We start from the raw sequence: 144,179 nt of genomic DNA on the forward strand, positions 1-144,179 counted from the left end.
TGGTGCATGGAAACGTTTGGCTAGTGTAAGCAATCAGAAATGAGACAAAATGAGTTTGAAGTTGTAATGGCTTTGAATTACTGAGCTCGTCACAGAGAAAGTTACCTGAATAAAATGTTACGTGTAATGTTAACGAAAGAGTTTGTTTTGTTGATTTAACTCATGCTTCAGGTGAAGCCCTGATGCTAGGGAGAGAGAGCTTTCAGATGAGAATTAAAAGGTCTGATCCCATTCATTTCTAGTGGGAACCCAATGCCACCCTAAAAAGGGTCTCATTTTCTTGTAACAATTTTTATTCAGGCCTTCACAAAAATGAAAATCTACTTCTGATCTGCCCAATTCAAAAGAAATATGCAGATGGGTCTGCTCCAAAATGCCAAAAAAGCAAGTGAGGCTCCCACAAAATGAATCAGACTGAAAGCAGCATTCAAATAACTGTTTTAATTGTATAGTTCACAAGTTTTTTAAAAAACAAAGTACAACAAACTACTTTTACAGTGTATTAATGTAAAATCCAAAGCAAGCTTACCTTGTAAGGACATACTTTTGAGTGAAAGGCATTTGGCTGAACATACAAACTACTCCAACTATGTGCTACGACCCAACTTTTTAGTTAAAAGCAGAAAATCAATCAAGCAGCAATTGCATCAAACTAATCTAGAAAAGCTGCTGTTGTAATTCAACAGTTCTCCATGGTGGTGGTGTGTAGTAATTGTCTAGAACAGCCCTTAGGCTTTAAGTCAAAACATGAAAAGATGTGCAAGACCTGAGGTAGTTTGACAAAAATGGCAGAAGAACAAGGCAAACCAGCCCCTCCCCCCAAATCTGTTGTGGAATATTTCATCCAATTTCTGGAGTTAAAACCTCCAGCTTTAAAATCCTCCTGTTAAAATCGATTAAAATCTCAATACTTTGGCTCAAGTCTGCTCTTACAAGACACAGAACTACAAACTAATTCCATGACTGAATCCAGAGTCCACAATCACTATAGCAAGTTCCACACATGCCAATAGGTGGAGCACTTCCAGCACATATCCAGGTGCAAAATGAGGCTGCCTTGTACATGTATCATCAGCCCAGTGGTTGCCCACATAGCATACTGAGAACATTTATATACACAGGAACATGCTTGGACTCACACACCTGCCTGTCTGTCCGTAACCCAGACTACCATGTATAATATATTCCCATCGGGGTTTTGTGCATCTACAGAAAGAAACTAACCATTTCATGGACTAGTTGTAGTTCTGAAAAATACCATAATGAAACAGAAGCCATGCACACACAGTGCCAAAATAAAACATCTTACTTTAACAGCTCTGGCTCTCCATCATCTGTTATATTCTTCTATGGACTACAATATACAAAGGGCTTTTTTCCTCCCCTACAGTGTGGTGTAGTGGTTAAGGTGCTGGACCTGGGAGACCAGGGTTCGAATCCCCACACAGCCATGAAGCTCCCTGGGTGACCTTGGGCCAGTCACTGCCTCTTAGCCTCAGAGGAAGGCAAAGGGAAACCCCCTCTGAATACCACTTACCATGAAAACCCTATTCATAGGGTCGCCATAAGTCGGATCGACTTGAAGGCAGTCCATTTCCATTTTACACTCAAACATGCTATTCAGCTTCATGTGCAGATTCTGGCTTTGTGTGAGAGAAGAAAATACTTATGCTTTGGAAAAATTGGTTCCATGCGCATGTGATAATACTGCTAACCTAACTAACTTCACATGTGCAATGAAAACTTGCATAGGAATCTGCTTCAATCTGTTGTGACAAAATCCCAAGTTTAAGGTGCTTTTCACTGGACAAAGTAAAGAAAGGGAGACCATTTAAAAGGAGCTGGCTGAAAAAAGAAATAAATTACAAGCACTCTCCCCACTAATTAAACTTGCATTCAAACAATAGGAATGCCTTTCCAACAAGCTGAGATTCTGCTTTCATCAAACTCAGGAGCTGCTGATAGGAAAGTTATGTTGCATAAGTCAAGTTGCTTAAAAGGTCAGCTTGTTCCAAAGAACAAAGCTGTAACATGTTTTTAAAATGGGAAAACAGGTTTAAAAAGTTACTTACAGTGGCCACATTGATAGAAGGTTTGCAAATTTTGACTGAGAAAGAAAACATTTAACATTTTGAACAGTGTCTTATTATTTGGGAGATTTAGGAAATGTGTCTTAATATGAAAATCTCTTGTGCAAAAAACAAAGTACCTTCCCTGCCCAAACATAAATGCACACACTAGGGGGGGAAACTATAAAAAAACCTTCCCCACATAAAGTATTTTGGAATTAAGAGGTAGACTGAAAGGGTTTCATGAAACTTACATTTGAACATATTACAGCTACAATTTTTTTATAGCTTTGTGTGGTACATGAAAAGTCAGAGGTGATGCCAGTTCAGCTCTTTTGCCCATACAGCACATAAGGTGAATACCAATGACCTAGTGTTAATAAATGAACAGACGTTTTGTACCTTCAGAGCACAATTACAGAGTATTGTCAGGTCAAGCATTTCTGATTGAACAACTAGGCACCTGATCAGAAGTAGGCCTAGTTCTTACTGAGATGGAAAATGTGTCTGGGCTGCAAATATCTCAGACTGTGGGTAGAGAAATTCACATGACAGAATGCTCCTCACAACCTATGGCCCCCCAAATGTTTGGGATTACAATTCCCATCATCCCTGACTGTTGGTCATGCTGGCTAGCGCCAGTGGAGAGCATCAAACTGAAGAAGGCTATGGCAGGTGTCAGGGAAAAGGGTTCTAGTCTAGCTGCCTTCTTGATGAGCCGGTTGGTCTATGCCTAGAGAATTTGTTGAATAGAGAAGCATTCAGTTATGTGAGCCTGAGTTTGTAGTGGCACAGTCCCACAGGTTATCGCCCTAGTGAGAACTAATCCTAAAACTTCAGCTTAACGATGGCATAATTAAGAACCACTATGGAATACTCATTATTTGCATTTAAAACATATCCATACAATGTAAACTTCTGAAGAGAGACACCTACTATTATCGGATGAAACATTCAGTGAAGTGAAATGCTATTTGACCATAAATGGTATCCATTAAAATTCTCTCAAATGTGAAAGGATCAGTCCTATAACCTGAAACTATTAGTTCTTTCTGATCATGGCTCTGAAGCAGACAAAAGTGGAACACAGTTTTTGCCTGTGCACTAACAGATTGCCCTAAATTACAAAATCCATTTAAATTGGGTGTGAACGTGTGGCCTTTTCTTCCTTACAGACAGGTGCACATAAAAGCAAATCATGGGGAACAAATATAACACTGACAGAGTCACAGGATGGAGGGGTGGTGTTAACACAACAATGTATAAACAGTTCTCAGAGTTGCACATTAGAAAATCCAAATGCTTGCATGATACCAGACTGTGCTTCATTTTTATACATATCAATGACTCATTGAAATAATAGTTTAAAGGAGGACAGAAATGTTTTTCATGTTACATAATAAAAATGGTAGCTCCTTCCAAAAGTGATTTCAACTTTCAAATCTGATATTTGCAAATGCCTAAAAAAAGTTCCATTTTAAATGTTACAAATTAAGAAAGCTGTTAACCACAGAGCATAGAAAATAATATAGTCTTGGGTGTCCTCTGCCCTGGGGAGAGACAACCATAAGAAGTTTGCAGTCTGAACACAGGAATCACTGCCCAAAACTTTGGCTTATCAAAACTGTCAACTTTCTCTTCATTAGTTAAAAAACATAAAAACAAACAGCATCCAGAAGTTACAACTCCCCATCATATGGCATAATCATCATGTTCTTGTGGGCTAAAGGCAGATGCCCGTAGTATATCCAGGCAGTTGACTAAAATTAGGGTTCCTGTGAGATGCTTCCAGCGTTTCGTGATAGGATTCTTCATTTTGTCAAGGCCAATGTGAAGCTCTTGGGTAACATCACGGTAACTGTCTCCCATTTGATTGCTCCATGTTAGCATAAAGTCATATGCCGGTTTCCACATTGCCTGTCAAAGATAAGAAACCAGCATTAACACAGGTTAAAAGACCTTTCAATCATTAGGATTTATGCTAGCCAAAGCATCTTGTGAACATAGTATCCATCTTCAGGATCAGAAATGGCACCATATACTTAGGAGGCACAGTTCATGCTAAGTATCAAGGATATCTGGCTTTCTTAAATTATCAGTAATCTGTATTTCACATAAATCACCGTAGTCCAGCCTGTGTCTGCAAGCTGGACCATTTCAGACTGCAGAGTTCACAAAAAGTCTCTTCACAAAGAAGTCAGAAAGAAGAATGCTAATATAGCCTTCTCCCTGACACCTCATTTTTTATGTGGAGGGGATTTTTTTTTTAAAAAGGAGGAATAAATTGTAAATCTCAGAGCAAGATATTCGGAAAGCACTGTTTGACTGGACATATATGGGACAACAGTCTTCAAATACAGACCTAAGAAGTGCAGCCATGCGAGTCAACCCATGCAGTCTGAAGTAACATAGCCTAGATACCAGTTTACAACCTCAGTGAGAACTGGGCAAAAGAAATGTAGGAATTTCAATCCTAGAACAAGCCATATCATACTTCTCAGAAATACGATAGTGGGGCTAAGCTACGTTTCTTTTTATTGTCCTATTTCCCACAAAACCAAACACTTCAGAAGAGTGACCAAATAAGGAAAAGGTCTCAGACACAATGCACATTATATCAAGTCCAGTAACACTGCTGTCAAATTAGATGTTAAGTTAACTCAAATGTTCATCTTGCTATTCTTATAAATACTGAGGGTCTTTCAACTTTCCTATAATCTTTCAGCATTATGAATAGTGACAGTAGTTAACTCGATAGAAAGAACCATCCAGGCCCGCTGTAATGAATTTGCTAGGCACTTCCAGGTTAAAATTTTTAGCATCCGCCAGGACTTAGACTCCAGTGTTATAGCAGGTGAATCAAGAGAGGTATCCAGAGCACAGCCTGGTCCTGATTTCTTGGATGAGTTTCAGTTGGTACAGCTTAAGGACGTTGACAAGGTGGTTGGACAGAATCGTGCAACCATGTCTGTGCTGGATCCTTGCCTTTCTTGGCTAATAACAGCTAGGAGGGATGGAATAGCCGGCTGGGCCAGGGAAGTGATTAATGCCTCTCTGTGAGACAGAGTGGTCCCTGGCCACCTGAAAGAGGTGGTAGTGAGACCACTCCTGAAGAGACCCTCCCTGGACCCAGAAAATTTTAATAACTGTAGGCCAGTGGCAAATGTGCCATTCCTGGGCAAGTTCCTTTAACGTGTGGCTGCAGGCCAGCTCCAGACGCTCTTGGATGAGACAGATTATCTGGATTCATTTCAGTTGGGTTTCAGGCCTGGTTTTGGCACAGAAACAGCCTTGGTTGCCCTGTATGATCTCTGTCGGGAGAGAGGCAGAGGGAGTGTGACTCTGTTGATTCTCCTTGATCTCTCAGCGGCTTTCGATACCATCGACCATGGTATCCTTCTGGGAAGACTAGCTGAGTTGGGAGTGGGAGGCACTGCATGGTGGTGGTTCCGATGCTTAGCGGGTCGGCTCCACAAGGTGGTGCTTGGGGAACATTGCTCCGCACTGTGGACTCTCCAGTATGGGGTTCCACAGGGGTCAGTTCTGTTCCCCATCTACATGAAACCGTTGGGTGCGGTCATCCAGAGTTTTGGAGTGCGTTGCCATCAGTATGCTGATGACACTCAGTTCTATTTCTCCTTTTCATCTTCTTCAGGTGAGGCTGTCAATATGCTGAAGCAGTGCCTGGCTGCGACAATGGACTGGATGAGGGCTAATAAACTGAGGCTCAATTCAGACAAGACTGAGATGCTGCTAGTGGGTGATTCTTCTGCCCGGATGGTAGATGTCCAACCTGTCCTGGATGGGGCTGCACTCCCCTTGAAGGAGCAGGTTCATAGCGTGAGGGTTCTCCTAGAACCATCTCTATCACAGGTAGCCTTGGTGGCACAGAGTGCCTTCTACCAACTTGGTTGGTGGCCCAGCTATGCCCCTATCTGGACAGGGATAACTTGGCTTCAGTGATCCATGTTCTGGCAACCTCCAAGTTAGATTACTGCAATGCGCTCTACGTGGGGCTGCCTTTGAAGACAGTTTGGAAAGTGCTGCTTGTGCAAAATGCAGCGGCCAGGTTGGTAACAAGGATCAGACAGTTCGAACATATAAAACCAATTCTGGCCCACTTGCATTGGCTGCCTGTATGTTTCCAAGCTCGATTCAAGGTGCTGTTTTTAACCTATAAAGCCTTACACGGCTTAGGACCACAATACCTGATGGAATGCCTCTCCCGACACGAACCCACCCATACAGTACGCTCAACATCCAAGGCCCTCCTCCGGGTGCCTACTCAGAGGGAAGCTGGGAGTCTGGCAACAAGGGAGAGGGCCTTCTCAGTGGTGGCCCCCAAATTATGGAATGATCTTCTTGATGAGGTGTGCCTGGCGCCAACACTGTTATCTTGTCGGCGCCAGGTCAAGACTTTCCTCTTCTCCCAGGCATTTTAGCATGTGTTTTTAAATTGCTGTTTGAAATGCGTTTTTAAATTTGTATATTTGTTTTTAACGTTTTTAATTGTTGCAAACCGCCCAGAGAGATTCGGCTATGAGGCGTTATATAAATGCAATCATCATCATCATCATCCAAGGCTATCTGCTTCAACTTTCTCTATTCTGATGAACTACTTCAGCTAAACACAAGCATGATAAATAGATTAAATCTGAGACTGGCTACTTTCAGATTATAGACACTAGGGCTGGTAGCTATGACACTTTGATACTTTTTGTGATAAATGCAAGATCTGCAACACCATGGAAGAGGAATAAATTTTAAGGTCGAATGCCTTTCCTTCTGTATGGCTGCCTTTTGGGGCCACAGTGACCACACAACAAAAATTGCTGTGTACATTTGTCATCATTCAAGGTCAAAAAGGCAGCTGAACACAATACTAAACTGTTTTTCCAACCTATTGTGCACCGTCAGTCATCCAGCAAACCCAGAATATAGTACACAAATGTTTTTGTACCTCACTATCTACAGCTCCGTTCTTGTCCCGATGAGGGGCTTCATAGCCATCCATCTGTTGCTTAGAGACCTTAGCCAATTTCTCAGCAAGTTCTCTCCAGCGCTGGGCCACTTCTACAGCCGTAGTCAGAAGCACAAAATCCTGAATTAGCCTAACAACCAAGCCCTGGCAATCCATTTTCAGCAAGGCCTGAGGGGAGGCAAAACAAGTCAAATTAGTCTTGGATGCCCAATTTCCCTGGAGCACCAGCAGACTTCTGATGGAGATGAAGGTTACATCAGCACAGGTGATATATAAACAATGCTACTATATTATTTATATTCCCCCTGTGTGTCTGTCTCTGTAGATACACACATACACTTGGTCTCCAACCAGGAGTACTTTCAGGTAAAATTAAGTTCCTACACAACAACAAAAGGTTGAGTGCAAATAATGTGGCTGACTTCATGTTTAGAAAGCAAAACAATTAAAGTTAGCCTTATTGGGTTGGATCCTGTTTTCCAGATTCCTCAGAAAAAATGCCTGCCATGTTCCTTCTAACAGTTTTGGAATGTTTAACCCTAGGAAGAAATAAGGATATAGGCTTATATTGTGGCAAGTTTTAAGAGAGTTAAAAACAGAGTCAGCACACCTTCCTCTCCATCCCAAGTTACCTCTGTATCAGAAGATTATGAAAAAAATGATATATTTAACACTGTCGAGATATCAGGGGACCAAATGTGGCCCTCTAGGCCTCTATTTGGCCCTCAGACCTTTCCGTAGGCTATGCCCTTCACTGGTGTTGTTTCCCATCTGAATGTTTTTGTCTGGCTGGAATGCTTCGTTGAATTTTGCCTGCTGGATGGAGGACACAGATGGGTATACAACTATGTGTAGAAACTAGTCCACTGTACAAAGCTGAAGATAAAATTTACAGTTGTTGCTCTGCTTGCTCTTGCATTTGGTCCCACCCATTATTGGCATGCAGCGCTCAGAAAATTGCCCAGAAGAGAATGAAGCCCTTGAGAGTCACTTGAGACCCGTAATAGGTCACTGCAGTCTCTGGGAGAGATTCACCTGGAAGTTCCAAAGATATCAGAAGCCCACTCACCATAACTCAGAACAGGGCTTTCACTGTGGCTTCCTTTATTCAGTGGGAAAGCATTTCTGTTGATATTTTTATTTAATAAAATTTATATACCGCTTGATTGTGAAACACCTTTAAGAGATATGACAGACACCTACTATCTGCACTTCCTGGAGAAGGCATTTTTGTTTCAGCTGGCTTTCCCAGCTAGATGAATGGGTCTCCATCATGGGTGTCCATTTTGTATATGTATAATGCATACTTTGTGTTGCATAACCTTTTTTAGCTGTATTGATCGTAAAAAGCCTTGAGACAGTTGTATGGAAGGTGAAATAACAAGAAGTTGTTGTTACCCATCCCTGATTTAACCCCAGGAGAGGACTGTTGGAGTTCTCCCATTATACTGACTGCATGTTGGTTCACACACAAGAATGAACAACGCAAGTGTGTAAGGGAGAACCTCTGTGGCTATTCACATGGTGTCCATGTGTACGCATGCATGTGCGTTAGAGCCTTTTGCTCAAATCTCAGCTCATGTAGCAGCAAGTGCAGCGAATGCTGCCAAGGTTCTCAACTAAACAGAAAAACAGCCTGGCCTACTCCTGTGCTTTGATGTTCAGAAATCAGAAGGTAAAACTTGTAACAGCATGGAGATAGGTATTATCATCAGGCTGGCAGATCAAGCTGCTGTTGGAAGCACAGGAGTTGGATTTGGTTGACCGAAGAGCTGGTCACTATTAACTGTGGCACTTGAACCCTTGGTTCAATTAAAAATGCAACCACTGTTTAAAATGAATTGCAGACCAGGGATAATACACACTGGATTAAGTTGTTTCCCTGAAAAAGTCAGTCCCAGAAGGTGGCTTGATCAAATCCTTTTTGTTTGGGAACTGACTGCAAAGAAATTCAGCAAACCTGGAATTTCCAGGAGTTACCAAAATATGTGCTAGCACTGTAGATTGCCTTCTGGTGGCAAAAAAAGCCTGGAGTTACCTGGCATTCCAGGTTGGCTATTTCATTCATTTAAATAAAAATAACCTATTCTAATGTGTGGGGAGTGTGTGTGTGCCCACGCGCACACACGTCAGAGCTAACATGCGTCTGATCACTGTGTGCATCACGAAGTGGAGAAGCCCCCCAGGCTGGCCTTTAATAACTTGCAATTATTACATTAGAGCCTACATGCTCTTAAAAGTGATTACTACACTCCTCTCAGGATTAGTAAATTTGACAACAAGAGTTTTAATTCCTCCTAGTTCTACTATTTGCATTTCTGAAAAAAGAGGCTGTGGTAAAATACAGATGGATCTCTTCAATGCTCTCCAAATATTTCTATTGTCATCACGCTGCTTGCTACTTCAGGCTTGCCTGGCACTCGGCTATTCTTTCTTCGTCCTCACAGCTCTATAGTAGTAACAACACTCTTCCATAGCATTTATTGAAGTGTCTGCTTAACGCAAGAATAGCAGGCAGTATAGCAAAGAAAAATTCTTGACATTAACATCATACTTCAAAAGGTATGTAGGGAGAAAATAATTTAAATGCATTTACTCTTAAATGTTTAGATGACACCTCAAAAAAGGGCGAACTTCCATTTTCAAAGAGCTGATTGTATGTGAAGTAGCTTATAGGTAGTAGTATATACTCAAAAGAACAACCGGTTGGTAAGAAAAAATTAACAAGGATACATTAAACAAATGTATCATGGTAGCAGCGGTTCAAGGGTCCTCAGTTTTCAGAATTGGTTCTGAAAAAACATGATTTATTTCCCTCCAGGATGTGGGAAAATGAGTATTTCACCCAAGCCATTAAAAACTGAGTGGTAGATGGGGCATTGCATACTTCGACTGCTTATGCCTTAATATGAGAGGGAACAGGATGTTAATCCTATTAACCTACAATACCTGTCTCCTCTATGTTTTTCCAAACTGCAGGGCAGTAATAAGATCAAGCCAACATTCTCAGTGCTGTATTCTTTAGTCTCTAACAAGGCATGGCATTTATAGAGTCTGGATAAGAGAGTCTTTCTCCCCCTGTTCTTGCAGTTGCAACAGGGAAAACACACAAGACAAAAGACAGCAATCTGTACTTCATAGATTTATTATACATTGGCAGCCTAGCCATCTTCTGATTTTCCAGAGCATTCCCTCCCCCTTTAACTCCGGCTATAGATTTTCCAGCACATAGGAGCAGGGTCTTCCAGTTTACAACCCTCTTTGTACAATTGATAATATCCTGGATGTCAATCCAGGAACACATCATGTTCATTTGACAGCTCTTCAATTTCATTTGCATTGATGGTGCTACACAACTTTGTGTCGTTCACAAACTTTTACACTACTCCCACTGGCAAAACAAGGCTGACTCCCTCCTATCCTTTGTGTGAAGCTTTTCACCCAGCTGTTCACTTTTCTTAAAGAACCTTCCCTTAATGTTAACTGTCTGGAGTGACGCTTCCTTTATGGCCATTCTGTATCTCAGCAGTTCTACCTAGGGCTGAAGGAGATGGGGGATTCCCTTGCAGGCAACATCACTTTTTAGAATCTTATAAGGGAGTATTCACTGCCAAGGTAGAATTCTTGTAAAACTCAAAAACAATCAACATGCACTGTGTATGTAAAACAATTAGTCTCTTGTATCATTGTTTCAGACACAGGATGTCCAATTCAGTTTCCTTTACCAATTTAAACTTCCATAAAAGAGATGCTGTCTTTTCAGGAGAGCTTGATTGCAACTGTAAGTATGCCAACTCTAATAGTTCCCTGACCACATAGTTTTCTGTACTCTTGAAAAAGTAGTAAAATCATTATACAGCTGGTTCCACAAGATGGATTTCTGGAAGATCATTTTTACTTAGTGAAAAAAGGTTATTATATTAAGATAGCCCAAGGTCCCAAGAGACCTGGCTTTCAATTTGTCAGCTGCAGTATTTTTGCTTACTGGTTGATGATTTTTGATGGACTGCCTTCAAGTCGATTCCAACTTATGGCGACCCTATGAATTGGGTTTTCATGGTAAGCAGTATTCAGAGGGAGTTTACCATTGCTTTCCTCTGAGGCTGAGAAGCAGTGACTGGCCCAAGGTCACCCAGTGAGCTTCATGGCTGTGTGGGGATTCGAACCCTGGTCTCCCAGGTCATAGTCCAACACTCTAACCACTATACCACACTGGCATACTGCTTACTGAAGCAAAGTTTTAATGAGCAATTTCTGAGGGAGTTATAATCAAAATATGAAATTTACCTGCAGTTATGTTTTCCTAAAACTGCACCTCTGAGGAGGGAAAGCGATCTAATCATTAAGAAATTATAGTATTTGCTGTGGTTGTATTTTGATTTCATGCCCAGAGACGCATCAATAAAGATGGCACGGAAATGCACCTTGTGACTTCATGTCCCTGTTAGAACTGCTTATCCAATGCTAAATATTTGCACTTCAGCCATTAAAAACTGAATGACCAACAGCCAAATTGTAATCATATCTACTAAGCAAACCCCCCTTGATTGCAATGGCAATTACTTCCAAATTTAGATTTGCAGCCTAACACAATGATATTTGCAATGCTAAACTAACTTACCAGAGAGTAAGCCCCACTGAATTAAATAGAACTTATTTCTGAGTAGACATAGTTAGGATTGAACTATTAAGAGGCATGGAGTTCATAATGTACAAGGTGTTCAGCCATAATCTTAAACATTCTGATTTCATGACAAGCACCTGCGTGGTACTTTAATAAATGGCAACAGGGAAGCTAAACTGGTTTAGAAACACGCGGTAGCTTTTTGCCTAAGTTACTTTTCCCCCACAGACTATTCAGCTGAACTCCTAACACAACCGAAGGCAAGGCAACCATTTCAGAATTAACACCTCCAATAACCAGAATACTTACTGACATCAGCTCCTTCTGGAAAGATTTCCTATCCTTATTGTCTGAGTTATTACAGTCTTCTTTCAATTTCTCCAACACAGAAGCCACACATTCTGGTTCACTGTCAAGCTCTGCTCGACAGAAGAAAGCAAGTGGCAAGTTGCCGTATCCCAGAGCATCTGCAAATGCACGCCAGCTGCTGATGTTTTCCATGAGCAAAGTCCTTACTGAAGCATAGATATAGGTGAGAAACTTACAAGGCCTCAGGATTTGCTCCAGCAACATACTAGTGGTAAGCTCAGGCCCAGAGAAATAATTTGGCTTGACTTTCCCAACAACTAAAACATTTTTAGTATGGACAAGACCAATTTTACCCTGATAGTAACCTATGTACCATTCCTTTGTCCAGAGTTGACCTTTCAACTTGATTTTCTCCTCACTTAGCAAAGCTATTCCGTCCCCTTTTTTATATTCCAAGAGATAATGGTTCTTGTTTTGCCGCACCACCGTTTTCAGCAGTTTTCCATATTTTAAGCTTGCCACTATCCGATCCTGGAAGACTGGATACTTGCTGGTGGTTGCAAGAGGGGACAGGATGATTTTCCCAACCTCATTTTTCTTCAGGAACCTTCGCTGTCCAGTGGACCTGACAGCATTCTTGGGAGGAGGCTGTGGGGTCTGAACACAGAACTGAGTCAGTATGGTGTCTTTGTCATCCTTGACTTGTATTCTCAATGTGAAGTCATACAGCTCGTTGGGATCATGTGACATGATGGGGAAGATGAGGCGGCTGACTTTCCCCAGCTTCATTTGGAAGCCTCTCACTGTTTTTGCCTGCTCGTTGGCTCTTACCTCATAATTCGTCATGTTTGAAAACATGCAAAGCTTTAAGTCTTGTGGCCTTGCTAAGGTGAACTGGTGCTTTCCCCACAACTGCAGTGCCACAGGTGCTGTGCAATGCACTTGACGTGTAACTTCGTTCACTAGGAGAGTCTTTGGGGCACAATCATGTCCAAAGAGGGCAACCACAGTTTTAAAAGAAGGGTGTATGTGCTTTGGACCATAGACACCAACTGTGATTTTTTTACTAATATAATCCCAGACAGTGTAAGGATATAGAATGTTCTGTCCTTGCACTACGATTGCTATATACATACAAGGCTCCAGGTTCTCCAGCTGAACCTGGGTCGTGTCTCCGTAGCAATAGCTGAGTTGCACTGGTACGTATGGGCCTTCCTTCATGTCACTCCGCAGGCACTGTACTCCTACCAAACTCTTACTCACTATGTCATTCTTTACTTCTGCTGAAATTTTCATCTCCAGCATGATGGGGGTTCTGATTTCCATGTTGCTCAACTTAATCTCTAGTACAGGGCTTATGGTGCTGCATTTGTCACTGTTGAGCTCCAGAGGGGGATCCAAAAGAGCTTTCATGGAGATCTGCTGTGTATCTCCAGCACCCACATGTCCTTCTGGAATACGCATATTAATATTTGTATCTGGAAGCTGAACTGCTCCCCCAGAACTATCTAGCTTGCAAACTATGTTTGTTTCCACAGGTTGGGTCTGACCCCAACCAGGGTTCTGGCCCAATAAATCCAAGTCATGGCAAGATCTTGCTAATTTTCGATGGTTCAGCCATGCAGCTCTAAAGTCTTCCCTGCTTTGGAATTGCTCTGGGGTAGGAGATTTCAACCCACTGAAGAAGCCTGATGATGCTGGATTTTCTGACTTTGCTTGGAGTACTGACAGCTCTGATAAACTGTATGAGCGCTTGCTTCTGAAAAAAGGATTGTCCCGTCTGCTTGGCTGCTCAAATTCAAATCCATTCATTGATGGAACTTCATCAAGATGGTTACCTACACTGCTGTTAGTTGCAGAACTTGACCCTGTAAATGTAGGCACTCCTGTGTCAAAGAGCAACAAATCCACTGTGGTTTGGAGACAATACTCCTTGTCTCTGTCAGGCATTATGTGCAAATTCCCGTTCAGAAAAGGGTTAGTCTGCACGTTGTTCAAGAAAGGATTGTTTTTGGCTAAGCTCAGCTTTTCATCCATCCAGTCTCCAAGCAGGTCAAGCTCTTTGGCTCCCTCATCAGAATTTTCAAGCAGATTGTCTATCATTCCACTGTCAGTTAATGAAGAGCTCCGGTAGTTCACAGGCTGGACATAGGAGGATGGGATGTAGCCCATCTCTGTGGTATTGTGAGCATACCACCACTCACCTCCTGAGGTATCTAAGACATAAAGATGGTCTCCCTTAGAGAACTTCAAGGTGGTGAAATTGTTTGGGCAGTAGTCTTTAATTGCTACAACTTCCTTTGCATTTCCAAATGACGTAGGATTGTCTACCATCAAGGCACTAGGAGAAGGCACTGCAAATCAAAAAGCAGAATGTAATTAACAACTGCAAGTGAAACAATTGTACAATTACACTGTAGGTCTTTTGCTTCATACTCAGAATCAAAAGATTTTCATGCATTTGTGTGTGCATTACACACATGTATACCTATATCTTTTAACAACCACTTAAATCTAACACCTGTAGATCCCCATATCTTCTTCACCAAATGGGTTTTAGTGACAACCACATACGCTCTTAGACTTTTTCCAGGATATTTCAACTTGTGTAACCATTTTTGCTAGTGTGTGAGAAAAATATTTTTGAGAGATCCTTTAATTCTAGTGAACTCTACATTATGTGCAACAAAGGCTGCAGTCCAATACCCATTTACCCAGGAGTAACTCTGATTGAACTCAATGGGACTTCCTTCTGAGTAGATATTTTTATTTTAAGGAGCTCAAGATGCCATGGCATACATGGTTCACCCCTCTCCATTTTATCCTAATAACAACCCTGTTAGGCTGAGAGGCAGTGAGTGACCCAAGATCACCCAGTGCATTTCATGGCTGAGTGGAGAATTGAACCCTGGTCTGCCAGGTCCTAGTCCAACATTCTAGCCACTTCACAGCATTGCACTGTAAACGTCCACTGGGAAAAGAACGTGATATGCCTGTAGAATTGGTGATTAATCACCAGTTCATCATTAACACCACAAGGAGACGTTATGCTAAATGTGACAATGGTGTGATAGAAAAAAAAAGATTATTGGGAATGACCTTAACCCTGAACTGATTCAGCCTTATTATATCAGTAAAAGAGTTGCAATGCTTTAACCAGCATTTGTTGTACCAGCATTTGCATGCATCAACTAACTCCTATGTCAGATTATTTTTTACAATTGCCTCATTAACTTAGGAATCTGACACCAGAGTAGCAAGAGCCAAATCTAAACTGATGTGTAATGTGTAGATTGGGCAGAAGTGATCTGATGCTTTCAGGTGCTTTCACATTCTTGTGTATTGAAATGCAGATTTGTAGGTAACTGCTCCAAGTTGAAAATAAGGAGTTAAAGAGTCTTAAATGGAACAATACTGCAAGTTTTATCCATGAAGTGAAAGATAATGTGTACATTAAGGAAAACTTACACTCAAGTAAGTAAACGTTTTCTTTGTTTCAGTGGTTCAACTGTCTGATCCCAAAGGTCACAGTGAGTAATAAATTCAAAGGAAAAATAAAATATGGGACTACACACTGCTGAATGTTAAGTGGAATTTAATCTTGTACGGAACATGCTAAGTGTTATATAGTTATTGAAGAATGCACAGTACACCATGTACAAAGTGAGGAAGCTGCTGTATGGTAAGAATGTTAATGCTTCAAGATAACTTAGACGAGGAAAAAGTCACACTTAAGGAATGCTATGCATCCATTATTCTTAAGGAAGGTAATACCAAGCAGGGCCAACCAAAGCAGAGCTGATGTCAGTGATTAGGAAGAAATGAAGATACTAATCTCAAGCGGAGGAGCTTAGAGACCTTAATGCACACAAATCTGGGATACTAGATAATTGCCACCTGAGCACATTTATCTTAGGGGCAAAAAGAACCCTAAAGTCATCTAGCCCAAATTTCCACATTTGTTTATTTATTAAATTTGTATTCCTTTCCATCAAATAACATTCAAAGCAGTAACATGGATGCAATACAATAAGTTAACAATAAAATGCAAAGCAAAAAGCCTAAACACAAAGTCTGTAAAACATCAGTAAATATAAAAACCAACTAAAACTAATTACAACATATTTACGAGTCAGCTTGTGGGCTCTAAGCTCTATCTAAACAAAAAGGTCCATCTGCCTGCCAGCAGAATGTTACCAGAGAAGGAGCTAGTCAGGCTTCCCTTGGCAAGGGGTTCCAGAACCTGGAGCAGCCAACAAGAAGGCCCTTTTTACATTCCCTCCAAATGTGCTTCACATGTTTGTGTGACAGAAAGGCCTCTTTAAGGCAGAAACCTCAGCACGTTAATACTTCCTGCAGACTAATCATCAGTGACATTACAAACAAACCAGCTGTTGTTTACCATGACTGTTTAAAGTGGCAATATATTGCTTTAAATGGATAGTGACGACACACTGTTGAGGAGGGAGGTAGTGTCCGGTGTACTCTGGTAGCACTTCCCATGAAGGATCAGTCTGGGGTTGCTCATAGATCCAACTTTATCATGAGACCTGGAAGTGCCTTCCCCCAGCACATGCTGATTCACCAGCTACAGTCCATCCAAGACAGAGTTATCCATGTTCTGATAACCTCCTGATTGAACTACTTCAATGTGTTACATGTAGGGCTGCCTTTGAAAGCTGCTCAGAAACTTTAGTTAGTAAACTGTATTTTGGACTAACTGGAACCAGCCAATAGGAACATTTTGCCAGTTGTTAAAACAACTGCACTGGCTGCCGATATTGTTCTGAGGCAAAATTCAAAACACTGTGTTTATAAAGCTCTAATGGCTTGTGACCCGGGTAGATGAAGGACCACCTTGTCCTATATTATGGAGCCAGGTTATAATCTCCAGGCACCCTGCCTTCTGGAAATTAGGCAGGTAGCAACTAAGCAAAGAGCTTTATTTATTGCTTTATTGCAGTGCCCTATCTCTGACACTGGTCTCTCAAAGAGATGCTCACCTGGTACTTATTCAGGTCCTTTTTACATGGTGGAACATTCCATTGTGAAAACACTGCCCTGCAGCCTAAAATGATACAGACCCAGTGAGAATTAGGCCTCGATGACTGCACATATGTGAAGCAGCTGCAGCTTTATCACCAATGAGACAAATGCCGTATTGGCTTGATCAAGGGAGGGGCTGAAAGAGTATCTCTTGCAATGTGAGGAGATACTGAGAAGTTCCTGCAAGCAGAATTTTAAAGAAACAAATGGGGATACGTTATGTTTAGTGAAGGAGGATGACAGGATTATTTCTCTTCTCCTGGTAATGCAGTTCTTCTCCCTCCTTCCACTCTTCTGGATAAGGAAGGAAGAAAAACTGGATATCATAGCAGTGTACCTACCTCCTCACCCTAGACACAGGTGGCTAAGGAAGGCCACTTCACTAAACTAAGTTTGTTTGTTTATTGCTTGCATTTGTATACCGCCCCATAGTCGAAGCTCTCTGGGCAATTTACAACAATTAAAAACATTAAAAACAAATATACAAATTTAAAAACACATTTTTTAAAAAGCAATTTAAAAACACATGCTAAAATGCCTGGGAGAAGAGGAAAGTCTTGACCTGGTGCCAAAAAGATAACAGTGTTGGCGCCAGGCACACCTCATCAAGAAGATCATTCCATAATTTGGGGGCCACCACTGAGAAGGCCCTCTCCCTTGTTGCCAGACTCCCAGCTTCCCTCCAAGTAGGCACCCAGAGGAGGGCCTTGGATGTTGAGCGTACTGTATGGGTGGGTTCGTGTTGGGAGAGGCATTCCATCAGGTATTGTGGTCCTAAGCCATGTAAGGCTTTATAGGTTAAAACCAGCACTTTGAATCGAGCTCGGAAACATACAGGCAGCCAATGCAAGTGGGCCAGAATTGGTTTTATATGTTCGAACCATCTGGTCCCTGTTACCAATCTGCATTTTGCACAAGCTGCAGTTTCTGAACTGTCTTCAAAGGCAGCCCCACATAGAGTGCATTGCAGTAATCTAACTTGGAGGTTACCAGAGCATGGACAACTGAAGCCAGGTTATTCCTGTCCAGATAGGGGCGTAGCGGGGCCACCAACCAAAGTTGGTAGAAGGCACTCAATGCCACTGAGGCTACCTGAGCCTCCAGCGACAGAGATGGTTCTAGGAGAACCCTCAAGCTACGAACCTACTCCTTCAGGGTGAGTGCAACCCCATCCAGGACAGGTTGGACATCCACCATCCAGTCAGAAGAACCACCCACTAGCAGCATCTCAGACTTGTCTGGATTGAACCTCAGTTTATTAGCCCTCATCCAGTCCATTGTCGCAGCCAGGCACCACTTCAGCACATTGACAGCCTCACCTGAAGAAGATGAAAAGGAGAAATAGATCTGCGTGTCATCAGCATATTGATGGCAACGTACTTCAAAACTCCGGATGACCACACCCAACGGTTTCATGTAGATGGTGAACAGCACGGGGGTATAGAACTGACCCCTGTGGAACCCCATACTGGAGAATCCAGGGTGCCAAGCAATGTTCCCCAAGCACCACCTTCTGAAGCCGACCCACCAAGTAGGCGCGGAACCACCGCCATGCAGTGCCTCCCACTCCCAACTCAGGCAGTTTTCCCAGAAGGATACCATGGTTGATGGTATCGAAAGCCACTGAGAGATCAAGGAGAATCAACAGAGTCACACTCCCTCTGCCTCTCTCCCGACAGAGGTCATCATACAGGGCGACCAAGACTGTTTCCGTGCCAAAACCAGTCCTGAAACCCGACTGAAATGGATCCAGATAATCTGTCTCATCTAAGAGCGTCTGGAGCTGGCATGCCACCACTCATTCAAGGACCTTGCCCAGGAATAGAACATTTGCTACCGGCCTATAGTTATTAAAATTTTCTGGGTCCAGGGAGGGTCTCTTCAGGAGTGGTCTCACTACCACCTCTTTCAGGCAGCCAGGGGCCTCTCCCTCTTGCAGAGAGGCATTAATCACTTCCCTGGCCCAGCCAGCTGTTCCATCCCTGCTAGCTTTTATTAGCCAAGAAGGGCAAGGATCCAGCACAGAAATGGTTCACGAACCTGTCCAAGCAGCTTTGTCAACGTCCTCAAGCTGCACCAACTGAAATTCATCCAAGAAATCGGGACAAGGCTGTGCTCTGGATACCTCTCTTGATTCACCTGCTATAACACTGGAGTCTAAGTCCTGGCGGATGCTAAAGATTTTATCCTGGAAGTGCCTAGCAAATTCATTACAGCGGGCCTCAGATGGTTTTACCATGTCCCTGGGGCCAGCGTGTAATAGCCCCCGGACAATTCTGAAGAGCTCCGCTGGGCGGCAGATTGATGATCTGATAATGGCAGCAAAATATATTTTTTTTGCTGCCCTCACTGCCCCTAAATACAGCTTACCATAGGCACTTACCAGTGTGTAATTGCATCCACCAGAGTTTGTCTCCATCTGTACTCAAGCCGTCTCCTATATCGTTTCATCACTCTCAGCTCTGGGGTATACCATGGAGCTGTACGAGCTCTACACAGGAGAGGGCACTCAGGAGCAATCATGTCAACCACCTGGGTCATTTCTGTATTCCATAGTTCAACCAGGATTTTGACAGGAGCACCAGCCCTGTCAGCCGGAAAACTCCCCAGAGCCCTTTGGAAACCATCCGGATCCATTAGTCTCTGGGGACGGACCAACTTAATAGGTCCCCTGCCCTTGCAGAGGGGGAAAGCCACTGTAAGTCTAAACTTCAGCAAGCAGTGATCTGTCCATGACAGAGGGACTGATGTAAGACCCCCCACATTCAGATCACCAACTCCACGTCCAGTTGCAAAAACCAAATCTAGAGTATGCCCTGCTACATGTGTTGGGCCAATGGCATATTGGGACAGTCCCATGGTTGTCATGGAGACCATGAAATCCTGAGCCACTCCGGATAAGGTGGCCTCGGCATGGATGTTGACATCCCCCAGAACCAACAGTCTGGGGGATCTCAACAGTACACCCAAGACCACCTCCGTCAGCTCAGCTAAGGAGTCTGTTGCGCAGCGGGATGGGCAATACACCAACAGAATCCCCAGTCTGTCCTGCTGACCCAACACAAGGTGCAAACACTCCAGACCAGTAGTCACACGGACAGGGTGCTTGCAGAGGGAGATGGAGCTCCTATAGACCACAGCAACCCCCCTCCCTGACCCTCAGGTCTACCCTGATGCTGAACCAGGTACCTTGGTGGGCATAGCTGGGAGAGACTGACTCCTCCCTGCTCACCCACCTAGGTCTTGGTTATACATGCCAGATCAGCTGCTTCATCCACAATTAAATCATGAGATCTTATTATGCACCGATCTGGCGTTTAGGAGCAGCATCCAGAGGTCTGAGAGCTGGCTGATTTGGCAACCAACAAAGTTCCACTGGGGCAAAGTTTTCCATTTCTGGATCAAGGTTATTTCTAGTAACCATTAAGTCTATCTGAGTCTTGTATCCACTGACTGAATTCCAAAGCAGAATCATGTAGCAAATATAGCTGGTGAAACAGTACACAATACTTTGGTTATGGGCATGCCTAGCATGCCATTTCCTATGAGGAACTCACAAATTCATCAAGCACTGCATACTTGTACCTCAATATGCTACTGCACCTGACATTCCTCCTCCATACCAAGCTATGCACAGTTCTCTTGAACAGAAGACATTAAATCACTTGGGGAAGGGGGCAGGCAAAGTACTACCTACTCTGCTGCAGCTCTCATACATGTAATATGGGAACCACAATGTCAGCCTACTATATGACTGCTTTAAAATCATGCAGAAAGCTGCCTGTCTTCAAACCAGAAATCCTTCTACGATTGTACCACTTCAGAGTAAAAGTAGGGGATAACACACACGAATGATCCTTGAAGTAAAATTTACCATGTTCTTGGTCACCCAGTGAGTTCATGCTGAAGCTGAGATCTACACAAGGACTTTCACCTTATGGCTCAAGCAGTTACCCACAGCAGTACTGCCCTTGCAACGCTGTCTGAGTATGCTCTTGATGCCCTTTCTATTGTGATGAGATTTAAAAAAAGAAAAAAAAGAATGTCCTTGGATTCTCAAATGGTATGTATCACCATGAAAGCTACTTCTACTTCTTGAGGACAAATGCTATTGAGCAGGGGTGGGTAACCTTCTGGGGGCCACATGATCGCTGTCAGCAGCACTGGAGGCCAAAGTGAGTAAAGCAACTACTGTACTGTAAATGTTACCATTGTGCAGTGGACTAGTTAATAACATACTCACACACCTCTCTGTATCCTCCACCCGGGAAAAAAAAAGAATTTAAGGCATCATGACATCTGATTGAAATCATGGCTTGCAATTGTCTGACAAGCCAGAGTCACAAACCATGGACTGAATGGATTTGCAAACCATAGCTTGTGGTAAATGGCTTATGGTGACTAGAAACGGGGTCTTTTCACATTTGCACCCTGTTTATAGAACTCCCTTTTCAAAGAGATTTGCTTGGTACCTTTTTTAATTGAATTGAATTTTCAGCACCAAGTTAAAAATTTAACCAGGCCTTTCACCGTTGCGTGTTTAATATCAAACACCTTTTAGACCTTCGTTTTAATGCTACACTGTCACATTAATCAATTGTTCTGCTCTTAAATATAACATAAGAGCAGCCTCCTGGATCAGGCCAATGGCCCATCTAGTGCAGCATCCTGTTCTCACAGTGGCCAACCCGATGCCCCTTATGGGAACCCTGCAAGCAGCACCCTCCTTCCCTCCTGCAGTTTCCAGGAAGTGATATTTGGAAGAATGCTCCAACTATGGAGGCAGAGCATAGCCATCATGGCTAGTAGCCACTGATAACCTTATCCTCTTTTAAAGCCATCCACATTGGTGGCCATCGTTGCCTCTAGTGTGAGAGAATCCCATAGTTTTAACTACGTGTTGTGTGAAGAAGTACTCTCTTTTGCCTGTCCCGAATCTTCCAACATTTCAGCTTCGTTGAATGTCCGTGATTTCGTGTTATGAAAAAACCTTTCTCTATCCACTTTCTCCTTGCCATGCATAATTTTATACATTTCTATCATGTCACCTCTTACCCGCCTTTTCTCTAAACTAAAAAGCCCCATATTATGCAACCTTTCCTCATATAGAAAGGTTGTTTTCTTTATTAGGATTGGTTTGTTTTGGTTGATGCAAACTGCTTTGGGAGGCTTGCTGTCCGAGGAGTGGGGCAAAAATATCTCAAACAAAAACAAAAACACGGTTTGGCATGATGTCTGTGTGTAGTCACGCCTAGCACTACACCTTTAGAAGCTGCTACACCTGGAGTTTGGAGTCTTGAACAGATTTGGGGAGGGGTATGCAGAAAAGCAATTATAAACCACAGTTTGCCCACTATACATCTGGAAGCCAAAGACATAACAGCACAAGCCATGAGGTAGTGCAGTTTCTATACTGTCATGTGCATAGAGAATCCCTTCTTTTGTAGGCACTCTGAATTTGGTGCTCCAACTTACAAACAAAAAACAACATACCACTCACCTTTGACAGAACTGAAGCTGGGTTCTGAGAATTCTTCACTCAGATCAATCAGTGTCCCCTCAGATTTGCACCGTGGGAGGCCACTGGCATTGGCAGCACGAATCCTCTGGGCTGCCATCTTGAGTTATGTGCCCTTCCCTGAGAAGCTAATGGACCATCTTCTCTAGAAGACTTGTGGCAAACGTTGTGCCATTTATTTTCAGTGATTCTAAGCTACCAACGTGTTTAGGGCATCATTCAATTTTTATGCAACTTCAGAAAAATCTGTAAAAAAAAAAGAACAAAATGATTAAAACATGGGCCTTTTCAGTAGTGGCCCCCGAACTGTGGAACAGTCTCCCTGATGAGGTGCGCCTGGCGCCGACGCTACTATCTTTTCGGCGCCAGGTGAAAACCTTTTTATACTCCCAGGCATTTTAAAGTGTATTTTAAACAGCATTTCCGTATTTTGGATGTTGTTTGGTTCGTTATTGTTTGTTTGTTTTTTATTATTTATTGTATTTATTGTATTTATATATTGTGCTTGTTTTTATCTTTTTGTACACCGCCCAGAGAGCTTTCGGGCTTAGGGCGGTATATAAATTAAACTAAATAAATAAATAAATAAATGGTTTCCCTTATATATTTTCAACTTTGTCATACAAGTATATTATAAAAAAAGCTTGCCTTTCTCAAATTAAAAGTTTTCATTCTAAAAAAAAAATCTAAGTGCATTATTGTCGGAAGGCAGAGCTGGGGTCCCAATCCCGGGGAGCTGGATCCCGGAGAGTTGGGAGAAGAGTATTTGGATGGATGGCAGAGGGAAGGGGGAGGAACTTCCCCCCTTTGGAGCGAAGACGAAACAGAGGAACTGCCAGTGATAAGGTCGCTTAGCAACGGGGAGCCTGAGCCCTCCCTGGACATTCTCACGCCTCCCCCTCTTTCAGGCTCAGAGCAAGAGGGGGAAGAGGGAGGGCTGCTCACAGCCGAAAAGCAGGGAGGCAGTTTACCATCAGCCCCTCCCCTATCCCCCATCCTGGAATCGGAAACTTCAGAAGAGGAGAGGGTGATGCTTCCCCCCTCACCGCGCACACGCAGACAGCTGAAAAGACAGGAGAGAAGGGGGGGAAGGCGGGCAGTACCTGAGGGGCAGTTAAGGAGGAGCGAAAGATTGCGTGCCCGTTTGGCCCCTTCTTAAAGAACAGGCGGGAAGAAGTCCCTTGCTCTGTCAACTTTCTCCCAATGCCGCAGGACCTGTATCCCTGTATTGCTTCATGAGAAAACACAGTCTTTGTTTGGACATTACCCTAATAAAACACAAATTAACTACAGCCATTGGTCTGGTTCCTGAGTCACATGCTGGGCCTGGCAATTATTTTACTACCACAAATAATTTGGATAACAGTAGAATCCAATGATCTGCTTATCACATTTCATGTGGCCATCAGACAAAAGCTGCTGTGTGACATACAGAGACCTGTTTCCCCTCTGCAAGTACCATATTGCCCAATTTAACATGTTGATCTAGCTTTATACAACATCTGCTCAAGTCAGTCTCATATAGAAGGAATAGAAGCTAGCATGATCTTCAGAAATGTAGAGACGCATAACATCCCATCCAGGACAACCAGAGGCAGACTTGAACTTTGACCAGTATGCCTTCCAGAAAGTGTAAGACTTCTTTATTCTAATTGCCTTCCAGTGGCCAGGGAAGGATAGAACAAAATATACAGGGTTGGTTATCCTCCAGGACTCCAACTCTCAGCGTCCTCAGCCATTGGTCATGGTGGCTGAGGCTGATGGGAATTGGGAGTCCAGCAACATCTAGAGGACCACAGGATAGCCAACCTTGCCCTATACCATTATCAACCCCCACGCCTTTGGCATGAAGTGAAAAAACATGTATTCACTGCACTCTTTCTGTTTATCATACAACTACTTAAATTGTATGGGCTCCTTCAGGTGGAAGGGTAGGATATAAATTCAATATATAAATAAATAAATCAGCTCAGGCAGACTCAGTAATTGCTTTCCACAAAAGTAACCTGAGTCTCAAAACGTCGTAACTATTTTCCAACTCTTTAAATTTATGCTGCTTTCCCTGTTATTTAAAAGAACGATATTACTCTTTTATTCTTCCCTAGTAGCCAGTTTGGATAGCAGGACCACCATTTTGGACCTTCCACTAGAAATTCCTAGGATGGTATGGCAGCTTTGAAATACTATTATAGCTCAGCTTCCTGAACATTAAGCCAATTCATATATTTAGCTGCCAGGGCACCATGAACAAAGGTATCTTCTTCCTCCTCCTCAGGATTCATTAGTAAAGTGTGTCATGGTGCCATAAATGTATTTACAAGTTTCATTCAATCCCTTGCGCATTTCAGGATGGAATGAGGAGCGTTGGACATCTTAACACAACCGATCCCCCAAGAAGTCAGTGCAGAAGTGGGAGAATGGCGCCTCGAGTCATAACAACAGAAACTGCCTTATCTCCTGCACACATTCACATCAATTGCCCTCTACTGGTGGGAAAAGAAACAACCCTATATAAATATAACTATATAAAACTACACAAAAATAAATATATTACATAACAAGCATTTTTGTGAGGAGTTTACAGCTGTGTTAAAACCCAATGGTGAACAGGATAGACATGGGAGCTGCACTGAATGTGGGTTATACTGTGAAGTTCCATGGCCAAAACTGCACGCTGAGTAAAGCTGGTATACAAAAATCAAAGTTATGTTGCCGTTGAGAACAACTCCTTAGAGAGGACCTTCCCTGTCGTGGTCTAACTAGTTCAAAATACACACACACACAGACACATAATGGCATAGATTTCTTTTGGCCGTTTTATAAGGTTCCCATGAATGCACATGCTGCTTGCACCAGTGGATCAGGCTTTTTGGAAATTTGTTTTGGACTGCTGCTTAGATTTAGCGTAGATAAAGTACAAACGAGGAAATTCAATTCATCGGGTAAAAATACAAGGAAGTACACACGGTCACATTTTCCAGAAGCTTCTCATTGGAGCAAGCCAGAGACCCAAGTAATTGAACTGTGATTTAGCCATGTGAGCCGACAGTAGCTAGTTATTCTACAGAGGTTTTTTTAAGCCTGAGCATTTGGCTGCTCTCCATAAACGCTTCCCACATTTAATATTCTAGTACAAGAGATACATAAAGTGTGACAATAATTATGACCCTACCTAGTAACCGCTGTGATTATGGCCCTGGTCAAAACTTTTGCCCACTAGCAATGTATTTTCTGTAGTCAAAAGTGATTCCACACAAGTCCATGTTTATGAACATTAAATTACTATTTTAGTTAATTAAAATTGATATGAATAAAGTTAATAGGCTGGATTCAAAGAATTGTAAGCAGAAAGGAAGTAGCTACTAACGCTTTTCAAGAAATATTGGTGCTAATAAATAGAGCTACTATACGCAACTTCTGCAGTCATAGTTCTGTTTCTGCATGCACAAGCTCCTGTGTAACTGGGAGGACATCTTTGGGTTAAGGTTTGGTTTCTTACACAATCGTTCATTGTGAGGTGAAAAGCTACCCCTTTGAGAGCAAAGATGTCCCCTCACACCTGGGGCTCCTCTGGTTCCAGCCCATGGGTTTGTTCTATTGATAGTTTACTGAGGTTTCCAGTTTTTGTTTTACAAAGTACAACAGATCCCCTTCCCCTCCTTGGTTAGCCAAAGCCCTGCCAAACCCACCCACTCCTACTAGCTGGACAGAAAATAGAAATGAACAACAGGGAACAATGTAGAGTATGAAGTCAGGTAAGTACAGAATAGATTAGGAAGGATCTATTCCTATGCACTCTGTCCTCAGACCCCTTTGGCTCTAGAGCAGCCTTTCCCAACCAGTGTGCCTCCAGATGTTGTTGGACCACAACTCCCATCAGCCTCAGCCAGCATTGCCAATGGTCAGGAAAGATGGGAATTGTGGTCCAACAACATCTGGAGGCACACTGGTTGGGAAAGGCTGCTCTAGAGGCATTACTGGGTGGAGAGCTCCAGAAACCTGCTCCAAATGTCATGGAAACGTACTTCTTTATGCAGATTGCTGAATAGGACTTTTGTCATGAGCTGCAGTTACCAAAGGTCTCATATCCAATCCTCAGCCCATGATATATTGAAGAGTTTTTCATTACACCGTTCCAACCCATTGCTTTAATTTTGATTCTACCACCAGGTTTCCTTGTCAAAAAGTAACTGTAACTGAGTATTACACTTCACCTTAAACATCTGCACTACAGAGTCAAAAATTTGCTTCTATCAGAAATCTAAACACAGTCCTGTTTCAGCCTACTGGAATAAAAAGAAACAGGCTGGAATCCAAAAGGAAAAACAGCAGGAGATAAACCCACAAACATACATGCCAAACAACCTGCAGGCATCATGATGGGCAGCAACACTAACCTGAACTCTGTTCGGTCATGTCACTGCTGCTTACCAGGAGAGAAGGGTAGGGAAACACAGCAGAAAGGTCTACGTGGTGCTAACACACCAGCAGGAGTGCTGGATTGGCTCCGCCAGGGTGTCTGCACTGCATTGACCTCGCCGCCACCTCCCCCCTTCACCTGCCTGCAAGTAACAGCAACGCAACCCATCTGAAGTCAGGTGAGCACCACTGTCCCACCACACCGTCCACCACTGCAAATAATCCAAATACTAACACATTAGAAACAAGAGTCTTCTGGTGTCTTAAAGGCTAACTATTTTATCATGGGATAAGCATTCATGGCCCAGCCCCAAGATTGGGTGGTGGACACTGGGCAGAGGGGAAGCCCCTTTCCTTTCCAAAAGGAAAACATTGTGAACAGTATCATTCTTTTTCAGGGTTTCCCCCATCTTTTTCTTCTACAGCAGGCACATGTAGCCTCCCACCCAAATTTAAACCAAAGCCTATCACTGGCCACATCCATACCAGACCTTTATTTCACTTTAGACAGTCATGGCGTCTCCCAAAGAATCCTGGAAAGTGTATAGTTAGTGAAGGGTGCTGAGAGTTGCTAGGAGATGCCCTGTTCCCCTCACAGACCTTCAGTCAGAGTGGCTGACTCTTAAACCACTCTGGTCACTGTAGCTCTGTCAGTGGAACAGGAATTTCCTCTCAGCACCCTTCACAAACTACACTTCCCAGGATTCTTTGGGGGAAGCCATGACTGTCTAAAGTGAAATAAAGGTCTGGTGTGGGTGTGGCCCCCTGATTAGGCAAGCCAAGCAGCTGTGAGTCTGGCTTTTAGAACACTGACAGTTAGTTCTTACTGAGCATGCCCGCCGTTATTATTAAGTTCAATGCTAAATTTCTTAAATTAATTAAAAATCAGCCAGGCATTTTTTAAAACTTTTAAGCTGCAGAAGATGAAGGTCAGAGTATGGGGCAAGGTCAGTAACAGGATTACAGGTACTCTGTGAACATGGCTGATTTTTAATTAATTTCCACCAATTATGAGAACTCTGACAGAAAAAAGTCCACAAGGGGGTCTGGTTTCTCTCTCTCTCTCTCTCTCCCTCCCCCTCTCCCTCCCCCTCTCCCCCTCCCCCTCCCCCTCCCCCTCTCCCTCTCCCTCTCTCTCCACTTTGAACTCTTGATTCTCTCTGATTGTTTGTGTATCGCCATGAAAATTTAGAGGGTTGTTAAGCAAGCGTTTCTGAGTTCAGGACTGTAAGTTTTGTAACGTTTTGTTTTGAAATGAGCTCATGGGAAGCATCAGAATGGTATGGGGGTATTTTCAATTTAACATTGCGGAATGCGAAAAATCCATGCTGACTATAGTATACAGCCATGAGAGAATACACACACACACACGGTTTGTGGGGCAAAAGAAGGGGAAAATGGAGAGAAGTGAGGTCAGAGGGAAATAAAATGCAAACAGTATTAGCTATGTGAAAGCAAATTACAGTGACAATTAACAAGGCTGTGCTGGTGATAACACAAACATGGCAAGCTAATTAACACAAAGTATAATAAAAATCTTGTCATTTTTATTCAAGTTGCAGATAAAATGCAATACACCAGCTTCATGCTGGAGTTTCTCTTCAAAGCTCCTTTGTTCATGGCCAAAGCATGAGCCACCTTAAGGTCAGTTACCAAGTGACCTGGTACGCTGAAATGTTCTGCTGGTTTCTGGATATTGCCATTTCAGATGCCAGTTTTGTGCCCGTTTATTCTTTCACTTAACCGCAGTTTTGTCATGTCATCCAAATTGACAAACTGTATTCAAAACAAGTCAACCTGAATCAACAGCTTAGGGCTTTTGTAGCCATTCATCAGTCATAACAAGATTATTTTAAACCACTACTTTAAAAAAGCATTCTGAAAGACAAAACACATCGTAAGAGATTTTGTGTTTATATTTTCCCCAAATTGCCAGTTTTTCTATTGAGAAAAACCTTCCCTCACCCCAAATCTTTCTCTTTTCCTGGGCCTTCTCCTGTCTCGTGGTGTCCCTTTACTTCTGGGCCACACCTGCTAGGTATCCAATTTTTTTTCTTAAGATATGGCAGCCCCCATCCCATGAATCTCAAGCTGGAGAACCGGCAACCCTGCTCCATGATCTTATGTAGAACAATTTTGATCTTTATATGCAGTAGGGCCAGTAGCGGCTCTAGGTTAGAATCCCGCATTAAATATTTAACATATTAATGTTCATTTCATTTTTATGTTAAAAATTAAAAGAGATTCATGTCTCCTAAATGTCCATGACTTCTCCTTCTCTTCAAATCTCCTCTGCTTGCCAGAATGAGAGTGGGTCAAGTGCCCTTTGCCTTACCTTTAGCCAAGAATAACCCAGCACCGAAAAGCCTTCCAATGAACCAGGCTAATACTCCTAACATGTGTGACATTAACCAAGTATTCTGAATGATTTTAAATGTAAACACAGTAGCTAGACATCATTAGCAGAATTTCAGCCATCTTTCAACATGTTCCTGACTACATAGCAAAACAGCGGGAGGGTAAACCTAGCCTATCATGCTCACTCTTCATAGCTACTGTGAGAAACACAAGCAGGCCTTTCCATTTGCTTATATTTACAGCATCTCTCTGACCGCATCATCTTTGGAGGCTCATGATCCTAAGGAAATATCCTCTTGTTCCTTGCAGCCAAAGAAGCCCTGGCTGAGGGGGTAAGGGGTTTCAAGACAAAAAAACACCCAAATATACATTTAAAGCCCCAGGATTAGAGAAATAATTGAAAAGACCCATATCCATCTCTCATAGCTCACTATCTCACTGAACTGAGTAAGAATATAGGCACCGCTTAAATGTAGCTCCTAGTCCCACACTGAGATATTACGTTTTCCCTAGTTCTAATGAGTCGCTGAGTTACTGATCACTCAAATCAGTCATAGTTCATATTTGCAGGTTTCCTGGGTTAACAAGGCAACAATAAAAACGTTTCAAAAATAGGACTGAAATTATAAGCTTGTCTAGCATGAAAGACATTTCAATTTTACTTCCTTTGCCTTTTTCACTCTTACCTTGTAATGCTAGAGAGCCAGTGTGGTGTAGTGGTTAAGGTGTTGGACTATGACCTGGGAGACCAGGGTTCGAATCCCCACACAGCCAGCTCACTGGGTGATATTGGGCCAGTCACTGCCTCTCAGCCTCAGAGGAAGGCAATGATAAACCCCCTCTGAATACCGCTTACCATGAAAACCCTATTCATAGGGTCAACTTAAGTCGGGATTGACTGAAGGAAGTCCATTTCCATTTTTGTAATGCTAAGACTAACAAATAGCCAATCTAGTTCTGCATTAGTTGGCATATCCTAGTATACTCCTATGCTGCTTCACACACTGTAGTTTTTGAAAAAGAAATTTAGCCCCTTATTTCCCCGTGACCCAGGCTTCAAAATGATGGGGAGATGGAAAATGAAAGGATACCACAGATTGCACCCAACAGTGCCATACCATTTGCAGAAGAGCTTTGAATCCAATGGGGCTTCCAACTAATGGGGGGAGGAAGAAGGGGAGGTGATTTTTGCCTGTTCCCCCAAAAATTGTGGGAGCTGGCATGGAGCACCGCAGGGGGAAATGGCACCCCCCCACACACCTCTTTTCCCTTCTCCCACTGGATCAAAATCTGCCACAAACAGAAGGATAGCACTGGATGTTATCCATTAATTTCTAACCAAGATACAATGAAGCGATCCCTTTTCACACATGAAAGCAAATCCTTTTGGTGTAGAAGAGAAACTGCCAATGGTGACACCCCATTTTCAGACTGTATACTGGAGCATTGCTAGGCTGAATATAGCACTAATTAAACAGCACTAAAAGCAGGTTTGGAATTGCTTCTCAGCTAATTGTCTGCAGGAAATGAAGGCTCCAATTCTCCATCTGTGATTCAAGACAGGTAAAAGAAAATACTTCTTCATACAGCACACAGTTAACTGTGGAATTTGCTCCCACAAGAGGCAGCGATGGACACCAACTTGGATTTAGATAATTTCACAGAGGACAAAGCTATCAATAGCTCTGCATTTTCTATCTCCACCGCTGAAGTCAATATGCCCCTGAATAACTGTTGCTGGCAGGGAGAGTGCAGCAGTGCTCAGGTCCTGCTTGCGGGCTTCCCCCAGGCACCTGGTTGGCCACTGGGAGAACAGGATGCTGGACTAGATGGGCCACTTCATAACTTCTCTTTAGAACTATGTTTTGAAAACTGAAAAAAATGTCCTCACTCTCTTCAATTTACATTTGAGGCATCATGATATATAACACTTCATTGTGTCACATGTCAGATATGTGAAAAAGGGGGGGAACACACTTTGAGAAGAGGAAGATAACCTAGTTGTTACCAAAAACAGCTGTAGAACATGATCAAGATTTCAAAGCTAAATAAGTAATGGTAAGTTATAAAATATCAGGTTGAAGACCATTTCTTAAATTGAGAAAGACTTCGTTTCTAACGTAAGACTGGGTAGGATTCAACCCTGCCTCAGATTTACACCATCTGATCTGCAAAGGGTCAGATGCTTGATGCTTAGGATTTACCCCTACAACCCTAGATGCCTCTAGGGGCTAACCGTGATTACTCAAGCATTATTCAAAGCAGTTGTTTTGAGCTGCTTTCTGTTCACCCAATCATGCTACCAAATGCACAATAATGTGGAGAAAGTATTGCCTATATCAGGAGTGAGAAACCTTTTTGGCTCAGCAGGCCAGATCCTCATCTCCTTCCAGTCCGCTGGCCAGCATTGGCAGGACAACCTACCTGTCAATTGTATGATGTCATAATGACATCAGGTGACTGATGCCTGTCAAAGTCCCTTGTGCAGTGCTTCCCAAATACCCACCAGCTGACTCTACATGTTCCACCAATCCACACACTTTGTAGAGATTTCTATTATTACGTGGCACCAACAGAAAGACAGAGAGTAAGCCACTTGGCTCCCCATTTGTTAACTGTAGGCAGCAGGGAGCCACCACCAGCTCTCCGTCACCACTGATACAAGAAGGCTAAACAGTTTTGCCACAAAGAACTGTCAAAGTCACATCTGCAGAGAAATCCATACCAGAACTCTGACAAATGAAATTAGGATTACTCTAATTAATGACACAGCTGACTCTGATGGATATAAATTAAGAATGGATTCACCTTTTTAAAGAGCTATTTACAACTCTGACTAATATGGCAAATTGCAGCAAGGCTATGGGTGGAACTACACATTATATAGTTCCTTGCTGCCACTGTCCTTGCCACCCTGGGCTCCTCTTGGGAGGAAGGGCGGGTTATAAATCTCATAAATAAATAAATGTGTATGGCTTCCCTTTTCTTTCTGAATACAGTGCAGGTGCTGAGGTTGCAATTTAAAGTGGAAGATGGGCCCAGGAAAATAAGAGCTTCTCAGCCCTTTCCCCTCATACTGATTTGGTGTTGAAAATGCCTTTACAAAATATGTGTCTAACGGTACTGTTTTCCTGTCTGTGTGTGCGTGTGGGGAGGTGTTAACATAAAAATGTCATAGGGGTGAATTAAGCAGCCCCTCTCTTCCCACACAGAATCTCTGTTTCATATTGCAGTGTGATCAGCCACCTTGCATTAAAAAGTTTTTTTAAAAACATGAAAGTAAACTCCTTGTGGTTTCTTAGCCTGTAAATAAGCAGTCTGCATGGCCAAGTTAAGTTCAATTAGCTGAAAAAATGGTTCCTGAAAATGAGCAAATACTTAACACTGTAGTGATGGAGAGGCAAGACCTTTACCAAATGGGAGCATGGCAATGGGAAGCAACTGAGCACAGGCTAGGCAGAGGTTGAACACGGCAAAACTTCAGAAGGTAGTTTACTTTAGGGACAAAGAAAATGCAGCCCACTATTGGGATTTTAACAGATAGTAATTTGGGCACTTTGTTTGGGAAGAAAGTACTACAAGTATAAGACAATGATCAGAGGTCACCAAGAGGTCCATTCGTGGATCAAGGGGAGGTGATGGCTTCTTATCTGATGGGGCCTTTGGGCAGCATGCCCTGAGTGGGCCTGTGGCAGCCTCTCTCCTTACTGCTGTTGCCATGGCCAACATTAACTTGCCAAAAGAGCCAGCAGGCAAGCAGGTGAGAAGATTATAACAAACCGAAGCAGCCTCTGCTCGCTTACCCTCTAGGTTTAGGCAGCAATTGGCATGGGACCCCAGCAGATCCGATTCTCACTGAATGCTGCCTAGAGAAAGAGAAAGGGAAGGGGAGCCAGCAGATAGCTGACATTACCTGAGTGGGTGAATGAGCAGCAGCAGTGGGCCTTTCTGAGGTTCCAATGACAGGGATGGACAGACACAGAATGGCCACCCCTGCCAAGCTAGAAAGAAATAATCACAGTAATGGAAAACTGAGTTTATGGGATGGGAGCCACACCATTTACATAGCAATACAAGTGAGGACTATAAAGAATATAAAGTTTACTTGAGTCACCAACTTGGAAGGCATGGTAAGCCAGAGAAGCAAGCCAGGATTTTAGGAAATTAGACAATATTTTACTGTGATTACAAGCACACATCTCACTGTCCTAAGTTGATATTAGTTCTGCATTGGATTGGGGTATGATTTGTGGTGGCCCAAAACACCTTGAGTTCCTTATTCATTCCTACCTATTTTAACTGTGACCGTGTGTGTGTGTGTGTGTGTGTGCGCGCGCACACCATACTGGACACTGGCTTACACACAAGGAAAGCACTGGGCCAGATGCAATTCAATGCCATCTGAAATAGGACCTTCCTGGAAATGTGGGTGTATAATTTCAGGTGGCTCAAAGTTTACTGGGTGGTACAGACCCTGCGTCCTCCCCCTGTTTTTATCACCATCTGATGTCATCATGCATTCATAAGTATTGCACATACACAACAATTTTGATGAGAGAAAATTAACTGCAGTTCTCAAAGGGCACAGACCTCCAGGGACAGACCTTTGGAGTTCAGGGACATACCAACTTTTGCGTTTTTAAAATTTCTGATAGAGATGTGTTTTGAACTTCGTGCTAATAAGGAACGGGAAACTATTAATCAATCTTAGTATAATCAGACGGACTGTAGGGGAGCCAATGAATAGTAACTGGTGACAGCAAGCATTAAGACAAAGGATGAGCTAGGTATGATCTTTAGGGATCATGAAAGGAGATATGTGCTTCCAAAAATTGCCAGACAAATTGAGCCCATGTATGATGGTATAGGTCCCAAGGTCTCAAACAAACTCTGCCCCTCCTTGGTAAACAGTAAATCCTTTAAAAGGCCATGCTCTGGTCTGATATCTAGCACTCCTTTAGCATTCTATAGCTTCTTGGCACATTCTCTGGCATCTCAGGCAAGAAGCATTGGGCAGCGGTCCTGGGCAGTTGGTGGGGTGATTCCACAGGGGCATCTGGCTGTCTGGTGGGGGTAGTCTGGGCTGATGACCCCTGGGTTGGTGTCCAAACATTATCCAACCCAAAGCCATTTTGATCCAGTAGCCAGGCTTGAACCCAGACTGGAATGACTCTAGATAATCTGCATCATCCATTAATGCCTGCAGTTGCCCTGCCTTGGCCAGTTACTACTGTAAACATTATCACTCTTGACTTTTATGATTTTTTTATTTACAAGAAGCTTGTACAGTCTCCTTGCTCCAAATGAGGTAAAGGGACTGCACATTCAGACAGAAAAAGGTGTCACTCCACAGTCAAGGTATCCAGTTTTGATCTATTGTTGCCAGGTTTGCTTTTCTTGGCAGAGTGGCTAATTTTCCCCAATAAACATGCTGTATCACTCCCATTTTCCTGAGAAAAGGCTTTCAAGCACCAGTACCCAGCTGAAGATAAGAAGCAGACCTTTATTTAATTTTGTAAATTTACAAGTATACAGGTTGAGAAGGAATTGTAAGGATGCAAGAGGAAACCCATGCAGTGCTAATTTCAAAGTACCATCAGTCTGCCACCATTCTCAAATCAGCACATACCAAATACTTTTGGACACAATAAAACATGGTTAAGCATTACACAACCTTTCCCAACCTTTGGGTCTCCAGATGTTGCTGAACTACAACTCCCACCAGCCCTAGCCAATGGTTAGGAATGATGGGAAATGCAACATCTGGGGACCCAAACATTGGGAAAAGCTGCATCACAAGAATAAGTCTATCCTCCCCTGGACTTGCATGCTCCTCAGTTCCCCTCTGGCATGGCCACAAGGAGGATATCAGAACCTTCTGCTGCACGAACTATGGTTTGAAGCTGGCTCATTTCCACTAAACTTAGTTAAGATTAACCAGTCTGTCCACGTTTGGACAGCACAATAAACAGCAATGAATCTAAAACAGAGGTGAACGTTTCCAAACTCCTGCTTGGAGTGGCAGTGCACTGAACTATGTTTTATCATTACAGTCTGAAACAGCCCAGAAAGCTTTACTGCTGCTCTGCAGCCTTCATTAGGCATTAAACTTGCTTCAAGCCAAACTACGCCTAGCCATCCTTCAAGTCTGAGGATGTATCCCATCACCATAGGTAGTGAAACAGATTGAACTGCTCTATGCTTACCTTAGAGACTATTTCCCACTTCATCAGCTTGAAAAGGCCAGAATTCTATTCTGAAACAACTATTCCGGGGGAAAGTGTTCCCTTGTGACAGGGACGGGGATCCTGTGACCCTCCAGATGTTGTTGGACTACAGTTCGTACATCAGCCCCAGCCAGCATGGCCAGTGGTCAGGGATGACGGGAGCTCTAATCCATCATCCTCTGGGAGGGGACACAGGTTTCCTATCCCTGCCCCAGGACATAGACAGCATAGCTATTATGCTTCTTGAATATAGCATTAAATGTTAGTTACCAGTAGCTGGCCTTTGTTAAAAATAACATTCTGACAAAAGAGAAATGACTTCTTTAAAAAATGGAAAGATGTCTATATTTTAAAAGGCAGCATGGAATGCACTGGATTCTGCATTTTGTGATCTGCATTTTGTCGTCTTTCCGGCAACAAGTGAAGACTGTTTTATTTCAACGGGCATTTGGGATAGAGAACGACCAGGATTAAGTGTCATAGGTTTGGTGATTACATTATATGATTTTATTATTTTAAATTGTCCGCTGTTTTTAACCTATATTTTATGGTTTTAATTTTTCTCATAGTTTAATTCTTTTTTAATAATATACTCTGTATGTTCTAATGGTGTTGTTTTTAGTTGTAAGCCGCTCTGAGTCCTATTGGAAAAAGGGCGGGGTAGAAATAAAGTTTATTATTATTATTATTATTATTATTATTATTATTATTATTATTATTATTATTATTATTAATAATAATAATAATAATAATAATAATAATAATAATAATAATATCTGGGGATTTTGCCCATTCCCTTGACCTCTCTTAGTTTTTCTGCTGAAACCATCTTATCTTCCTAATTATTCAAAGGTTAGTATTCCTGAATTGATAAATACATCTTGCAGATAAAGAAAAAGTATTAAAACCTTCAACAAACATAGAATCCAAAGCACAGACAAGGGTTCTTGTAAGTCTAGTGGCGTACCTAGCTTTCCACATAGCAGTTTATATGCATCAATGTCTTTATAACAAATACTGCATGCCATCCTAAGCCACTAGCTTGTCAGGGGTTCCTCCAATTCACACAACAACTTGTACAAGTGATGTTTTTGGCCACTGCCTGACATGAGCTGGCACACAGCATGGGGCGAAGAAAAATAGATCAATACTGCAAAGTTCCGTACTGTTCTTAACCTGCTGCATTAATTACTTACAGTAATTAAATCTTGCCTGGGATATTATTACAGGTGCAAATAAGATTTAGACACATAAGGTGTCAGATTAAAGCTAGGATATTCATTTAAGAAGGTAGTGAGCTTTCCATCCTTCCAGATTGCCCCAACTAAACAGCCAGCCAATTCTTTCCCCATAAATACAAGATTTATTATTAGTCAATACTGTTTTCACACCTCCAGAAAGGTTGATGAGTAATAACCTATAAAGCCACTCTTGATCATTATTGCAAGAAATCTTACAGAGTAAAAAGCAAGCATTAATATAGCTTGGAGGGGCAAGGGGAGTTCAGAGCACTTTATACACATTCTCTCAGTATTCTTACAAAAGCCCTATAAAGCACAGCAATATTATCACCCCATATTACAAAATAGAGACTGTAGCTAAGTGAATAATGGCTTCTGTAAGGCCACATAATGAATTAGTGGACAGTGGTGAGATCTGAGCCAGGTACTTTCTGGTTCATAGTACATAATCCACTACACAACAACAGATTATCCTTAACGCTGAATGTCAAGGACTATAGTATTCTTGGGGGTGGGGGGAGTGACTAACTTCATGAACAATCTTTTGTCAAGGAGGCGAGATGCATTTTCAGACAGGAAGATACAAGGCAGGACATTCTAATGGGCTCCCAAGACCTCCCAAAAAGCCTTTTATATGGAGATAGTTGACAGTCATACTAGAATCCTTTATTTAAATTTTGGCAGAACATCAAGCAAATGTATCAGACAACAGAAAGGGACAGCATGAAATGGTCTTAAGCCTAATGAACCACACCGATGGAGTACACAAGAAGCAGAGAAAGCCCGGTTGGCCCATCAGAAAAATTCACAACCAGAATGCCCCAAAACAGTGAGCAAGTTTTTGAGTTCTCCAGAACTCTTCATCAGGTTGGATGTTAAGCAAAATGAGGAGGGGAGAGAGAAAGGGGGGGGGACTGGCTAGATGCTGAGGTCACAAAATGTCTATTTAGCCACTGTCTTAAAATGGAGGTTGAACAGATTAAGATGCAGATTAATTAGACTTTGCTCTAGTAGGTCCTATGTAGATTTCAAGCTGCACCTGGAAGGGATGGGACAAAAAAGAAATGGCATCCTCCCTGTCCAAACGAAATCTGCTACAGCAGGGAATAGCATATGGACAGCCTCTTTAACAGAACTTTTGGACATTTGTTTAGCAGATAAACATCGCTCAAACACATTTTTATGATATTGTTTCTGCTTATTGGTTAAGATAAAAAAGAAATATAAAGAAATATTTAATATGTGTCAGAGGTAAAGAGCTTGGCAAGAAAAATATTTACTTTCAGGCACTGTTGACATAAAATGACAAGTGTGTCATCACAAGACAAGGAGATGACTCTTGTAAGGAAGTGCTACAAAGTATGAGCTGCATTAACCCTTGCTTTGAAACTGACCACGGCAGAATGAAAAGAAAAAGAAGAGCAGCCAATCTCCTTTATATAACTGAAATGAACGAGCAATATCCAATCTATTCCAAGGTCTTCCTCAGAAGCAAGTTTTTTAAATGCCTATTCCACCAGGAACTGATCTGAACAAGCAGGGTTTCAAACCAGTTCAACTGGGTTAGGTCTCAGAGAAAAGCAGCTTTAAAGGGAATCAAAGCATCAGGTTTCTTAGAACAATATGGTCTGAAAGGGGCTACCACATGCGTTATAAAGCGACACTCAAGCTGAAACAATTCACAAGCTGAAGTCAAAATGGGAGGCGGCTTGTATGAGTTTGGCCCCACTTGGATGCTCCTCGGCATTTTCTTTTTCTAACCTAGTTGGAGGATTGTGCTAGAAAAAAAATAATTTAACCTGAACAGACACAAAAATGGAAGAATCACAGTATTAAAAAAAAATGTGTCATTTTTAAAAAAGAGAAAGAGAGAGATGAAGTATGAAGAAGTACCAAAAGGTGATTAATGGTCTTGGATTCATTACACGAGCTTAGACATTCCCAGAGCACCAGCCAGATTAGTGTTCTTCTGTTGCAAAAACAGCAAGAGTGTGATGCCATATTCAAGGCTAACAAACATATTATGGCATAGGTTTTTGTAGACTAGAGTCCACTTCATCAGAATACCTACTTTCTTAGAATACTGTTTAGATTTAAAAATATGGGGATGTTACTCTAGGGCCACTGAGGGAAGGTGGAATAGTAATAGATTCAAGCAGTAGGGAGAAACATTCAGTGACATTTCTTAAGAGTTGAACTACATGATCAGCAGAATCATATAGTGCCAACTCTAGCTGGAGTATACTCCTCATGCAGAAAACTAGAATATCAGGGAGAAGTCATAAATCTTTTCCCTGGCGTAGTAGTGCCTAATGAAACCATCAGCAGTCTACTGCAGTGTTAACAAGTGATAACAATGCTTATGCCACTGTACTCTAATCCAGTTGTTCAGCTGGCTCCATGCACGAAGTGCTATTGTAAGATTGCTAGGGAATATTACTTGGTGAATGAGAGCCACATGTGATGCAAAGTTGCAATGCCAATGTCAAACAATAGCAGAACAAACAACTGAGATCAGGCAGATATCATCATCATCATCATCATCATCTTTATTTATACCCCACCCTTTTTCCAAACTGGAACTCATGGCGGCTTCCAGATAAAAAGTACACATAATTAAGAACATACAAAAATCTGCATTAAAATATAATTGATCTATTGAAATATTCATTTAACAACATTTAAAATACTGCAAACTCAGTTTAAACAACCATGCAGATAAAACAATGACAGTACAGCACCCACTTCAAGCCCTGTCCTGAAGACCTTCAGGTCCCAAAGCCTGTAGGAAGAGAGAAGTCTTCACCTGCTGACGGAAGGACTGCACAGAGGAGGCCATTCTTACTTCCCTAGGAAGGGAGTTCCACAACCTAGGGGCCGCCACCAAAAAGGCCCTATCTCGTGTCCCCACTAGTCTAGCTTGTGAAGGTGTTTGGGCTGAGAGAAGGGCCTCTCCTGAAGATCTCAGGGCCTGGGCAAGTTCGTATAGGGAGAGACAGTCTGAAAGATAGCCTGGACCTAAGCCGTATAGAGCTTTATAGGTCATAACCAGCACTTTGAATTTTGTCCGGAAACAGACTGGCAGCCAGTGGAGCTGTTGTAACAAGGGAGTTGTATGATCCCTGTAACCAGCCCCAGTTAGTATTCTGGCTGCCGCTCGTTGCACCAGCTGAAATTTCTGAACAGTCTTCAAAGGCAGCCCCACGTAGAGTGCGTTACAGTAATCTAAATGGGATGTAACTAAGGCATATGTCACCATGGCCAGATCAGGCGACTCCAGGAACGGGCGCAGTTGGCGCACTAGTCTTAACTGTGCCAAAGCACTCCTGGCCACCACAGAAACCTGGGCCTCCAAGTTTAAGGCTGAGTCCAGGAGCACACCCAAACTGCGAACCAGCGTCTTCAGGGGGAGTGTAACCCCGTCCAGCACCGGCTGAATCCCTATTCCCTGATCCGCCGTACGACTGACCAGCAGCACCTCTGTCTTGTCTGGATTGACCTTCAATTTGTTCACCCTCATCCAATCCACCACTGATGTCAGACACTGGTTTAGAACCGAATCAAGCAAAGAATTGGTGGAAATAAACTTGTTATGCTGAAAAGTCATTAACCTGGTTAAATGTCTTTGCTCATCTATCTTAATAGTCTATAAATCTAACTGTAACATATTATCATCATCATCTTTATTTATACCCCGCCATTTTTCCAAAACTGGAACTCATGGCGGCTTCCAGATAAAAAATACATATAATTAAAAACATACAGAGTCTACATTAAAATAAGATTAAACTATTTCCAATATTAAAACCATACACACATATAGCTAAAAGAGTTCAGACTAGTTTAAAAATGATATAATAGACATTAGCAATGCAGCACCCTTCACACCCTATCCTTAGCCTTCAATTCCAAAGGCTTGTTGGAATAGGAAGGTCTTTGCTTGTCGGCGGAAGGACTGCAAAGAGGGGGTCATTCTTACCTCCCTAGGAAGGGAATTCCAAAGCCTAGGGGCAGCCACCGAGAAGACCCTCTCATGCATCCCCACTAGTCGTACTTGAGAAGATGTGGGTATTGAGAGAAGGGCCTCTCCTGAGGATCTCAGGGCCCGGGCAGGCTCATACAAGGAGATACAGTCTGATAAATAGCCTGGACCTAAGCCATATAGGGCTTTATAGGTCATCACCAGCACTTTGAATTGTGTCCGGAAACAGACTGGCAACCAGTGGAGCTTTTTTAACAGGGGGGCAGTATGGTCCCTGTAACCAGCCCCAGTTAACATTCTGGCTGCAGCACGTTGTACCAATTGAAGTTTCCAAACAGTCTTCAGAGGCAGCCCCACGTAGAGCGCGTTACAGTAATCTAAACAGGATGTAACTAAGGCATGTGTCACCGTGGCCAGATCAGACAGCTCAAGGAACGGGCGCAGTTGGCGCACTAATCTTAATTGTGCAAAAGCACTCCTGGCCACTGCAGAAACCTGGGACTCCAAATTTAACGCTGAGTCCAGGAGCACACCCAAACTGCGAACCTGTGTCTTCAGGGGGAGTGTAACCCCATCTAGCACAGGCTGTATCCCTATTCCCTGATTCGCCTTACGACTGACCAGCAGCACCTCTGTCTTGTCTGGATTGACCTTCAATTTGTTCACCCTCATCCAATCCACCACTGATGTCAGACACTGGTTTAGAACCGAATCAAGCAAAGAATTGGTGGAAATAAACTTGTTATGCTGAAAAGTCATTAACCTGGTTAAATGTCTTTGCTCATCTATCTTAATAGTCTATAAATCTAACTGTAACATATCATCATCATCATCTTTATTTATACCCCGCCATTTTTCCAAAACTGGAACTCATGGCGGCTTCCATTTGTTCACCCTCATCCAGTCCACCACTGACACCAGACACTGGTTTAAAACTGAGACAGCTTCCTTGGAATTAGGTGGAAAGGAGACATAGAGTTGGGTGTCATCAGCATACTGATGGCACCGAACCCCAAACCCCTGGACAACCTCTCCCAGCAGTTTCATGTAGATGTTAAATAGCATAGGGAATAAAACTGAGCCCTGAGGGACCCCACAGGCCAAGGGGTCAAACAGGAATCCCCCAGCACCACTTTCTGGGTTCGTCCCTCCAGGAAGGAATGGAGCCACTGCAAAACAGTGCCCCCAAGTCCCAACCCAGCAAGGCGGCCCAGAAGAATACCATGGTCGATGGTATCAAAAGCCGCTGAGAGGTCCAGCAGAACCAACAGGAACACACTCCCCCTGTTCAGTTCTCTGCGTAGGTCGTCCACCAAGGCGACCAAAGCCGTCTCCGTCCCATAACCAGGCCTGAAACCAGATTGAAATGGATCCAGATAATCCGTATCATCCAGGAATCCCTGGAGCTGGGAGGCCACCACACGCTCTATTACCTTACCCAAAAATGGAATATTGGACACTGGCCGGTAATTATCCATTATGGAGGGGTCCAGGGAGGGCTTTTTTAACAAAGGCCTTACAACTGCCTCCTTTAGGCAACCTGGAACTCTGCCTTGGTGTAAGGAGGCATTAACCACTCCCCCCACCCACTCAGCCAGTCCCTCTCTGGCACTTTTTATAAGCCAGGAAGGGCAAGGGTCTAGCAGACATGTGGTGGCTCTCACCATTCCCAGGATCTTGTCCACATCCTCGGGCTGTACAAATTGAAAAGAATCCATCATTATTGGACAGACAGGAGCCAAAGTTACATCCCCTGAGACTGTATCAATTATAGCGTCTAAGTCGGAACGAATCTGAGCGACTTTATCTGCAAAGTGCTGTGCAAACTCTTGACAGCGGGCTGTTGAGTGATCTATATTACCCTCTCAGGGGCCAGAATATAAAAGACCCCTGACCACTCGAAACAGCTCCACTGGGTGGCTCCCTGCAGATGCAATGGTTGTAGAAAAGAATTATTTCTTTGCTGCCTGCACTGCCACAGAGTAGGCCTTCAAATAGGCTCTAGCCTGTGTTCGGTCAGACTCGCTCCGAGTCTTCCGCCAACGTCGCTCTAGTCTCCGTCTCATTCGTTTCATCACGAGGGGCTGGTTTGGCTCCACTTCGTGAGAGGGGACGCTCAGGAGCGATCATGTCCACTGCCCTGGCCATTTCCCCATTCCAGAGGTCAACAAGAGCTTTGATAGAATCGCCTGCCAAGGTGGCAGGAAAATCCCCAAGAGCCATCAGGAAACTATCCGGATCCATCAGCCTCCTGGGGCGGAGCATTGTAATCGGTCCCCCACCCCTGCAGAGGTTCCGAGTCCCAGTGAGTCTAAACCCCACCAGGTAGTGATCTGTCCATGACAAAGGAACTACGGAAAGTTCCTCCACACCAAGATCACCATCTTCCCCCTCCACACAGAAAACAAGGTCCAGGGTGTGGCCAGCAACATGAGTGGGGCCAGATACTACTTGGGACAGACCCATGGTTGCCATGGAGGCCATGAAGTCCTCAGCCACTCCCGACAGGGCGGCCTCGGCATGGATGAAGTCCCCCAGCACCACAAGTCGAGGGGACTCCCACATCAGCCCCGAGACCACCCCGGCTAGCTCAGGAAGGGAGACTGTTGAGCAGCGGGGTGGGGGGTACACCAACAGAATCCCAAATCTATCCCGACCACCCAACTTCAAATACACACACTCACACCATACTAGTAAGTGAATAGTAGCCTCGTTAGATATCTGTATTTGAGAGAAAACACTGGATCCTGTGGGAAAGACAACTTCCCCCTCCGCTTACAGAACTGCTCAATCTAGTACGAGGAAGAAGCAGCTCCACTTCAGGGGCTGACAGGCAAGTAGAGTGTAAACCTAGGACTGGATAGGCTTGTCTGATGACTCCAGATTCTTCAAGAGAAATCTCTGGCCCAAAGGATAACATAGCTTCATCAGAACTATTATGACATTCCTAATTCATTGTAATCTGCTAGAGAACATAGATCTGAGAACTTTTATGGAGGAAGAGGAGGAGAAGAAATAATGATGGCATTGTTTACAGCCTAAGCAGTTTATGAAATAAATCCTTCATAGCCACAAACTGTGTGACGCAATCATAAACATAGCTCCCGTTTCTGATAAAGACATTAAAACAGAGAAACAAAATCAATTTATTAATGTAATGTTGGGAGTTTTAGTCTTGGCAGTAGTTGTTTCTTCTTTATGCACTTACCTAAATGAATCACAGTCAATAAAAAGACTGGATCCACTAATGCCCTTTATGCAATTATGAGCGTACATGCTTGTGTGACCACAACTGTAAAACACACGTGCACAATGGAATCTGCATGATTAAAACAACACAAATCCTGCAGAATTAATGCAATGACTAAACTGCAAGATATTCTAGTCCTCAAAGATGTATCCATTCCCTTTCCCAAGCGACCGCAAAACTGGAGGAGGGAGGCTGGACCTGGAAACTGCTGCTTTAGCTCCTCTGTCTAGCAGGTGGACATTTCTGTCTAAATAGAGAAGTGACATACTGCATAGCCTTGAACTCTTTCAGTACAAAGTTCTTCTTACGAAGTAGTTGCTACATAAAAAGCCAAGCCCGCAGCTTTCCTTGCAACCATCTTCTCTTCTTCCTAAGGTTCTGTTTTCCTACTCACAACTGGTAACATTTAATCTAACCACAAACAGCAAGTAGTCGTTTTTAATCCTACTGGAAGTCCTTGTGATGTTCTGCTCAGTTTTGGCTTGTGTTGCTGGCAGCTTTGAGTTCTTTGTTCTGCCTCACGCTTCCCCCCAACAGACAGAAGAGGTGTATCATAGAAGCTAAGAATGTGAACTGAAAGCCAGAAAGCCACCAGTTCAAATCTCACCATAGTCAGACACTTAAAAAGGTTCCATGCCAGTATCTCTGGTTCCATGCCAGCCCCAGTCTTTATTTGTAAAAGAGGACTGAGAGAATGTAGCGGCATTGGCATGCAAAGCTAAACCATGCCTGAACAAAGCATCAGACTCGCAGGCTCCCCCGTTCCCCTCTCTTCTGATGGGGCTAAAAGGACAACTTTGGCAGAGTTGCTTACATGTTTCAAGAATCCCTGCTTTATTTGAATAAGTGATCCTGGTTTAAAATAAACCCTGGAAAGTTTCATAACAATCTAACTTCAAACCATGGGTGCATAATACTGCTTAACTTTGTCTGTATCATGCTGCCAAGTATTAACACTCACTTTTCATTCATTGTGTCTGTGTGCAATTATCAGTATTCATGAATTTCTTTGCTTTCTAAGAATTTTGAAAATTATAACTAAGATTTTAAAAAGTCTTGCTACAGTAATTCAAAGCACTAAGATGGAGTTGGCCTGTTTATCACCTTCCAAGTTTGACAAAACAAAATTTTGGCAAGATTTGTACTATTGTGAAGTCAAACAACCCCAGAACAGCAAAAGCACACAATGAACAGGAAGAAGCCATAAACTGTGTATTTAAAGGGTGGGCCTAATCCAGTCTGCAAATTCTGGAGGCAATACCTGGCATTAAGACATACGCTCCATCTACACAGGTTTTGTTCAATCATGAAATGGAACAATATAGTTTAGTGTTTGTTCCAGTCTCTATGGTTTTAAGGAGAATTCCAAGAGGCTCCATCAATTCCAGGTTGTACTGTATGGACGTTACATGTCAAATACACTTTGAACTAAAGAAGGGTTTAAGAGAAGCTGCTAGTGATGGCACCCGTTAAGACAAACTGTCAATAAGAGTGGCTACCTTGTCTTCCCCACCCCAGTTGATGATTAACAATTATAGTTCAGAACAGCATGAGCACACTTTGAAAACAAAACAAATAGCGATAAAAAGGGGATCAAAGGGGGAAATCTGTATCCAAAGTTAGGGGAAGACTATTCTTGGGGGAAATGTCTTGGCCATATATATTTATTGTGATCACCACAGGCTCTCCTTACCCACACAAATACTTAACAATATGCCCTTGAAACCAGAAGCTTGCCAAAAATAGGTTGTTTGGTTTGCAGTATCCTGCAGAGATGTTTAATTCTGCAGGACACCACTGTATATAAATTCTTTTCCCTTTCATCACTAAAGAATGGCATGGGGAACAGTGTTAAGTAACAGAAAACTATGAATAGTCCCCAAGAGGATAGTGACAAAACATGAAAAGAATGATCTGGTACTTTGCCAAACCCCCTTTCCTTTATAGTGGTATGGAAAAAGCACTTCTGGAGAGGAGGAGAATGCTTGGTTAGTGGTCATCAAGTGCAAGCCACTCTCACGGGACAGGAAGGAACACAATTGCTTCTTGAATGTTGTTGCAGCTTTTGGCTAAGCATTAGTGCATACAGCTCACCACTACCATTCTCACACACTCTCAACTCTAGAGCTGTTGTTTTCTCAAGAAACACACTTGATGCTAACATGGCAACACCCTCTGATGCATATCCATATATGTTAGATGTCTCCCAGACTGTCTACCCAAGGGATAATACCAGACTTAGCATGCTATGCATGGACACATGATCCACCTCCACAGTTTGTTGAAGAGACCAGCATCCGCTTGCATCCTAGCCAAAAAACCATGGTTTGATGTCCCACTATCTCCTCTGTGAATATCTGGCTGATTGTGGTTAGCCACTGTGAGTAACAAGATGCTGGACTAGATAGGTCTTTGGTCTGATCCAGCAGGGCTCTTCTTCTGTTATCCTGAATCCCTTTGTGAAGGTGGAGGACATCTCACAGCATCACAGTGTTTGCTACCCTTGGCCAGCTGCAGAAACAGGGTGGGGTACCCCAACACTTTCTTCCTCTGATAACTTTGGTCACTCTCAGCACACCTCAAGTCAAACACAGTTCTAAAGCTTCCCTTCCTCCCTGTGTTCCTAGACATGCTACACAGAGGCGTGCTGCCATTATTCCTTAACCTTTTCTTCTCAACCCTCCTCAACGAAAGGATCTCTCACTGCAAGACTTCTGCCTGCCTGCAGCCTCATGGGTTTTTAATGAAATTTACTAGCAGTCCAAAATGTTGGCTGATTTGAGCAAAGGGATTTGTGAAAAGAAAAATCAAGTACAAGCAGAATGGTGTAAACAAGGAATTATCAGGCGCCTGCTACCAGGCGGAGAGGAGACAACAGTGTTTTTTTTTTTAAAAAAAATAGAGGCTGTCCTTGAACTTTTTTTAAACAAATGTTCAAAACATAGGGCATAGCCCAGCAAGTTTTAGCCATGATTAAACCCTACTGGAAGTAATGTGACTTGATTTATTCATGACAGTATAAACTTCACTGCTATCAATGGGACTTAAGTCATGACTAACTTTTGCTGCTTTATGCTGGTAGTTTGGAAATGACCATTTTTCCTCAGGCCAGATTTGGAAAGCTGAAAAAAAATCCCTGGAAAACATGTTTCCCCTTCCACTTGCAGAAGAAGAGCTTACATTACTCTACAGGGCAGCTCTGCTAACTAGATTACACAGGATTAAGTTACAGATTCCTATCCTAGAGTATTTCACCTGCAAAATGGCTTAAACACACATTAGAATACTTTAACACCTTCCACAGGCAGGAACACATTTCATAAGATGCAGGAAGTGGCCTAAGGTAGTGATGTGTGCATCAATTAAGATAAAATATTAACTCCACTGGTGTAGAGTAGGTAACAACTGTAACAAGCAATAAATGGATTCTTCCATCACCTCAGTCACATACATATTGTGCTAAGGTACTTAAAGTAGCGAAGGCAACCTATAATAGTGGATTTTTATTAATAACTGCCACCATTCTAGAAACGGAGAAGCTATGTTAAAACACTCAAGTTCTGGCACTTACCTGCCAAATAAAGAAGGCAAGGAGTAACTCTCTGAGACACAGATGCTGTAGTTTCTTTTTCTTTTCTTGTTACTGACCCCCCAAATGGTTAGTAACCTCTTCAATGTAATAGCCTCTGCTCAGTGATCTGATCCTGAGCAAGAGGCATTAATAGAGTATTTGAACACCTGTTTCATTTCAATTAATTCAGCTGTTGGGATTTAATCTAAAAAAAAGAAAGTTGCATCTATAGATGAATTAGTTTCCAGATTTCTGTTATGCTACTTCTGAAGGCTGATCTCATGAACAGGCTGGTTCCAACTGTACCACCACTCTACCATCTCCCAATACTGCTTTATAGGGAGGTAGAGAAACTGAAGTTTAAAGGATAGTGGTAGCTAGACCATATTAGCCACATACCCCAACATGGATGTAACACAAAAAAATCTGGACATGAAAGAAAAAAGGATGCTAATGAGACAAAATGCCAAGAACACAGAACTTGTCTATTGATGATCCTGGAAAAGGCTCCAGTGTTTGAGAAAGAATGCACTCATATAACATACATTTATTGAGAAGTTTGAATGTAATTCCCAACAATAAGAGCTAGACTTACACTGTAAGTGCCAGCAGAATGAACAACTTATCTTTCCCTTAGTATATTTTTCCAGCACAATGATTTAATTCTATTTGATGTTGCATATGTCACTTTATTAGGACCTGATATAGGTGGTCACCTAAGGATATAGAAAGCCACTTAAAAGGAATCTCTGAGCAACAGGGAAAAGGCTCTAGGCTCGAATCCTGCCCTCCCCCTACACACACACACTTGACTTCCCACTAGACTCCCAACTGATCAGCCTCAGAAAGCTTGTTGTTGTTATGTGCCTTCAAGTCGATCACGACTTATGGCAACCCTAGGAATCAGCGACCTCCAATAGCATCTGTCATGAACTACCCTGTTCAGGTCTTGGAAGTTCAGGTCAGTGGCTTCCTTTATGGAATCAATCCATCCCTTCTTTGGCCTTCCTCTTTTTCTACTTCTGTTTTTCCAAGCATTATTGTCTTTTCTAGTGAATCATGTCTTCTCATTATGTGTCCAAAGTATGATAACTTCAGTTTCATCATTTTAGCTTCCAGCAATAGTTCTGGTTTAATTTGTTCTAATACCCAATTATTTGTCTTTTTCACAGTCCATGGTGTGCACAAAGCTCTCCTCCAACACCACATTTCAAATGAGTTGATTTTTCTCTTATCCACTTTTTTCACTGTCCAACTTTCACATCCATATATAGAGATCAGGAATACCATGGTTTGAATGATCCTGATTTTAGTGTTCAGTGATACATCTTTGCATTTGAGGACCTTTTCTAGTTCTCTCAGAATTGCCCTCCCCAGTCCTAGCCTTCTTCTCATTTCTTGACTATTGTCTCCATTTTGGTTAATGACTGTGCCAAGGTATTGATAATCCTTGACAAGTTCAGTGTCCTCGTTGTCAGCTTTAAAGTTACATGAATCTTCTGTTGTCATTACTTTAGTCTTCTTGACACTCAGCTGTAGTCCTGCTTTTGTGCTTTCCTCTTTAACTTCCATCAGCATTCGTTTCAAATCATTACTGGTTTCTGCTGGTAGTATGGTAGAAAGCTAGGCACGATCTAATAGCTATTCTAAAGCTACCTTCTAGTTGTTTTGCAATTTAGGGCAAAACATAAAGACCAAATGAGAACTATTAACTATAGGTCACCATTTGTGATTGCAGATCTCACATCTGGTCACATTATTGCTGCTGAAGGCATTTTAAGCCTAGATTTAGTGGGACACCTTCCATATACAACACTGGACAAATATATAACATTGACATTATATTACTCCACCTCTTTCCTGTATTTTAAACTTATAGATACAGGAGAAAAATACAGTTGTATCTTCTGCATATTCACTTTCAGCTACAACATAACAAGATGCCTTACACTGACTCAGACCATTGGTCCATCTAGCTTAATATCATCTACCCTGACAGATGGTAATCCTTCAGCGTTTCAGGCAGCAATCTTTTCCATCCCTACCTGGAGATGCCAGGGACTGAACCTGAGATCTTCTGAATCCTCCTTCTTAAGACTAAAACCATTCACTTACACCTATATCAATCAACTTCACGGATTGTACTTTCAGATGTCAGAAGAATTATGCAAACAGTCCACAAAAGGAACCAGTTTTATTAACATATTTCCAGGTGGACGTACTGCTGTGATTGCAAGCAGGTTAATCCTGTGTGTTTTATTTCCCATCTACAAATGGGAATAGAAACAATCACATATGTTCCTTATGAGGGTAAAGCTAAGGCAGCTCTAGCTCATATTAAGGAAAAATAATGAAGCACAGCAGAACTCAAGGGACTTGAGGTCAAGGTCTGTGCACCTGCACCACTTCTTCCATAGTTCTCAATAACTTTCAAACTCAATTTACCTCTTTGATCCACAGAAAAATCAAGTGAAGGATCTGGAACCTCTACTATAAATGTATTCTAGCTATGCCTTGCTATATGTAGAATAGTAAAGTTGGAAGGGGCCTATTAGGCCATCAAGTCCAACCTGCTGCTCAATGCAGGAATCCAACTTAAAGCATACCCAACAGGTGGCTGTTCAGCTGCCTCTTGATTGCCTCCAGTGTTGGACAGCCTACCCCCTCCCTAGGTAATTGGTTCCATTATTGTACCGCTGTAGAAGTTAGGAAGTTTTTTCTGATGTTCAGCAGAAATCTGGCTTCCTGTAACTCAAGCCCACCACTCTAACAGTTAGGGATGAGCTGGTATAGCACAGTGGGGAGGAGAGCCTGACTGGGAGTCAAGTCTATGAGTTCAAATCCCTGCTCGTGTCTCCTGGGTGTCAAGGGCCAGCTAAAGATCACCCCCACAATGAGTGGCTCAGGGGTTATGTGCCCTGCCACCTGTGCAGCCGTGGGCAAGCTGCATAGTCCTAAGGAGCCCAGTTGCCCCCCAGCTGGCAGTTGCGGACAAGGAAGGGGCTGGCTTGTGCAGCTGTGGCAAGCTGAGCAGGCCCTAGCCAGCTGGGGAGGACTAGCCTCAGAGGGAGGCAATGGTGAATACCACTTACCATGAAAACCCTATTCATAGGGTAGCCATAAGTTGGGAACTACTTGAAGGCAGTCCATTTCTATTTTCAACAGTTAGGAAGTTACATGGTAGTTCCGGTCTCCTCCCCTCCTGAGCAGACACATTTACAGACTATAAAGAAGAAAAGCAGACATGCTGAATGCTCAAAAAATTGAGAGAGAGCGCGAGAGAGCGTGCATGTGAAGAAGCACTGTCATGGCTGGTAAGCTGCCATGTCCAGACTTGATCACACCAGAGATTTCATAGAGAGCCATGATTGGCAGGCATTAGCATGGATGTGTGAAATGAAAGCATATTAAAATTTGCAAGTACTAAACTGCAGCTAAATTCGTACTATCTGCTTGTTATAATCCTAGTTAAATGTTAATATAAAAATGTACTATAATAAATTGTTTCCAGATTCCAGCCAGGGGGTTAAGAGCATTACTGCCAAATAAGCATAACCCAAACAGTACTATAAACACCTGGTTTCTATATAGCTCAGGCATTCCAGTCCACAGGTGCATACAATTTGCTGCTCTTGGGAAATATTCTCAAAATCCACCACATAACATTCTTAGATGCAGGGAAGAATTGTTCTATTGGCCAAAAAATGCTGTTGGCTGCTGAAAAAAAAGAAATTTGCAGTATTAGAGAAACTCAGCAACCACTTGGGAAAGGGACAGGATATGAAAGTACTTCTGTCTGCATTTGGTAATACTGGAAAATAAGCTCCACCACTGAGATCTATGGAGACTCTTACACACAACCTGCCCCCCCAAGATTTGTGAGGTGAGATGGTAAAGACATGCAACTAGAAAAGCTGATTGCTAGTTAAAACGTACACACCTTTGTCTGCTTTGTTCTAGTCTGCAAGATTTGGAGGCAAAGAACTACATATTACACACAAGTGTACATACGTAGCACAGCCTCAACACCTTAAATATGAAAAGGGGAACCTTGACATGAGATGCCACACATGTGCGTGCATCTGTGGGCACACACCTGCTTATCCCTACCAGAGCTGTGGAGTCGGAAGCAATTTTGGGTGGAGTCAGAGTCGGAAGAAATGTATCAACTCCAACTCCGACTCCTTCATAAATGGCAAATGTATATTAACTAGTAATAACAAATTTACCATAGTAAAATGGTAGCACAAGGCATTTCATCACCACCACGTGAATCCAGAGCTTGGAAAAGTTACTTTTTTAAACTATCAGCCCCAGGGATTGGGCTTGTGGGAGTTGTAGTTCAAAAAAGTAACTTTTCCAAGCTCTGGATTCACATGGCGGCGATGAAATGCCTTGTGCTACCATTTTACTACAGTAAATTTGTTATTACTAGTTAATATACATTTGCCATTTATGAAGGAGTCGGAGTTGGAGTCAGAGTTGGACAGCCGAAAAATAGAGGAGTCGGAGTCGAAGGTCTGGCGTACCGACTCCACAGCCCTGATCCCTACCACCACCACCAGCAACAGCAGCTATTCCTCCACTCCAAATTACACCCCTCTGTAAGCTTGTCTCCATAGTGTATGAAATATTGCACAAATATTGCACTAGCAGATAATTACAGCTAATCAGTCTTCTCTTTCCTCCCAAATTACATTGGTATCTCTTGCCACATCAGTATCATTTATGAGTGATAAATCATAACAAGTAATAAATCAAATAAGTAATACATCAAAAGGATTTCTTCCAAGGTTATTCTCTCACCATTTATTGGAAACTTTACTACACTGTAAACACAGATATAACGTCCAGGGAAATAAGCTGAACTTAATTTCAAACATTAGCTCAATGAATGGAAACCACCACTGAACAGTTTACAAAATTATTGGAACACAAAATAAAACTTTATATTAAATCATTCCTATGCACCCAAGCCCTACCAATAAAGTTACAAACAGTTTTTCTTACAGAATACAAGGTCTACATTCCCTTTGCCCACAGGATATGGTTTGAGATTTCCTGGAGGAGGAGAACCCAAGGTCACATTCTATGCATCTATTAAAAGGAAAGGAAAAATCTGTCCCATGACTAAAATCAGGAGACAACTGTCAAACCACCTCTAGAAATATCTGCAGTGTGATCCTATGTTTACTCAGTCAGAAGAAAGCTCCATAGCGACTGCAGGCCTAGTTGCAAATTATCTAACATAGCCTATTAAAGGAAGAAGTTTTGAGAATTTTGCAGAAGTAAACTGCAATTAATTCAGTTTACTTTTCTCTTCTCAAACAGAGCTATGAATAGTACAAACAGCTGGGAGTGGTGAAAACAAGTGAGCAGATGATGTACATATTTCTTCCAAACTGTCACCTCATCCTTGTATGAGAAAAGTATCCAGCTATGCTCTGTCTGTACAACATCATTTCCAGGATCCAGCTACAAAAACTAGTCCTAGCAGCCACTCATGTGGGCAAGCAGCTCTGCCTCAGCATCCCTTAAGAGAGGGATGGGGAACCTGTAGCTCTCCAGATGTTGCTGTGACTCCAAGTCCCATCAGCCCCAATCAGCAATGGTCAGGGATGATGGGAAAAGTAGCCTAACAACTGGTTCCCCATCCTACTTGAAGACATCACAATGCATTAAGCGGCACTGGTGGCCATACCGCCAGATCTTCTCTGATGCACATATAGATCAAGGATTCCTGTATGTCAGCCTCTTCGACGACAGGGCTTGAACTGGCCCTCCTGTCTAGAATTAGATACAGTAGAAGCTCTCCTAGAAGGCCCAAAGAGGCTAACGCCTAGGAAACACACCCACCATTTCAAGGAATAAACAGGTGATATGGGAGAAGGAACTAGAATGTTAAGAACTGATTTGCCCAGTGCAAGAACAGAAATTGTATCTACCTTCTGACTCCTCATCAAGTGCCCTATACAATGGCTTAGGTTTTATGAAATGTTTTCAAGTGAAAACTTTGCCTGTAAAAAGAACAAGCTATTGCTAAACGTTCAATCGCTATGTGAACACTGTGCCACGCTGTTTGTTTTCTTAACCTAAGCTTAAATACTTAAATCTTTATATCTCTATCTCAGTGAATGTAAAAGGGGTGGGGAGTGCACCTTCACTGCACACGATAGTAGTTTGCACCACTATCCAAGCTGCTATAATTTATACAACTGAAAAATGGCCATTGTCCAACTGCTTTGCTTTTGATTTAAGCATGTATGTTTTTTACTACTGCATATAGCAAAGTTTTTAACAACCTCAGAACAAAGACATTGAACTTTTCATTTAATAAACAATTTTAACAAGAATCATAGTTTTAAGTAAATGTATGGCCGTTAGACAAGCTTCTTTTCAAAGACTTTCAGCTACGCCTTATCCATGTTTACTTGGAAGTCGATCGCATTATTTTCAATAGAGCTCCCTGGCAGATTATAGCCTCAGGAACTGAACGGCTCCCTTTTTACTAGCAACTCGACAGCCTGCGCTACAACCCGCCACTGTCAATTGAACCCGAGGAGGGCAACAGAAATGCACATTCCACAAGTGTTTCCCTAATTTGGATTTAACTGAAAAAAGCGTGGGCAACCCCACGCCTTCCACGCTGCTTCCCACGCCGGAGATTTCTCTCGCGAAATCAGTTTTTCCACACAACTTCTCTTCACATCAAAAAGAGAGAGAGAGAGAGACGAGGAGCCAGAAAAAGCCACCACACTAAACGGTCGCAGGTCAGTCTTTGAAAAGTAATCGTCGTGCTTCTATGGGGGAGCGGGAACCGAACTGGTGCAAGTCAAAGCCCGAAAGCCATTGCTGGACATACAACACCGATCGCTCTCACTTTCCTGGATAACAGACAAAAAAAGTAACACGCCCAAGCAACTCGCAAAAACGGGGATGTGGAAAAAGCCAAGACGAGCTTTCCTGGCCAAGGAACACGACAAGAATTCGACGTTTGCGTTCTCTAAAGGGGGTCCCAGCCGTTTGGCTTCTCTGTCCACGGCCCAAGTTTACTACCTAATTAGATCTCTGTGGGATATATCTTAGACACCAACTAGACAGGTCCCAAAGAAGAAACCTTCCCAGCTCTGCCCCATATTCACTGCTCAGCCCAACCTCACACTTTACCTCGCCTCGCATACTCCGTATTAATCCAACAACAGCTCTTCCCCCACCCATCTCTAAAAACAGACGAAGACCCTCCACCAACCCGCCAACGCCGAAGGAGAGCGGGGAGAGGGACACTCCCCTCCCCCCCAGCGCAGAAAGTAGCCCGCATGGGAGGGAAGGGATTCAACACTCTCTGGCGCCGGCTTGGGCTGGTGGCGGCAGTGGTTTCGACCCCCTCCCGCCGCTCCCCCGAAAATAAACGCCGCGAAGGGGTGGGCTCTGGAAACCACGTCCAGCCCTCATACTTCGGGTAGCGTCCCCTAGCAAGCCACACACTTTCCCAGGCGGGTCTCGGGGAGGTCTAGCGCAGACATCCGGCTCTTTCTTACCTCCTCGCGGAAGGGCGCCTCTCGTCTTAGCCAACCCAGCAAACATAACAATGAAAAGAAATAAATCCAGAACTGTGGCAGGGAGTAGCAGCAGCAGCCGCCTTTCTTCGTCCGTCGCAAAGCAAAAAGCGGTGTCCACACGCCTTGCTCGCTCGCTCCAACGCCTCCGCCTCCTCGGGCTGGGAACGGAGACGGCCGAGAGAGAGGCGAGGCTTCCCAGAGAGCCGGCGTCCACTCGACGTCCGCACAGGGACCTCCTCGCTGATGTCACTGGAGGGGAAAGGGAGAGGAGGGGCCGAGCGAGTGCCTGCGCCCCGGCAGGGAGGAAGAGGAATCCGGGAGACGGCTGCCGCCCGCCCACCCGGAGAGCAACAGAAGGGCGCTCGCCCCACCTACTAGCGGCGGCGGCGGCAGCGGCAGCAACAACGCTGTAAGGGGCTGGGCTCTTCATCGCCCAGCTCGAAAAAGGAGGGTTGGCCGAAGCGAGCAGGGACCACAAAGCCATCACATTCGAGCCCAGGTCAAGTTAGTGCCCCCTTCCGAAAGGAAATGTATTTAATCCCACAGCTAGCATTTAATATAAACTTTTTTAAATAAAAAAAAGAGCCGGAGCATTGCCTTTTCCAGCTGTTTGGGTCTCTGTTCTTATTACTTTAAAAACGCTTTGAAAAGGGGGCGGGTGTTCCTGTTGTGTGTGTTGTCCTTTGAAGTGCTTTAGGGGGTGGGAAAAGGCCCGGCCGCAAGCGCAAACCGTTCTAGCAGCAGATGCGCTCCCGGACCCGGTACAGGAGAACAGAAAGGCCGTGGGCGTTTTTCAGTGACAAGGTGTGGGTGAGAAAGGGGTCAGGCGAGCTCGCCTTGGGAGAAAGTCTTTCCACGCAGGGTAGGGCTTCGGGAGTAGAGTCCGGGCAAGGTTCCCGCTCTGTAGAAAAAGCAGCGTGGTCACCAAACACAGGGTGGGAGCAGGACTTTGAGACTTGTTCATATAAATTGTCCAAGTAATAAAAAAAAATCTCCTGTGTTGTTTTTTAAACCATCAATTATTGAGAAAATACACTGCATTTGAAAATTATCAAAAGAGAGAATTTTTTTGTGTGAAATTCTCCTGGGTGGGGCACAGGGTCTTTGATACGTTGACTTTCCAGGTGGTGAATGTGTGTCTATGAGTGCCCTATATTTTATTCTTCAGATTTTTTTCTCCTGTAGTCTCCAGCCTTTTGGTGCCCTAGGATTTTCTGTAAGTACAGGAAGGTGCCTACCACGTGCCTGACAGCTGCTGCTTACGTGAAATTTTTTCACATTAAAGAAATCATGCCGGTGTGTATAAAAAGGACTGCCCTTATAAACAAAATCAGTGAGTGCTTTTGGCTCCCCATGCTTCAATGAAAACCCCAGGGAAGATGCCATAACTGAGGTAAGTCCCCCCCCCCCATCGGGCTTCTTCAGATCATGAAAGGCAGGCATCCCGGGAAGCTGCAGAGCTCCAGAGAAATATTTTAACAGGAAGAACAATATCATTGTGAGGTGGTCCTGAATGGTGTAAAGTAAATTCAATCCCACACCCATCAAAATTATAGAAAAATTCTAAAATGTCCTGCAAATGATGCAGAAAAACAGAAGCCTCTTTTGTAGATGAAGAAAATGTTCAATGAATTAAAGGATGGTATTGTCTAAAAACACAGTTCTGGCTAAAGAGGGGAGCCTGAGACCGTTGAGTTCAGAGTCCTAACATTACCTAAATGCATCATTTCCCACCCACCACAAGGTCCTGTCTGTCTGCGGCTAAAATAGCTCACCTCTGCTGCTGCTTTGGGGAGTAGCGAACATCTTTCAGAAAGGTTAAACAGATACCCCCAATATCTCACAGCTGCAATAGTGTGGGGGAGCTGCCAGCCTTGTGCAGACATTCACTGAGTGTACAAATGACTGCAGGGGGGAGAATGCAGGGAATTGGGGTTGGTTCCGCCAGCCTGACCCCCTCATCCATGTATTCAAAATCCTATTTGCAAACTTGTGTTTATTTACATACCACTTAATATTTCAAGAACCACATTTTGTGGGCTTCCTGAGCGTTGTCTGTGTGCTGTGTAGAGGACATGTTACTTAAAGGATGTCTCTGTACATGGCTTCCATTGTGGGCAGTTGGACATTTGGTGCCTGACCGCAGGGCAGATGGCAAGGTGACTGTCACTCCACAATTATCCCCCAGTGCAGCAGTTTAATTTTCACCATCAGAATGAACAGCAACCAATCATTTCTGTAGGAAAAAGTAAAGGGTTTCATGCTGGAAGACAGAGCTAGGCCTATTCCTTGCCCCGATGATCCCTGTGATCAAAACTGTTCTTATCTCCAAAGCCACATCTTGGATTCCACAGTAGAGGAGAGGGATTGCAGTCATCCTTCTTGCTCATTTACCCATGACCTCCATGTGTTTGAGATTATGTGTGTGTACTCATTCCAATGTGTGTAGAGTCTGACTGAGAGATCAGATCCTACAAAAATGGAGGGTGAAAATCCTGTAGACTTGAGTGGAATGTTGAAAACTGGTATATATAAGAAAATTAGCAAAATGACCAGGGTGTGGGCAGTCCTCTGCTTCACCATGCCCTGTATGGGTTATGCAAATATACTTATTTTGCATCATTTACTGTCCTTTGTCTAGTCATAAAGAAGGGCAATAAACATTGGCTACAAAAAAGCCTACTTGCTTTGGAAATTTTGCAAGCATTACCCCCCACACTTTTAAGCCAACCTTCTGCTGCCCTGAACTCATCAGGATCAAGCTATACATTTTATGCTGAACGCATAGCTAGCAACTACATCTGGTTTTTTTCTTCATTTAATAAGTGGGATGGGGCAATTTTCACCAGGACTGCAGCACATGGGGAAGAGAGGTCTCAGAGATGCACAGATATCCTTGTATGTATATCATTGTATTTTGTAATACATGACTAGGCATATTTGCAACAAACAAGTTTAGCAAATACATAAACAACTGCTGGTTTATATGATAACCTTGCCATTGGGGAGTCATAGAAACATAGGAAACTGCCTTTTACCAAGCCAGACCCTTGGTCAATCTAGCTCAGAACTGTTGACACTCCAGGTTTCAGGCAGGAGTCTTTCCCAGACTCCTAGAGTCACTTGGTGTTAGTGGGCCTTCTCAGTACAAATGTGTTTCACGTACCCAAGATATAAGACCCTTGGGAATTAGGATTTTTAGACAGTGGCAATAGTGCATCTTGGAGATGTATCATGTAATTATACTCACACAAGTCATAGAATGGGGATAGTGTTTATTGAAAACATACACACAATCAGAATACACACATTTAATACTGCAGCAGGGAATAGCTCCGCAAAACATGTACATCTAACATGGGAATAACACAGTAACAATATACTTCATTTTATTTTTTGCTTTGCGAGGATGAGCTAAATAAATCTAACCATGACTGTACTAACACGCACATAACACAACACACCATATGCACAAGAAGCAAGCAAGCACATGAGGCAGATGAGGAAGAGCAGGAGGGATGCGTAACTGGAGGGGTAGGTATAAAGCAGTGTGAAGGAAAGGCATGCTAGGTATTGCGCAGAGAAACAGGCCAGGTGCTCTTTCGCTGGGCTCGCATTGCAGGCTAGGCCTCAGTCACCCTCAGATTTGACACGAACCTAGTGGAAGGCTGCGTTAGGGAAGGACCAAGGGCTGGCCTCTAAAACAGCCTTTCCCAACCAGTGTGCCTCCAGATGTTGTTGGACCACAACTCCCATCAGCCTCAACCATTGGCAATACTGGCTGAGGCTGATGGGAGTTGTGGTCCAACAACATCTGGAGGCACACTGGTTGGGAAAGGCTGCTCTAAAATACAGCTACACACACACAAAGAGAGAGCACATGTGGAGGCAACAGTTTGTAGGGAAAGGACCTCCAGAAGAAAGGAAAGGTAGCAAAAGTTACCTGGGGGCATTGAAACTCTTGGGTCAGGTAAGCACAGAGGTGACAGCAGGCAAGAAGTAGCACTGAAAAGAGTTGCAGCAACTGGAGCAAGGATCTCTGCTCAAGGATCCAGAGAATCAGCCAGAGCAGAAGGCGGCAAGGCAGAACCCTGACTTTTGAGCAGCTGGGGCCAAGGGTCTCCGCTTCAGCAAGCAGGGATCCAGCGGGGACTGGAGGCAGGGGAGGAAAAGCAGGGGGGATAATGGAGAGATGCCCTGGGTTCCATGGAAGACAGTGATCTTGGGCAGCACAAGTGATTTCAGGGGTGGAACTAAGCAAACGGAACTAGAAATGGGCTCAGAAGCCTGGAGCTTATATACTCTCCTAAACAGAAGCTTCAGAGCAAATTTCAAAATTGATTTGATACAGGCAGGTGTCATTCATGGGCAGCCTTTCCTTTCTTACAGCATTGCATAGCTCTGCGTTTCATGGCAGGCATGGAGTGGGTCCCCACCCTGACAGGATTTTCTTGTGCAGAGCTCTTGAATGAGCTTAATCAGACGTAGTCTTTTGAGTAATGGGCCCGTCTCTGGATTGGCATCCTGTTGTAACATTGGCTTGACTGGCGTGCTTTGACCATGCTGTGCCACGTGCACCGGACTGAAGAGAGCACCCCAATTGAAGTTACCAGTTTCCATCAGGCAGGCTTCCAGCAGCCTCCTTGCTTCAGTGCAAAGTAAATCACACTGAATGCCTTTCAAAACCATATAGTCAATATTAGAGTGTCTTCCAAGATCTAGCAGCTGGCAGCCGGCCAACACAGGGGCTGTACCTGGGAGGGACCTTCTGCGTGCAAAGGGTGTGCACTGCCTGCTGCCACAGTCATTCCTGGGACTCAACACAACAGAAGCCCAATGACTTGTCAAACAGGTCCATTTGTAAAAAAATGATAAATGGCATTAACCCTAATAATTTGTAATGGCATGTATGTACTGTGAATACTTTTCTCGTCGTCTTTCAGGAAAAAAATTCACAGTGCTATCTTGTATATGTGTACTCAGAAGTAAGGCTCAATGAGTTGAATGAGCTTACTTCCAGGTAAGTGGGTATAGGCTCGCGCTTTCAGATATCTTTCCGTAACTAGTCAGCTAAGGATCAGGTGCACAACAGCTCTAGGAGATGGGGGTGAATTTCCCTCTACATTTGCAACAAATTGATTACAATGGGAAGATGTGATGTTTGACAAAGATACACTGTTACTCTTGTCTGCTCCTGTTTTCTATACAAATATGGTGAGTACTATGTTTTGGTTTGTATTTCTGCGTGTTATGCTTGTGATAGGTGTAACCTTTAAAGAAGCAGGCTTTATGATCTCATCATAAAGGGCCTATGCTAGGAGCAATTTGATAAAATCCAACCTTTGCAGCACTGCAGGTTTGATTGATAACCTACTACAGCCCAATGCAAGCAGGCTATGTCTAATTGCCACCCGCAGGCAGCAAAAGATCCATTACATGATTTTGCCCAGCCCCCTGCAACCTGCAATTTGTCCCCATCAGACTGACAGAGAGAGAGAGAGATCAGCTTCTGAATAAATTTGGAAGTGGTTCAGTTTCCTCTTTTGCCTTTGCATTGCCCTCTGTTTTAAGTATGCAGTGATCGCTGGAAGGTTTATAGCAGAGGAGAGGGCTAGAAGGAGACACTATTGCCCCACTGGAGCTGGTCAGAGAAGACAAGATGCTTCCACCCTTAGATCATATTCTCCTGTACTCTGAACGGACATCATGGCTGTAGGTAGTAGGGCTGTGCATGCTCATCCCAATCCAATTTGGGATCCAACCCACTGCTTCAGAGTAGCCCAAATCTGATCCCGATCCTTCCCCCCCCCAATGGAATTGGGGGACCTTGCACTGTGTTTAATTAGGGTTTTATACCTTAAACATACAGCCAGGAATGGGGAGAAGGAGCTGCAGTCAGGCTCCCTGTGTCTCCATCTCCCCCCCCTTGCCAATCAACCACCCCCCTTTTAGCAGCACTGGGTCACTCTGGGTAGAGCTGATCTGAACCAGGGCGATTGAGGGATGCCTCAACCCACTTTGGCCGAGTTGCGGGTTGACCCAAATTGACCCAATTCAGATTGGAATCCAGGATTTGGCCAGAGCAATTGCACAGCCCTAGTAGCTAGCCCAGTTCCTGAGCAGCTTGGCTAGAGAAAGTGCCAAATATTAATGTTATAGGGTGCATACAGAAGGACATAATTTTAGCAGTGGCTCCAATGTAGAAGTATATTCACTATATTTTTGGCAGACATACAGTCACCTGCCTTGGATCTAGCTCAGGGAAAACTCCTTATTTTCAGGAGAAGCACTGAAGGGCTGAGAACCAGTCACTAAGCATTTCTTACTTTCCTCCCCAATTTGTTGTTGTTGTTGTTAGATTTCTTATCTGCCCTTCAGCATGAGGTCCCATAGCGGGTTACAACAATTTAAAAATACAATGTTAAAAACTGTTTAAAAAACAGATTACAGTCAAGAGTGCAGGATGGGTCCAAAAATATATCTCTCAGGTGCCAAAATCCAGGGTAAAGAGGTGCCAGGCACATCCCAGTGGAGAAGGTATTCCACAATGAACATGCACCACTTTAAAAACGGGTGGAGGAACAGCCTAATGAACTATGTTGGATTAGTCTCTTCAGTGGGCTGAGAATTTTATTTATTTATTTATTATTTCAATTTATATACCGCCCTTAGCAGAATAGCTCTCAGGGCGGTGAACAAACAAGATAAAATACAATATATCATAATAAAAAATCACAAAAACATATACAAACAAACAACAAAAAAACACTACAAAAACACAATACGACAAAAATGAAAAAATACGGATTAAAAGATTAAAATGGTTAAGAAAATTTAAAATGCCTGGGAGCATAAAAAGGTCTTTACCTGGCGCCGAAAAGATAGAAGTGTAGGCGCCAGGCGTACCTCTTCGGGGAGGCTGTTCCACAACTCAGGGGCCACCACAGAAAAGGCCCTAGATCTAGTAACCACCCTCCGGGCTTCCCGATGGGTTGGTACCCGGAGGAGGGCCTTAGATTCTGAACGAAGTGAACGGGTAGGTTCGTATTGAGAGAGGCGTTCCACAAGGTATTGAGGTCCCACGCCGTGTAAGGCTTTATAGGTAAGAACCAGCACCTTGAATCTCGCCCGGAAGCAAATAGGAAGCCAGTGCAGACGCGCCAAGACAGGTGTTATATGCGAAGACCGACTGGTCCTCGTCAGTAGTCTGGCAGCTGCGTTCTGCACCAGCTGAAGCTTCCGAATTGTCTTCAAGGGCAGCCCTACGTAGAGCGCATTACAGTAATCCAATCTTGGAAGGAAAGTTGGGCTCCAGCAGCTGGAGACAAACAAATGCAGATGGAGTCTCCCTGGCATGTGTGTCTGTATGCACTTCTAACAGGTCCTCCAGATGTCCCTTTTCTTGTACATTTATGATGTTTTATGCTCATTATGCCATCAGGATAGTCACATATGATCTCGCTTTCAATGCTGCCTGTGCCTGCAAAAGTTTTACAGTAGCCACAATGCATTGTTTCCAATCAGTGCATATCCCATAACTTCCTACTGAAATCCTGTAACTTTTATGCCACAAATGTTCTGTTTCCTTTTTGTCCTGCTTTTGTTGTGCTGCTGTTCCTCTGGAAAGCAGTAATGTGGTAGTATTGGGGAAGCATCACAGAACAACCTAGAGCAGAATAAATCCACCACTCATGCACTATTATAGTGTCAATAATAATAATAAAACAGCAGCCCTAAGTAGCTATGCAAGCAGGTGGCTTAGGCTGCAATCCAGTACATGTCTACTCAGAAGTAAACTCCATTGGGTTCAATTACGCCCGAGTAAGTGCCCTAGTTGTGTGCTGGGGTAGTGCCTTGCTTTCAGGCAAATAAAAGCCATCACAGGTGCCTGGGTCTCCGGCATCAATTCTATAATACTTTCAGTTGATTGTTTCATTTTCATCATTCAGCTTTCCCTGAAAAATGTGACTACAGGGCTGAACACCAACCCTTAAAGTTACAGACACAATCCAATAACAATCAATGGCTATGCACAGTGTAAAACTACATGCAAATATCACTTGATATCCACTCTGTCTACTTCAGGCAAAGCAGCTAACCATTTACATGCTTATGGGATTTTATGTGGTTGTTGCACAGGGGCTGTGCCAAAGGGGGGAGCAAGTGCCCCCCAAAGGAGTTTGCTCCCCACCTAGTATATTTTGCCCACCTATTTTGCCCATCCTTAGCCCTTTCTTTTTTTTTTTTACAATAATTTTTATTCAAATTTTCATAAAACATAGAAAACAAAATCATAAAACATTCAAAGACAAAAAACAAAACAAAACAAAAATGATTAAACAAAAAAAAATAAAATGTTGACTTCCCATTTGTCACATATCAAATCAGTTATAGGTCTACAATATATAACAATCCTGTCTCTTAAATCATATTATAAAATCACTTTCCTCCAGTAGTTATCTTAATTAATCATCAAATCTCATAAACATTACTTTATTCTTTCCACAAAAAGTCAAAGAGATTTCAATTCTTTAAGAAATATATCTATCAATTTTTCTCCAAATAAACATGTCAATTAATCCATCTCGTTAATAATTATAATAATCTTATTGTCATAACCATAGTCCAAATAAACATTTCGATTAATCCATCTCATCAGAATCTGTTAGGTCCAATAATTTCAATAGCCATTATTCCATTATCCCTATTAGTTCCATCTTCCATCTTCAATAGTCCTGTTAAGTCCAGTAATTTCAGTGTCCAATCTTCCATGATCAGTATTCCATAATAATCTTGCTGTTGTAGCCATAGTCATATAATAAGAGTCTGATGGGAATTTCCTCTATCCCAAATATTTTCTTGCCATCCATTCTGAATAAGTTGCTGAAATACTGTTGTAAAGTCATATCTGTGTTCTTCTTTTTTACAAAATGCACTGGCTCATCTCTTAAGAGTTTTTCCATTGTCACATGGCTGCAGTTAATTCCATAGATTTTCTCTATATCAAGCTCCATCACATCATTCCAGTCCAGAAGATTATCCAAGCCATTGATAACTTTATCTCTAATATCTTCATTAATTTCTTCAGAGATAACGTTAAATTCCAAACAGTAGATTTTATTTCTAAAATCCATAAACTCCAGATCTTTTTCCAATTCCACATTTGTTCCAATCTCCAGGGCTTGTATCTTCCCTTTATTTTTTCTTTTCTCATCTCTGATCTCATTCTCCTCTCTCACAGGATCCCCTATTTCTTTACACTCCTGCGTCATTTTGCTCAGTTCAATTTTCAGCTCCTTACTACCCTGTCGCAGGGTTTGTTTCGTTATCTCAATCTCATCCATTATTTTCTGAAACATAATTACTTCCAGATTCTCAGCCACTTTCTTGATTGCCATTTTTAAAACCATGAAAACAAAGCAAAACAAAAATAAAGAAGAACCACTTCTTATTTCAGCAACAATTGGGTTAATATTCCAGGCTTGATGACATCACAGTATAAACAGAGCAACCTGCCTTATCTCTCTATGTTCAAGAATGCAAAACAAATTTAGTTCCCAGCATCAAAACAGTTAGTGGCGTCGTGAAGAAGCAGATTCGTCAAAATAAAATAGACCAAAAAGAGAATAGTCCCAGACAATATAATATTCCTCGGAATAGAAATCAGGAATAGAAATCCCTCTTCTGTTTATTATCTTTAGAATGCACTTCCAGGACAGCTTTTTGCGACAGAAACAGAGATAAGCTGTTAATTTCGTGAATAACAGAGAAGAGCTATATCTCACCCAGAAGTTGTCCAAAGCCGATCAATCTGACAAATCTCCTTTTGCTGCAACAATTTAAACCAAGTAAAAAAAATAATAGAAAGAAGGGTGCTTGCCTGTTAGTCCGTTCTCTCTTTAAAGAAAAGATAAACGTATCGCTTAAGCAGATAGAGCTTGTTAGGAAGTCCGTCCGGCATTGTTGGCTGGACCTTATCTCATAAATTAATGAAATCCAGTCCTCCCAACAAAAACAGGCTTTGAGGTTGATCTCTACATTTCTCCCTGCCCGGGAGAAATTTCATCAGTCAAAAAAAAAAAAATGTTCTGACTGATTTATATCTGAATAAGCTTCTTTTGAGGCGGGAGCCCATCCCAAAAGCAGGCACAAGCGAAGTCACCCTTCCCGGAAGTCCCATCCTTAGCCCTTTCTATACCCCCCCACAGAATTTGTGCATGTGTGTCTGTGCCTCCCCCCATTTTTTTCTGGTTCCATTGCTGTTGTTGCATTTCTCACGTATTTGCTTGATCTCTGGGAGTCTGCAGCGTGTGTTTGCTGTGTTTGAATTGGTATATTTAAAGCATTCAGGCAGCCATGAACGGTAAATGATGACGTTATCATCACCACATGGATTTTCCCCTGAACCCATTCTTAAAGGATTGCTTAGAAAGAAAGAAATGGAAGAAGCTATTAAAAATATAAAACCAGGAAGGAAGGAATGTCAGAGAAAAGACCCATTGCATATGATCTAACCAAGTGAAAAACTTGTACATTCCATTGATTTCTGTGGGAGAGCATGCACTTCTCTTTCATAGTAAGCCAATGAACTTACAAAAGTGCCTTCCTTTGGCAGGATCATGGCCGGAGCCAAACAAAGCTAGAATCTGCTGCTGAAAATCAGAAGAACACCAAACCTTTAAAAGGAAGCCTTGAACTAGGGAGAGAGAGAGATTCAGAGACACAGTGTATACTCTGAAAGGCTGTTTTCTCTCCTACAAAATAATCAAGAACACAATGTATTCCATTAGATGAAACAAAACCATGACATGAGATCCCTTTCATTGTTGAAGGCATTAAATGGGCTATTCTTTACTGTAGGCAAGCTGCTTTAATAGTGTGGTATTGTACTGTTTTGGGTATAAGAATGATTGTTTTCAAAATAACCACTGAAGGGCAGAGTTTGCTGATGTTGGTGGAAAGCCTGCCACACTACCCTTGTTCTTTTTTATGTATTTAAGTTTATATGTAGGAAGTACGTTCACTGTGACCCTATAGAAATGAATGAACATGTTAAGCTTAAAGCCCAATATGCTGTACATTAAATTTAATGCCATCCCTCAAAGAAATGAATCATGGTACTTGGAAAAGTATCTGTTGACAGAACTTTAGGAAGCAATGCAAGACCTGCTAAAGTGAGTGGTACAGAAAGCTTCAATCACTGGATATCAACCAAGGGTTCTTCCACCCCTCAGACTTGTTTTAGATTAAGAGCCAAATTGGATGTGACAGTGGTAGATCTATGTTTAAACACGGAACTGCCCAAATCACATTGAAAGAGCAAGTTGGGGGAGTGTGAAAAGAAAGGTCATGGATCTGAAGGGGGGGTGCACTCCTACTTCCCCACACCTTCTTTCCAGGCAGAAGAACATGGGGATGGAGGGTTATGCCCCTTCTATGATAAGCTTCCGCCGGGCCTTGAAGACCTGGCTCTTCAGGCAGGCTTTTGGGGTGGGTTAGGTTTCTTACTGTTATGGTTTTAAATTTTAATGTTTTAATGTATTGTTTTATCTTGTACGTTGCCCAGAGTGGCTGGACAACCACTTTAAATTAATAAATTAATAAATTAAATAAATAAATAAATAAATGACCATAAGGCAGGAGATGAGTGCAGTGTCTTTTTCCTGCATATCTCCTTTGCTGTTTAAAATTGGATCCTTCTCCCTTCTTTCTATGTAATGGTTTGAACACAGAGAGCTGCCATTGTTAACCCTAAATCAATTGCTCTCTTTTCTATCCAGAGAATGGACCATTCATCCAAAACATGCAGTGTATTTTTCCTATTCAGTTGATGCAATTTATGCATCAAGACTCCCATGAGTAGGAGTGCTACCCTATGGGAGTTTAATACCACAAATAATTGATAACAATTCCCCCCGCCCAATTTATTGGTTTTTCTGTAGAAAGGGTAACAGATTAAATGAGGAAAAATAGGGGCTGGCATTTCTCAAAGACGGCCTCTCCCCATATGAACTGGCCTGGACCCTGATTCATCATCTGAGGCACTTCTTTGTGTGTCCCCTCCATGGGGGGCCTTGGTATTTTTAGGGTGGCCCTCCTGGCTGTGGAATGTTCCCCCCAGGGAGCATGCCTGGCACCTTCTCTAGCCTTGTTTAGGCACCAGGCAAAGACCGTCCTTTTCACTCAGGCCTTTGATATGCTGTCTTAGTCCTTTTTTTTTTTTTTTGGTGTATCATATGTTCTTAAAATGTGTTGTAAGTTGCCTAGAGGTCACTAGGTATGAGGCGACTAACAAATCAATCAATCAATCAGTCAATCAATTTGGTGCCAACAGTCTTGTGTGGACACTGCAAAACACTGGCATCCAAGAGGACCACTAGTCCCATAATCAATACCTGTCTGGAAACAGCCTGGGTTACTGTAGTTGCCAGTCCTGTCCCTGTCCTGTCAGCTAGGATTTGACAAGGCCCATCTCTAAGGCCAGATGGAGACATTTTGGTACTGGGTCTTAATGGCATTCACCTCACTGACACAGAGCATAACCCACCAGAAGGTTTTCCTGCATAATTTCTTGCAGAAACTGCACAAACCCCATATTGTGTTCTTGCACAGTTCCCATTCATTTCAGAGTATTGTGCTCCATCAGTCAGGTATAACTGGCTCCTATTCTATCTCCCTTAATAGCATGCAAAAACTTCTGCCTGAGGAGTTGTTTCATTGTAAGGCTGCCTCTGCCTATCCCTGCCCTGAAGCCTCTATCAAAAACTTGTCTAGACTTTTCTCAGATACATTCAGTGACGGAAGCTGCCCACAGTCACTGATGTTATATTTAATAAGATACACAGTCACAATCTGAGAAACACTTGGCCACTTTGCTGGATTCCCACTATATAGGCTCAGTTTTCTCAGCAAGGGTTTGTTCATCGATCACCCCTTCCATTTTAAGTGGAGGTTACTCTATTAAAAAATCTAACCATTTCACTGCTGCTGCATTATCACATAAGGTGGGTTGCCAAAGAAGCACTCTGAAATGCTGTACTCCTGCTGTGAGCCCCATGTGGCTAGTGCAGCAGGCTGCTTATCTGGATAAAGATGAGGTTTGTGTGCGTGCGTGCGTGTGCAATGGTTTGTTTAATTTCATAAGTGGTCCACACAACGGCACGACCCATTTGTAATCAGTTAATTTTTTCCCATTGCTGCATCTGTCTTTTTATTTTCCACAGAAAATTTGTTAAGGAGGGAAAGAGCAAAACAGCAGCACAATCTCTCTGCAGGTGTGAAGAGAAAAATATGTAATTGAAGCCAGGTTAGGGAGTGCTCCCTGGGCAAGTTGGGTGACATGTTTGAGATGCCCCTCCTTTCTTAGTTTCTTTTCATACATTTCTTTCTAACTGCAGAGACATTTTGCTTTCCTTAAAAAGGTTTGTTTTTTGCCTCCTTGGCAATGCTTAGCCTGTAGATAGCACTTCAGCTCCCAAAAACACTTAATTAATTACTTCCTTTCCTGGAACAAGATGTCCTCAACCTCTAGATTGCTGCTGACTCTCTTTTAATGACAGTAAGAGCTCAATTACAATATAAGGTGGTCTTAGGTTTTTTTTTTAATGTTTTATTTCTAGGCCGCCTTTTGGCCAAAAAGGCCCCCAAGGCGGCTTACACACAAATAAAAAACATAAATACCAAATACAAACAATACAATTTACAAAAAATCAAACTAACAAAATTATAGCATTTCTAAAAAGCATCAACAGCTTTCCAAAAGCATTCGTCTTCCTGGTAAAGGACAGTCCCCAGAAAAACGTCACTGAGAGCAGAGGTGAGGGGGCAAAGCAGGTGGAAAAGCTGCCCCTTGATGGTCCCAGCACAGTCTCACTCCTACAGCAGCAGTTGTGAAATTGATCAGAAAAATCAAGGGGTGAGTTTGAAATTGCTCACAAATTAGATAGTAATCATCTTTACATATGCTATAGGCACTCTTTTTTTAATTGGAGTAGCGTAAAATTAATAATAATAATAATAGCAGCAGCAGCAGCACTGTGGTAGAACAGTTTAACCATCCATTTTTTAAAAAAAGTGTATGAAGGAGTAGACACCAGCATTGCCAATTCCGAGAATGCATAATAACTGAAGCTATTTTATTTATTTAAAGCATTTTACCTTGTCCTTCAGCTGAAAAAGACTCCCAGTGTAGCTTGCAAATTTCAGTAAGACAGCCCCTGCCCTCAATCTTACAACCTAAAACACATGTCACAACAGGAAAAGAGTTTGTGTGGGAAGAGGAAAAAAGCAAATCCAGGGACTAGTTGATAGTTTCAAGATGGCATTTCCCTGAGACAGGTCTTGGAAGGTCTTCAAAAATAGCCACGCATGCAGATCTTCCCGGAAGTGGCTGTAATGCATCTGGAAGCATTGGCCTTACAAGGCAGGGTCTCAGCCTTCTCGGATCTTGCTGGAATTGACTGATGTCTCATCGCTCCTGCCTCAGCAAGGCTTGGGGGGGGGGGCAGATGACAACCACCCCCCAGCAGATAGCCCTGTTGCTCTTCCTCACAGGTCAGCTGATTCCAAGGAAGGAGAAGTCCAGCCCAACTCGCATCAGCGAGTGGAGATGAAGACAGGAACTTTGTCTTGCTGTCTGCTGATGCTGCTTCTCTTCTTCATAGGGCACTTCTATCCTATCCTTTGTCAGTTTTTAAAGATCAAATTTTCAGTGACTTCCATGAGAAGCTGAGCCATATACTGTAATCTCAACCCAAGGTCTCCCACATTTGGGAAGACTTTACCCAGCTGCAACTCTCAACATAAAGATAAAATCCAATTATTTAGCACAGCTATCTCCATCTCCAGTGTTCATCAGACAAGCACCCCCTTTCTGTCTATTATGAGAAAGCCGTAGCTGTCTATGTGGATCTGGTCCTCTGGATTGTAACTGCATTGTCTTGAAACTAGAAATCTGCATCCAAAGAACTGGCTGGTTAGTCCCAATCAATATGTGAAATCCAGACCCTCCTCTCTTCTTTGGTACTCAGAGCCCCTTGAGGTTGGCAGGTCATAATGCTACAGTGACAGGAAAAGCCCAGTAAAAAAGTAAAATTTCCCTGTTAGTCACCTGACCAACAATGGGGAACTTGTTGCCCTGCAGTTGTTGTTGGGTTCCAACTCCCCTCAGCCACAGCCAGCATGGGCAATAATCAGGGATGATGGGAGCTGTAGTTCTGCAATATCTGGAGGGCTATAGGTCTGGACACTAAACCTAGCAACTCTATATCCTCTTCCATTCCTGGCTCACAGTCCCCAAAATCTTCCAATAGTGCACAGCCCCAACCCCGCCATCTCCAAGTATTGAGTATAGTGTTGCCTCAGTTTTACCTTTGCCTTGACCTTTTTTCAAACTCCTTGTCTCTACCACCAGTGTTGACTTAGATTCCAGCTTTTCAGGAACTAACCACTTTGCTCCTTTTCCTTTAGCTACCTGGGCACTCAACAAACTTACCTAGTCCCAGCCTTCCTCACATATAGCCCTTTTTGATCTTAAGCACTGGTGACATTTCTTCAGAGATGCCTCTCTTATTAAAATCTCCTTGCCTTGCTTCCCTATTCGTCAAGTCTCATTCTCCACTTATGCTTTGTTCCTCTTTAATCAATTGCCTGCTCTGTTGCTTTCCTCCAGCATTTGGCGTCTGGACTCCTAACCTCTTTGACTGCCTACCTGAGATTTTGATCCTAGCCATATTAACAACTTTCCCAGCTACCCTGACAACTTTCCCTTCCCTAAAGGAACTGGACTGCAAACTGTTTAGTTCCATGAGCAACTGAACAATCCAAGCCATCTCACCATCTCAGTGAAGTTGTTTCAAAGCCACACATACAATGCCATATAGATATGTTACTTAATATTCATCAGCACAATTGCTGAGCCTTAGAAAAGCTCCATTTATTTTGTTTTATGGACATCAATTGATGTCAGTGGAAACCAGTGCCTGCAGATGTTAAAAAAACATCAAAATGTTTTATGTGATGGAGCTCCAGTTAGTCAAGTCTAACTTGATTATGTTCCAAATACTGTCTTAAGCTAGGGAATCCTAACCTTGTCTACATATGTTTGAAAATATATAGATTGGGACTGATCTATGAGGAAAGGTCCACTGAAACTAAAAGTGGCATATGCACACCATGCCACGTCCCCCTCCCACAAATAAATGGTCACTATGGGGTACATACTTCCAAACCAATGTTAAACTTAGGGGTAATGCATGAACTCTGTCACTCACACATCCAGTGAACAGATGGTCTTTTCCTTTTTTCTCCAGTATCAGCTAATTTGTTATGTAAAAGTCAAGTAGCTTTTGGATCAGCAGCTGTTTTTACCGTTGCTGAACATCATCCTTAAATTGGGAAGCAGCTGTTCCCGCTCCTATATTTGCTTTCCCTGAGTGAGGAAAGGATCCTTTCTGAAACAGCTATTGCTTCTACTGCTGCTGCTGTTTTCTGCGTCTTTCAGGTACAGAAAGAGAAATAAATTGGTTTCATTTCTGTGGATCTGCCATGTCATTGTTACATACCCCAATGGGAAGCTGTGGGGTGCAGAAAACTAAGGGCAATTCAGGTGCAACAGTGGCAGGGTCAGGTTGATGCTGAATTCCTACAAAGTGTGTATGAGGGAAGATTTAAAGTGCAGCACAGGTGGATGGGAAGGGGGAGCTCTACACAGGCCAATTTTTAAAAAAGCTGTTTTCTTCTGACCATAACAACCCATCCCTGGAGAAACTGGCTTTTCAAAAAAAAAGCTGTTTAAAGGAAAAAAGCTTGGGCAAAGGGTTCAGCTTTGTCTCCTGTCTATCAATAGTGTACCTTAAATCCTGCCATCACCCACTTCCCCCACCTCCCAGTGTTGTAGAATGTCAGCATAATCTGGGTTGGGTTGTGCTGTGGCATGCTTTCAATTGGAGTGTTAGATCAAGGAGATCTGTCTGAAGTGTCAGCTTCTCTACAGACTCCGTGAGTGGTCCTGGGTAACGTCATAGCCTCAGTTCTTTCAATCTGTAAAGTGGAAAAAAGTGAGCTTGTATAGATTTAGAAATGTTGACGTTCTGGAAGTGCTCCCTGAAAGTATTTTCATACCCCCCTCCCGTCTTACTATTCACAATCTTCCCCCCCCTCCACACACACATACTGGATTTTATGGCAGTTCTAAACTGTACCTGCTAAAATCTGAGATAAAGCCCTCTTCTTATGGCATTGTCGTATTCAATAGTATTTGTGATAACATTGGTGGCACTTCTTGTTCATGCCCAGCATAGCTTCAGAGCTGTTTTTAAAGGGCTTTCTTTTAAATTAATTTTTTTTAGTTTGATAAAGTGTGACCACTCCTCTGTTTGAGCACACAAGCACTCTTGTCACCCTTTAGGAAGAAAAGTGCAGTTACCCAGCTCTCAAAGCAGTTCTCTGACATTTGGGGATCCTTCTTTCTCCCACTCTCCCCCAGTCCATATTTCTTTCACTAGAGCTGGAAAGTACATCTCTCTCTGTCTGTTATTCTGCCTCTTTCTACCCCTGGATCAATACAATTTTTCCTCATTACATTTGTGCAATCTTCCTATTACTGTTGCAGGATGGCAAAGCTGGCTCCCTTGGCCCAGGGAAGAAAAAGGAATTGTCTTTACAGTCCCTAACTGGGAGCTGCAGTTGTGTCATACGGTTGTGGTGGGAACAGAGGCAAGGCTATGAAGTACTTTACACATTAGAAGTGCTATACAAATAAGCTGGTATAACTGAGATTAAGACCCAATCCGTTCAGCAAGTAATGTTCCTTTAGGGCAAGGGTGGGGAACTGGGGGTTCTCCAGATCTATGCCTCCATCTATCCTTGACCATGATGGTTGGGGCTGATGGGTGCTGAACTGGAGGGTTACAGATTCCCTACCGTGCTTTAGAGATGGGGAAGCTGTTCTTTGATTTCTCTTTAGTTCCTGACTTCTGTTGCCATGTGCTGCAAATATGCTTTTATACCGGTGCAGCCTAGGTTTGGCTCATACATTTATTGGGCCAGCGAGAGTTTTTGGACAGTAGAGAATGGTCATACATTCTCCCTCACAGAGATAATGTAGTCTGTGGTATGGATGCTCATGTAGGCATCCAATCACACAATCTCTCTCTCCCCCCCCTTGCACAAGCACACCTTTTTGAGGAGGAAGATCACATGAATTGGGCATTCATGTCATTGGGTGCCCATGTGGAAAGCACATATCACAGGTGGAATTATCTGCATGGTGAAGGCTGGCAGCCACATGAAAATTCTCACTGACCCTGTGAGTACATAAATGGCACTTATGGTCTGGTCTATAGGCATCACCATTCCTTATACACGGTGAGCCAATACTCACATTTTGGGATTATAATACTGTCAGGGAAGGGGGAAGATTATTTAGGCCCTTGTTGATATGGATAGGACTGAAGTATTGCCACTTCCCTGGGCTGCTTCTAACTCCTCTCTTTCCCTATCATATCTCACCCTTCCAAGGGCCCTGCATACTAAAGCGCCATCAGTGTTAATGGCATCGTTCTCTGCTTTTACATCAGTGCAACATCCTGGATGTTTTGCTGCACTGGTACAATATCACTACTGCTAGTAACATGTGGTGCTGCAGTGGGAAGGACTCTGCTCTGGAGCTTTTGAAATCCATTGCTTTCCTTAAGAGACAATATGATCAGGCCACAAAAAGAACATCAACTCTGGATGGATTAGAAGTGCTGTCACTTCATAATCCTCTGAAATAGTCCCTGAATTTTCTTGATTTATATGTGTAATTAGATGGGGTGAGAGAAAGATGTTTTTCTTTTCTTTTTTTGGTTGTCAAACAACTCCAGTGAGAATATGTGTACATGTTCAGACATCTCTTAATCCTGCTAAATTTGAAAAAGTATACAAGGTCTGGATAAACATCTGTTACACTGGGTAAAGATACATGATGTTTATCTTTCACTCTAGTCTATAGCATTTTAACTGTCACATGCTGGAAAACATAGAAAGAAACAGGACACTCCATGGAATGCTCAGAGTCCCACCCCAAGGATTGCACAGGGTAGACTTTGGGGTCAGCTTGTCTAGCAACTGAATCTCAAACCATTCCTTCTCACTTCAATTTATAGCTTAACAAAGCATTGCTATATATGGATGTGGAAAACAGGCAGCTGTTGAGAATAGCAGCTTTGCCTATTGAAATGCTCAGTTAAATGACGTATTTTTTCTTTTAGTAATCTTCACACCCACCAGAGTCAAGTCCATGTTTTAATATCTTACACTTATGAATCATTCCCTGTCTTATATTTAAAAAATAGTCAGAATCCTCACTTTTTAATTGAAACATTGTAGTGGTGGCAGCACATCTTTCAGATTCTGTGGAACCTGAGAGCTCATATAATTCTTGCCAATAAAAATCAGCCCACCCGCTTGCCCACCATTTTATCCTGGCAAATTGGAGGTAAGTGACAAGCCAGGTCCCAGGCCTAGGTTTGCCATAGAATATTTAGTTCAGTCTGTTTTGACCCCTCTTTAGGGTCTACAGCAGCCTTTCCCAACCGGTGTGCTTCCAAATGTTGTTGGACCACAACTCCCATTGCCAATGGCTGAGGCTGATGGGAGTTGTGGTCCAACAACATCTGGAGGCACACCGGTTGGGAAAGGCTGGTCTACAGTATAAGTCCTCTGACTCCAGCACAGTGGGACCACTTGCAGTAGCATCTGGCCCTGACCAAGGTCCTTGCACCAATTTGGCTTCAAGGCTGCTACTACCACCCCAATTATTCTTCCCCAGGCCTAGCAAGCATTGGATTCAGATTAAAAAAAAAAGTCATACCAAAGTAGCAACAGGAAAAAAAACCTTTTCAATTCAAGTCAGAGTGTGGAATCAGTAAAGGATGATCTCATTAACACTAAGCGTCAGGAAGCACTTTTAGGCATGCTCTCTCCCCTAACTAGTTTGGGACCCTACAGAATCCCAGTCTTCAGGGCATCTAATTAAGTTAACCCCACTAAAGATAGCTAGCCTAAGTGCATTTGAGGGCAAGAGGATGTGGAATTATTGGGCAAAACCTGAACCCCACCACATTTCCCTAAAGCTGCCAATTTGTTCACAAAAGTTGGTGTTACTCTTCTTATCTTAAATTAGGTTGGAGTTAATTTAGGATGACATTTTAATACTATTGTTGCTCAGGTATATTGTCTAGACAGATAGGGAGAGTGATAGCTAGTGAGAGACAGTGTAGTGTAAAACAGAGTTTGTTTCCAAGCAGGCTCACCCAGATTCAAATCCACACTGAAGCTCCCTGTATATCTTATGATATACAGGTCAGAAAGTAGAATGCCTCTTTTAAAATAATGTCTACCACCCATGGCTTTGGTTAGCACTTGTATTAAAAATCTTTAAATTTTGTTGAAAAATATTGACTATTTAAGCAGGAGCAATTTTTTTAATCAATCAAAAAAGGTTTTAATCAACTTATGTAATTGGCCAAATAATGCAGGGCTAAAAGAAACCAATACACATGATTGTAGATTGTGGACACACTGCAATAAAGTGTGTAAGTTTATTGATGCAACAGTGCAAGAACCTCAGGCTGGCAGGTCGAATGCGGCCCTCCAAGGTTCTGTATATGGCCCTTGGAACTCTACCCAGGCCGTACGCCTCATTGGCCCTGCTTCACACCTGCCTGGCTAGAATGTGTCCTTCAACTTTGATAATGCCTCTTAAGAGGATGGAGGATAGAGAGGCGTGTGAGTGAGTATAGAAATTACCCTCCTGTACAAAGGTAAAACATTTGTTGCTCTGCCCACTTTTGCCTCTGCCCACTCCTACCTCTGGCATGTGGCCTCAGAAGGTTGCCCAGAAGTGAATGTGGCCCTCAAGCTGAAAAAGCTTCCCCACCCCTGCAACAGTGGTTATGAACTTTAATTTAGTTTAACCCCTTAAACATTTTTATTTTGTTTTAAGAGGATTAAAGTAAATTAAAGTCCGTAACAGAATTCAGTGATTGATGGCAGATTACAGCAGGTGGTTGGGCATTTAAGGGAGAAGGCAATCTTAAGTATCCTGGTTCCAAACTGTATAGGGCTTTGTACACCAGGACCAGCACCTTGAACCTACCCCAGTAGTTAACTTGCAGCCAATGCAATTATTTCAGTGGGCTTATCTGGCAATGCCCCCAGTGCAGTGTTACTCTGGGGCATTGTGGGAAATTAATATAGCAGCTCGCAGCTCCGGCTGATGTGAATGAGCCCACTGGGGGGCAGGATCCAGTAACCATGGACAGGGTTACCAGAGGCAAGGGTAAGGGCCTTCTCAAAACCTCGTTGCCCCAGTACTTATTATCTGAGATCCTTTTAGAGTGGAGATGTCCCAGGGATTGAACCTGGGTTCCAGGAACAGCCAAAGACATTTTGCCACCTGAGGCAGACCTGCGCATCCCCTGTCATACCTATGTCTTCCTCTTCCCACCTCCCTTCTGCAACAGTGTAGTGACTGTCCTGCTCTTTGCTGCTGCCTCTCTTTCAGGCAGCCCAACCTGTGCCTTTTAAATGATTTTTGCTGTGGCAGCAAAGTGACACTGGCTGAGGCACTGTAAGAGCACCAACTTTGTTGCCATGGTGGATTTTTAATTCCCCCCCCATAAAGTGGATCTTTAGTGTTGTGGCCCCTACCCTTTGGAATTCTCTCCCCTTAAATTGTAGACAAGTGATATCTCTGTTGTCTTTTTGCACCTACTGAAGACCTTCCTCTTTTAAGTCTTTTAAGTAGGGACCGTTATCCCAGTCTGCAGCTGTACTGGAATTGTTTTTAAGATGCTTTCAAAAGTTTAAGATTATTTTTAATATGTTTTTAGTGTTTTATCATTTGTTCTTTGCCGCCCTGGGCTCCTCCTGGGAGGAGGGGCAGGATATAAATTTAATAAATAAATCTATTTTTAAAAAATCAGTTCTTGATTGTGGTGCTTCTGTGGCTGAATCCAGCCAGAACAATCCTGGATTTTATCTCACTGTGCCTCATCCATTGAGGTAGGTGTCCTCCCTCAAGCAGTGAGGTATTGGCAAGATCTGAGATGGTGCCAGCTACTGCCTAAGAGCAGCAGCAGCGGCACTCCTAGGCAGTGGCCATCAGCCTATGTGTTGGGTTAACGTGTGGTGGGAGGAGGGTGCATGCTTGCTCCATTGCCCATCCCAATCCCCCACCTGAAACAAAAGGCTCTCCTTGGGTCATGGTAGGACTGGTCCTGCTGGGATCCCTCAAAAGTTCCCGGTCCTGGAAGACAAAGAACACACCTGACAGCTGCTCTCCCTTTATGTCATCTAAAGTGCAAGGCTTGGGCACTCAGTGGACCTGATTTGCTATTGAGGTGCTTCACTGAGGAATCAACATCCATCTTTCCTGGGAATTCTCATTGGGAGCGTCCCCCTCTGATTCACTACCTGGATGTTTGCCGCAGACTCTGCCACAGGCCACCCTCTGCCAGGCTTAGTTTGGCACCCTGCAGAGCCACAGCTTTGCCAGAACAGGATACATGCACGTATTAAGTTGCCTTGTACTAATTCAGACCACCTAGCCCAGGATATAAATCAAATCATAATAAATAAATAAAACTAAACTATATACTCTGACAGGCAGCAGCTCTTTGGGTATCAGGCTGAGTCGTGGCAGTACCAAGGGAGAAAATATTGGGTAGGACACAGAAGGGGCATTTCAGGGAGAAGTAGAACATGTGAAGTGGAGGCTAGTCCATTAGGGCACGTGGGGTGCTGCCCCAACAACTTCAAACTGCCCTCACTCAGCCCCTACTTGTCTGCCTTATTTCTTAGAACCAGTTTCCTACAAGGAGCTGGTGGCCCTGGCTGTCAGCTTCCTCCTCCTCAGTCTCAGCATTGCCCTTGCAGAACTCAGCAGGGAGGAGGATGGGGACAAAATTTGAGTCAGTTGCCTCTGCCTGTCATTGGCTCTGGCTCCATTTCCTATTTGGGCTGCCTCAATTCCGCCCCACCGGTCTTGATAGGCACCAGCAACCAGCTGGGTCCAGCAACCGGAGAGGGTGAGCTACTTGTTAGGAGGCTGCTTCCCCTTTCCCACCCTGGTGCCACCTATGAGTTCTACCGCTTGAGTTTCCAGGGATTGAACCTGGAGTCTTCTGCATGCAAAGCAAATGCTCAGTGTTCTTTCCCCAGACCTCAGAGTTGACCAGACCAGAACCGGTGCAAATTAGACTTTCAGATTAGGAGTTAATGTTTTCCAGTAACAGACTGAACTAGCAGATGATAAGTAGGGGAGAACTGAGTCATATAAATGTAGCTGCCATCCTATTGTGTCTCTTCTGTCACTTGCTGTTGTAATTGATTTAACATGATGCTGCATTTTAAAATGCAATGTACTTGTAGCCTCTGGTGATGCAAGCATTATGACAGCAAGTAAATCACTACAGTACTCTTTCCTTGCCTCATTCTTTGCTGGTGCTTGCTAAATATGCCGATACTCTGTATTTCTGTCATTCAGAGCGTGCTCTCATACTATATTTTCAGCTCACAGCCTGCACAGGAAGCAGAGCGGATCAGTTTTATGCTGCTGATCCACTCTTTTGTGTGTTAATAAATTGTTAGCCCTTATATCAGTTCAATACATACAAACTCCAGACCTTCCTGTTATATGGAGTCAGCAAAAAGGATATAAAACACAAATGGTAGCAAAATTTCATATTCCATATTCAACAGAGATTGTTACCCAGTATGCACTAATTTGCCCCCACTTCATTAAGTGAAGCTTGCTCTAAATACTATGTTTTTGAGAGGATCTCAACCCTAATGGCAAGATGTTTAAGAATTACTTTGCATTTTAAAAACATCAGTTAATTTGCTTATGTAGTGCCACCGCTCTGAGAAGGTGGATGGAAAAGGCATAATGCCATTTTTCTAAAGGAACTGAGATACAATACAGTAATAGACTTACAACAGCTTCTTGTTTACTGCTTAAAATTCTTGCATCCAAGATGTTCCATAAGGGTCAGCAGCACTATTGAGTGACAAGGACACAAGAGACCCCCTTTTAGCCCCATCTCTTCTGTGGTGGTCCCATGTTTTTGGAATTCATGGCTTCGCTGACCTCTGACTCCAGTCCTTTAGGAAGGTGCTGAAGAAAGACTATTTGTTTTATGTGTCCTATTGCTGTATTGCTCTTTGTAACAGAATATTTGGGGAAATTGTATGTTTTATTTTTTTGGCTCAGTCAACATTTTATTATTGCTGGTTTATTTAGTGCTGGTAGTATTTTGGAGAAATTATCCTGAATTCTACATTTTTATATTGCTGTTGTATTTTTGAATTTTTATATGCAACCTATGGATATTTGTGTTAAATTGCAAAGCATTATACTACACAACTGAAAAACTCAGTATCACCTTCATAATTACTAACAATGGCATTAATATAGACTTATAAAGAAAACAACCAAACTATCAAACGTAACCAAAACAGGCTTTCACAATATTCCCTCTGCTCAAATATAGGAAAAGAGCTTTTTGTAACTTGCTTCATGGTCACAATGTAAGTTAGGAAGCCTTTTTTGCAAGTGTTGTCTGTTTTGGATATTGTTGCTTCAGAATGGCAGAGCTTGCTTGGGTTCTTGAAGCAAAGAGGTGAGCGCACAGGTTAGTTAAAAAAACAGACTTAGCAAATCAGAAACAATAATTTTTTTAAAAAAAATTGGTGGCTGGGAAGGGGGAGTCCCTTTGAATATAAGAACAACCAGACTGGATGAAATCAAAGGTCCACCTAGTCTAGCATCCTGCTTCCCACAGTGGCAGCCAGATGCATCAGGAAGCCCATAAGCAGGATTTGAGGCCAATAACGTTTTTTCTGTTGTTTGTCTGTCCTCCCTGAGCATAATCAGAGGTAGACTACCTTTGAACTTGGAGAAGGAAAGGTGTCCATCAATGGATATTTAGATCAGATTGCTGTATAAAACCTCCAGGTTCAGAGCCAGTCCACCTGTGAATAACCTGTATCTGTTATTACAGCTGTTTTATTAATGGTTTTTCAAAATTGTACACCATTCAGATATGAGTATGCATGTGTTGCTGTATACAAATATATCTAATAAAATAAACCTTAATTCAATAAGTTTTTTTTTTAAATCATGCATTCCTTCCTAGGGGAGGGGGGCCCTTTTGAGGAGCTGGACCAGGGCCCTCAACCACCTTAATCTGGTCTTGGTACCATTTTAGTTAATAATGTGGGACTTTGCTCTGATTTGCTTATCATCAACCCCTGTGCTTGCCCACCATTGTGCCAAGAATGTGTGGACATTCTAGATACTCTGTTTAACATTTAGAGGTATCAGGGCTGGCACTACCATTAGGCAGAGTGAGGCAGCCACCACAGGCAGCTGATTTGGGGTGTCATGAAAGGGAAGCATTTTTTATAGTTACTTAATTTATTGTTTTTTTTACTGTAAGGGAGAGGGAGATTTTCTCCTTCAGTTGGGATTTTCTGACTCAAGTGCCAGATCAAATTGACCAGCCTTGGATACTATGCACCTTGATTGGGGGAGGGGGCATTTGCTGCTGCACCTATAACAGCAAAAAGTCTTGGTCTGGCTCTGAGATGTATAGATCAGAGATGAGCAGTGACCTCATACCACTCCAAAAGGGCCAGGGCTATGTCAAGGACACAGTTTGTCCACAGCACCTTGGAGACATAGTTCTATTCAAGCTAGGTCAGAAGAACCCAGACTCCTTTCTTTGCTATGCTGAAGAAATCTACATTGTTTCAAAGTTAGTCACATAAACATTTAATAATTCAGTAGGGAAACAAAATATTCAAAAGTCATTCCCTGATTTAATAGTCCATAATGTGACAGCAATTTTTTTAAAAAATGAATTGAGGCTGTTCAGAGGCAGTAAATTCTCAGAACGTGAAGATCAATCAGCACTTCATCATGTCACCTTTCAACATTATGGCAACTTTCCCTTTCCAGACCAACACTAAATCTAAATGAATTATAGAAGGAATTACAGATTGGCACAAGATAATTACTTGAGCTGGACTCTTGCCATGAAATGAGGCCTTTTGTTCCTCTGCTTCAGAAAAAGTTTCATTATCAACACTGGACTAGAGCTTTGGTTCCACTAGGGTTGGTGTCACCCAGTGCGGTAACTCATGGTGTCACCCTCATGGACCTCCTCCCTTACCAGACCATACAGAATCCTTAGTAATGTTTTTTGTACTAATGTTACTCGTAAATCATAATTCCCGTAATCACTGAATGTAATGGCAATAGTAGTGACATAAACAACTAGCAAAATTTAAATTACACCTTTAAATTACAGTATCATACGCACAGCCTAAATGTATTTACATTTATACATAGTTTCATGTGGTTAAAGTGAAAATTCGGTAAGAAAACAATAGAATTCAAAGTAAAAACGTTTAAGAACTACATCAAAATGATGTTCATTTTAACATTAAACTTTACTGTTACATGAGATACATTAATGGATTAGGTTTGCATAATCAATAATGGCCGAAATAATGTAGAAGTTGTAGACAAATGCATATGGAAATATACTCATAAATGAAATAATACCAAAAAAATAAACAGGAACAAATACACAAGCATTTCAGCACTTAGTGAACATCTCGACTAAATCAGAACTTTCCTTTCCTGGCCTTCAAAGCTGCATAACCTGACATGCATGTCATGCATTACTGTGCTCCCTTCTCTGACTGGCTGGTTTCAAGCTTACCTGTGTTTACAGTTGGTGTTTTATTTTGACTTTTACTGTGATGGGATGTAGGCGAAGAGAGCGGTGGTGGTGATTGGTGGTGGCATCTAGTGCAGGAGAAGGACACATTGTAGTTGAGAAATCCTTCATGTACACTTGCTTAGGAATCAGTTCCACTGAACTCAATTAGACTTATTTCTGAGGAGGTATTGACTACTGGATTATACTTAGCCATGCTAAGGGTAACTACAGATTAACTCATGATCAATCTTGGTTTGAATTATGATAATGTTGGTTTGATTATTGGTTTGAATTATGATAATATTACAGTTCACTTAGAGAGAGACCCAGGTTCAGAACACATCCAGTCATTTTCAACCTATCAGATTTGACATTCGAATTAACCGATGAGAGTTTGGGTGGCATCACTAATAATGACCCAAGATAACATTATCATTGTTCTAAAATGACTGTTAATTTAATCTATGTCCATGAGGTAGCTCCAAGATACCATCCATTCACTGTTGGACACTGTTAAAGGGAAGTTAACAGTACTATACTATCCTGGCAGTGACTATGGGAATAAACTGTTGAACAAGAATGACACATACAATATCAATGGTAAGGCTAAGCAGAGATAATTTACCAAGCATGTGAGGCACTTTACAAATACCAATTATCACAGTACTATCTTCTTGAAAAGTTGTTCAGACACTTAAATGAGTGTACACAATGCAGCCAAAGTTAAAGGCATTTACATCCCATTGATTTTTCATAGGACAGTGAAGGACGTGCTTAACTCTCCTACTGAAATATGTGGGGTGTAATTTGGCTTTTCTGTATATAGATTGTGCTCTTTCTTTGTGTAACCTTTAGGTCAGTATCAAGGGATTGTTTTCCTCCTTTTAATAAATCAGAAGCAGATATTTGGGCAAGTATAACTTCCATTGCAGTAGTGGTGGTGGCCAGAGATACACCTGTTAGCATGGCCTGTTCTAGGACAACCAGTAGGGAAATTGTGGAACAGTGTTTAACTCTCCAAGGTATAAGAGAGCTGTCCTCCTTTGTACCTGGTCACTTTACAAGCTGATGAATTAGAAAGGTCACGTAGTGAAGTGGCCACTGTGAGAACAGGATGCTGGACTAGATGGGCCACTGGCCTGATCCAGCAGGCTCTTCTTATGTTCTTATGTTATCTGCTTTGTGTGCAAAAGGCTCCAGGTTCAATCCCTGGCATCTCCGGGTAGAGGGGGAAAGATTTCTGCCTGAAACCCTGGAGAGTCATCCCAGTCAGTGTGTAGAAAGTACTGAGCTAGAAGGAACAGTGGTCTGACTCTGCATAAGACAGCTTTCCTGTGTTTACTCCTGTAAGGCAGCAGAGCTTCCTGTGTTTATTAATTTGCAGATTAATGAATTAATTGCATTTTTATTCTGCCCTTTATCCCCAAAGGATGTCCTTTCAGTTATATATTCATATAATAAACATATACATAAATATAATTGAGGGGGAATGTGTGTGTGTGTGTGTGTGTGGTGGTAGGGGAAATCAGCTGAATTGGCATTCAGATGCTTATATACTTGATTAGGAAAGAGGCTGACATTCAGGATCATCACACTGTTAGAAAAAGCTGATTGCTAAAACTTTTTTTAAAAAAAGAAATGATTATTGTGGAATTATTCAATATATATAACTGAATATTTATTCACTGAGGCAAAGAAAAGACTGAACATATCAGAAATAACAAAGAGATGTATGGCCCCCTAAAGACTAAAACATTAATTGTGCCATGAACCATAATGGTAAGCAAGAGTTTACTTCATCACCAGCTCATGAAGTTTTCTTGAAAATCTATCAGATTCCACCCCCATCACCCCCATCTAAAGCATGCCTTGGAATTCAAACGTTTATACGTTGTTGGGGTGTGTGTGTGCAGTTTCCATCTGAAGCCATTAAACACACATATATTAAAAAATAAGAAAAATGTGAGTGTTCAATATAATAAAAAATCTTTAATAATTCCAGCAACGTAAAACTCCCCCAAATGTATCATCTATATTGTACTCGAACCAACTGAGGACAATTTTTGCATCAATTCAAGATGGAGATAACCACCAATTAAACTTTCAACGTTGTCCAACCAACCTGATTTCTCATCCTTACATTTTGCTTTGTTTTTTTCAATTTCGGTTATAGTCCACGATCAAGGTGTGTGTTTTGGCTTTCTTGCCCCATGCAACAAGTGCAGGCAACAAAAAACACCACCAAATAGGGTGGGGAGCAAAGGCAGAGCAGGGGGAGGGGAGGGGCCTGGCGCTGGCTTGTTACCCTCCTCGGGAGGAGGTGATCAAAGGGAAGGCGAGGGAAAGAGAGTGGCTGCTTAGCGAGTGAAGCTTCCTTACAGGCCAGGAGGCACGAAGAAGAAGGGGGGGTCCTGCAGGAGAGAGCCTCCCCCATGCAAACTCCCCTGCAGACAGGCAGGCTTCAGCCCCCGCTCCTGCTGCTGTCAGTAGCTGCCTCCCCCGCTGTCATGAGCATCCATAAAGGAGGATCCCGCTTGCGGCAGCAACAGCCTGGCAAATAGAGAGCGCGCAGGGAGCATGGAGTGGCAAAGGCGAAGGAGACAAGGTAGAGGGCCGTGTGCCGCACCGCCGCCTTAGTTCCACATGTTGTTAGCGCGCGGGCAGGGCAGCTCTCCGCCTGCCGCTTCCCGGTGGCAGTGCCTAGGGTGGGGGGTGGCTCTGGGTGTCACCCCCATCTCGTGGTGTCACCCGGTGCGGCCCGCACCCACCACACCGCCCTAGTGACACCCCTGCTTAGGTTCTCTCTTCATAACATCACCCAGATTAAAGTCACAGTAGTAATAGTAGTAGTAGCAGCAGCAGCAGCCATAACCATCTTTTGGCCAATTAGTCCAGGGCCCCTGGAGCTCATCATTTGAGAGGGGGAACTGCAGGACCAGCTTTCCTTGGGGGGGTGTCAAAAGTTAAAATATCATGTGTATAAGCTTTGTGGGGAGAAAACAAGGATACAGGGGTATGAAAAGATAAAGGGCTTGTTTACATGGGACCCCAGATCCACTTTAAACATGCTGCTTTTTCCATCGGGATTTAATTTGACAGTTTACATACTTCTGCCCTCGCTACGAATAAATTGGCTGTTTTTCTTTGTAGCATTCACACGCATGTGCATTTATTGCTATCAGCGTTTCCTTGTTGCCACACCCACATATTAGCATGTTAACTGCAGGGGCGGGGAAGGGGCGGTGTTTCCCTAAATGAAGGAATAGGCGCTTGAAAGAAAGGGAATCACTCCCACCCTGCGAGAAATCATCTTTAGAGAGAGAAAATCACAGACACTGGCCCCAGTAGGGTTTCCTATTTTGTTTTGTTTTGTTGCCCAACAACTTCAGACAGGAGTAGTTTACGTGAGCAGTGAGAACTTGGAAAAGTCCCGCAACGATAGCATAGGAAGCATATTGATTCAGAAATGCTGAATGGGGCTCTTTGCCAAAGTGTGCGTGGTGACTGCAGTCGTACAATGCAATCCTCTGCAGCAGAGGCTAGAGGCTCTGCTAGTTTATTCAAGAGAGGCTGGTCCTCCACACACACACACACGGGGGAGGAAATATATGGGGGGAAGTGGTAGAAAGGAAGGTGCGTAGCCCAGGGCTCCAGCATCCCTGAAAATGCAAGCGCAAAGACACACGGGCACGCTTTCACCCCAACTCTTGCCCCCACTCCAGGAAATGGAGGCAGCCAGTAAAGGAGAAAGCCCGATCAAGCTGACAGCCCACAGTTTTTTTCTCGGTCTTCAGAGCTCAGGAGGAGAGAGCAGATCACGGGGGGTGGAGGGAGGAGGAAGCGCAGGCAGGCAGGACCCGGAGAAATCACCAGAGGTGTCCGGCACATGCAGACGTGTGGGAGCATGTGTGCCTGTGTGCCTGTTGCAGTGCCTCTTAGTTCACAAAAGTCCAGTGCCTGCTTTCAGAGCCTGGGCTTCGCAGGTTGATCTTCCCTGTAATGAGGTCTCCGATCTGACTGTTCTGCACTTATGGAAGCCCTGCTCTCTCTCTCTCTCTCTCTCTCTCTCTCTCTCTCTCTCTCTCTCTCTGAGTTTGACTGAAGGCGGAAGCAACCGGAAGTTGTTTCGTCAAGGGCTGGAAACAAAATGACGCCCAGGGACAGTTAAAGGGGCGGTGAAAAGGGAGGATCTAATGCCGAAGAAACTACGCAGCCAAAAAAAGGCGCTTTAAAGGTAATACACGGGAGGAGCAAAAGCGGATTTTAAAAGCAAATGCTGGGTTTTATCGCATCCATTTAATCCGGAGTTAAAGGCAAAAGCAGCAGTTTGCACACGGGTTGGGTAAAACGTCAAGTAAACGGTCCAAATTAAAAGGATCTGCATTTTGCGCCAGATGCACATTTTCTTGGCATGTAAACAGGCCCAAAGATGGTCTGCCCAGGAGACTAATGGATCCCTGAATGACCCAGGGTATGTGTGTGTGTTTCCAGTAGATAGAGTAAGTGACTCTGTTGAAGCCCTTGTCATGCTGTGGAATAAAGAGACCCTTGGGCTCTTGACACAGTTGCCCCTGAGCATCCTCTCTGGCATTGTGGAGCCCGTTTTGCACCTTGATACACTAGTGAGCTAAGGGCAATGAAACAGGATGGACAACAGCTAGAGCGCAAGTTGCAAAAGACATGCTATGAGGCTGACCAAGCCGGAGTGCAATAACATAACCATGCCTACTGTGTGGTGGGCAGTGAAGAAGGCCAACTTCTCTGCCTCCATTGCATCTTCAGGCAGCTGTCTGGGGTCTGTTAACTTCTTCAGAAAATGGAGGTTTAGACATTCGGAAGCACACTATGAATTGTTTGCAAGGCAGTTTGAGGGTAAAATCGCTTGCCTCTGTAACAATGTTGTTGCCATATCCACATTCATTGTAGTCCCTAGTGAGGTGTCCTTTCCAATGTCTGCTGCAACTTCTTGGGATCAGTTAGCTTGATGATGTGGACAAGGTGCTTGCAACAATGCAGCCAGAAACTAGACTCTTGCCCCTCCTCATTTATTGAAGCTTGCTGAGGAGGTATGACCAAGTAGATCCAGGGTGTGGTCAACAAGTCTTTGTGTGAGGGAATGGTGATCCAATCACTCCTTAAAAAGTACAGTGTACAGTTCTGGCAGTGTCACCTCGAACAGGATATTGTAGAGTTAGAAAAGGTTCAGAAAAGGGTAACCAAAATGATCAAGGGGATGGAGAGATTCCCCTATGAGGAAAGGTTTCAGCATTTGGGGCTTTTTAGTTTCGATGGGCTCTGTTTCTGCAATAATCGGATTTGCCATCGGATTACTATTTGTGACATTCTCTATTTTTGTGGAGAGTATTTTGAAGAAGCAACTCTCCATGCCTGGTTTCTGATTCATTCTTCTTCTAGTTTTCCAATTCCTTTAAAAAAAAAATCTTACCGCTCATATACCAAGGGCTTATTCACATGGCAGCAAAACGTCATACTAAAGACACTGCTTTTACAATCGTAATAGATTTTCAAGGTCCACACTTCCTGCTCAATGGTAGCTTCCAATTCAGTTTTCCATTCACACAAGTAGGCATTCCTCTGCAAAGGATTAGTGTCACTGTTTCTTTGTGGCCCTGTCCTCTAATTTTAAATGTTTACTCTGGGAGAGCACCTCGGTGTGCAATTGACTAGAAAAAATGAAACTGACTAGATCCCCCTCCCCTTCTCTATTGTCCAAGCCGGAGTGAAAGGCAGATGGGGGGAGTGAGTGAAAGGCAAAATAGGCAGAGGCTGTGGCAGCTTTTGCGGGTGGCAGAGAGAGAGGGAAAGAGTGAAGGGGCATAAGAGAGCCAGCTCACTAAAAAAAAATTGAAGCAAAGTGCTTACAAGGAGGAGCGCAGAGCAGCTGGGACAGTTTTTCCTTTCCTTTTTGCATTACCAGAAGATTGGGTTAATATGGATTTAAAGGGGGAAACTGTGTGATAGCTTCTGCTTGCCTGCAATGTCATGTGAACCATGCGAATTATAAGGGGATACAAGTAGCACCAGACACACACTACACCACCATGTGGATGAGCCCCAAGTCAATCACTACTGATGGCCTCCTGCAGATACCATCTCATCAGAAAGTATGTTCTGCACAACATAGCAAGTGAATCTTTAGTGCTGTGGCACTTACTCTTTGGAATTTACTCCCCTTAAATATTAGACATGTGCCATCTCTGTTGTATTTTCAGTGCCCACTGAACACCTTCCTCTTTTTCTACAAGCCTTTTAAGTGGAGATATTTATCCCAGTCTGCATCTGTATTGGAATGGTTGTTTAAGCTGTTTTTATTGCTTTATCATTTGTTTGCTGCCCTGGGCTCCCTTTGGGAGGAAAGGCAGGATGATGATAATGATGATGAAATAATCTGCAGCCTGTATCAGTACACGTTTATTCAAAAGTAAGCTCCACTTACATTTGTGTTAAACAGGATTTATTCCCAGGTGAATAGAATTGCAGCCATGGAGGCTCTCAGCTGTTCTGTTCCATCCAATATCTGCAGCTCTCTATCATGCCAGTTTTAAAATTTTCCTCAGCCCAAGTTCAAGACAGTATATAGGAAGTGTGTATTTTTATATACCAAGGGTATATAAAAACTATGGAATGCTTTAAAAGAAATGGGGTGCCACAGCATCTGATTGTCCTGATGCTCAACCTATACTCTGCACAAGAGGCTACTGTAAGGACAGAATATGGAGAAACCGATTGGTTCCCCATCGGAAAGGGTGTGAGACAGGGGTGTATTTATCACCCTATTTGTTTAATCTATATGCAGAAAATATCATACGGAAAGCAGGATTGGACCAAGATGAAGGAGGTGGGAAAATTGGAGAGAGGAATATCAGTAATTTAAGATATGCAGATGATACAATACTAGTAGCAGAAACCAGTAATGATTTGAAATGAATGCTGATGGAAGTTAAAAGAGGAAAGCACAAAAGCAGGACTACAGCTGAACTTCAAAAAGACTAAAGTAATGAGAACAGAAGATTTATGTAACTTTACAGTTGACAATGAGGACATTGAACTTGTCAAGGATTATCAATACCTTGGCACAGTCATTAACCAAAATGGAGACAATAGTCAAGAAATCAGAAGAAGGCTAGGACTGGGGAGGGCAGCTATGAGAGAACTAGAAAAGGTCCTCAAATGCAAAGATGTATCACTGAACACTAAAATCAGGATCATTCAAACCATGGTATTCCTGATCTCTATGTATGGATGTGAAAGTTGGACAATGAAAAAAGTGGATAAGAGAAAAATCAACTCAGGTCGTTGATTCATAGGGTTGCAGTAAGTCGAAATCAACTTGAAGGCACATAACAACAGAATAAAGATTTAATTTGCCATCTTCTTACAGCTGCAAAGGCAGTCATAGCAGGAACCAGAGCTTGGAAGATTACTTTTAAAAAGTAATAAATTACAGTTACAATTACTTGGCCCCAAAAAGTAGTAATTACTGTTACAATTACAATTGCTCTGAAAGTAACTGATTACTTTACTTTTTCTCAAAATAATCACTACAATTACATTTCAGTTACTTTTAAAAAAAAACTCCTACAAGGTGCTGGCCTTGGCTGCTGCACATCTAAGAAGCCTAAAACAATATTAAAAATAAACACACACAAACATGGGGTAGTAGAATAAAAAAAATTATCTGTAAGATTAACATAATGGCATAACAGAATCTCACATCCCCCCAAGCAATGAAAATACCCCAACACTTGAAGATTAACATAACGGCATAACAGAATCTCACATCCCCCCAAGCAATGATGATACCCCAACTCTTGAAATCAAATTTTACACTTGAAATGCTTTTATAATATGTTTCTGTTATGTCTCAAAAGAACAAGATGCTCAAAGAGCATGTCAGACAAGGAATGTCTTTTTACAGTCATTACGTTGCCACCAGTACTGAACAGGCATTCTACTGTGGCACTTGAAGGCATGCCTGTGTTGTGCTGCAAAAAACACCGCAGCACACTTGGAAAGCCATGGAGTGATGACACTTCCCTGCTGGGAGACCTCAGGTACCTCACCAGTTCCTCCTCAGCAGTGTCCACTGCTGACTTCTTGCCCTGGGGCAGAAAGTTAAAGAAGTCATCTTCTAAGTCATCTCCTTCCTGGTCTTTATCTGAAGACTGATCACTGTCCTCATTAAGTACACCCATCTTTATTTCAGCTTTCAACAAGGCTTCCATTGTGTATCTAAGAAAGAGAGAGGATATGTTAACACATACATGTTAGGAAACCATCATCTGCTCTTCATTTCCTGATGCTTGTCATGTCCCCTGGTTCAGGGTCCAGCCTGAGCCTGTGGATGATGACATGGAAGGTAGGAAGGTGACCAAGTCACCACACTCATGGGGCAGCACAGCAGACCCTTAAGGATTACCTGCAGCAACCCAAGGTTGTGATGAGGAGCCCCAGGAAGAAAAGGACCAGCCCCTGCCTACCACCTTAAGCCCTCTGATGCCTCCCTTGAGGCAACATTTCCCTTGGAGTAATCCACCCAAAGGGCTTCCCTAATGTTCTTACTTGTTGGTATGGGTGGTGGCCTGACACGATTCCAGCCAATCTAGTTTGAAGCGAGGGTGTAGGCAGGCTGCCAGAAGAAGCCTCTTGTCCTCCCAGATAGCTGCAAACTACTTTCTTAGGGCTTCGCGCACACCTCTCAGCAGCTGAAAACAGTATGTGTACCTCTCAGGTTTGTTTTCCAGTCCTTCTAACTTGCGGTCCAGATTGCAGAGCGTTGGTAGCAAATACCCCATGAACATGCCGTTCTCCCGTTGCAGGATATCTAGGGACTGGGCTAGTGGCTCCATAATCTCTGTGTATTCCTGTACCACTTCAAACTCAGCAGCTGTGATCCTGGACAAGGAGCAGCATGCATTTTTAGTGGCACAGTTGACAGGAGCTCATGTAGTTGCTTCAATGCATCAAAGGTGGAATTCCACCTGGTCTTATTCGGTACCTTCAGATACACACCACATTGCGCACGGATATACTCAGCAATCTGTGCTGACTGGTTCTGCTTGGACCACAACTTGCTGCACTTTCCCATCAAGGAACGAAACTGTTTCTTGAAAGGACCAAGAAGACTACTTTTGGAGGAGTCAGAAAGCATGGCCTCTATGTCTTGTGTTGCCACAAGGTTGAGGGTGTGGCTAGCACATCTCTGGTGTGGTGGTAAAACAAAATCCTCTCCTGAGTCTGCAGCTTCTTCCTCTGCCTCAGGTCCTGTGTCCAGGATCTCACAGATAGGCACAAACTCCACCTCAGCCTCCTCCTCCTCCTGGTTATCACCATCATCGTCACTGGTGCCTGCAGCTTCCACTGGTTCTTTGGCCATGAAAACTCTGAACGCTTTCACAAAGTTGGAGCCATTGTCTGTAGTAGTGCACATAACTTGGTTGTGGATCCTGTACTGCACATGTACATCATGCACTGCTTTTGAAAGGACATCATAGGTATGGCGCCCCTTCAGACGCTTACAAGCCAAGGCCCCGACCTCACGTTTCAGGGTAGTTGGGTTGATCCAGTGGGCTGTTACCCCAAAGTAACTCTTCTTGCCATTGGTCCAACAATCTGCAGTGGTTGCTATATATGCCACAGCACCCATTCGGTTTGCAAGAGTTTCTCTCATGTGGCATGCTCTCTTCTCAATTCTGTCTCTCAGAGTCTTGGCACATAGGATGGTGAGATCTTTGGGGAGTCCAATGCGAACCACATTAATGAATGATGGTTTGTCCACAGTCTGAAGTGGTAATGTCTCCTCTACAATGAAATCAATGATTCTCCTGTTGAGATTGCTCTGGGTGACAGGCTCCCTGCCAGATCCCCACCTCTCAAGGGTTGTCTGCTGCTGCTTCAGCATTTTGGGAGGAGGGGTGTCATGCATTGGTTCAGGAAGGCCATGTCTCCTTGCCTTTATTGCTTCTTCAATTGCTCTCAGCTTCTCAGGGTGTGCCCTCTGAGGAAGAAGAACAAAGCATGAATCCAAGAAAAAATGGAAGAGGAACTTCACAATTTAAACATAAATAGACAATGGACACTCTTTGAGGACCAGCATGACAAAGGCTTACCTCAAAATGTTTCTTCACGTTGGATGAGGAGGAAACAGCTGATCTCAGATTTTTGATCCTTGGAAGGCAGTAATTGCATCGTACAACAACATTTTTCCCACTCTGGGAATGATAGGAGAAAGTCGCTAGATGGTTTCAGAGTGAGTCTGTAACTGGCACAGTCTTGTGATTAAACAGGACAAAAATACAAATAAAAAGAAAGATGGAGTTCAAATAAATATACAATAAAAAGCTAGCCAGCATTTTAAAAGGCAGGAGTGCTCTGTCTGGATAAATACAGCACACAGGTATGCATGGGAACAAGGGGGAGAGTTCAAAAAGGGGGTGAAGGAAGAGAAGTAAGCCATGGGGGGGGCAGAAGGTGCTGCGAAGGCAGCAGCGAGGTAAGGAGAGGCACACACACACACACACACACAAATCATCGCCACTCACCTCCACAGCTCTTCGCCATTCTGCTGCTGCCTTCTCCTCCGTTGTCCTTGCCCTGGCTTTTTCCTCCAGCATCCATTTTTTCCTCTCAGATGCTAGCAGGCCCTGCCTATTCACCTCTTCCAGAACTTGGAAAAGTTACTTTTTTGAACTACAACGCCCATCAGCCCAATCCAGTGGCCATGCTGGCTGGGGCTGATGGGAGTTGTCGTTCAAAAAAGTAACTTTTCCAAGCTCTGCGAGATCACGAGGGAAGAGAGAGTCTGCGCAGAGGTCCAATCAGTGTGAGGCACATGTCTTGTGTTCACCAATCACAGCCAGGAGCTGACTTCCCCTTGTTCCCGCACCCAAGTAATGTCCAACCTAATGTGGAAACGTTAAAGTCGCAGCTGAAAAGTAGGGAAATTACTAGTCGTTCCGTTACTTGCCAAATGTAATGGAATTACCCACTCGTTATTTAAAATTGTAACGAATTACAAGTAACTTGTTAAATATAACGAGTTACTTCCAAGCTCTGGCAGGAACATGGAAAGACCTACAAGGTCTTAATCTGGGTATGTGGTATGCCCAAATGTGGCAAGTTGCCCTTTTGGAAAAACTAACTGAAAAAAGAAAATTGGCTAGTGGACAAAAGACAAAGGGCACATTTGTTCGAGTCTGGTATAGGGCTTTGTACACCAAAACTAGAACCTTGAACTTGGCCCGGTAGCAAATGGGCAGCCAGTGCAATTCTTTCAGCAGTGGGTGACATGTTGGTGATACCCTGCCCCAGTGAGCAGTCTCGCAGCTGCATTTTGCACCAGCTGCAGCTTCCGGACCAACCTCAAGGGCAGTCCCACATAGAGTGCATTACAGTAATCCAGTCTAGAGGTTACCAGTGCATGGACAACAGTGGTCAGGCTATCCTGCTCCAGAAACTGCCGCAGCTGTCTTACAAGCCAGAGCTGGTAAAAGTCACTCCTAGCCACAGAGGTCACCTGGGCCTCTAGTGACAAAGATGGATCCAAAACCTGCCAGATTGAATTGTCCCAGTAGGCCTCTGCGAGGGTTGGGAACAGTCATACCCATTCAAACTTTTTCACATGGCCCATTTACTCCCCCTCTTGTCTCACACCCAGGGAGAGCCAGCCTTCTGCCAGTTACAGACTCACTCTGAAACCATCTAGCGACTTTCTCCTATCATTCAGTTTACTGCACAAGCTCCCACCCTGTGCAGGAACTACATATGCACCACACGCCCTCCCCACCACCAATCTCCTCTAGATTGGTTTAACAGAAAACAAATTAAAAACAGAAAAGGTAATAGAAGGGGGGTAGCGCACTCACCCTCGGGACTCCCTAAGGGGCTCCCCAAGGGCAGCTGGGCTTTTATGTACCCTGACACAGCCAGGAGCTGATGCAAGAGGCTGCTAGATTGACTGCAGCCTGTCTCTGGAGCAATGGTCAGGCAGGGGATCCCAGTCCTTGCAGCACTTACCAGGGACTTCAGCTGTCTCAAGAGACAGCAGTCCAGAGGAGCGAGCAGCAAGCATCCAGATGCTCACATACTCACTCCCAGGGCAGGTCTTCTTCAGTCCCCTAGTGCTGCAGCTGTTCCTCTTCTTTTGTATATCCGGTCAACCCAAAAGTTCCTTTTTGCATGTCTATTGTTGTACTTTGTACCAGAATGGAAAAACATAAATCCAAGACTGCTGGTGCAAAACCAACTCCCCTGCAGCACTGGCTAGCAGCATGCAATAGTTCACCGACAACCACCACTTGCAGCAGATGTGTTAGCTTATGTACCTTGCATACCACCTACCAAAGCAATATTTGCAGCTGTGTTTTCATCTGCATCTGCTGATGAACATCAAGAATCTACTGATGCAACACCTACTGCTACACCATTAACACTCAGAATATGTGCCTGCCTCCATCAACCATCAAGAGGAAGTCAGGGAAGCTTTCACTGCCAGAGAGTCTGACACTATGTCTAACTCAACCACATCTGGTAGAACATCAGGACATAAGAGTGTTATGAAATCAGCTTCCAAGTTCATCAAGCATGGTCCAAAAGACAATTACATTTTCATCAAAATGGCTGATACTATGTTAGGTGTAGAGCAGTTTCAAGTTTCCAGAAATAGTAAAAAGATTTCCATCTATTACTAAAGTGCCCCCATAGCAAAAGAACATGGAACTATTTACTGGAAAGAGACAATTGGCATTTGGAGCAATCCTACCACAGTGAAAGTGTTAAAGCATTTTGACTGTCAGCCTTGACACTTGTGGAAACTGCACTGACTTCTTCTGTGGGAAAAGCAATGTCCAAGGCAAATGAACAACTAGCAGACAAAGTTGGTACCCTTCCAACATGCTGCACACACATGCAGATGCAACAAAACTAATTCAGAGTGCATACTCATTGCCTGCAAGAGTGGTTGTGAGTAAAGTTGCATGTGTTTTTTCCTTTAACAGTACAAAATTGGTATGTGGGTCCAAGCTGGACTTTCAGTTTTTGATTCCAGCTCCCCACAAAGAATTTCTGCAGTGCACTGTAAAAAAGAGACAGCCTCACCAAGAAATTGACTGCTGACCCTAGAGGAGGAATCAGAGGCTCAACCTGAGTCGTATCTGATTCTGATCTCAGATGAAATGCCACTGCCCAAGACGTGCAAACAGATGCGCAGGCATTCACAGATAGCTCTAGCTTGTCTAGTTAGGATGAGTGCTCACTTGCTCATGCAGTCTTGTTCAATGAAACTTTCCCTTGCAAGTAGAAAGAGCCTGCCCCAAACCTACTTAAAGGGTCTCAAGAGGTGTGTCCAATTGCTGTGACGTCTTCGCTTTGAATAGTCATGCCTAGTTTTGCTGTGTTTGTTGTTGTTATGTGCCTTCAAGTTGATTACGACTTATGGCGACCCTATGAATCAGCGACCTCCAAGAGCATCTGTCATGAGCCACCCTGCTCTGATCTTGTAAGTTCAGGTCTGTGGCTTCCTTTATGGAATCAATCCATCTCTTGTTTGGCCTTCCTCTTTTTCTACTCCCTTCTGTTTTCCCCAGTATTATTATCTTTTCTAGTGAATCAGGTCTTCTCATTATGTGTCCAAAGTATGATAACCTCAGTTTCATCATTTTGGCTTCTAGTGACAGTTCTAGTTTAATTTGTTCAATTATTTGTCTTTTTCGCAGTCCATGGTATGCGCAAAGCTCTCCTCCAACACCACATTTCAAATGAGTTCATTTTTCTCTTATCCGCTCTTTTCACTGCCCAACTTTCACATCCATACACAGAGATCGGAAATACCATGGTCTGAATGATCCTGACTTTAGTGTTCAGTGATACATCTTTGCATTTGAGGACCTTTTCTAGTTCTCTCATAGCTGCCCTCCCCAGTCCTAGCCTTCTTCTGATTTCTTGACTAAACTGATCTATGAAATGCTCTAAACTGAAATTCCACATTAAACATAACAGAGCAAATCATGCCATTAAATCTGAGTCTGAATCCAACAGAGTTGGCCAGGACAATCTCGGATGCTACATTTACCAACTTTTAAGTAACAAAAGTCTCAATATCAATTTGTCAAAAAAAGCTTTCTCCTGTGCTGGTACTACCATCGTCCCTGCACAGAGGACCACTGTTTTTTTCATCGCACAGAACACGGATGCTCATTTCTTTCTTTCCAAAATCTGCTTGCAAACTTTTGCAAAATGATTATAGTTTTGTTTTTTTTGGTCCATTACAGAACATTGCCTGAATCTGTGTCTGCTTCCACAATCATTTATGTCATTTTTTGAAGATTCATTCTGGCTGTTTCTAATACAGTTCAAACTGTAATATTCCATCCTGCTTTGATTTTGCTTGCCCCTTCTGCTTTGAGACTGGTCTGATCTAGTCCACTGTTGCATTGTCTTGTTTTCCTTCCAAAACCTGCAGTCTGGCCTGGTCCAGCTCTGCAGGTTGGCAAATTCTGAGTGGTTCTTCCAAGTTTAAATCCTCAAAGCAATCTTTTTCATAATCCTGAATCCTGGATGCCAATTACAGCTTGATCTCTAATTGGTGAATCAATTACATGGCAGGCTTAACATTACAAAATCTATAAGGAAAGATTCAAATCTCCCCCACTCCTTCTGTGCTCTCATACTAAACTGTTTAGTTAAACTTTATGAGGTGAAATATTCCTGAAATTCCTGCAACTCATAACTATTATGTAGATTCTTAACAAACAAGGACAGGACCTTATTTTCTATCAACTCTGGTGAATGTGTACCTTTCTGTCTCATGGCAACCAAAGGTCCCATTTCTCACCTGCACTTTCATAATTCTCACCCCAATGACATTATAAACAAAGGGCATCTTGTCAAGGTTTCACTCAGATGACTTTAAACTGTTCAAGATAAGCTTTTGGCAGTTTAGTGTATGGTTGGCTTGTTGCAAGCTGAAACATGCTGCCTTTGTGTATGAATGCATCTGTTTTTCAGTGCTTCAGGGTCACAGTAAATGAAGGAATTCAGCTGACTACCTAAAGAAAACCATGAAAACTTGAAAGCTGCAAAGGGTACCATGAACTGGCCCGGCCCTATCACTAGGCAAAGTGAGGTGACTGCCACAGGCAGCAGTTGCTGGGATGGGGGAGAGAGTGACAGCAGCCCCCTGGCTGTTCTTCCTAAGCCCCAGGGCCATTCCCCTCCATAGAAAGATCTACAGAGTTGTATATGGTACACGGCCAGCCTGCCCTGGCCCCCTGAACTAGCCTGCTGTCTCAGGTGCAGGGGAGGAGGCTATCCCATCACCAGGGCTGAAGTAAGATTCAGCTGCCCGTCCAGCTGGCTTCTGAAAGTGGAATGGGAACAGTCACCACCTTGTTCTTTGCCTCAGGCAGCAAAATGACTCAGGGCTCAGGCTGGCCCTGACCAGGAGAAGCCAGTTGTTCCGCCCTATCTCTAATGGATCAAATACTCATTTTTGAAAGACTGTTGATGAATTGTGCCCCTTTTGAGAAAATGTCATGATGTGGCCTCTCCAGCTTCCCTTGGATTCTTGCCTCCTTACTGTTTCCTGATGGCACTTGGATCGTTCTTTGAAGCTCAGGCAGTCTTTCAAAGATCCTCTGGACTCTTACTGTCCCCTTTGCTATGTTTCCTTGTCTGTTGCTGATGTTACCGTTATCTTTCTCTTCAAGCTAGAGATCCTGGTGTGTTGTGTGACCCAAGATCCTGCCTGAGGTCCATCCCAGGAAGCAGCTACCAAAGCTAGAGGTGTCCATAGAAAAGGAGTCACGTCACGGGACAGTGAGACCTGTTGGAAGTGCAACAGCCGGGATTATTCAGTTTGTAACTTAAGGGTTAATTCTATTAGTGTTAAAGACAGCTAGCCAAGAGGGGGATGGGTGGAGGTATTGCTTAGCAACCAGGCAGAGTGACATGGCGTTTAGTGAGGTAGGACATGCTCTGATTGGCTGTGTAGTTCTGAAGGAGTTTTTCCTCTGTATGTTTGGTTGTATATTTCCCTGCCCTGTACAAGGCCTGAACTGACAAAACCTCTCTGTTCCTTTTTCCTTAAAAATTCCTCTGCATTATTTGACTTTGCTATTTGACAAGGCCCTCATTCTCTGCTCCTGAGGAGGAAGCTCTGACTCTAGCCTCTTTCTGACTTTCATTTCTGTCTAGGAGGAAGCATTGAAAACTGCCAATGGAGACTGCTCTGTTAGGACAAATGGAGCACTCCCCCACCAATGTGAGTCTGTCCTCAGCCAGCCCCCACCTGCCTTCTTTCTTGCAACCATTCCAGAGGGTGGCCCTGGCTGTCATCTTCCTCCTCCCTAGTCTGTTGCCCTTTTAGAACTCAGGAGGGAGGAGGATGGGGACAAAACTAGAGTGAGTTTGCTCCATCTGTCATTGGCTCTATCTTCACCTATCATTGGCTCTGGCTTGGCCTGCTATTGGCCTCCCTGCCTTCTGCCCTACTATGGGAACCAGTCACTGCTGGGAGCTGCATTATTGTGTTCTTACAGGGCAAAGTTGTTTGGTAGTGAAGAGTACTTTACGTTGATCATCTACCTGTAATCACCTGTACCTGTTATTATGTACTGTTTTCATTTGTACTATCCAGAAATTATATTGCTACAGAGACTTCCTATATTCTGGTAATGTGATTTGCCAAACAGGAGGTGGTGCTCCTTAAGAAATTGTAAGTGGTTTCTTCAGAGAACATGATGACTCTTTTATGGTACAGCTGTCGTTCCCCCAGAAGGAAGATCCTCTCTACTTGTGGAGAAGAGAAAATGCACACAGTAGCAAAACACTGGTCCAGCTTTGGTACTGTAACTGAGGGGGGGGGGATATCATACACTTGGTGATGTTTTGTTATCCTCATTTATCCCTTCCAGATGCTCACTGTGATGAACTTTGATAATCCTCTTATCAGTCTCTTACTCTTCTAGGCACTAAAGTATCCTGATGAGGCTGATCTGCATATGTTATATTCCAGAATATATCCTTAACAAATAAAGATAGCAATATATGGGGAAAGCACCATCAAGAACTAGAAGGCAGTCAAGAGCAGCTGTGAAAATGTACAATGAAAAACCCATTTAATACATTTTGCGTCTGAGTGAGACAAATTCCAGAGTTGGACCCTCTAGTTCAATTTTGCAGGTCTAAACTACTGATGGATTGCTACATTTCACCATTACTCTGAGATAGCCACAGCTTTTAGAAATTGAAGCTCCAGCCAGGACTATATTAAGCCTCAAATCCATGATCTGAAAAATTCAAATACAACTTACAGGTAAACCACCCCAGTCACTGCAGACATTTGGGAGAATCTCAGTAGAAAACATAATTAATAATTGAGAATAAAGCAAAGAGCTCTGAGCTTCCACTGTGCATTCATAGCATTCAATGTTTATTTTGAGTTCTTAAATGATGTATGAGTACCTGAATCTTTTTATACAAAACATTTGCATAATCAAGTAATTTACTTCCTTCCTTCTGAAGAATAAAATAATGAAATGCTGTGTCATAACATGCTGTCCTATTTTCCTTTACAAATTCTTAGTAGTTTTGTTTCATAATTATGCAATGGATCAAGCAAATTAGCCCTTGTAAACTGTGCTTTATATGCTATCTCATTTCAGATATCATGCCAAGCCATTCTTAGGAACCTTAACTATGGTTTGATTTGATATCTGAATTGATGCACCATGGCTTGTGACCAGCTAGCAAGCCATAATCAGAAATCATATTCTGAAGTGCATTTGTGAACCATGGTTTATATTAAATATGGTTATAGTTATATTGATCACTCTGCCTCTGGAGACCCTTGCACCATCTGGGAGTGCTGAGGAGATAGAAAATGAAAACAGACATGCACCTCTAGACCATGGTTAGCTTGTATCAAATAAATGTTTGGTATCTCAACTATGGTTAGCATGAGCCATGGTTTGGTATGATGCCTATTCAATTCTCTTTAATATCAGTACCAAGGAAAAGTCAAAACCTGTCTCTAGACAATATCTAGAAGAAATGTGGTTTACAAAAAGCATCAGAAGGAGTTCAGGCCTTTGGTGTAAATCTGATACCACTTTTTCTGTTCCTTCTCCCTTCTGTCCCAGTGACAGTTACCAAGTTCTTCAGTCGGGGAGCAACAGGCTTGCTAACCAAACTACTCAGGGGACAGAGCTTCAGCTATAGGTTTCAACCTGGCCATGTCTATCAGATAGTTACAAGGTATGGTCATAGGCACCATTTTAATTGCATTACTAATATCCAAGAGCAGCTGGCGTGGCAGTGCTGGCCTCCTGGAAGCACTGTCATTAGCTATTATGAGGACAATCACTTCACCCCATCCTGATCCCACTGCTGCCCTGTCCTGCTCCCACACTATCCCAGTAAGTGGTAGTGATGTCACTGCTAGGAGGCCAGCTTTGCAGCAGCACACTCTCAAATGTTCCTAGTACTGTAATATCTAAGCTGAACTGCCTTAGCTTGCTGTACACCGCCCTGGGAGCTTATTGCTATAGGGCGGTCTAAAAATGTAATAAAATAATAATAAATAAAAAATAAAAAAAATACACTTTAGCTGAAATCAAGCAAGAACTGAATTAAATTGCTCTGCAGATGTCAAATATCACTCATGTCAGATAAAGCCGCTTCTGTTACTTGTGTTATGTGAATGTCTAAGTCAGCTAGTTCAGCTTCTACTCCCCCATTATTTGTCTTATGTGATTATCAGTTTCAGTTATGCTGAGAGAAGGAGAGTTCCTATATAGAGATAGATAGGCATAGTGCAGACAAACCTTTCTTGGACTGTGTTTAGAAAAATATTTTGGTTATGTACTTCTGTGTGTAATCCAACCCCTCCTGAGGGCTCCTATATACCATTAAAGTTGATTTTGGGGTGGAAATACGGAAAAGGGATTCACTTTCTGAGAAAAATCATACCACATGATTACAAGTTAGACTGTCAGTCACAAAGGAACTTGTGCTCCTCCCTCCCCATTCTGGCATTTCATCCATTACAATTTCATCCTTAAGCTTATTATTATTATTATTATTATTATTAATGATAATGATAATGATATAATAATAAATTTTATTTATACCCTGCCTTTCGGCCAAAGGCCCTCAAGGTGACTTACAAAGAAAAATATACACAGGTATAAAATACAATATAAAAATACAATAAAAATACAATAAAAGCACTACAACTATTGTTGAACATGCCTTAGAAAGCCTGGCTTGGCTTGCACTTTGCAAATAATTTTAACAGGATCTCTATACCTAATCACCTTGGCAACAGGCAGGCAACTGGTTAATTTCCTAGGTGTCTTCTCTTTTTATCTCTTCTGTTGCATTGGCATTCTCTGACTGGCTTGTAATCCAGTTTCAACACTGGAATATCCTGGAGAACATGTTTTGATCTTGTAAAGATTATCCATGCCTCAAAGTACTGAGATTGGACTGTGCTGGTGAAATCATTCCTTCTGATTACAAGCTTGACCTGTTAGTCTCAATGGAGCTCTTCCTTTGCACCCTGTCCTCACTTTGGTATTTACTCTGTCTTTCCCCATCATCCCACCCTGGAATTGTGGTAAGCTTAGAGACATTACTTTCACTTTCAGTAGATGCCTCTCTGCAGCATTTTTTTAAATGTCTGGATCACCAAAATGCCATGAAGTGTTTCAGATGTCTGCTCCAATTCATATAGCCCTGCAGACAACCAGCTTCATCTTGGGATTCTCTGAATCTAATACATTCCTTCATATTGTTATGAGCATTGGGGGGGGTGGGTTGGAATGGATTATCTCTATGGGTCACCTTTGCAGATTTTAATCCTTTCCAAATTCATTCTCTGATTGTAGATCTTTATGTAGCCAAAACAACATCATCATCCATACACAAAAGGGAGGTATCAGCAGGCTTGGGGGAGGGGGGTACTCCAAGGTTTGCAGAAGTACAAAATATCTTTGGGGGGCAGAAACCCTAACGGAGATAAAATCAGTGCACTGACTGTTGAGGGGCTGATGAAAAACTGGAATAAAATAGGGTTATCCTGCTAGAGGACATGGCTGGTTATAGATCCTTAAGCATTCCTCACTGCAATATTTTGTTTTAGGTTCCACTAGCCTCCCATACATAATAAACGCGGCACTTTTAAATGCTAAAACTTGTGTCCTTTTAGCTCTCTCGGTCTCCTGCAGGAATTATTCAGTAGTTAAACTCCATCTAGCAGAACCATTCACATATACTGATAAATGGATGAAGTAGAACGTGACAACCTGTGATTATAGTCATTGTACATTTCAGATATTATTATTACTATACACTTGGTCCTTTTGGCAGGGAAATTAAAGGCATAGTCATAACCTTTAGGCAGTGTTGCTTTGCTAGCCTGCAGTTTTCAGTACAAGTCTCCACTCCACCTATAATTAAACTAAATTTGTCTGGCCTCTTCAGATAGAATCCCTTTATCTAAAATATTACAGTGTCCCCTAACTAAATTGCTCTTGAATTGACATATTCAATATGTACTGTGCAAAAATAAATTACAGTAGGGCCCCACTAATATGGCAGATTACGTTCCAGACCCCTGCCAAAAAGCAGAACTCTGTCAATAAAATGGCACCCGATGCCCGAAAAACACCGTAAAAGCGGAACAAGCACCATATGAGTGGGGCCTCACTCTAATTGAAAGCTGCCGTATTAGCGAGCCGCCAAAAAGCGGGCCCTACTGTAATGTAGTTCCTCAAGACACCAAAGTCTATGGCAGAAAGTAAGCAGTGTGGCCCCAGTCCAAAGAATGGTGTAGCTTGATCCTAAACATGTTTAATAAGAAGCAAGCCCTACTGTGTTCAGTGTAACATACAGACTAATCTTATGAATGGTTACTTGGAAATAAGCCACAATGAGTTCAGTGGGACTTGCTGCTGAATCTAAAGTATCCTCTTACAAGGGAATAAAACCTGTTGTGTTCAGTGTAATTTGCTTCTGAGTAAACATGCTTAGGATCAGGCTGCATCACTCAGCATTACCAAGTCTGGCACCAGCCTTTGGGGACCATTGGGGAACTTGGTCCAGGAAGGCTGTTACAATTGTCCAGTGAGGTGGTGATGACAGAGAAATAGTTGGTAGATGATGGAGGAGACGTGATACTGTGGTGGATATCTCTTTAAGAGAGCCACTCAGGAGTGGTTCAGACCCAGGAATAAGTGCACACAAGACTTCCAGACAGGAGACTATAGTTTATTGACTTACATAAGCAGAGACAGCGATCCCACAAGCATCTGCCCAGGCACAGGCAAAGACTCCCCTTTATACCTCTACATCATTTTAAGCCACATGATTACACTTAGCTAGTAAGAGAATTTCTAACTGCAACATGCTCCTACAACCTGCGCAGTAACTCTCTGGATTCCCGTCAGCCTTAGCACACAGTGGCAGCTTTGAAAGCTCCATTTACTATATCAGCCTCTCTCTCTCCCTTCCTCTCTGCCCACGCAATTACCCCAGCCCATCATGGACAGGAATTTCCACGTCAGTCCCTCCTTTGGACATGCCAAAAACGTCTACTTGCATCATCTCCATGATGGCAATTTCCGTGTCCTTCTTTGCTTGTTCCATCTCTAAGTACATTTGTTTCACTTCAGCCTTGGTCATGCGCTCGGTCCCTTTCTGGACCAGATTTCCTAATGTACCACATATAACTGGCAAGCAGTTCATAATACAGCAAAATGATAATCCACCTATCAATATTATTACTAAGATGATTACTAATCCCTTAAGAATACCCCATAGCCACCCTCCCACATCTGGCAGCCAACTCCAGATATCCCAGCTTATCCCCTATGGCTGGTAAGCTCTGTGAGATCCCGAATGTTATGGATGGTCCCTAAAATAGTTACTGATCCATCCATTATATAGGTACAACAATCAGGACCTATCAGTCCACAAACTCCTCCTTGGGCACTTAAAAGGTAATCCAAAGAAAATTGGTTTTGAAGGACCATTTTTCTAGTCTGACTCATCTGCATGTTAACCAATTAAAAAGCAGAGGCAGTCTCATTCATAACATTTTCTAAGGCAATTCCCAGATGGATGATTTGCAAGTGATTTGATACCATGCCATAAAAAGGAAGCACCACCCTAAACAGGGTCTCTCCCAAAGTCTTAGTCGTTTCTGCTAAATCATCAGTGTTGAAGGATCGATAGTTGTGGATTCTTCCCAAAGGGAGTTTTTGTAAGATATGGGCCCTTGGTATGATGGAACCCAAATAACATACCCCGCGTGGGGATCGGGACAATACTTTTCAGGCCTTTTCCCCACAAATCCACCACACGTTCAGTGTCTGGGAGCCTTCTGCTAAACTTTTATTTTCCTGTAGCCGAGTCAGCTCTTGATTAAGTTTAATATTGGCCCAGGAATAGGTATATGCCGAACAAGACCTATTCTGTGGGTCTATTACCCACAAGAGGTTTTGACATAGGTTTATGTTCTCCTGAAAGTCTCCCAATACTTCCAATAAAAGGCCTTTTTGATTATACAAGGCATAGTTATGATATTTACCATTCCCAAGATCATTTTTCTCATATCCCAGTGTATATTTACATGCCTTCCTGCCAACTGGGGCAGTACCAGTAAGATTTAGACCCAATATCCTCAGTAATGTTCCAGCAAGAGACAAAGGTTCCTTGGGGAAGAAAGATTTAGACGATAAATCGAGAGTGGGAAATGAGTCATTGAGGAGGTCCAGGCTCCCGATTGGCACCCCCAACAGAGGGGGTCCACCACAATGATCCACGGGGCCTTGCACACATACTCAACAGGAGGAGAGGTTGAGCAACTTAGTTATCACCGACACTAATTTCAGAAACGTATTTTGATGCCAATCTTCTGTACTTGATATCATCATGAGGACTCCACATAGGATAGTTAGTATTGCAGATTGTGCCATATCAGCCAGACAACTAGCACAAAAAGGAGGAGTCCTAGTACTCCTAGTACTACTGTTCCACCTGGTGTCTGAGAGAAGCGTCCCAGTTGCTGCATATGTTGACGAGTGCCCCCTTCAGTCAGCTCAAAAGCTTCTGCCTGCCTTGGTGACCTGAAGGGGTAACACTTCATTTGTCTTACTTCATAATTCTTTAAGGGTTCATTTGGCTTGCTCTCCCCTCGAGCACTCTTCGGTTTCGTTGTCTACCTTCTCCCACTGGCCTGTCGTTGGGTCTTTTCGGAGTTGCAGTTTTGGAGTTGTAATCTGGATGAAACGATACAGCTTAGTATCTGCAGGGGCTCCTACATGCTTACAAGGGGATGCATGGATCCAGGTCTTCTTTTCTGCCACTCGAACAGCTGTTGGGGTAACCAGCAATATCTGGTATGGACTGCTCCAACGGGGCTCCAAGCAATGTTTCCTCTGGAATTCACGAATCAGAATCCACTCCCCGGGCTGTAAGTTATGCTTTGGCTCATCTCCTGGATCCTTCTGGGCTGCTGCAACACGACTGGACACCTTAAGAGAAGCATATAAAGTTACACAGTACTTTACTAAACTCTCCTGACCCTCTGCCAGGGGCAAGGTACAGCAAAAGACTTGAGAGTTCAGTCACAAACAAAAATAACAAAGTCTATCTAGCCTATGCTATACTTACAGAACTAAAAGACTTGTAGATGGATAGCCTTCTCCCCTCAGAGAGATTCGGGTCAGGATGGTAAGTTGGAACTGCAATTGAGCAGCATCAAGCAGGCATGATGGCTCCCAAAAGTGGAACAAAAACCTTGGATTTCTGCCCCATACTTATGGCAAAAAAACCCTAGCAACAGCCGGAGGCAATTAACCAATCAAAGATGTTATGATGAGATGAAAAAACTTCTTTCTCGCAGAACACAAGGTGCCTCCTCCTCAAAACTTCCCAAGGTTTATGGCCTTAATGGAACCAGGCCTCTTTGCTGATAACAAGGTGTTAGCTGGCCTTTGTAATCATCCTCAGCTGTGCTGTAAAACTGCCAACTCATGCCTGTGAGCAAAACCAGTTGTTAACCTTTCAGGATCTTAGGCTATCAAAAGAGTATCAAAAAGAAAGACCCCACAATTCCTTGCTCTGCAGCCATTTTAGTTGCAGGCTAGCATGACAAGGGTATTGTGTGACAAAGGGGAACTGCTTATCTGCAGGGCAATCAATGATAATTGGTTGAGCAGATTTGATGAGGCCCACATCATCCGGATGTGCAGCCCACACTTGAGACGGCACATCCACTAAATCAGGCAAATCAACAGGAATGACAGCAAGAGAGGACATAGCCAAAAGGGGAAATAAGCCAGACCAAGAGGCATTTGGTAGGGACAGCTGGAGACCATCTGGGGTACAGTGTATTGTGGCACCCAGCTTCTGAAGTAGATCCCGCCCCAGTAAATTAACAGTGCATTTTGAGCAAGGAGGAAAGCATGACTGGTAGTTAATGGTGCACACTTTATTTGTGCCGGAGCCGAGATGGCGTACTGTACCGGAGTTCCAGTTACCCCTACTGCTACCACCGCATCAGAGGTAAGAGACAAGGTCAAAGCATCTTTAGCAGTTATGGCCGATTGGGTTGCCCCTGTATCAACTAGAAAAGAAACAGGAGAATTATTAACAGACAGAGTAAGCATAGCAGAAAAATCTGTACTAAGAACAGGCATCTGGAACTGGATGTGGTCTCGCTCCGGAAATTCTCATTATTGTTGAAAAAGGGTGCCCCCTTATGGACGCAAAGGGCAGGACGCCTTCCAGTGCCCTGACTGCCTGCAGTATGCACAGGTATCAGCAGGGAGTAGTGCTTGACGTTCAGAACCAGGGCACGGTCCCTGGCCTCAGCCATGGGGGGCGCCACCTGCACCACATCCATGCAATGGTGCTAAGGAGCCTGATGACAGACCATATGATTTTTGGCGAAAGGATTTAGCCTGCATAGTCAGTAAATCAATTTTTAATTTGTTCTTCTGTGTTGTCTGGGCTTCTTTATCAGCTTTCTGTTGAGAAAAAAATTGCTCTGACATATCAACAATCTTCAGAACAGGCTCAGAGGCCCAGCCCAGGGCTACAGTCTGTAAATGCTTGCGGATGGGTGGTTGTAAGCTGTCCACAAAAACATTAACTATGAGTCCAGCTAGAGTTGGGTCATCCAGTCTAAGGCCCCCATGACGTTTCAAAATTTTGCAAGGTCTATGATAATAATCAACAGGGGGTTCAGTCTCTTTTTGCTTAAAGAGGTGGACTTGGGTCCAGTCTATGCACACGTTGTACTTCCTTGCAGGCAACAAGAATACGGTCCCTGAGAGCCTTCAGGTGTTTGCGTTTAGCTTCTGTATCATGGCCAGGACCCGTATTTGGCCACTGGAGGCAGCACTGTCCATTCCTGTCTGGACTATTACTGCCTGGTGTTGCTCCGAAGGGAGAAGCCCTGCCAGAATCTGATTAACATCTACCCAATGAGGATTATAGACATCAAAAATTTGTCCCAATCTTTCAGAAAATTCTTGGGGGGCCTCATGTAATTTAGGTAAAGTACTGGACCAATTTAAAAGATCAGCAGTTGACCATGGCACATGGACCATTGTAGTCCCCTTGTCTGTAGGATACTCTCTTAGAGGCATTTGTTTTAATGGGGAGTCCAGTTGGCTACCCCAGGGCCCATTAAAATTAGCAGGTGCCTTGGAAAGCTGGGGAAAATACTTTTCACAAAAGGCAACAAAAATTCTGGAGGCAACTCATTTTCTTTTGGGGCACTTCCAAACGACCTAAAGTTGTAATGGTGACTCTTGCGGTCGCGAGAACGAAGGTGACAAACAGGTTTGTCTGCTTCATTCAAGCCTACGTGAATAACATCATATTCAAGAGCTAACCCAGCATCCAGTCTCTCATTAATTTATGTCAAGGTATGATGTCCCAGCTTTTCAATTAAAGCAACCCTGTCTTCCTCTGTGAAAAGAGGCAGAGGCAGTGGGGGGGGGACATCATCTTGGTGCAGAGGGATTTTTCTGTTCTTTAAATTTAGGGTTGGATTGGGATGGAGTCCAAACATCCAGGACGTCTTCAAGAGGTGCAGGGTAAGGGGGTGGACTGGTCAAAACTGGATATAGACAGGGCTGTTCAGGATCAGGATCAGCAGCTCTCATGCAGGAAACAGCCACTGGAGCAGTGGGGCCCTTTTCTTTTAACTGCACATTTTCTTCCTTCAGACATCTATACTATCTTGCAAGCTTCATTTTGCATTTTTCAGCTTCCTCCTCCCACAGATAAAATGCCATCATCTGGCCAGGATGAGGCTCCTCCAAAAACCCTCTAAGATATTTTAGCTTATCCCAATCAAAAGTCCCATTGTCCGGAAACTGCAGGTCAAAATTCTGATAGGTATACCCATTCCAAAAATGTGCTAGTTTGCAGAGTTTGGTGCACTCCTTAGGGCCCAGCTGTGCCCCATAATTTTTACACATATAAACCAGTGGCGTTCCTGCAGGGGGGGCCGACTGACCTGCTCCCATGGTAGCGTTGTTTCCGGAGGCAGCAAGTTGGTCAGAATGAAGAGAGAAAGTGGAGAAGGAAACCGGGTGTCCTCGGAAGAGAACAGAGAAAGACAGGACCGACTGCTCTGTCCCTTTAAGGGGAAATTCCTGGAGACTACAGACAGCAATAAAAGGCTGGTCAAAACAAAAGTCTCGGCACGTTTTAGAGGTTAATTACTGCCTCAGGCATTGCATCACCAAGTCTAGCCTGTCAGTGCCACTAAAGATAGCAGGCATACCAACAGTCTAAAACTTGGCTCCGCAATCCGGGGAGAACCTGGGATCCGAGTCACGGCACCAAAAATGTGGTGAATATCTCTTTAAGAGATCCACCCAGGAGTGGTTCGGACCCAGGAATAAGTGCACACAAGACTTCCAGACAGGAGACTATAGTTTATTGACTAACGTAAGCAGAAACAGCGATCCCACAAGCATGTCTGCCCAGGCACAGGCAAAAACTCCCCTTTATACCTCTACATCAGCCTTTCCCAACCAGTGTGCCTCCAGATGTTGTTGAACCACAACTTCCATCTTTCCTGACCATTGGCAATGGCTGAGGCTGATGTGGTCCAACAACATCTGGAGGCACACTGGTTGGGAAAGGCTACTCTACATCATTTTAAGCCACATGATTACACTTAGCTAGTAAGAGAATTTCTAACTGCGACATGCTCCTACAACCTGCGCAGTAACTCTCTGGATTTCTGTCAGCCTTAGCACACAGCGGGAGCTTTGAAAGCTCCATTTACTATATCAGCCTCTCTCTCTCCCTTTCTCTCTGCCCACGCAATTACCCCAGCCCATCATGGACAGGAATTTCCACGTCAATACTTAATTAAGAGAGTGCCCCAGACACAGTCTTGGGATGATCTTTTATCTTGCACAAGGGTCAGTAGCCCTGGTAACAATTCATACTGCCTCCAACCTGGCTGGACCACAATTGAATTGAGATTATCCACACACACCACAATCTCTCATGCCATCACAGTATGACTATTGCTGTAACCATCGCAACTAACAAGTCCTGTTAATTTTAACAGGTCTTCAGTATGATCACTTTTTCTGAATTAGAACCTGTTTGGCTAATATTCTGCAATCAAAAGCATATTGTATAAAACAATAGTGCCTGGCTGCATATAGACATACATAATTAGAGCAGTCAAGCTTCTATAGAATTGCAGTAAACCCACTTTTGATAGACATACAAGCCCATTTCAGGTGTTTTCTTCTTTTGTGATCACAACATGCTGGGCAACATTTGTGATGTCTGTGTTTAACCCTGATAACATGCAGTGTTTACCCAGCAAAAAAGGTCGGGTGAAAGGACAGATAAGGATTGCAGTCAATAGGCCTTTGCACAAGGGACTACAGACATACATCACATAGATGATACCCAGGATACAGAGGTGAACCAGCCATGTACAGGTCTGCTGTCCCAATAGCATATTGGTTCTATGCTAAAAAATCCTCTTGGCAGCTTAAAGACTAATTAGCTAAGCACAATGTAGATAAAAAAATTAGGATCTTGCTTAAAAGAAGCTAGTTAGGGTTTAAGGAGTCTTGGGGATACTCCAATTTTAATATCTTATATTTTTTACAAATTTATTATCTGCTCAAAGCACTGAAGACACAAAGATTTAAGTAATTAGTTCTCCAAGGGTTATATTTTAAAATCCAAGAATATGGAGAATCAAAATGGGTGTTTACTTGTGGAAAGAAAATTTAAAAATATAGCCATATCAAGATTAACAATAACTGTACTGTTTCAGTTCCAAAATAGATGACAGCTAAAGCTCTAGTAAAAAAATAAAAAATAAAACCTAATTAATCCTTGCAGTCCCTTCTAGTACAAACACAACAACTCTGAGATTTTAACACCTTACCTTAGCCTTAGAACAATCAAGATACTACTGCCTAATGAATCCTGTAAAACCATAGTATGTATCTTGATTGCATTAGAGCTCCTAATTTTAAAATTTACTTCTAGCCTGAAAGGTCCAGTGTCTGGACACAGTCTCTCAACTGAAAGCATTGCTGCTTCTTTTTTTAAAAGTACTTTCCAGTGTCTGTCACCATGGAAATAGAAAACAGAAAACACAATGGTCATTGATACTGTAAGTCTACCAAAACCAGTTATTTCATTCACAATTGCTGTAGAAGGCCAAAGAACAGAGTCTCAAATAAACGGTTGCATAAAAAAAACTTCCACTGCCTGCCCTCCTTCAGTGCATACTTAAGAAGGGAAGGAAATTGCCCATCTGAAGACCATACATCCAAAAAACCCACAATCCTTGTAAGAGTACCCCTGTTTCCTTTTAAGCCAGCCCTTTCATGAGCCAAGTTAAACAATTGTCTCAGGCAGCAGGCATAGGGCAGTGGTTAGGGTTGCCATATTGCCCGGTTAGCCGGGTTTTACCCGGATTCTTTGCATGCCACCCGGTGCCCGTTTAGCCCCTTAGGTGGCCCGGATTCTCAGCTTTAATTTAAAAACAAAAAATTAAGTTTGTAGGTGGACCGGTTCTCAAGATATACACAAAAACGTCAGCCACCCCCCCGACTGTTAAATCTTTTTAAAAAACAAATCTGTCCTGTATAGCACGTCGTAGCTCAGTCTAACCCCGCCTGTTCATGATTGCAGCCAATCAGTGTGAAGCGAATTTGGTTGACCTGGGCAGTGTCTAGAAAATCTCATTGCAATGCCAGGAAATTGTGGTTCCCCCCTCCCCTGTTTATCTGAAAATCTCATAAATTGGGTAAGTATATACTTTTCAGTTTTTTTCCCTCTTGTGTGCAGGAGTCAGATCCTGGGCAGTGTTTTCAAAACCTTCCCAATACTTGCTTTTGTGGGGGTAAAAGCATGCTAATCCCATATGCCCAGAGTAAATCCCATTGAATTCAATAGGACTTACTTTTGAGTAGACATGGTTATGAATGTGCTGTAAATTAATGGGACTTTTGAGTGAATGTAAAAAAGAATTGTGTTTGTGTTCTAACTATTTCTGTCACCCCTCCAGTCCTATTTTAAAGCAAGTAGGCAGGTATTACAGTTTTTATTCTGTAGGAAACTAATACTGATTTTTTTAAAACTAACTCTTTTTTTCCGCAATGACCAACTGGTTTGACAATAAACTATTATATGGGCTGTATGTATTAATACATCTGCAGTGTGTGTGTGTGTGTGTGTGTGTGTGTGTGTGTGTGTGTGTGTGTGTGTGTGTGTGTATGGAGTCTTTCCAACAACCCTGTGAGGTAGGGTTGGGAAACCAAGGCAACTCACAATAAGAAATAAATCCCTTTAAAATCCAATAACCATAAAGCAAGAATACAGTTGGAAAACAGCCTAAAGAGGCATGATTCTGAATTTTGGGTTGGGTGAATAAAGTTTATTTATTTATTATTTGATTTATATCCTGCCCTTCCTCCCAGTAGGAGCCCAGGGCGGCAAACAAAAGCACTAAAAGCACTTTAAAACATCATAAACAACAGACTTTAAAATACATTAAAATATCTTTGAAAATATTTTTTTAAAGCTTTGAAAAAATATATTTTTTAAAAAAAACAGAAAAGGCTTAAAAAGATATTAAAAAGCAATTCCACCACAGACTCAGTCTGGGATAAGGTCTCAACTTAAAAGAACAAGTTGAAAGAACAAGTTCCTTATCACTTGAGGCTGTAGTTCTCTGCACACTTCCCAGTTAGAGTAAGCCCCATTGAATACATTGGGACTTGCTTATGAGTAAACAAACATCGGATTGCACTATAAATATATTTACAGATTGTGTAATTCATAAACATATTTGATAGTCATGTTTATATAAATATTTCTTCATACTGTGTCCCAATAAGTATTTGATTTCACACTATGGTTGTAGATGATTTTTTCCTCTACATTTTAAGTGTGCCCTTCTTGCTGGGGGTGGTCATGGTTCTCCATTGTTTTCATCCTGAGGGGAGGATAGGCTGAGAGATGGTGAGTAGCACATTTAAGGTCTCTTCACCTCCCCCCCCTTTTAATTTGTATTTATTTTATATTTCTCCAATATCTTCCCCTGGCTGTTTTTATGTATTTTAAATAAATAGGAAATCATAATTGTGAACCTCCCTAAAAGCAATTTACCTATCCTTATGTTTTGGCAAAGTGATGGTGTGAAGGCATGCTGGTAGAACAAGAGACCATGTTTGAGGCATGTTATAAGGTGTTTGAGGACTTTGTCACACATTACTTTTTGAGACCTGTAGATTCATGTTGGAAAGAACACGTGCACGTATTGAATGGTGGCTTGGGTGTTGTTTTTTCAGTCTAGGGAAAGTGATACGTAGGGAAGGTGATACATCATCTGGCAGCTAGCTTCATAACGAAAAACATTTGGATCACCATTCACTTGTTTACTTTTCTCACTATTCAGACCACTTCATATATTACTTTTTCATACACAGAAATTTAATCTTTGTATAGGAAAAAGTATTTTGTAAAATATGAAGGACAGTGGCTGCCCAGTCAGTATAACCACTGTACAAGATCTACTCAGCCACTGTAATTACCTTTTAGTTTTGAGTGCCCTCTTGTCTGGGTCTTGGTTCAGGTGTGTATCCAACTTTGATGTGCTTATGGAAGGGGTGTGCAAGTAGTGCCCCCCCCAAATGTGGAGGCTGGGACAAACATTGTGTTATGGAAAACCAAAGTCTGTGTGAAAGTACATATTTGGGAATGCCATCAATGTAATCCTAAGCACACTTAATAAATAATGTCATATTGAACTTGCACGTCACAAAATATTTTACAGTCATGTCTATAGGCACCAGGAGGGTAGTCGCCCAGGGGGTCTTAGTCCCTCTGCTTTTTTGGCAGCAGGGTCCCTATGTCTCTAAGCATCCTACAATCAGCATGAAAAGGGAGTGTGTTAGTCACTGAGAAGAGTCTTCTAATATGCTTCCTTGCCTTTACTGTTGATTGGAGCCAATCAGAGTGAAAGGAGGTGAGTCAGCCACTGAGAAGACTCTTCTCAGTTGCTAACGCTCTCAACTTACATGCTGATTGGCTCCTAGAGATATTTGTTATTGTGAGAGAATGCATTAACAAAGATCTCATTCTTAATCCAGGAGCAAAAAAGGGTGTACGTGGCTGCAACTATCATGAAGGGACTCTGCACTTCTGAATTTTCTACTAAACAACTGATAAATACCTATGTAACTTTGTGTCTGGAGACTTCTTATTAAGAATCACTTTCCATAATTGTAAGGAGGTATGTCCACACGCATGCACCCAAGGCACCTAAATGAGGGGTGAGAGCAGCATAGGGACATAAGCAGATGTCTTATACCAGGGGTTCCCAGACTTTTCTTCTACATAGACCACTTGAAAATTGCTGAGGGTCTGAAAGTATCTGAAAATTTATTATGGGCATATGCAAGATAATTAACTTCCATTAGTGATAAGAGCAAGAATTTATAATTATTATTTTAATTAAAACAAGAGGCTTGTCAGTACTTTGAAGAGGTTGTTGTTGTTATGTGCCTTCAAGTCGAGTATGACTTATGGAGACCCTATGAATCAGTGACCTCCAAGAGCATCTGTCATGAACCACCCTGTTCAGATCTTGTAAGTTCAGGTCTGTGGCTTCTTTTATGGAATCAATCCATCTCTTGTTTGGTGTTCCTCTTTTTCTACTCCCTTCTGTTTTTCCCAGCATTATTGTCTTTTCTAGTGAATCAGGTCTTCTCATTACGTGTCCAAAGTATGATAACCTCAGTTTCATCATTTTAGCTTCTAGTGATAGTTCTGGTTTAACACCCAATTATTTGTCTTTTTCGCAGTCCATGGTATGTGCAAAGCTCTCCTCCAACACCACATTTCAAATGAGTTGATTTTTCTCTTATCTGCTTTTTTCACTGTCCAACTTTCACATCCAGGACTGGGTCTTTCATGATGCCCGGTGGGGAGGGGGGAGCAGGAGAACAGTCAATAAGACAGACATCCTGGCATTGGTAATCTAATTAGCAAGTATGTGTGGGGTTGTTGCACACTTCCAGGCCCAGTTTCATTTTGAGTAGGGAGGTGGAACCTGTGTAGATGTGGTTGATCAAAGGGAGAAGAAATTTTGAGTTAAGCAAAGCTCTGCTTTTATAAAACCTAAGACACATACAGACACTTTGAATGTCTGAGTGTCTGCACCAGTGGAATACTGGAGGAACTTGTAAAACTTGCTGCTACAGTATTTAGAACTGAGCATGTGGTGTGAAAGACTCCTTTTTCTAACATTTTGGCTTCTTGTTTTTCTCCACCCACCACATCTCTGAAATATATTGTATATGTAATGGTTAACCAGACTGATGCCGTGACTTACTTTATGTTTGTTGCTATTTTGTGTTTTTATTGTGTTTTTATATTGATTGTGTATTCTGTCCTGAGCTCTGTTTTTAACAGCAGAAGGGCAGGATATAAATCCTCTTAATCAATCAATAAATATTCCATAATGTTGGAAACTAGAGTGTAGGCATTTAAGGCTGAAAATGTAATTTTTTTAAAAAAAAGATTTCTCACATCTTTCCCCAGTTTTTGGTGGTAATTCCTAGGCACAAAAACAAAACAACTGGACAATCAAAATATCAATATGCAAATATTTGCATAATATGCAAATTAGCCTGCCCAGATTTGTGGAACTGGAATATGGCAACCCTAGCAGTGGTGAACTGGGGCCCTCTGGCCTCACTACTAGCTGGCCTCATTGCCAGCCTGGTCCTGCCCCTGCCACCACCAGCCAGCTGCCCACCCATCTCAGAGAGGCATTCTGGGCAAGGTGACCAGGAGAGCATCTGCTGATGTGGCTAGAAATGCTATTAAAACAGAAAAAAGGTTTAAGTATGAAGTAACTTTCAACTTTTTCTGAATTTAAAGAGCATTTCTAACTGGTACAGAAAACTGCAGTGGCAGTGCAGGCACTCTCCCGGCTACCTCACCAAGAATGCCTTGCTCTGAGGAAGGATCCCTTTGGTTCTTCCTAGAGTGAGGAAGGGAATAGGAGGACGTGGAGTTGGAATTCGTACAGGAGGGGGAAAACAGTACTGCTGGCACTAATATGGTGACAAAACAAAAATAAAAGGAAGGGGGGAGGAATGAGGGTGCCAGCAGCTCAGCAGATGCAACCACCAGCCCTGGCCATAACATGAAACACAGACCTCAGTCTCTGCAACAGCCCCTACACAAAAGAGGCTATGGCTGCAGTCCTATGCACCTCACCTCAGAGAAGGTCTCTTTGTAACCATCAGGACTTATTTCCAAGGCAAGTACATACAGTCAGGTTGTATAAGATGCAAGTGAAGCTTTTTCAGGAAAATGTTTGACATAATGACTTGGGAAGATACATCAAGATGTTACAACTTAATTTCAGGATCTGCAACAACAACAAGAAATGATTTGTTGGAGGGGCGTGGCCTTCCTTGCTCTGCCTTCCTCTGGATAATGTTCCCAGATTAAACGATGTAACCTTTACAATCTCACTTCTTATTATAAGTCAGACCCATTGGGGTATGCTACCGACCATTTCTAAAGCGACAGAAGGGAGTTTAACAGGCTATTTTCAGCTATTAGATACAGACTGCCCAACAGCAGCAAAGAGACCAGTGGCCAACAATATGGCACCTGGTCAAGCAAAAAACGCCTGTGCTGCGACTCAAGAACCGGGGACTGCATTTCCTAACCTTCGTAAAGAATTAGCCACACAATTTAAATCCTTCAACGAAGCAATGGAATGCAGCTGAGAAGCAAAATTAAAGCTATTAGAAGACAAAATGGACAGTTTTAGCAGCAGGCTAAAAGCTGGAGGAAATAGCAACCTCAGCATCAGAAACCTTCGATCTGGGGCTGGCAAATGCGGAAGAGATTCTTCTGCTTAAACATGAGAACAGAACAATAAAAAATAAGCTCAAAGAACTGGAGGATCAGGCCCATTGCTCAAACATACATTTTTGTGGCATTAAAGAAGGCTCTGAGAGCATTCAGCATGTATGGCTGCCTTCATGGCTTGCAACTATGATCCCTGAATTTGAACTCAGTGCCTCAGACTCAGAATGGGCGCACCGGGCGTTGGCAGCTAAACCTAAGGATGGGGCTCCTCCGAGGGACATTATAGTATGCTTCGCCCGATACACTAGGAAGAGCTTATGGCGCGAGTGAGGAAGATGAAGGAATTAACATACAATGGACAGACTGTACTGACTCTACACAATCTCTGCCCTGAGACTCTGAAGCAACAAAAAGAGTTTTGCCTGATTACAGCATCACTCATTCATTGGCGATCACTCGTGGCCGAGTATGATTGTCTTCCAAGATAAGGTCTTTAACAGTGGGTCCATAAGTGACTGTGGAGGCCAGTTCTGGATCCACACAGCCTCCCACAGTGAGGACATAGGTTTCCAGATAGAAGATGGTTGCGATGAGGATTTGTTTGACGTGCCTTCCGCTTGGCTGGTTTGTCCTGTTCACCCTGTATTTGTGCTTCTTCGAAGTCCACAGCACCTTTGATAATAGTCAGCCTCCATTTGAGACGTACATGGGCCAAGACTTCCCAGTTTTTGATGTTCATGTTACATTTTTTTAGATTCGCTTTAAGAACATCTTTAAACCTCTTTTGCTGTCCACAGATATTCCATTTTCCATCCTAATGTTGGGAGTAAAGTAGCTGCTTTGGAAGACCGTGACCAGGCATTCAACAACATGGACAGTCCAGCGAAGTTGATGTTGAAGGATCATTGTTTCAACACTGTTATTAATTAATTAATTAATTAATTAATTAATTAGATTTGTTAGACGCCCATCTGGAAGAGGTTAATCTGCCACTCTGGGCGACTTACAACTAAACACAAGTACATTCCATATGAACATAATCAGAATCCTAAAAATTAGAAATTAAAAATTAAAAGCTTAAAAATTAAAAATTAAAAGCTTAAACATTTAAACCCCCCAAGATCTGCAATCTGCCAGACTAAATTTGAATTTAACCCCCCCAGAACTGCAATCTGCCAGCCTAATCCCCTTCCCACACCTGGGTAAAGAGCCAGGTCTTCAAGGTCCACCAAAAGCATAACAGGGAGGGGACCTGACAGAGGTCAGTTGGCAACAAATTCCAAAGCATAGGCGCCACGATAGAAAAGGCTCTAGACCTTGTGCTCACCAACCTCGCCTCTTTTACTGGAGCCATTCAAGGATGATCTTGTAAGCAGGGCTGGTGTAACACAGTAACCAAGGTAAGCATGGCAGGAGGGCATAAAGTTAAGCCCAGAAACTTTTTTAAAAAACACCTGGAAAAATTAATAATAAATTACTAACATTTGAATTGAAAAATGAACACAAAAAATTATAAAAGGTAAGGGAGCCAATTTATAATTTGCAGGGGGGCGCCAAAGATGCCAGCGCCGGCCCTGCTTGTAAGCCAGCACCCCTGGAGCAAGTGGTAGTTTTTGCTTCTTCCAAATGCTAATATTGGTGCATCTGTCTTCCCTAGTAATTTGCAGAATTTTTTGGAGGCAGCGTTGGTGGATTCTTTCAAGAAGTTGGGAGTAGCTTTTATAGATGGTCCATGTTTCACAGGCGTACAGTAAGGTCGATAGTACAATAGCTTTATAAATAAGCATTTTGATCTCCCTATGGATATCCCGATCCTCAAACACTCCACACTTCATTTGGGAGAATGCAGCACTCGCAGAGCTCAGACAATGCTGAATATCAGCATCGATGTCAGCTTTTACAGAGAGATGGCTGTCAAGATAGGGGAAGTGATCAACATTCTCCAGCATCACACCATTAAGCTGGATTGATGGTGCTACAGAGGGACTAGTTCGCACCTGTTGATGAAGCACTTCGGTTTTTTTAATATTAAGTGAGAGTCTAAGCTTTCCATATGCTTCTGCAAAGACATTTAGGATAGTTTCTCTGAATGTGTGGAGACTACATTATCATCAGCATATTGAAGTTCTACGACAGAGATTGACATTAGCTTACTTTTTGCTTTCAGCCTACTGAGATTAAAAAGCTTTCTGTCTGTTTGATATGATTTCCACAACAGTAGGAAGTTTCCCCTCAAGAAGGTGTAGAATCATAGCAATGAAGATAGCAAATAAGGTCAGAGCAATGACACATCCCTGTTTTACGCCTGATCCAACTCTGAATAGATCACTCTGAAAGCCATTGTTATCCAAGACTGCCGCTGTCATGTTTTCATGAAGGAGTTGGAAAATATTCACAAATTTATCAGGGCATCCAGGATTCAGAAGGATGGTCCAGAGAGCTGCTCGATTCACAGTATCAAAGGCCTTAGACAGATCAATAAACGCCATATGTAAAGGTTGATTCTGCTCCCAACATTTTTCTTGAATCAGTGATCTGTCCAGCAGTCATCAGCACTCGTCATGGCCCTAGTGAGGAGTACATCATGACAATCTCAGCCACGGACAATTACGTAATCCAGGAGATGCCAGTGTTTTGACCGAGGGTGCTTCCATGATGTTTTAAATTTATTTTTCTGGTGCAAGAGTGTTTGTAATAACAAGATTATGCTCTGCACATTTAGTCAGAAGTAGAATTCCATTCAAGTTGCTATTGCCAACTCCTTCTTTCCCAATGGTTTCTGGCCATAAATCGAAATCATGCCCAACTCTTGCATTGAAATCACCCAGGAGGATATCCTCCTTAGATATCTCTGAAAAGATGGTGTCCAGCTGGTTATAAAAATTTTCCTTGATGTCTTCATCAGCATCAAATGTTGGTGCATAAGCACTTAGAATAGTTGCCTGCTGCTTTTTGGCAAGTTTTAACTGAAGAGTTGAGAGTTGTTCATTAATGCCAATAGGAACTTCTGACAAGAGCTTCACAAGATTATTTTTAATAGCAAAGCCTACTCCATGTGTTCGAATTTCGGGTTCAGGCAGTCCTTTCCAGAATAAGGTATAACCTCCTTTTTCTTCTTTCAGTTGTCCTTCTCCTGCTCTTCGAATTTCTTGGAGTGCTGCTATGTCAACACTAAAATGTCTCAACTCCCTCGCGATGATGGCAGTCCTGTGCTCAGGACGTTCGCTATCTGTATTGTCCAGCAATATCCTTATATTCCATGTTCCAAAGTTCAATTGTCTTTTGGAACAGCTAAGTGGTGACCCCACTGGATGCGGTAATCCAGTCAGGGAGAGAGATGAGGCAGACTATGTTTAGGGCACCTTTTCTAGCCCCCTCCCCATATGGGGTGAGCAGAGTGGATCCTGAATAGGACTGCCCAGTCGTGGATATAGCAGCTGAACTACTCAACTGCCTCGGTCCTTGAGCCAGGAAGACTGAGTCTGTATCCACCACTAGGGGCTTCCGGATTTCACATTTGTGTCCCCGTCGCCATTCGCCGATCACCATGGGACTTTTGGTTTGGTTTGCCTGTGTGTGAATCTGTTTTATGTGGGGAGATTGGCATACAACGATCAACACACAATCTTGACAGAAAAAGGTTTGGATCCAATGGCATGGATACCACGACAATTGGAAGTCTTTTATCTGCTGCAGCCTTCATCCGCCTTCACAGCCATTGTAACGTACACATTGTTATCCTCCGCCTATTCTGCCATTGAGGACATTCTTGGATCGTTCTTTCTCTGGTTCCTCTCCCTTGACCTTACCGCCATGGGTGACCCTATTGGGAGTACATGACTCCCAACAGCATTGCTCATAGGGTTCATTGGAACATACAAGCCCACTCACCACTACAAGGTGACAATCCAGCGAGGGGATAGCATCACTACAACAAGCTGGTATAAAATACCGATGGGGGTTTCCTTTCAGACTGATAGTCATGCATAATGGCCAGGGCCGGCTCAAGGCATGCCGGGGCCCTTGGGCATCAGCTTGCCCTGGGCCCCGGCGTGTGCATGCGAGTGCAAGCGTGAATGCATGCTGCTTGTGCGTGGGGCCCCCACGCCCCCACCTACCTGTCTCCTGTCTTTTACCATTGCCCTTAATGAAGATGGCAGCCGTGGTTTCCTAAGGGGATGAAGCCTCCGCTGCCATCTTTGTTGATGGCATGTGTGCGTGCTACATGCACGCATCTCTGCCATCAACAAAGATGGTGGCTGCGGCATCAGTACCTTAGGGAAACCGCGGCCGCCATTTTCATTAAGGGCAATGGTAAAAGACAGGAGACAGGTAGGTGAGGCAAGGGAATGGCGGGCAGGCGGATGGTGCTGAGGATTGTGGAAGGGGAGCGGAGGGCCCCTCAGAGGCCCTTCAGGGGCTCCTGTAGCTCTGGGGCCCTCAGGCCAGTGCCCCACCTGGCCGTCCTTTAGAACCGGCCCTGGTAATGGCCAATAACTCACTGCAACATCACTTAAAAACGTTCTACTCCTCCTCACTGCCTGCGGCCAGAGAACTTAACAACGGAGAGTGAGGAGGATGTGGATGTGGAGAATATCAGACAAAGCAAAGATCAGAGATGGGAAACCAAATGTCTTAAAAACAAATCCAAGAACCACAACACCTCAGCAAAGGATTCCTCACGGCTGCCAATCCGATGTGGTGACAGCACCCCAAGTAGCGGATTGAACACCTAACTTCTTTTCCTTCTCACAGCAGGACATAGATCTTCCTGGACTCTTCATTGGACAAAGGTTGCCAACTCAGAACCACAATAGGTGGTGGTGAATGTTTTTCCTTTCTTGTTTGTTTGTTTACTCTAACATATTTCAGATTTAAAAAATGTTTTTAAATGGGAACTGGAAAAAACAGTGCAAAGAGATTTTTCTTTATGCACTGATTTAATTAGACTTAATATAGCTTATCCAGAGGAGGAAAGGTGATTTTGGGGATCATTATATCTATATAGCATATTTTAGTTTTCTCTCTCTCAAGGAGTCTTCCCCTTATAATTTGCAAACAAAGATGAGTGCAAGGTTTAATTTTAGAACATGTGCCATGAGGCACATGTGCTGGCTGGGTTACAGACCTAAAGTCAGCTTTCTCAGGTTGGATGTTTTGGGTTTAGAATGGTTCTTAATATTTTTATGTTTTTGGTCACTATGGGGTTTGTTGAGGGAGGTTGGGAATTGTTGGGAGGGAGGGTTAGAGGAGGGGGGACAGCCCAAAGGCACATACTTCTGTTATGGCAAAATATAAGTTTATTTTCTTCAGTTAGGAAGACAGATGATGGTAATCTCTTATTTACAATATATTTATGGGTGAATTAGATAAGTTAAAAAATATTACACTTAATGTTAAGGGTTTAGGCCATGACTTTAAAAGGAAAAGTATTATGAGCTATGTAAAACAAATGCTCCCCTCAGTAATTTTTCTACAAGAAATCCAAAATCCAAAACCAAAGGAAGCGTTGTTAAAGCATGGATATTTTGGTGAATAACGTTTGGCTGCTGGAACATCGAAAGCATGGGGAGTTGCTATAATTTTAAAGCGCAATTTCCCTTTCATGGTTCCAAAGATTTGGAGAGATCCAGAGGGACATTTTCTTTTTGTAGCAGGATTGTTTGAGGGCAAGGAACAGTTAACCTTTGGTACAGTGTACATTCCAAACAAAGAGCAGATAAAAAAATTTTTTTTAAAGGTGTTTAGAAAGCTCCAAATTTCAACTTGGTCAATTAGTTATGGGAGTTGATTTTAATATTAATATGAAGAATGGATGGAGACAATGTGAACCAGAATTCTAAAACTCAATCAAGAATAGGAAACAATTCATGTCCCATGTGGTCAAGAAGCAATTCTTTGATTTATTACATCACCACAATTTAAAAGAGGTGTGGTCAGCAGTACACCCTAAAGATCACAACTTCACTTTTTTCTCTTCAGTATACCACACGCATTCACAGCTAGATGGGATCCTCTTATCAGATATACTTCTCCACTCCCTTACAGACACCTCAATAGGGTCAATTCGAATGACAGATCATGCTTCTGTAACAGCAGTAATTAAGGCAAAATCACATGTGAACGCACCCCCTAGTTGGTAGTTGCCTCCATAGCTGCTTACCTCATCAACATGTAAAGACACATTAATTATTAATTATTTTCAGGAGAATGACACCCCAGGTATGCCAATAGGTACTCAATGGGAGGCAATGAAAGCGGTAATTAGAGGAGTTTGTATTAAAGAATTGCACATTAGATGAAATAACACAGATGCAAATCGTGGAGACTGAAATAACAAATTTATTGAAAACATAAGAGAGACAGGGTCACCCAGAATTCTTCAAAAGGTAGAATCAAAATGAAAAGAATTGGATCTTCTTGCCACAAATAAAATTCTGTTTAAGATGTTATATACAAAACAAAAATATTTTGAATATGGCAGTAAAGGCTCCAGACTCTTGGCAAATAAGCAGAAACGTAGAGCAGGATATCCACTGTGCAGAAGCCAGATGGCTGGACATCAAAGGATAAAGGGCATATATTTGCATCCTTTTTAAAGGACTTATACCAGGAACATCAGGTGCCGAAAGACAGGATAACCGAATATTTAAATGGCTTATGTCTTGAACAGTTGGAGGAGGAAGAGAAAGAGGAAATTGTGAGAGATATCACTTCAGAAGAAATTAAAACAGTTATTAACTCTATGAAAACTAACAAATCTCCTGGCCTAGATGGCTTTACTAATGAATTCTATAAATATTTTAAAGATATTTTCATACCCAAATTATTAATTTTGTTTAATGGTATTCTTCATGGAGATCCCCTGCCCCAAACATGGCCCACTTCCAGAATTGCGGTTATCCCAAAACCTTTCAGAAATCCTTTGTTAGTTGATTCATACAGACCCATAGCATTATTAAATACTGATTATAAAAAATTCACCTCAATATTTGCACATAGATTAAAATCAGTTATAAAGAAATTAATTCACCTGGACCAAACAGGTTTTGTCCCCAGAAGACATATTGCAGATACAATTCAATGTATTTTAAACTTAATTCATTATAGTAAAAATAACAAATTGCTGCTAGTATTTTTAAGTTTAGATATCTACAAAGCATTTGATTGTGTTCATTGGCCATTTTCGATCCAAGCAATACATAAAATGAACTTTGGTAGCAAATTTATCGAACTTTTACATAAAATATACTCCTCAATTATAGCAACAATACAAGTAAATGGTATGGAATCTACGCAATTTAATATTTTCAGAGGTACAAAGCAGGGGGTGTCCTCTTTCCCCCCTCCTTTTTCTTCTGGTCATAGAGCCATTGGCCATTTCTTTTCATAGCAACAATAATATAAAAGGGATCAAAATAGATCAAGAACATCACCTTCTGTGTATCTATGCAGACGACATGGCCCTGTTGGTGACTAACCCCTTAGAGGCTGCTCTGTACATTAAAAAGGATCTTCAACAATTTGCTGATGTATCTGGATTAAGTGTGAATTTGAAGAAGTCTGAAGCCTTGTGTTTCCACTTACCACCAATACTACCAAAAAAATATCGCAGCTGCCTTGGATATAAGTCTATGTTCAAGTCAGGTGTATTACTTAGGAATCCAAGTGCATAGGAACCTCAACAAATTATTTTTGGCCAACTATAGGCCAATTTGGTACAAAATCAGAAGTGAATTAAATAGATGGGAAAAATTCAATTACCATTATCAGCTAGAATTGCAGCAGTCAAAATGACAACCTTACCTAAACTTACCTTCCTCTTTCATGCTCTTCCAGTACATGTCCCTGACAAACAGTTAAAGATTTGGCAGAAAGAAATAGAAAAAATTATATTTAACAATAAAAAACCTAGAAAGTTTTTGTTATATTGTCCCACCAAAAAAGGGGGATGGGGTATTCCACATTTGAAATATTATGATGTTAACCAATTATATCATTTAATCTACATCATGTTAAACTATAAAATCAAAAGATGGGTGGTACTGGAGAATGTATTCCAGCAGGGAATCCCTTTGGGAATGACTTTCTTCAGGAACACGTCCAAATCCACATGGAAAGAGTGGGGAAAAGATCAATTCACCAAGACATTGATTCTGAGCTTGGCACCATTGGAGAAAGAAATTATTGTCAAATCCATCAGCATTAGCACCGTTATTTTTTCAATAACTTCTTTAATAGAAATAGATACTTCACCGTGGCAATTGAGGATTCTTCAGACTTCAAGATTTTTACATCAACAGAGTTATGGTCACACATCAAGCTTTCAATGCAGCTATAGGTGGTCAGGGTATACTCTGGCTACACTGGAGGCAGATTCTAGACTTCCTAACTTGTCCTGAAACTAAAGCCCAAGCTACTGCAGCTCTCTCCCCATTTGAACATATCATTTTGGCAGCTAGAAATAGGGGCAAAGGAATAGAATGGTCTAAAAAAGACGTGGGAAGGAAATTGGAGGTGGCGAGATTGATGAACAGGAGTGAAAGATCCGTGTAATGATTATAGAGCCCTCAACCAGATCACGATCCCCAATAGTTACCCCTTGCCGCTCATCAGGGAGATGCTGGAGCAGTTGCAATCCTCCAAAATTTACACAAAACAGGACTTGAGAGGAGCTTATAACTTGGTGCAGATCAAGGAGGAGGATGAGTGGAAGACTGCATTCAAGACCCTTTACGGACAGTACGAGTACCTAGTCATGCCCTTCGGATTGTCGGGGGCTCCTGCAGTCTTCCAGAATTTCATGAATGACATCTTCAGGGACTTTGTGGACCGCTTTAAGATTGTGTACCTGGATGATATCTTGATTTACTCAGATACCCCAGAAGAACATGATGCACATGTGCGCGCAGTGTTGCAGAAGTTACGGGAGCACCGCTTTTATGTTAAACTGGAAAAATGTGGGTTTGACCTGACCACTTTGGACTTTCTGGGGTATCGGTCTCCCCGGCAGGAGTAGAAATGGACCCGGAGAAGGTCCATTGCATACTCATGTGGCAGCCCCCCAAGACCAAGAAAGATTTGCAGCACTTCTTGGGGTTTGCCAATTATTACCATCGGTTCATAGCCAATTACTCCAAGCAGACTGCGCCGCTCACGGACTGCCTGAAGGGCTCAGGACCTTTCCGCTGGACAGAAGCTGCTCAGGAGGCATTTGAGAGCCTGAAGCGAAGGTTTGCTACCGAACCCATTCTACAACATGCAGACCCTGCACTCCCTTTTGTGGTAGAGACAGATGCCTCAGACGTAGTGATCGGAGGCGTCCTTTTGCAACCTGCTCAGAAAGGGGGAGGACTGAAGCCTTGTGCCTACTTTTCCAGAAAGTTAACCGACTCTGAACAAAACTACACCGTGTGGGAAAAGGAGCTGTTGGCCATCAGAGATGCCTTTGAAGCCTGGAGACACCATCTGGAAGGGGTGCAGCATGAAATTGAGGTGCACACGGACCATTGTAATCTAGAGAGTCTACACACCACCCGCAAACTCAATCAACGGCAAGTGTGCTGGGCCCAGTTCTTCGCACGGTTCCATTTCAAAATCCATTATATATCCCAAGTGCAGAATAAGAGGTCCAATGCCCTATCCTGGAAACCGGAATATCTGGGGGACCCCACCCCAATACTGTGACAGTTCATTATTCCTCCTGAGAAGGGAGTGGTTGGGGCTTGTCAAGACTCCTGGGAGGCTGAAGTGTGTGAGGCACAAAAACAGGACCCATTTGCCCAGGGGCAGTGGGCTGGCGTAGGCATGCAGCCCGAAGCAGAACAGAAGGACTTCACATGGAAGGATGACATACACCACCATCAGGAGGCTATTTATGTGCCCCCTGGAGAACTGAGAGCCTGAATACTGCGTCAGTGCCATGACTCCCCTATGGCAGGCCACTTCAGGGTCTTTAAGACCATTCAAGCCGTCACCAGGGAGTTCTGGTGGCCCAAGGTGAAGAAGGACGTAGAGCATTACATCCGCTCCTGTCCCACTTGCATGAGAGCCAAACATGCCACTGGGAAGCCATCAGGGCTGTTGGAACCCCTTCCTACTCCATCAGGAGCCTGGTGGATGGTTACTATAGACTTTATTACAGACCTCCCACCTTCTCAGGGGAAAACCACAGTTTTGGTGGTGGTTGACACCTTCTCAAAAATGGGTCACTTCATTCCATGCGCCGGGCTTCCAAACGCTCAAGACATCGCCAAATTGTACATGCAAAATGTGTACCGGCTGCACGGACTGCCAGACAGCTTGGTTTCCGACCAGGGAACACAATTTACCGCATGTTTTTGGCAAGCATTGTGGAAGTTACTACAAAGTGGATTAAGACTGTCGTCCGCTCATCATCCTCAAACGGATGGGCAGACTGAGAGGGTGAATGCAATTTTGGAACAATATTTACGTTGTTACGTGGGTTACCAGCAGGACAATTGGATGTCCTACCTGCCTTTAGCAGAATTTGCCTATAATAATGCAATGCATTCGCACACACGACAGACTCCTTTCTTTGCCAACTTTGGCTACCACCCCCGAGTGTTCCCTGCCCCAAAGGACATCCTCTCCATCCCAGCCGCCAAGGATTTCCTGCAAGAACTTCACGCTATGCAACAGTTGCTCCAGGAACAACTGGAACGAGCCAAGGGGGATTACAAACGCGCAGCCGACCAGCACTGGCAAGAGGGAGCCCTCATTCAAGTGGGAGACAAGGTGTGGGTGTCTACACGTTATTTACCTATGCCTGGCCGGTGTCGTAAGCTGCAGGATCGGCGTGTAGGGCCCTTCGAGGTGGAGGTGCAGATTAACCCTGTGGCTTATAGACTAAAGCTGCCTCCCACTTTCAAGATGCACCCGGTCTTTCACAGGGCATTACTGACAAAGGACGCTCCTCCCGACCCTCACTGCCTGCGAGTTGAGCCCGCACCGTCATTGTTGGTGGATGGGGAGGAGGAATATGAGGAAGAACGGATATTGGACTCGAGAAAGCGCCGCGGGCACCTTCAGTACCTGATTCATTGGAAGGGTTATGATCCATCAGAACGTTTGTGGGAAACAGCAGAGGACATGCACACCCCGACTTTAGTGAGAGAATTCCATGAGGTTTATCCTGCAAAACCCAGACCTCGGGGATGGGAAGGGTTGATGCATGGAGGGGGGGATGATGTTGAGCCTCAGCTCTCCCTGGAGGGGCAGGGAGGGGGGAGGCATGAGTTTCAGGAGCCTCATCTGCCAGGAGGCACGGAAGACCCAGGAGTTGTTGAGTCTGAGCAGGACCTTGGGGGGGGAAGCGAGCCTGAACTCGAGCCAATTCCCACGGATGATGCGATCACCAAAGAGGAGAGCACACCACCCCCTGTTGTTGCAGAGGACCTGTTGGGGGAAGCTTCTGAGAACTTGCCAACTCCTCCCTTGCCAAGCAGTTCCCAGGATGCCACCAGCGTGATGCAGCCTCCTGACCTCGAGCCTGCTACTCAGGAGCAGGTGTCCTCTGATGAGCCGTTGGAAACATGCCCCCCGTCACCTTGCTCCCGCTGCCACGAGAAACAGACAGGGCAGAGACAGGACGTGCGAAGGAGTCAGAGGTTACTATCAAAAACGTTCCCTACTTAAGCTTCCAGCTCACAGTGGGGAGTTGCTGAGTCAACTTCCTTCATACGCTGCAGAGCATGTCTAGAGTGTAGTTAGGGACTTTTAGTGAGTTAGTGCAGGTTTTTCTATGAAGCGCAATGCCTTTGGTGTATCCATTACTTTAATAAAATGAGATTTAATTGCATGCGCGTCTCAGCCTCGTGGTTTTGGCTCTGGATGGGACACCTAGTCTTTGAAGAAATACAACACATCATGGCCTCTGTTCCAGAGAGGACTCCACAACTCGCTGTTCTGAATCTTTTTGTAGGAGTCCATAAAGATCTCAAAAAATAAATCTCTCATAGGCTACTTACTAATGGCCACTAGGATTACAATTGCAACTTATTGGAAGGATCTAAGTGGAGCCACCTTAGAGCATTGGTATCAAAAGGTCTGGTATATGGCTTTCATGGAAAAATTAACAACTAAACTTCGGTTAGCGCAAGGTACAACCAAAACAGACAAATTTTTAGATACATGGTACCTGTTTGTAGCATATATCAACCAAAATGAACACGGGGAAAAAGCCACCCTCATATTACTCTCATATTTGGAACGCCTAAAAGTTGTTATGATACTTGGAGTTGTTTAAAAATTTTTTTATTAATTCACCATTGACATTTGGTTGTTGTCTTCCTCAGTATGTTCTGCACAGGTTTTGGCTGAGAACCTTTAACAGTCACAAATAATAGATATGGAGACGGAATGTTTGTAAAATTTATAATCTAGAAAGTGCCAGGATGGGCAAGGGTGGGGTGGGGTACGTTGAAGGGGAAAGGGTTAGTTATTTGTTATATTTTATTTATGCCTTTCTATTCCCAACAGTTGTATTGGTAAAGGAAGGTGTTTACTTGAAAATCAATAAAAATTATTTATATAAAAAAAGAAATAAGTTTGTTCTGAGGCAAGGCACAAATATACATGGGTTCTTCTGACTCACATGATGACCAGCTGGTTTATGTTAGTTACAGAGATAATTCCCAGAAATGGGAAGAATTATCATTTGGCACTTGTGAGCTTCAACACACATTGTTAAGTGGTAGTTAAATAACTCTATGGGTTTCCTCATGAGCGTTCATTAGGCTGGCACTTGACAGTAAATATTGGTTTGTTTTGGGGGAGGGGAATGCTAATGAAGTGCTATTTCATTAATTTGCTCCCCTGAGATTATTCTTTTGTATTACTTTGTTAACGTCTGACTCAGGGTGCTTCAGATGACAACAACAAAAGCATGTTTGCGTTTTATTCCTGCTTTACAAGTGTAAGCCTGAGTCACTCCTAATTGCTTAATAGTCCCCCTGCAATGAATCATCTTCTTCAGAAGACAAACCTGTAATGGGGAAATTTCACCTGCCAACCCCTTCACCCTTAAATAGAGCATCCTCATGGGATTCCAACTGGCTATCCCTTTCCCTGTAAAAGTGTCCAATACCACCATTGCTGCTCTGTGGAGAAAGGGGAAGCTTGTTTTTCACCATTTGAAAAAAAATGTGCAGATGAGTGCTGGAATAAGAAGAATATGCACACTATATGCCTTCATTTTTAAAAACTGAAATTGACAATGTTCCCCCTTCATTCCTGCCAGGGAGTCCAGCTACAATTTCAAGGTAAAAATGAAAGGTGTGACATTCACAATCAGTTTAATATTCTTTGTTTGCTTTGAAACCATAGAGAGTTGCTATAGTTTTAACTATAGGAATTCATAATAGAAGGATGGTGTTGTAGAAAGTGTGATGGTGGAAGGATTGTTCTGTTTGTGGTCAGTGTCACTTGTGTTCATTCATATCTCCATTCCATCCTCTTTCCACACAAATCTTCAAAGAAACCCAAATAAATAAATAAATCATAAACTGCATGAAAATTCTTATTTAAATACATATTTTGAACATAATTTCTCACAAAATGTGCATTTCTATATACATAAAAAATGTAAGGATCACGCTGTGCAGTTTGCAGTGCCACAGACAGGTGGTGCTGCAGAATGCAGTGTGAACCTGCCACTGGCCATCTCAGCATGCAGGCAAGGCAGTGGTGGAGGCAGCCTTGGTGAGCAAGTGGGTGGTTTATGCGCAGCGGTGGCAGCTGCCTGTGTGGGCAGGCATGGAGGGGAGGCTAGTGTGTGGCCTACACTGCAGTGGAGTTTCTCCAGGGAAGGTGGTGGTGTGGGGCAGCAGCAGTCTGGGTGAGTGGGTGGGAGTCTGATGTGTGGCCTAGGTGTGATGTGTGGTGGCAGCGTTTGTCTGGAGCGGAGCGGGGCAGCAGTGGCAGAGGAATAGATGAGGCAAGCAGGTTGGAGAGGTTAGTGAGGTTATATGGGGGTGGAGGTGGAGGATTGGTAGGGAGTTGGCAAGTGGGCAGGGGGGATGGCAAGTGACCAAGGGGGCAGATCTCCCACAGTTTAAACATATTTTCTCTCAAAGTACAAATTTCTAAATCCATTTTATTTAAAAATACACATTTTTATTCAAATTTTTGGTATATATATTTTGCCAAGAATTGCATCACAAAATGTTGAGAAATGTGAAATCTGAAGGATAACCATACTCTAATCTGCACATTAGTCTGGGAACTGAGGATTAGGTCAATTCATATTGGAATTTGCAAAAACAAAAAATCCTCATGCATCCTTAGTGAGGGGTTGGCCAAGTAATGGGAGAGAGGTCACTGAGCACATCACAAGCAGCACTTTCAGGCCAGGGGAGACAATGCTATATTAGTTCAGATGCCAAATGTTTCCACTGTGTTCTTGATAGAAGTTTTTTTTAAAAAAAATCATAAAAACCCAGCAATTAAAAAAACCATATGGCACATGAGAGAGAAAATATAAGAAATGCATGCAACAGTCTGGAAGAAATGTGTGGATTTTCAAGAATAAATGGTTTTAACAATTGATAAATGGCTCACATGGAAGCACCCTAAATATTTCTCCTGATATCACATAGCAAGTTGTTGTTACAATAGTACTGTATGCAAAATACTTGTTTCCATGTCCAAAATCAGCCACCATAATAGATTTATTAGAGAGAGGCTATGAAGCAGAACTTTAGAATTCCACGGAACTGTAATGGGATATTTCTGAAGTGTGCTACTGACACTAGCCCAACCCTAGCAAGTACACCAGCAGATCTGTGTGTGATATATAATGTCACATTTTACACAATAAGCTAAAACTGACTGGGAGCCACCCTCAGCCAGTTGTTGAGTTTCTGAGATTTGATGAACCGTTCATTACAACAGAAAGCCACTCTCCTCCTTCTTTATTCAGAATTCCAGATCTTTGCCTGAAGATTCCTGCCATCCATAATCTTCAGGATGGGCATACAGCTACCCAATTCCACATAGACTGTCTGGGAGGAAGTGGAAGAGAAGTATCTCATTTTCATACTGTTTAGAGTCTTCTCTGGTATGTGTGTAAATCTAGTATTTCTTTATAGTACTCAGTAATCCCAATTTCCTCTCTAACCTTTCTGCAAATCAGTCATAATACCTGATCAAAACTGCATTGCAGGCATGCTCCTCCACCGAGGAAACCCAGTTTCAACACCCTAGGTGAAAAACACCACAGAATTCAGTCCACTTTTAACTAATATACTACTGATCACGTAGGTTGCCTGAATTTCTGCATGAAATTCTCTATGCAGGGAAGAATGGAAAACCACTGGCCCTGTTTCTAGTGGAAACTACAGCCTTTTCCCCAGATAATTTTTAATACTGATGATGTAATGGATGTTAGTACTGTCGAACAAGGCAGATTAAAACTCCTGAGTCTCATTTAGTCCATGCTCTTTGGGGGGTATTATACAGCCATACAGAGACAAAGGACATACTTCCCCATCACACAATGTAACTGTAAACAAATAAGCTACAATGACTTCTAATTTGCCATCCCAATTATGGGCAATGATTTCCCTCTCGGATGATTTGTGTTTGTTTTTTTGGAGTACAGCATTTTAAAGGGCAATGGACAGAAAGCAGAAATGCTCCGCTTACCCTTCAAATTTGTCTTGTCCCAGGCAAGTCTTTGCATTGTCTCTTATTGTACTGCTATACTGGAGAAAGACTATTGTTACTTCAGGGAACTGATGGGGGTATAAACTGAGGCAGTGCTGCTCATTATGTGCACCCATTAGGTTTTGCAGTTTTTTAGTAGTGTTTCAAAAACACTCAAAGCCTGGTTAAACGGAGGTGACAGTGGCTCAAAATAAATGTGAAAACATTTCTATCACACTATTTTGCAAATTACGATCTATCTCCAGTCTTACTCAGTAGCGGATCTTATAGCTAGATAATTGGAATTGCTGTGATTAGGAATAATATTAACAGAATCAAAATAAGCACAGAACAGGCCCCCTCATGCAGGCTTTGAGGTGGCAGAACAGATGGCCTAGGAAGAGAATATGGGAATGTTGAAAAATAAGGGTGCCCTCCCTGACCAACTGTCACTCTGCAGCAGGAGTGGGGTCTAGTCCAGGAGCAGCCAATGTGGTCTCTGTAGATGTTGTTGGACTACAACTCCCATGATCCCTGACCATTGGCTATGCTGCTGCTGATGGCTACCCCTCTTCTAGGCCATTAGGTTCCAGGTTGTCAGCCCAAACAGGCCAGGCGCAAGCAGGCATGTACTCCAAAAGAGAAGCCAAGTTTCAGAGCAGCAAACAGAGGAGGAGGTGGGCAAGAAGCAGGCACACAGAAACCCTCAATGCTATTTCAGTTCATTGTATATGATTCCTCATTTAAATCCTCTCTGTGTGTTCCATATTTCATTTGGGCTTTTTGAACATCACATAATACAACTAGGGTTGCCAGGTCAGAAGCATCCCAAAACCTGAGATTTTAGAGGCGGGCCCGAGTGATGGCATGGGGCAGGCCCGAGTGATGGCATTAAGCATGATAGCATCAATCACAGTTGCTTGGAGCATACAATTTAAAAAAATATCTGATTGGAAATTAAGCTAGAAATCTTAGCTAAAAGATGAAGCCTGGGTAGGGAACATTTAATCTAGCCTACTTGCTTTCGGCAAGAAGGGTTTAAGTGCCTTCAGACCAGGCCAGTCACCAGAAGGCCACTGCAGGAAGAAAGGAGCCTAGTGTTGTGGAGATTGTTAGATGGGAGCATTCGGGAATAAAGATGGATGCCCTGAAGGCTGCAATTCTAAACACACGTACTAAGGGACTAAGCCCCATAGAACTCAACAGGACTTACTTCTGAGTAGATATAGTTTGGATTGTGCTGTTGGTAAAGCTTGACTAGGGATCCTCTGCAAAGGCATCCATATCCAAGCAGGGTTGGCAACCCCCTGCCTGGAATGCCCTGCCCTTATCTTTTAATGTGGCTGCACCAAACTTCTTTACAGATTTGACCCTTCACTTCAGAAAGAAGTCTGAGAAATGAGTAAGAGTAAAAAGATTCTCTATCCTTTCTGTATACCCTGTGAGCTGCTATAAACTCACTTTGACAGCCAACCCAGTTCCAGTGAGTAATTAATTGACAGAGAGAAAACACACATGGTTTGGTCTACCTTCACAGGCAGCAGCTTGGGAACAACAACTGCAGCCACACTTTCAAATATGTGAATTCTCTTTTACCACTATTGGGCAAGAAACAAACTGCCATGCAACCAACAAGGTGCATCATCAATGGGTTTTAGGGGGTTGAGCTGAGCAAATGCAACCACTGCTGTTGCTTCTATGGATGTAAGGGAGTGAGGTTAAAGGTAAATGAAATGCAAACAGAAAATGAAAAAGAAAATACAGTGATGCTTTCCTAAATGCAATACCATACCAAACACAACAAGATTCCTATGAGTGAGGCAGACAACTTAGCATCCCACAACCAGTCAGGATTCATAACCAAAAACCAAAACTAAAAAAATCCTGGCAGCCAGTCAGTTAATGCAGAATGCTGCAACATGATTGCTGACATGAGTGAGATCCTATCAGCACATAATGCCTCTGCTCTGAAATCTGCATTGGTTGCTGATTTGCTACCAGGCCAAGTTCAAGCTGTACTTTCCATGTCATGGGTACCACATAGTACTTGTTCTGCTCTTGTAAGAAATCAGTCCTGTAAAGTGGCAGCATTTTGGATACTCTGTTCATAGGGTTTTCGTGATAAGAGGTATTCAGAGGTGGTTTACCATTGCCTTCCTCTGACTCTGGACACATATCATACTTTGGACACATAATGAGAAGGCATGATTCACTAGAAAACACAATACAGAAAAACAGAAGGGAGTAGAAAAAGAGGAAGGCCAAACAAGAGATGGATTGATTCCATAAAGGAAGCCACAGACCTGAATTTACAAGATCTGAGCAGTGGTTCATGACAGATGCTATTGGAGGTCACTGATTCATAGGGTCACCATAAGTCAAAATTGACTTGAAGGCACATAACAACAACGAAGTGGCAGCACCTAGCTTTGGAACTCCTTGCCTATTGATATTAGACAGATGCCTCTTTTCAGCACCTGCTAAAATCATTTTTGCTTAGGCAAGCCTATCCACACATGTAGAAGCTATTGTGTTTTTAAATCTGTTTTTAACTCATTGTTGGTTTTATTAATTTGAATGTTTTTCAATACATGTCTTTAACTGTTTTTGCCAATAATTTTATTGTTTTAATTCTTTCTGTAAACTGCTTTGAGATTTTTTACAATAAAGCAGTATATAACTGTTGTAAATAAAATACATAAATAAATTTTGGAGTCACAGCTTTTAAAAATGTTTTAAAATATGTTTTGTTTTAATATATTTTAAAGTCTGTTTTTATGATTTTTAGAGTGTTTTTAGTGCTTTTGTTTGCCGCCCTGGGCTCCTACTGAGAGGAAGGACAGGATATAAATCAAATAATAAATAAAAATAAATGAATAAACTTCATTCACCCAACCCAAAATTCAGACTCATGCTGTTTTGCAACTGTTTATACTTATTTTTTGGTTACTGGTTTTTAAAGGGATTTATTTCTTCTTGTGAGCTGCCTTGGTTTCCAATCACCAACTCTACCTCACAGGGTTGTTGGAAAGACTCCACACACACACACACACACACTTGTAAAAATACACCCCATATAATAGTTTATTGTCATACCAGTTGGTCATTGCAGAACATTTTTTAAAAAATCAGTATTAGTTTCCTACATAATAAGAACTGTGATACCTAGGTAAATCCTGCCTAATTGCTTTAAAAATAGGATTGAAGGGGGAGGAAAAGATTTACAACACAAACACAATTCTTTGTTATGTTTACTCAAAAGTCCCATTAATTTACAGCACAGTCCTAACCATGTCTACTCAAAAGTAAATCCTAATGAATTCAATGGGGTTTACTCCAGGTACATGGGATTAGCATTGCTTTACTCCCAGAAAAGCAAGTATTGGATTAAATACTTTCATATTGCCAAGGTTTTAAAAGCTCTGCCCTCTCCAACAGCCCAGGGTCTGACTCTTGCACACAAGAGAAAAAAAATCTTTAAGCCATATTCTTACTTACTCAAACTGAAGATCTCAAAAGCAGCATTTTCTGACGTTGCAATAAACTCTCTAGGCACTGCCTGGGTCAACAAATCACAACCCTGGCTTTACTTATTGGCTACAATCCTGAAAGGGCGGGGCTAGAGCCAGAGCTTGGAAAAGTTATTTTTTTGAACTACAACTCCCATCAACCCAATCCAGTAGCCATGCTGGCTGGTGCTGATGGGAGTTGTAGTTTTGAAAAGTAACTTTTCCAAGCTCTGGTGGAGCTAGGAGCTGCTATACAGATCCATTAAACAGATTTAACAGTCGTGGGGGGTGGCTGACATTTTGGTGTATATCTCGGGAAACAGACCACCTAGAAACTTAATTTTTTTAGAAAATTGAAGCTGGGAGTCCAGCGATTAAGGTGAGTTAGCCAGAGACCCAAAGGGGACCCCCAAAACCAGAAACTCTGGCCAAAAACCAGACACCTGGTAACCCTAAATAAACCTAAAGGAGAATTTTTCCTCCCCCTGGAGAAATTGGGTGAAATGCCTCCCCTCCCTGATTTCTCTGCCTACAAAAAAAGTGAAGATTTTGAGAGGACATTTACACAGAGCTCTAATATTAACTGAGCCGAATGGGAATTTTGAGGATTTTTCTTTTTTGACAAGCCTGAAACTCTTTGAGAATTCCACCCATCCCTTTGGAGAATATTCTGTGAATTCCACCACTATTCCATTCCACCAATTGCAAATTGGAGAGCTAATTCGGGGGGGGGCATTTTTGCAGACCCCTGGTATATTCTTTCCTCTTAGGATAGTCTCATTCTGTCTTCTTCCTACTAGAACTTAATGCTGTTCAAAGGATTACTGCAGCACAATAATAAATGAAGAGTTTTTCAATAAACTATGTGGAGGGGAGTTACAAAAGGAACACTCATTCACCAGTGATTTTCCACTCTATCTTCTTCTTGATAACTATTTTAATTCCGGATTTGCTATCAGCCTGCCATCTAACTTGAAGAAGCCTCCTTCAATCCTTTTGTCAGTTCTGTCTTGTAGACAGTTATGTTACACTGATCATAATGGATCTGTTGTCCTCATGTCCTGCTTCTTGGCATCCTGGTTGGCCACTGTGGGAAACAGGATCATGGACTAGAACAGCCTTTGTTCAGCAGGGCTCCTACATCTTTATATTACCACATTCTATGGTATCTCAATATGGCATGGAGTCTTTCTGTTTTATTGTCTCTACATTTAAAATGGAAGTGCATGATTTGTTCAGCATGGGTGCCAGTTGAGGAGACACAGCAACACAAGCTAGCAGGCTGCAGCTTGTCACATTTGTGATAATGCAGCTGAACATTGTGAATCTGGTCAAGACCAATAGATTTGCTGAATTTCCAAAGTAAAGTAGCTGGCACAACGTGAAAGTGCTGTTCTGATTTTAGTTTGGAGAGGACCTTCAGTTAATTGGGATTTAAGGTTACATTCTATATTTTGCAAAATATCAAGAAGCAGATTTTGTAAGAATGTGTAAATGAAATATTATACAAGGTATGCTGGATTTGGTTATAGATTTTATTGATTTGCATTCTGTTCCGAGTAGTTTCTTTTCTGTATATTAGTGGCATGGAGAAAATTGCCTTGAGAATAATTGCAGCTCATGGACAAAAGCTAGGCAGAGTGCCACAGGAAGTGAATCGCATGTAACTGCTCCAAGAAAGAAAAGTAGTAAGCACAAATGCAAGCAAGGGCAAGTTGATTTTAAACAGAGCATGAACTCAAGACAAATAAAAACAATTTGTGACTGCAGCAGTGATCCCACAGCAGATAGGAGCATGGAAGATAATAAAGCATATCAATTGCCCTTACCACCTTCTCTTCCAGTAATAATCCTAAACTGCATTGAATGTATTTTAAAATAATCTTTCTATTTTCTGTTGCTGCAGAAGCCTCAGCTCAGCAATCTCCAGCACAAAAGAATTAATCCAAATAAGGGATAGCACCCTTGGTTTTGTTCCTATACAGTATTATATGTATGACATACAGTATGACATTTGAAATCTCCTGAGTTCACCTTACATAAGGCAGAAGATTTTCTACTTCATAATCTATTTCTTAATGGGAGCAGCATTTTCTCGCCTCACATCCTGGGCTTTACACGAGCCAGTGGGTAATGTAATATTAATCTCTTCTTCAGCTAACGGAACCTAAGACTTGCTAGATTAGCAATTCAATATAATGTAAATGAGCAGATATAGAAGAAAAGACACAGAAAGGCACTGTCCTGTGGCTTGAAAAAAATGCTTCACAGTTTGCCTCTTGTGAGAAGGATACACCGAGACTACCTCCCCAGCTCCATTTTTAATTCACTTCATTTTAACAGTTTAAATATGAAAACAAAATTTGTATCATTGCCAAAGATATCCCCACACTTCATTGATTGCAAAGAAATAAGAAAATATTATAACAACTCATCTCATTGGCTGGAGGGGAAATTTCTGGGTTCACACTGAACACCAAAGGTAGGTACTGCAATATTTGTGGCAAACTCTAATTTTTTTTGGGGGGGGCACACTGCTGCCCAATCACATCCATGCTAAAAACGTGGATTTCTCAACTGGTTTTTAGAGGCAGCTTCCATTTCCACTATGGAGGTGAAAAAAGGGATCTAAAGGAACTGGAGGTTAAGCAGACTGAGAGTCTATTATTCCCTCTCACAGAGAGCTCGGGTGGTGAGTGTTGATAGAATTGCATGCAAAATGGAACCACCAAGAAAAAAGAAGAGATCACACGTCTGAAGAAATTCTGTGACTTGCAGAAATACACATCATCTTCAAAATACAAAACCCTACAAGAACACACACACACCCCAAAAAACACCCAATTAAGGACTAAGCATGTTTCAGAATGTTGAGTGTCAGAAGGAAAAGAAAAATAGAATGATGTGGGTAAGGTGGGTGGAAATGAAATGGCCTGCTGGAAGAAGTACTGGATAGTTGATACCATGAACAGGATTACAATAGTTTTGACTATTGCAATGCATTGTATGTGGGCGCCTTTAAATTGCAGCTGATCCAGAATAGGGCTGGAGGATTATTAACTGGGACTGGGTGCTTGATCAGGTTACATCTTTGTCAGCTGCACTGGCTGTAGACCTAGTCCAATTTCAGGCCCAATTTAAGTGCTGGTTTTAACTTTGAAAGCTCTTAACCTGCGGCCAGGTGACCTGAAAGATCACTCTCTGCCACATATAACTATGCCATCCATAAGATCCTCATCTGAGGCCTTGTTCCAAGTGCCCCTATCAGGTGAAGTGAGGCGGGTGGCTGCCAAGGAGAGACCCTTTTCCAGTAGTGGCACCCTAGTTATGGAACAGTGTCCCCAGACAAGTTTGCCTGGTGCCATCCTTATGGTCTTTTCCGCACCAGGTAAAGACCTTTTTTTCACCCAGGCCTTTTAAGCAACTTGTGTTTTATTATCTGGACTTCTCAATTTATGATTTCTGTTTTATTGTTATCCATGCTGTAGATTGTTTTGCTACTTTCTCTGCCAGAAATAACAAATTTTATGTATGTATATTATAATTGTATACTGTATGTACGTGTTTTATTCTTTTATTTTCTGTGATCCGCCCAGAGAACATACTAGGTAGCCATGCAGATGTAGCAAGCAAATAAGTAACTAAGTAAAATCAGAGGTGAAAAATACACTGCAGCATTCTGTTGCTGTTGCTGATACATTATTAACAGCAGCAACAAAAGCTAGTGTGGTATAGTGGCGAGAGTACTGGGCTTAGACCACAGAGATCCAGCATCAAGTACCTGCTTCAAATATCTGCCACTGGATGACCTTGGGCAATCACTATCTCTAGCCTATCCTACCCCACAGGGTTGTTTGGAGGATAAGCTTTTTATTTTAAAAAAAGTAGCATAAACATGGAATAAACAATTATAATAAACATTTCCCAGTGCTTTACTTTCTAATCAGGGTGGTTCATTGGACAGTGGCAATAACAGAAGCATGAAAGACTAGGGGACTGAAAATAAAACAAGCCAACATGTTTCTAAAGGTTGCACCTTTGGAGGGGTGTTTTGCCAAAATTGGTTTCTGCTCTGGCCAAAATGCCTTCCTGTCACTTTTTTGTAAAGGGGAGTGTCAAGATTAAAGAAGGTCAAAGGTAAGATAGTGTAAATGCTGATTTTGACAAACTTTTGAAGCATATTCAGGCAGTTGTAATTAAGATGTGTAAACAGGAAAATGAGAATAGAAGGACCCCTTGGAGAAACACAGCCAAACATAAATCAGTAACTTTGGCGCAACTTTTCCTTCTTTGCAAAAACAAAACACCAGCTTCAGCTGTTAACTAGAGTGATCCTTAAATGTTAATTGCTTAACAGTTTGCTCCTCTGAATGTTCATCTGGTTTCAGAAAAGCAGAGTAAGGACTGAGATGATGGGTAGTCTGGGGACAGATAATAGGAATGGTATGTAAAGAATGTACCCTGTTGGAGGCAGTGCCTTGTGAAATAAGGGGGAGGGAAAAGGTCTAAAATAGCATTGCTTTATTTAAGAATTTAGATTTACCAGCTTAAGGCCACACCAAGGAGATGAGATCATAGAAATTAGTAGTCTCCAAGTTCTTGGCAGAAGGCTGGGAAAATTGGAGCAGTGTGTGTGTGTGTGTGTTTGCATGTGTGGTAACAAAAAGAAAGGAGGAGAGGAATTGTAGTGGGAAAGCCAGAGTTGGAAAACAAAAAAGGAGTAAATTAGAGCAGGGGTTGTTAACCTGTGCATCTCCAGAATTGTTGGGCTCTGTCAGCCCCAGCCAGCATGGTCAAGGGTCAGGGCCTGCACACCTCTTTACCCTCACCTTTGGCTCCTGAGATGTATGTTTCCAAAACCTACCCTATTCTTGTGATTGAAATGTGTTTTAATTCTTTTAATATTGTCTTTTAGATTTTGTAACCTGTCCTGGGACTTATTGGTGAAGAGCGGGCAATTAAAAATAAATAAATCATCACCATCTTCTGGAGGGCCACAGATTCCCCACCTCTGAACTAGAGTAAGAATGTCAAGTTTCTTGCAATATTAAAGCTTTCCTTACTAGGATGGCCATGTGTCTTACTTTGAAATCCTCCATCTGAAGACATCCTCTATTTGAAGCACTTCCAGTCCAAATCCAGTTTAAAGACAAAGAAAGGAGAGCAGGAAGGGGCTTGATGTTGCCTATCAACAGTTTGCAATGAGGTGGCTGGTACCACTGTGCCCGTGCAGTAAGGAGGATAGAATGTCCTGCTTGCAATTTCATACAGATGGCCTGGAATTGGTCCCCACTGGGCAAGAAAGGGGGAGCGCCACTGACTGACCATCCTGGTGTTTGCGATTAAACAGAGGGAGGACAATGTATCTAATCTTCCTGTTGCTCATTTCAAAACATGCTGGTATGTACTGTTCATCAAGAGTAAATTCTATGTAAAGAGAGTCTAGCGGGGGGAGATGCAGGAAATCATAGAACTGTAAGATGTTTTCTTTTGTCCCAGGAAAAGTAGTGGAAAGCACTAAGAGTAGTATCAGTAGACAAATAGAAAAAAGGCCAGTTTTTCCACTGTCAGGCTTATCTTGCCACCACCAATGTTTCAGATTTTTTTGTGATGTCAATAAATATAAAAAATCCACCTCAAAAAGGATATTGCAGCTGTTTCCAGTGAGAAAAACATTTGGGCTTTTTAGTTTAGTGAAAAGACAGCTAAAGTCATAGGTTCATCAAAAGATGAGGATAGAAAAGTTTCACTCTAAAAATACTAAAACTTGGGGCTATCCAATTAAACTCACAATAGTTCTGAACAATTGAGAAAAAGTACTTACTCCTACACTTACAACTTATACAGAATGCAGCGGCGCGCTTACTTACCAACAGCTGCCGCCGGGACCACATCACGCCAGTATTATTTGATCTACACTGGCTGCCGGGCCTGATTCAAGGTGTTGGTATTAACCTTTAAAACCCTAAATGGTTTCGGCCCTGCTTACCTGAAAGAGCGCCTCCACCGCCACCAATTATGCCGCCCAACTAGATCAGCCACACAAGGCCTTCTCTCAATCCCACCAACCAAAACAGTTAGGTTGGTGGGTACTAAGGAGAGAGCCTTTTCTGTGGTGGCCCCCACTCTCTGGAACTCCCTCCCATGTGATCTCCGACATGCCCCTTCCCTAGACATATTCCGCAAGGCCCTGAAGACGTGGCTATTCCAGCAGGCCTATGAGGTCCTTGGGATGGGTAAATCTCCATGATTTGTCATCTGTCGTATGCTGCTAATATAACTGTTTTTATATGTATCGATGACTGTCCAATATTTTATCTATTGTTATTATGTGATTGCATTTGAAATTTTTGTATTTTATCTTATTTTAATGTACGTCGCCTAGAGTGGCTAATTGCCAGATAGGCGACAAACAAATTAAATATTATTATTATTATATTATTAAATGATTTCTCAATTTGCATATATAGATCAAAATTATGTTATGCAAACATTATGCAAATCTGTGCCCTCTTTTGGTAGTACATTTCCTTTTTGGTGATGTGTAAGTGGTTATCCTATTCCTAACAACAGGAAAAGACTTTTCTCTTAAGCCACAGAATGTCAGTATATTTCTAGTTGACAGAATATATATAACTTGAAGACTCCTTAGGCTACCTAAGGGTCATTTTACACATTATGCAGAAGCAACATCACTTAGTGTACATTCTCAGTGTGCAATCAACAAGGAGCTACAACAAAGCATGTATGAACTGCCCATCTGGCATATTCATACTTTACAAGTTCAGATTATTCATTTAAAACATTTGCACTTTTAAAATATAGTGCATAAAATGGATCTTACATTGATGGTTAGAAAATTTGAGACAGGCAGAATGCAGTGTTAACATCTTTCCCCCTCCACCATGCCCTAATTTATTATTATTTATACTTTCTAAACTTATTTATAGGCTGCCTTAACACGAACCTTAAATGACATCATCATCTCATCCCTCCTAGCCAGACACCACATTCAGTGCAAAGGATTGCAGTGACACCTATGGAATATTCATTCTTTACGGCACACTGTCCAAAGCCATCATTGCCTGGCATTCAAAATTGTACAAGATTCTAAACTGTCATAGAATCAAAGGATTCTACAGATTTTTTTTCAGATCAGGATTCTAGCCAGGTCAATTGACAGCAGCAGTAACTGTGTGACCAGTCATTGATCCTCCTTGGATCATTACTGTTCAGAGACTTTAGTATTAATATTCTGAACTGGAATTTATATTGACTTCATTTGCTCAGCATTTGTGCTGTGATCCATGGTGACTGAACTTAAAATCCACAATAAAGAACGATCACACAAAAGCGGCAAGGTCAGTGTGACCTGTGAACTGGAAAGACAAAGACTGTCAGAGGCCAACTGAGTGTATGCTACCAACAATCACTCTTAGGTACTGAATTAAGAGATGAGGTATGTTATCAGTCTCAGACTCTCAGATGATACATATCTACACACACATACACACAGTTCTGGTTCCATCTCCAGCTGCATTCCTGTGGTAACTTAATTGTGTTCTGCTTCACTGTTCCAGTGGAGTTTGGGTAAACAGAGTTGCATCTGTGGAGGCTTAAAACTACCTTGTTTTCTCCAGTTCCTAATTTATACTGCATGATGAGAAAATGGTTGATTTCCCTCCCATATGTCTTTGCAATGCATGAAAATTTATTTATGAAATTTATTTCCCACCCTTTCTCCTAAAGGAGTCCAAGGGAGCTATATAAATAAGGATGTACAGAAGGCCCTGCATTCAGAAAGACAGTCTGTCTGGCTGTTTGTAAAGAGGTAGGCAGGGAAGGTTAGTTTGCATGCTAGGACTTTTCACAGTCTACTCTGAATATCAGCTCCACATGGTATTTTTCAATTCTCTTGTATTAATTAAGTCACTGGTAAAATCCAGAATAACCGTGTTCAGGGTTTCTAGACCAGAATCAATACTTGTTTACACAGACAGAGAGTCCCTTGTGTTTCTCCCATACAACCTTGCTTGTTGTTGTGTCATTTCCCTCTGTACTTGCAGTAAATTGCCGAGGATACCTAAGATGAACTACTTTCATAATGCTGCCACTTAGCAAGGTATTACCCAAGACATTGCTTTTCTGCAATTACCTGGATGTGGAATTAATATGGAGGTTCTATACAGCACCATATGCCACTAGATTATCCAGCAGAGTCCTTCCTTATGGCTAAGATCCTTCAATAATATTTACTCACAAGAAAGTTCCATTCTGGAATGGATTTTTTAAATGCTGATTGGAAGACACCTGTTTGCAGTTTCAACCTATTTTATTGCTTCCCCACTGATGATTCCAGATGTGGGATTAGGGGTGAACAGCCTCTAATTTGCCTCTTCAGCAGCCTCTCTGAAGTGTCCCAGTGCCACTTCCTCTTCCTGTGCTGTGGTGGGGATGGGGGAGAGGGAGCCTTTCATTACTGATTTGATCTTTTCCCCCTTTTTAAAGAGAAAAAAAAAATGAGGAAATCAGTAAACAAAAAAAAACCCTGACATGAAAGTGAACATTTTACACCACCCAGAATCAAAGAACTAATGCTTCAAAGAAAACAATTTCTAAAATACCTGGTGGGGTTTTTTTGTTTA

At 42.7% G+C, this 144,179-nt stretch overlaps 1 protein-coding gene across 3 annotated transcripts; it reads right to left on the minus strand.

Moving 5' to 3' along the window:
* Nucleotides 1-492: 492 nt before the first annotated feature.
* Nucleotides 493-55,653, minus strand: SH3BP4 (SH3 domain binding protein 4). Of its 3 annotated transcripts, none has more exons than XM_061607792.1 (5): nucleotides 55,134-55,653; nucleotides 22,530-22,793; nucleotides 11,984-14,337; nucleotides 7,030-7,218; nucleotides 493-3,986 (listed from the first exon to the last, which is right to left on the minus strand). In XM_061607792.1, the coding sequence occupies exons 2-5, from the start codon at nucleotides 22,645-22,647 to the stop codon at nucleotides 3,762-3,764; spliced, it is 2,886 nt and encodes a 961-aa protein (XP_061463776.1). In that variant the 5' UTR covers nucleotides 22,648-22,793; nucleotides 55,134-55,653; the 3' UTR covers nucleotides 493-3,761. The 3 variants fall into 3 exon arrangements, with proteins under 3 accessions (XP_061463776.1, XP_061463777.1, XP_061463778.1); XM_061607793.1 differs by lacking the exon at nucleotides 55,134-55,653 and adding an exon at nucleotides 54,763-54,957; XM_061607794.1 differs by lacking the exon at nucleotides 55,134-55,653 and adding an exon at nucleotides 18,173-18,348 and having other exon boundaries at nucleotides 22,530-22,609.
* Nucleotides 55,654-144,179: the final 88,526 nt, after the last annotated feature.

The sequence above is a fragment of the Rhineura floridana genome, chromosome 2 (genome assembly GCF_030035675.1).
Source record: "Rhineura floridana isolate rRhiFlo1 chromosome 2, rRhiFlo1.hap2, whole genome shotgun sequence".
NCBI lineage: Eukaryota > Metazoa > Chordata > Lepidosauria > Squamata > Rhineuridae > Rhineura > Rhineura floridana.

Excerpts from the sequence above, each read along its gene's own strand:
- SH3BP4 (XM_061607792.1), bottom strand. The coding sequence starts at position 22,647 with ATGGCAGCCCAGAGGATTCGTGCTGCCAATGCCAGTGGCCTCCCACGG. Across the intron at positions 14,338-22,529 it reads CAGCTTCAGTTCTGTCAAAG|TGCCTTCTCCTAGTGCCTTG; the intron begins GTGAGTGGTATG and ends TTTGATTTGCAG. Across the intron at positions 7,219-11,983 it reads TCCAGAAGGAGCTGATGTCA|GCCTTGCTGAAAATGGATTG; the intron begins GTAAGTATTCTG and ends GCCTCCCCTCAG.